Here is a 143,622-nt window from a genome sequence, read left to right on the forward strand (position 1 = left end):
CCAAAGCAGAGATAAAAGCTTCCCAAAAACTGGAACCAAGATTTAGTACTGGGAAGAACACAAGTATCGGAGAAATGCTATTCCCCCCCCCCCTTAATACTCCATTTGTCCTCTTCCATCCTCATTTTCTCTATTTTTACTGTAAATCACTAAAGATTGACTCAGTCTTTCCTCAGGGAGCATTTATCATCATAACTACTACTGTTATGGGAAGGGCACTTTTCCTTACTTACATTTACCCTGCTACTTTCCATCTCCTTTTGCCAGAGTTCATCTGTGTCACTCCTCATAGCAGCAGAATCTCAGCTGAAACACATAGGTATAAAAATATCAGGCTTTATGCGTTATTTGAGCTTCAGGAACTGAAGGATTATCAGGACTGGCACTTGGGTACCTTCCAGCCACTTGAGCTTCATCACAAATAGGATCTGTGTATTTAAGGAAATTTCATGGATGTTGGACCATAAACCTACTCTTGGCTCATCTTTGCATCCAACAGCATTTGATGCAGTTTAGCAGCACACAGTGGTTAATAAACATCAGCCATTCCACCTCAATGTGCAGTTTTATATCTCCGCTTGTTGTCTGTACTTTTCAAAGCAGGGAAGTGTTTTAAACATGTTTAAATGAATTCCAGCATTGTGCAGCAGTGTGGAGTAGTACCCTGGTGCTTTTCATAAATGCTGTTCTTTAGCCTGCAGCAACACAATTACACAGGACTCTGCAAGCATCGTCTCACTCTGGCTGCTACATCAAATGCTTCTGCAGCACTTCCAGCCTTCGACAGAAAAGAGCATTGCTTCATGTAATGATTCTGCAGAAGGATTTTATAAATATTGGTATTTTTCCTCCATTTACAGTTAAGCAAACAATGAGAGGCAAAGCAGCTGCTGGAGTACAAGTGCTAAACCTTACACAAAAATGTGAACTGCGTTTGTGCAGGGCAGGGAGACTGAGGAAAGGGATGGAGAACATGCAAAAGTGCATTCGTGTTTGATGTCAATTGTCTGCTTAAATTCAGTTTAATTCTTCATTCTTCTGCAATAAAACATCTGAGGGTAAGACAAGAAATAGCTTTATGGAAAAGTAAGCACATTTGTGAAGAATACTAACGCTCTGTACGTACTTATTAAGCAGATACAAGATTTGCTTAAAAGCCACAACAATATAGCAGATTAAAACAAGATTTCTGAATCTACCAGCTTTTGGAGCTGATCCTGAAAGACATGGGCCTGTGATACAATTGTCCAGACATTCTGGACATTCCCGTCTTCTCCACCCTCTAGGAGTTTAGGATCCGATAAAAAATAATTCTCTTCAAGTACCAATCAGTGAAACACACTATGCCATATTTCCATTTTAAATTTACTGAAGAAAATACAATATTTATAACACCACAGCGGGACTGATCTATGGATGCAAGGAAAGCAATGTCTGTAGGCAGATATTACATCTTTTATTAGACCTACTGATGTCATGGAAGCTTAGGAATTCAGTGCCATTGTTTAATGTGGGTTTCTCAAGTTCTGCTGCACATTTTCCATTTCAGGTTGCAAATCCTGGTAGCTATTGTGCTGTAATGATAGTGTTGCTATAGAGCTACAATAATCAGGCAATGTAAGACAAAAGTTTGTAGGTAGAGGATTATCTAAAAAAAGATGTTAACTCTGCCTACAACTTCTACTGTAGACTGTGAAAAGCAGTTCCAAAGGCACTGTGCAACTAAAAGCCGAGTTACAGACCTCTGCAAGATGCAATAAATTGCCCTAACAGAGCATAGGAGGAATCTTCCTTTTATTATTAAGGTCTCTGAATTTTCAAGAAGTGCCAAAGCTCTGTGGAAGCTTACACAATTAACATTTAAGGTTATCTTAAAATGCAGTTCACAAATAGCACCTTCACTGCTTGGTTTCAACACCATAGGTTTAACACCGAGGCAGCCTGTACAGAATTTTTGTCTTTCATCTTTTAAGTCAGCTCTAAGGAAAAAAAAAAAAATTTAAAAAAGAAATTTTTACTTTGCAATGAAATAGTGACTATGAAAGTTTCATTTTCAGTTAAAATAAAAAATGGGGGATATATAATAATAAATGGGAAACCAAGCGGCTCCCTGGAAAGTGCGTAATTTTTATGTCATATATTTCTAAGATAATACCAAGCAGGACATACTCAAAACCACAAACCTCCAAGATATCATGAAGCAAAAAAAAGGGTGTTTAAAAAAAAAAGAGTAAGTCCCATCCTCCCCACACATGCTCCTCTGAATTCCTCGCAGGCCACCTTTGACAGTCGCTGGGGTTGATACCTCTTCCACTCGCACACTAGGAAGAAGGGCAAGTGAGACAAACTAATCTGCATTTCTAAGTGCAAATAAAAATAAATCCTTTAAACTACTGCCTATAAAGTGAAGTGCCAAATATCATATTAAAACAAAATAAAATTATCTTTCAGTTGAGCTGGTTAACATAGATACAAAGTTGTTCATCAAACTGCTAAGCGTGTAAAGAACTTTGTCACAGTTTTACGAGTAAGATTCAAGTTGCATATTTATGAACAAAGGGGGTTTTCTGCAGAAAGAGGCATTTTTTAAAAAAACTGTTTCCATATACACAGTCTCTGAAGATGCTAAAGAACGCAATTTAACACTGAACAGAGAAAAAAAATTGTGCATTTTCTCCTCTGAAGATATTAGCTTGAGCATTTTAAAGAAAAAAAAAATTTAGTGATTTTTAATGCTAAATTGTAATACTTAAGACCACTCTTGTGAAACCTGCTATGACAGATTAACACAGACAAGATACTGTATTAGAGATACTATAAGATCTGTAATTGGGTAAAGCACAAAAAGTTGATAGATTTTAGCATCCATCACATCTTACAGGATGAGTTACTTTGGAAGCTGTTCTGTAAAATACACAACAGCTAATGAAGAACCTGAGCTATGACTTAATTTCTACATCTAAAATCAAGGTCAAAACTCAGCTGTTCAGCCAGATGCTTCACCACCCAATGCAAGAGGGATATAAGCCCAGACACTTTGTTCAAGCTTAGAAGTCAAATGCGGACGCAACAGATTTCTGGTTCTATTTATGCCTGAAAAAGCCCACCTCCTGCAAACACATCCAGGATGGAGATGCTTCTCTGCCTTTAATTGTTGGTGATTAAATGGTAAGATCATGCATTTCAAGTACACAGTTTAGATCCCTATATCATAAACAGGAAAAAAAGAAGTCTTAAACCCTAACAGAACTCTGTCGCGGATGAAAGTATTGACACAGTAATGATTTAGTAAGAAATCTAGGTTTATTAATAACTAACAGCAATTTATTATTATAAAATAATTCAGAAATACTGAAAGAAAAGGGACTTATTCACAGATTCTAAAATGACAAGACTCACACTAACTTACTTAACAGTACCTTAATTTATATATATATATATGCGCATACACAAAATGGACAAACACACGGAAAAAGGTATTTGGATTCAGTAGAATAAACACAAAACAGACAAACACACACAGAAACAAGTATACGTACCCCCCCCCAATAAACAGAGAAAGGACGGGTGAAAGAGAAGCTAGCTCCAAGAAAATTTCCCTCTTGAGTTTAGAGCAAATACTCACAATGCCTTGGCATTCCTCAACCGGCGATAATTGAGACTCGAGCGGGTGGACTTCGCCCTGGCCTTCCGTCTGGAGCAGACGACACCTTACGGGTTTGGTACCTGAGAGGCGTCCCAGCTCAGGGGAGGTTCTGGTCACAGGCCCGCTGCGATCCAGGAGAGCTCCGAGGGTCTCCCTGATGGTCGCAGTTTATAGGGTCCAAGGTAATTGACTTTTGTCAGATACCATCTGGTGCCTTCCAGCAGTTGCACAAGAACTTCATGAATGTGCAACTCTGTTATTGTTCCCATCTGACCCCATCCCAGGCACAGGTGTGCCAGGCCCTTAGGAGATGATGGGCCGTTATAGCCGTTTCCGAGCAATCGGCAGGGGGCAGGAGCCAGGCTCGTTAACGTTATCAGTCCTTATCTCCGCAGACTGGTGTATAGCTCGGGGGATGTGGGTGGAATCGCATGTAGCGCCAAGCAGCCCAACAAAGAGAGGCGGGGGGTGGGGGGTGTGGGGTGGGGGTGGGTGGGTGGGTGTGTGTGTGGGGGGGGGGGGGGGGGGGGGGGGGGTGTGGGGGGGTGTGGGTGGGTGTCTGTGGGTGTGTGTGTCTGTGTGTGTGTGTGTCTGTGTTAAGAATTGCACCACCACAAACTCTTCTCAAGAAAATGCAAGATATGATAAAATCCCCTTTTTCTGAAAGGGGCTCCAATCCCCACCTCCCTCTTCCCAGGAAAACACCGTTAATCTATAGGCAATTTCAGACACCTTTGTTTAAACTGCTTATGCATCATGAAGTGAGGATGCATGCTGAGCAGTTAAGGTATCAAGTATATATAGATTATACAAGCTATTAATTTCTTTTATAGAGTATCCTAACATAAACAATTGCTCAGACTGAGCCGAGAGCAGTTGGCCACCAAACTGAACAGAAACAAGAAGTGTGCGTGGGGGGAGGTTAAGCATTTAAGATATGCAACCATCTGCAGCATTTGCCTAGGACTGCCGATACATACTTTTAATAACAAGCCAGATTGCAAGAGGAAATCTCTTTTAAAAATATAGATAACACAGATATCGAAGTAGAGATCTATTAAAACACTGCATCTGCAGCAGGGTATGAGGTAAGTGCCCTTGCCCTCCGTGTCAGAAATCTGCGAGAATGCGGGGGAGGAGTTGAAGAAACAAAGAAAGAAATCATGCAGAAGTAAGCGCAGCAGATGAGAGTGTTGCTCTAAACTCCAAATCCCCAGCTCTGGCAGCCGAGATGACGTCTTAGAAGTTCCAGCTGAAAGAGGTCCTTGGGTCAAGCAAGCTAGAATTGCATTTCATAGTTTACTTGAAGCTTTCTGTATCTGCGCAGCTGACTGAAGCCTCACTACTTACTTTTGGAACGAAAGACAGAACCTACAGGGGTGCTTTTTCTCCAGAGGGCACAATGAATGCAAGGCTGGCAAACCACGCTGGAGAGGGCCCTGCATTCTCAGACATGCTCAGGGAACACAGGCCGAGGGAGGTATTTCTCAGGTTGCTGTGGTCTATCACACCGCTATCTTCTAGAAGAAGTTATAACATTAGAACAACACTCCTGTGGGACCTGGATATTTAAAGGTCAGACAACCACCCCACGCAAAGCCCAGCATTTTGCAGTATTTGTTTTAGAGTTTAAACACACAGAGGCCTAATATAAATGTTTTATTTAAAGTAAAAAGTGTGCACAAATAAAGGGAATGATTACACAACAACATTCAAGACCATATTCCGTATGAAACAGGAAAATAGTAGTGACAATATTAACTAGCAGAGCACCCATAAGAATCCAACTCGCATACAAAAAGGAGGTTGCTCCACATAAATACATCATGCTTCTGATGCAGACACTTTCTCCAAAAGACAAAGCCTACTGCACTGGACTGTTTACACCCAATGTCCCTTCTGAATATTTATGACAGTTGCTATATGCTTAACAATGAAAAAAATAACTGTTAATATCATGGCACTTTGAAGAAAAGGTTTAAAAATGGATTTACAGTTATTTAAGACGTTTGTCACTTAGAGACATTCTTAATGGTTAGATATGTAAATAGAAAAAGTTACCTTTTCTGTGACATTATCTATAAAAAAAATAACTTTTGCTTTAAGCAAAGACAGTGTTTTATTCCATTACTCTTCTGTGATGAACAGCAGAAATGCCCTTCCTTACCTAAAGCCATTTTATTTAACACCTCATATGAAGTTAAGCCACTGCAGAGACAAGGCTTTTCTTGTTTGCTTTAGATAATTTCCAAGTCTAATATCAGTTAAGTCCTGATGTCTAAACTAGTCATGCAGGTGTAGAAGTTAGAGGCTAAGCAATTAATCACAATTTTAAAACTGCATGCAAGCAGTTCACTTGACATGAACTAAACATGCTGAAGTTACTAGCTGCACTTTAAAAGTAGGTCTACTCTGATATTTTAACATTTGAAAATATATAACTTGAGTTTAAGGGAACCTGTTTTTTAACAGTGCGGAGGTTCAATGCTTCCCTGAAATTGAGGCCTCTTCAATCACTTCCCAGTTCTGAAAACTCAGCCCAATACCTCAAGAGTTTCCCATTCACGTTGCAAAGAAAAACATGAACTAAAATACCACACCACGACCCTGCTGTGTATTTGTGCAATCTCTCTCCTTGAAGCTAACATGTAAGTGAAAAAAACATACACCAGAAGATTTGTGCTATGAATTTACAGTGTCGCCATACAAGGATTTTCAAGGAGAGACACTGACCAAGCAGAAGTCTTATTAAAAGCTTCAGATAAGGTTTGCTAACTTGTGCTTACAGATACTTAGATCTGCTTTCAGTAACGCTTAGCTTGCCTTATAGCTCATACTTACATAACATAGATTCTTTTCTTCAATGTCTCTTAATCCCTTTTCCCCAGAATAATAATAAAAAAAAAAAGTGGTACATTTGGCATTTCTTCAGCCTTAGACATTCAAAACTGTTTCTTAAACATTAAAAATAAGAATTATCTGTGCTGTATATTACACTGTTTACTAACATGAAATGTAAGAATCACACCTCCCAAAAGTCCTAGTTTGAACCATTCTTTCAATTCATTCCAACCACTTTACTATTAACTTTGAGTCTACTACCAACATGTAGGGTTCGATTGTGATTGCAAATCACCATCTACAGGTGAGGAAGTTAAGGGAGTCATTGTGGACAGCACCTATTTCTTCCTAGATGTGCTTTTTCCACTGGCAAAGTCAAATGCATTTCCAACAGTATGGCAATAAGATTAAAAAAAAGGAAACAAATGCCCTCATCTAGGCCATAGCTGTAACACATGCAGTTCTGATACAGTTAAGACAGCAAGTGTAAAAGCAATAAATAATAGAATGATGTTCTACATCCGTCAGTATTAGCTGCCCGTTACTGCTAAATTACACTCTGCAGATTTTAACTTTTCAAAGTATTAACTGAATTCCATTTATTTAAACTGACACTTTATACCATGTGCAACCCTCACGGAAAGGGACAGGCTCAGAAAGGCACTCTCCATGTATCAGTGTACAATTCCTAGTGTCTAATTTCAGAGCATTATTGAGATATCATTATCTCCGTTTGAATAGATCAATATAGCCTATGAAAGCAGCCATTCTTGGCCTCTTCAGTTTAAAAATCTGCTCTCCTTCCTGTCATTTCAATCTGAAGAGAATAACATAGCTCTAAGTCTAAGGAGAATAGGGAAATTGGATGTTTAGAAAGAAAAGATTTCGAGCTACAGAAGTCATAAGGTCTTACTTGTCTCGCTGGAAAAATGGAAGTCCTTCAATGGTATTTTATTATATCCCTTAATGCAATTTGTATTCTTAAAGCAGTAAGAAAACTTTGTTTTATCAGAATGCTGTATTGGCAGATTATACAGCCAGACCCCATTGTTCAGTCAGGAGCCCCAGAGACCAACTTCTATATTAAAATTCAAGTTTGGCAAGACTGTTGGAAAGTTTAACATTTTAAATCTGGCAGCCGAAGGTTCAAGCATAACAACTGTCCTGGACGACAATTAACAAAAAAGAAAATTCGTGAGGAATTCACACTAGGTGGCAAAGGGTAAGATGTTCAGTTACTCATTTTATGCAAGTGCATCCAAATGAAGAGATGTTTATCCATGCAGAAACAAACAGAGTAACAATTGGCACAGTCCAGAAATGGAGAATTCAGACACATTCCTCAGCTGACATCAAGAGAGGATTTATATATTCAAAGCCTTCAAATTCAGATTGATCAATCTTCTTCACAATATCACTATTAAGATTAAAAAACAGCCATTAGTTCAGCAAAATTAAAAAGGTAACAATATTAACTTATAGTTTGTCTTAAAATTTAGACCTGTACAATGGATTGCAATTGAGAACATTTCCCTTCTCTCTTTTGTCCCATTCCATCCTTACAGTTACTGCTGGGTTTTTTTTTTAGCCCCTATAACAGTAACAAAAAATAAAACCACTCAGGAGCAGTGACTGAGCTGCTCTCACGCACATATTCTCCCCACAAAGCAATCTGCAAGGTTTGCAGTTTTAAAACTTGCCCAAAACAGTCAATTTTGTAAAAAACTGAAAATATTAGGATGTGATAAATACTGCAACCTGCATGAGCAACTTTTCTAAACTTTATTTGTACATTATGCACATACAAAGGGATGAAGGACATTGGATCTCAGACCTAATTAAGGTGCATAGGTAACAGTTATCATTCACTGTTTGTGCTTACCTATACATGAACAATATACAAAACCCTAGAAAAATTCTTGAAATGCGAATAGCAGTAGCTCAGTCAAACTGGAAAGGCCCTTCCCTCCTCATTTCAAATCAGTGCCCCTCAGGAGTAAGGAACCACAAATCCACTACGAAACCCAAATGCATTACCATGGATATTAGCAAGGCTTTTCATCCAGGATAATCTCATTTGACTACTACAATTTAAAATACCCAAACAAGCCAAACAAAGCATCTTCTCTTGCTCAGAACACCCAAGATAAATTCAATTTAAACCTAACATTCTAGAAATCTCATGGCTTAAAGCTAAAATAAACCACTTGACAAAACAGGTCTTTTCCTTCACACGTTCATTTCTTGCAGATGATACCACTAAAACTTGTAAAATAGCACTTATTCATCTTTCCCTGAACTAAGATTCTTTATAGCAACTTTCCCACTGTTAGTTGATTTTAACAGCATGCCAGAAGACAATACTTAATCCAGCCATATGAAGTCTACTATGAGGACACATAACGATTTTCACCAAACTACCACAAGAAAATGTTATTTACTGCTTTACGTATCTTCTATGGACTACAACTACAGCTATTAGATGAAGTTTTATAACTCCACTGACTTATGAGAACTTCTTAAATTCTACATTACTTACTCATCATCTGGAGTGAGCTGCACAGGTTCATTGGTGAATTGGGAATCAAAGTTATCCAGACCAAATTCTCCAGATATATTTGGTTTAAATGGAGGCACCACTTGCTTTTGCTCCATCTAAGAATAAGTGCACTTAGTGAAACCAAGAACGAGTTACAAGCTATTGAATTATTTTTAAACAAGGCTGGAAGTTACTATTAAGTTTCATTTGTATACTTTCTACAAGTATTTCATTAATCTACCGTACTCATTGTGTGTAAAAAGGGTAAAAGTTTTTGAAGTTTTTACATCATCTCTCATGCTAAAAAAAAAGTTGTCAAGCCAGCATTGTATACAAAGAAAATAAGCCAAAATATAATGTATACAAAGAAAATAAGTGGGCATTCACATACCAGATCCCAATCAACATTGCGAAAGAATGGATGTCCCTGGATATCTGCAAATCCTGTTTGAGGATGGCAGCCTAAACGTTCCTTTGGATCCTGTACAAGGAAGAAAATATTTCTAAATGGGTGCCATGGCCTACACATGAATAAAATACAAGTGTTACAAATTCCATGAGAAATGAAACACCACAGTTACAAGGGATACTGAAGAACTAAGCATTTTTTATTTTGGCAACTGTTCCAATTTACTGTCTGAAATAGGCATGAATATATGGAAGCCTTTAATGGAATTTTATATAAACAACCATGCCAGCTTTCTTCACTTTTATTCAAAACCTGTTTAAACATATCATATGTTTCAGAGCAAACTTGGTTAGATGAATTTGATTCATCTTGGTTAGTGAATTTGATTCTTCTCCCTGTCCGCCCCTCCCTGAGCAGACTGACTATGCCAGGCAATCACACTGGGATAGTAACTGCGGGTTACCGATATATACAGTGGAAAGAACGTTATTTTAACAATACAATTCCATCTCCATGTACGTGTATGCACACATGCACACACAACCAAGAAGCAGTGCTCTTGAACAGTATTACTTTCTTAGAACAATTTAATCAAATCTGTTTTCTCCTGTACCTCTTCCTCTCCACTCATCTAACACTCACTAAGTAAAGGCCAGCATGTGCTCGGACTAGTCCACTACCACACACACACATTTGACTCTCTGGCTGGTTAGCTACCAGCAGTGAGCACATACTGCCTCTGCATTTCCCTCGATGAAATCATCAGCAGTTGTCAGAGTGATTTGCTAAGCTGCTTCTCTTCAAGAACCAAAATAAATCTGGTAAGTTTGTCCAATTCCCCAGGTTAAAGAAATCGCTCTGAGCATTTCTAAGCCTTTGAATTTGAAATTTATTCATGATCCCAGTCTCAGAATCTGAAGCCTTGGGTTTTAAGATAAGTATCTAGAATAGGTCCCCCAGCCCCACTGGAATTCTGCTTTAGCCTCACACTTTTTGTACCCTGTTTATGGCAGATAAAGTATGTCTATTACACATCAACTAGTCAACATGCTTTTAAAAAAACAGCTGCTCTTAAGAAGTCTTAAATAGTCCCTTTTAGCTCTTACCTTATTAAGGAAACTCTTTAGAACACCTGCTGCTTTAACAGAAAGGGATCGAGGAATTCGGATCTGTTTTTCCAAAATTACTGCAAAAAAACAAGGTTCATATCAGCCTTTGCATCTTTAAAGTTAGATTAAAAGTACGTAGAAACAAAGCACTGAAGTGTAGGAACACTCATGGTACTTACCTTGGAAAAGATAATCTTCTGTGTTCTGATCAGGATTGTCAGAACTCCCAACGATATCAAAGGGCGACCGGCCCGCCATCATTTCAAACATAAGCACACCAAGTGCCCACCAATCTACGCTGAAGCCTAGAATTCAGAGGAGAAAACACTACTGCAGATATTTTGGAGCAAAAATACCAACACTTTTGGGGCTACAGACAGGCATGTTTTGAGAAGAAAGAATTAATTCAAAGATACAAGTACTGCCAAGTCTTTCTGATTATCTGAACAAAGGAGAGGTAACAGTTGTACTAGACATTACTTGGCTCGTTATGTGCACAATGGAAGGAAATGCTGTACAAAGAAAAGGAAATACAAAAAGCTTAAAGGTTGGTGTCAAGACCTTAACAAAGATTTAGATAATATTTAAGCCTAGTCATTACTAACTAACATGGGATTGGTTATTCAGAGCAGGGAATAAGGACAAGGAGGAAGTATGTGATTCTTAATAGTAGCACGACAGTCATTTATGGAGCTAAGCATATCTGTGGTACTATTTGCTGCTAAAGAAAAAAATTCTAACAGCTAGGCTGGGGCTGATAAAGTCTGGTTGGCTTAGAAGGTTTGTGGTAAGGAAGGAAGAGGTGAAGCCAGTCTGAAAGAGACATTCAATTGAAATAAGATAGTACATTTAAAAGTTACACGTACTTTTTTTAAAAAATTGGAACTAATTGTAGAACTTGTTAAAATCTTAATGGAAGAAAACCGATCAAAGATCTGCTTGGCACAGTATTGGAAGCTTAGGGGGAAAAAGTAATAGGAAACACACACAGCAAGCCCTCTATACTCTCTCACATCTCTTGCTTCAGGAATCTTGTGGACTTCCTGAACAAGCAGTTGCACAGACAATTTTATTTTTAACACTGAGATTTGTGAAAGAGAGATCTACTATCTAGGCCCTTTGCAGTATCTAATACTATCACTACTGCCAAATACAAGCTCCAGACCTGAACACAATTCAAGACAGCAAGTATATCATCAGTAGTATTTAAAATAGTTATTAACAATAATAAATTTGGAAGACTCAAGCTATTCTTCAAGACTGATAAAAAAATTTAAAATGTGGAAGGCATGGTATCTTATTTGCTTGGTGTGATGTTTTCTGTCCTTCCTTTGAAGGGTTTATTTACTTTTTCAGACAGGATGCTGAATTAAGAGTGACTTCATGTCTAATGGAGATTTATCCTTTCTACTGCTAAACAACTCAAGTAAGGAGTAAGAGACAAGGTGAAAGTTATATGGCAGCAGTGAGAAATCCCATTTACCATAATCCTCTCCCCGGAGAATTTCAGGCGCAATATAGTTTGGAGTCCCACAGAATGTGCTGGTTGTGTCACCAGGCCTCAGACCCTCCTTTAAGAAAAGATGGGAAGAAAATACTTCAGTTAGCCAAAGATCCCACACTCCCCCTCTGCTAAGAACTTAGTTTTGAATTAAGCATCCTGAATAAACCGCTTTCGTTTTAGTAAAACTATACTTAAATCTGTATGTAAATGAACACAAATCACCACTTGTTTCAGAAGAAACCAAGTAGGTTGCATCTAGAGTCTCAAGAGGATGGCACGTACCTGTTGATGACAACATCTGTTGAGGTTTTAGTCAGTAAGTTCCACCACATCTCCAGCGAGAGGCAAGTGGGAATAAGCAAGGCATGGTGGAACAGCTTACATGACTGGGGTGTTGCAATGGACAGACAACAAGCTTTTCAGAGAAGAGCATGGGATGCAGAATGGTGGGGTTGGGGGGGTGTAACCCAAAGAAGTTGTGCAGTCTTCATCCTTGGAAGTTTTCAAGATCAAATTGAATAAAGCCCTTAGCAACCTGGCCTGCACCCTCTGAGCAGGAGGATGGATTAGACTTCCTGCGGCCCTTTCCAACCTGTATTAGATTATGCTTTTCAGTTGCTTAGCCAAAATTACAGCATTTAAAATACTTCTAATAGATCAGCATAATGGCAATTCGATGGCAAAGTCAAACTGTACTCCAGTGTCTTTGTAGTGACAGCGTTTTTCTACAGAAAATGGGAAGTGTCATAGAATCCAAATGGGAGCAAGCGTGACTGATATATTTCAACCTCTTGCTCTTTTTGGAATCAAGTTATCTTGACTATTTCAGCCTACCCCTCTCATCAGGTTGATACAGCAGCTTTATAAAAACATAATCATTATATATATGTAGTCTGTGCACTTCAGCATTTTTTTCTCTATTTACAGAAATGAAATGAGTACACAGCCTGTCCGCACTGTGTATAAATGAATACCTTGACATTTCACATTTTTAAGCCTCTGCATCTTTTAATTCATTACAATTTCTTAATTGTTGATTTTACTGATTAACAAGGAACTAGATCTTACCTTGCACATGCCATAATCTGTGAGTTTAATATGCCCTTCAGAATCTAGTAGCACATTATCCAGCTTTAAATCTCTGTAGATTATCCCTCGTTCATGTAAATAGTTCAACGCTAGACTGATTTCAGCAGAATAAAACCTAGTGTAGAAAGAGATATTGATTACTCAGGTAATCAAAACCCAAACCACAACAACAGTCTTGGCAATATGACACATCTAAATATAAACCTATATATGCTCATATTTTTCATCAGAGAAATGGGTAAGTTATTTATAATCATACAAATGTTTCTATCCACAGTCATTTCAAAAATTATTTTTAATTAATATTAATGTCTACTGAAATCATCCCTTTCATCTCACCATCTGAGATGAAGCATATGCACCAAGAACTCAGCATTTGCCTGGACAGCTGGTAGTGGTTGTTGTAAGAGAAACACATTGATATCATTAGACCTTTAAAAAACAAAAACAAAAAACCCAACACACAAAAGTGTTTTTCTAGAAAAAAAAATATCAGACTGAAGTCATCTAGGGTAATGCTAATGCAAACACCACCTAAGTGCTTCCTATTACAGTTCCTCCTTGAAATAAAAATATGGTAGCTTGCAGCATTAAAATGAGTATGCAGTTTTACATTTCTTAAATCCTTAACATCTGGACAGGATTTTCTAGCTCATCATCATTATCTCTGCACTACTGCACAGTATCAGAAAACCAACTGTTTTGATGCAAGAAATCTTGAATTAGACATACCTGGCATGCTCCTCTGGCAGCTTTCTCTGCCTCTGCATATGAAACATTAGATCTCCTCCATTTACATACTCTATAACAAAGAATAACCTGAAACACACAGGAGTTTGTTACAAATGATTGTATACAAGGCTGAAAGAGGTCTGAGATGTTACAGGTCTGTTATCAAACAATGTCAATTCAACTCCTCCCATCTCTCTGGTAATATCGCCGGTTTCGCTAATTTTCCTTCACTTTGAATAAATTCCCAAAGTTAAAAATCAAGTATACAAAGTTTCTCTACATAGTTCCTTTATTGCTAAAAGAAATAAACCATTACAGCTACTGCTTGTCATTACTATGTATGTGACTATATAAATAGATTCACATCAGATTCTATGACAAACGAGGGGAAAAAAAGTATTTTCTTTTTTCTTCTCATTTTCCTTCCTGATCCCTTTAATCTCCTTTGTTTCTGGTTAATGCTATTAGCATATTATGAATACTCTTTCTTCTGACTTCCCTCCACTAGTTTGTCACCTATTCAAACAGCAAGGATGTTGTTTAAATATACAATAATTATAATTTATGTATACTGAAAAATTTATATATACTGAAAATTATTACTGTATAGAATAGTAATTTATTAGTCTACTACAATCTCTTCTATAACAGAGGAAAATAATAATTTTCTTCTCTATTACTGTTTTCCTTTTTAAAATTCAGATTCTATTTTCCAAGTCTTCCTCAGAGACTCATCTTCAGAGAGTCCATGAAAGTGTCAGATAAGTTTCCTCATTTTTTGTACTTCTAATTTCTCTCTCCCTAAACCTTTTTTTCCTCCCATTCTAGGTTCTGTCTCCTACCTCATATCATTAAGCCTTTTTTCCTACCAGCTGCACCTCTCCTCATGTCCAGAATCCTTCCCATCGTACCTACCAGTACTTTACATTCTTCTCCATCTCACCAATATGAAAAGCTTAGATGACGAACATGGCCTTTTGCTCATAAAATGCTACAATGATTTACAGTACATTGACTTTTGCTGCCTACCTAACACTTAACGTATTAAATGGGCCTTTGTGGTGCCTAGCAGTATGAAATATTTTTTGAATCAGACTATCTTCTTATTATCTTATGACCTTTACCTGCTTTCTGTCTGGAAGCAAGAGTGTAGTCCAACAAGAAAGGGATGATTTGAAGCCTGCTCAAAGACGTGTTTCTCTGTCTGAACCCAATCAATATCCTATTCATTTAAGAAAAATGACATTCAGAAAAGGATTGTTGCACTTCTTAGGTCAAGTATTAACGACAATTAGCAGAAAGATATTCAAGTGTTTTACCATCCTTGTTTTAACTGTAAGAAGTTAAATATTATATAGTTCTGCAATGTGAAGTAATACCATTTAGCATACTATTTTTTTTTCCTGTCTTGAGTGTCCTGTACTTTTAGCTTTGTTGTGTAACTACTTAGGACTGAAAAAACACTCATCTATAAAAGATAAACTGATGCACACAAATGTAAAGTAGCATCAGGAAATGCAGAAGAAATAAATGGTAGATGGAGAAATAAAGGCAAAAGCTCTTGGATAGCAAACCACAGTCACTCGAGTCTTTTCAGAGTAGCCCAAAGAAACACAAGGGAAATCTTCAGCAAAAAGAGGTGTTTAGCAGTTTTAATAGTGCAATTCTGTTAGTTTCTACTAATCACTGTATGACCTACAAACAAATTGTTAAGATGGACGTCCGATTTAAAGAGCAATTAAAATAACATTGTGAGTTCTCCTTTGTGACAAAAAACCAAACCTGAACATATGAACATCAGACTCCACCCCTTTCTTTTTCAGCCCAGCAAGCCAACATAATAGGAGAGATAGGGAATACTGCTCCAAAATAATGAAGCAAGCCAGGCTTATTAACTTGAATTCTGCAGGAGCACTGTTGCAGATGGTCCTAATCACAAAAGGAGACGCTGACAATAGAGGCAATGAGGCTCATGACAGAAATCACTGGCACAGGAGGGCAGCTGTGAGCTATCAGTCTGTCAATAACGACCTCAAAATTGGTTATCTCTATTGTGAACCTTCTATAGTATAGTGTGTATAAGAAACGCACATATAATTTTCAATTAGTGTTGCAGACCCAGAAGCCTGGCTCCCATTTTGTGGTAGATACTGAAGCTCTTTTGAAGAGCTGCCCGATTTACTGATAAAAAGCTTGCCTACCTCATCGTCATTGACGAGCTCTTTCTTCACCACTTTCATCGCATAAATGCGTTCAGTTTTCTTCAATCGAACAAGCAGTACTTTAGCATAACTGCCTCTTCCTATAACTCGGAGCAAATCAAAATCCTGAAGACCCAGGCTGGAGGAAGCTTTGCCACTTTCTCTAATGCTCATTGCCTATTGATGAAGATAATTTGAAATTAGTAGCAGGCTTGCCAATTTTAACAACTGCAAAATCTAGCATTTCAAACCAAACAGCAAAATTAATATAAACAACTGATTCAATTAACACTTGTTTTTCTTAAAACTGGACTGTCCTGGAAAGGAACATGAGGGGAAAGAAAGGAGGCAGAGGAGACTTGACAGATAAGAAACAAATTAAACTGGAGGAGTTTGGAATACCTTCTAAGTCAAAGCACTTCTATACTTTCAAAATCAAAGCACATCTCAAGTCAAGGCTCAAAATAAAACAGCTTGCAAGCCATACGTGCATACACCTGAGTGAGCAATCCAAATGTGCTTTATGTACTAGTGTTCAGTTTGTGACAAGTTAAATTACTAACATCTTGAAACTGAGAGACAAAGGCTTTAATCTCTGAATACAGCTACCATGGTTACGATACTTTACCTCTTTTTCTTCACCAACGTGGTCCAAGCTCTCGTGACTTGAGGGATTGTACGGAATCACTAGAGGTGCAAGAAAAACGATTAGACTGAAGCGATACAGCAGTGTTTTCTTTTGTCTTAAAATTTCCACACACAAGAGCTCAGAGAGATACACAATTTAAATGCATCTAAGTATTCAAAACTGTTTGATTCGGTGCTGTTTCTTTTTTAAACCACCAGAATAATTTTTTTTGCAATACTGCATTAATAAGCAGATGTGGCTAATATAAAACCCTGTAATTATGTTTGGAGTTCTCTTCAGATTAAACTTGACTCCATGCACAGACAATCTTGTGCAGAACAGTGGTTTGTTTGGTGTTTAACCTGTTCATCATCTATATCCAAATTCAAGTGTGAGGACCATCACTCTGCTGCAAGAATTAACTTCTTTGGCTACGATTCAGTAGAAAGCCCCCTGTTAAGGGTTTTTTTTGTTTGTTTGATCAGGACATTTAAAGTACACAGCTTACTGATGGAAAAGCATAACTGACAGCCTAAATTCTTCCTTTTTAGCCAAGTTTCTTAAACTGATAAATATGGAAAACTAAGGAATTTTTGTATTTATATCCCACTTCACATTAAGAAGTCGTCCTATTTTTGTTGTCCTATGAAAAAAAGTAATGAAGGGGTTTTAAAGTAATTTTACTTAAAGTTATTTCGCTTCATTTTTAAAACCCAAATTCATGTTTAAGCAACTTAAAGAGTAATTTAAAGAAAAAAATTATTCATCTTACCCGATTCTACATTATCTGGATGCACTGATGATGGATCCATAGGCATTATTGGTTCCTGCAAATATGCACAGGGTTTTTGTAATAGACTGTCCAAGTGCGAGACACATTATTTTAGACAGAATAAATGAAATAAATGATCCCTGAGGAATATAACCTAGCTACTTTTTAACTTGATTAATCATAGTTACTACTCTAATCCCTACACAATAAAAGAAACCACTGCAGTCCTTATTTTACCTATTTTCTGGAAGTTATGACATTTCCAGAAGCTGTTGAAGTGATAATGTAGTACAACAGAATAAAGAACTATAGCAGATGACAAATGAGACAGAAAAGCTCAAGTACTTCAGCAGTACATATATCAGTCCCATGAATTCACAAAATGTAGACTTGTAGCTGTCTGCTTTTAATGTTAAACCAGGAGCAGTAATCATCTGAATTTTTCTGGGGACTTGAATTTTTTGGAAGAAAAGTCAAAACTTCTGCACTTCATCTTCCTTTTCTGTAAAATGGGAAATAGTCTAATAATCTAACAGATATTTAGAGAATTTGGTTTACCTGTGCTTCACTTTGAAGATGTCAAATAACACGTGTGCGTATGTATATATACGCGTGCTATGTAACAACATCATGAAGGATGAGATAAATATCAGTTATATGTTCATATTTGACACAGGAAAAAATATCAGATGTGAAAATTAGACTTCTGACTTGCCACTAAATTGCCATTCTGCTAAATGAATCCCAAACTTTCTTGCAAAGTGTCACAGTAAACATAAAGAAAGATGTTTCATCTACTGTGATCATTTGCAGACCATAGTTTGAAAGCCATTAGTATAAAACAGGGGTTTTTGACTGATTGGTTGGTGGTTGTTTTTTCAAGACAACTAATCAGATGAGTTTTACTTACTGGTTGTAGTGTATGACGGCCACATTCAGTATTGACAAGTTTGTGACACTTCTTGTGAACGAGGAGTTTGCAGTTGATGCATTTATATCCCTGGCGACCCAGGCCCCATATTCGGTCAGTGCAGATGGCACAATGAGCTCTCTAGAACAACAAATCAACAAAACCGATTAAAGACCAAAATGAAAAACTATTCAGCTACATTTTCATTAACAAAAAAACATAGGATAGGAGATCAGAGAGATCCCTACTGAACTTGCCACTATACCAAGAGTCTCTATGTGAAAAGTTTAAGAACGAACAGGCAGATACAATACAGAGGAGCTCCCAAATTACAACTGAACAATACGCAGCAACTGCTGTACAGAAATTGTGCATCTACATGGAAAGGTGCAGGCAGAGGCAGCCTCTTCTGCTGCACACAGACCCAGAGAGGCATGAGCCAACTCCAGGCCAAAGCATTGCAGCTGAACCTGCTGTGATCAAGCTAATTTGCTCTGTATCTTGTCATCTCTCTGTGTAGATGAGTCCTACATTTGTACAGAGGAAGGCAGTAGAGCAAAAGCTTCAAAACATTAAACCACCAGATAACAGGAATTGGAAAGATCACCACTCACTGAAGGACAGTCACAAAACAACTCAAACGAACCATGAAAACATGGTGCCTATGAAAGCAAAAGTGGAAAGTTAAACTATGGTGCCTTGACAGCCTTTGACCAGGAAGGTCAAAAAAAAAAAAAGCAGAAGTTAGGTATGAAGGATGCTCAAGATGAAGTTTAGTGGAGACAATCTCAAGCATTAAGCACACAATACACTAAGCTTAGAAAAGAAGGAGAGATTATTGAAGCTGTCAAGGAACCTGGCTTATTCAAATATCTTGGGTTTGGTTTTTGCTGTTGCTTTTTCTAAATACAGCAGATAGCCTTCTTGGTCCTTAGCTAATTATATTTGACATTGCTTCTTGAAAATATTACAAATAGCTTGTTATTTTCAGTTGATTACATGCCATAATAAGCAGGCCGTTTGGAGAAACATCTCCGTTTTCTCATTTAAAAGTCATGAAAGCAAAGTCCATGCAGCGTAAGCAAGTTCAGACCTTTTTACTCCCAGAAGTTAAAGAACTGAAAATGTACTTTCAGTTCACAGTCACGTAATGCCAGTGTTCAAGTTTGCCCTCTGGGAAGATTTTAAGGGAACTTTTATATGATTGATATAATGGTTTCAGAGTATATGTAAAGTGAATTGCAACCATTTTTTTTTCCCTAAGTTCCTCATAATTTAATAACAGGTTTCCCAAAAACTACATGGTTACCAAAAGTCTAAATGCTATAGACAAACAACAAAAATGAGAATGAAACTACCTTATGATTTTTCAAGGCAGTGACATTGTAATTACGAAAGTAAGACATCCCTGTACGGTGGTTTTAAGTACCCAACAAGAGTCTCACCCTGTTAAATCGTTTGGCTTGGAAAGTGTGACCATTTGCACAATAGAGCTTTCGCCACCGGCGGGCGCCTCGGCGATAAATGGATTCTAAGAGGAAAAACATATGATTATATCCATAAAAATATAAACACAGAACTATAACATCTTGTCATGGACGTTTCTGTGTAGAATGATTTGCAGAGCAGTTTCACTCTTGCAGCTTCCAGAAACACAGAGTAATGTTCCAAGTATCTTTTTTTCTTAAGTTTTGAAGAAAATTTTAAGCAGAATATCCTGATCAACTCAAAGTTAATTCTGCTTTTCCAAAGTTAAAAGGAATAGTGAGTCAAGAGAAGGAAAACTGCCCTAACAATACAAACACTTGTGAGCAAAGTATGCAGTACCTTACCTAAACTTGGGGAGGAGCTGTGGGGAAGGGGAAGGAGGAAAGAAGGTGAATTTCAGGAGCATGCCCTGGTTTATAAGATTGTTTGCGCAAATCCTGCAGTGTTTTATATCCACAGCTGACACTGTTTGGATTTTTTAATTTTTATTTTTTATTACTAGAGACATGTCAGGAACCAAAACTGAAAACAATACACGAAACTACACTGCGTCGCAAATCTATTTCTGATTCAGCTTGCAGCCTCATTTTTTCAGAAAAGCAGCATTATCCATACCATCAAAGTTAACTTTTAAACACGCACATTTTCATTTGTCAGAGACTTGGATATCAAGCTGACAGATGTGTGTGTGTGCATAACATACACATGATCTCTTACAAAACTTTAAGACAGAGAGAAAAATTACCTCTTTAATGTCTAGTACATTAGCTACCATAACTTAGGTACTATCAGGAGTATTCTCCAAAACCTCTAAACATCAATTTAAAATGAATTAACCACAGGTCTCTAAATGGTGATAGAAGTCATTACCATTGGTTACAAGCCTTTGTTCACATTAGTCAGCCAGCAATCTGGCAACTACCAAAAAGACAGGAATAGGATAAAAAACTGTCACAATAGAAGAGGCAAAAGCAAGGAAAGCAGAGTGACATGGATAGTTAACAGGAGTGTGAAATGTTTATTAACAATGATTCAGAAGTGACAAACAACATTTAAGTTTAGCAAGACTTTCTATTCCTTTTAAATATTTAATTTGCAGAGATTTGCATTATTAATATTCATAAGTGTAGGATGCCAAACCATATAACATCAAGATCTAAAACAGGAAATCTGAATTCCTGATTTTCTGTACGTCTTAACTGAAATGCCTACTTACTGTCTTCTCCTGGACAAGGCATGCCAGGCCGTTCTGGTACGCAGGGAAATACTGCAAGAAGGACATTGACTTCTGATTAATTTTTATTTCAGAGAAAATACAGATTTTACACAATACTTTTGAAAGGCACTCAACCATTTAGGAAGACAGCACAGACTGCGTTTTAACAAAACCTTGTGCAAGAGCAGGTGAGCTGAAAAGCTGCCACAAAACCCTTTACTGGATGTAACAGCAATATACATGAGAAATACAAGCAAAAAGCAGAATAAACCAAGTTATTTCCTAAAGAAAGTAACTAGAAAAAAGTAATGATTCTGGTTTCTCATGTGACCAATCACAGTCAAAATTTGGAAATCTTTAATATAAATGTACGGTATTATGGTGTCCTAACAGCTACATATGATCTTGTCTACAGTAGCCATTTTTTCCAGTTTATTTAGCTTCAGTAACTGTCAACGAGAAGAAGTATAAGTGGGGAGAGAGCCCTGGCACTGGTTTAATCAGAATTTTATCAAACACAAAACTAAATGGAGAAAGGGTAGATCAAACAGCATACTGAAACATATATACAGAAACAGATATATATACATATTATATATGGAAACAGATCACATGCTTACACTTTTTAACTGAAAAGCTGTCTCTTCCTTCCCAATGAGCTGATGGTGAATTAGATTTTTTGCATCCTTTTACAGAAGGACCATATAACACACCCAGTAACATTCGTTACAGAGATCCCCTGCTTTTCTGCTAGAATCTCTGTTAAACTGAAATCTATCTTCTACTTGTAAAAAGTTACAAACAGTAAGAAAAATATACTGCAGAGGCTACCAAAATGGGCATATAACCCTGAAAAATAAAAATTGAACAATTACATATCAAACAAGGGCACGATATTATTAGGCTCAAAACCGGTCTAAAGTACTTAATTTCAGAAAAGTCACACTTTTGACTAATCTGGCATCACAAATGGAGCTCATCAGCTTTTATTCCCCCAATATAGATGCTGCTCTAAAGCACTTATCAAAGTGTAAGACACTGTACTATGTATCTTCTATCACTCATTGCCAGCAAGCACAGGAAGACACTTGGGATGAATGAATGAAAGAGACAGGGGCTGTCTTTCATCAATAAACTAACAGCAAAGTATTTTTTCCTCCCTTAATTTAATAAAGAACACTGACAAAGTGCTGACAGCTAAAAAGCACGGTGCATGGTCTTCAGCATCCTCTTGACAGAATGCTACAACAGGCTTTAACTGAGGAGGCTGGAACAGTGCAGAAGAGACAGATAACACAAGGTAAAAATTCCACTTCACAGGTACAAATGTGAGAATACAGTAAATTTCACCGTACCATGAATTAGAAGCTCTGAATCCTTGTTTAGTTCGTACAACCGAAAGGCCTCTTCTAACTCCAGCTGAGAAGAAACTGTACATGGATCTCCTGTAGAAAGAAAAGAGAACAATCCAAAACACAATCCAATTAGTTCTGTGCCATTCAACAGTTCCCTCACAGTCGGTTCTAAGATAATTACTGTAGCAAACCAGAACAATAGTGTCGTGTGGTAGTATTTATTTTTAACACTGTTCAGAGAGTACATCTGAAAATATAGTCATATTGAATGCTTTCAGGGAAAATAAAAATATGAGCTATTCCCAAGAGGCAAGCAGATCATAATCACAAAACATCATTGGTCTGGTCTGCTACAAGCATGGTTACACATCATTTCAGTACAGGAGGTGCAGGTTATCTTCCTGCACCTAAAATCCTTCTAAGATTCCATTTTGTTTCATGGATTTTTAATTAGAACTGAGTCAATTCTATATTCACAGCTGCTTCAACACTGCCAAAACTTTAACCAGGTTAGACCTCTAGTCTTTCCTCAAACCTCAATCAAGACATTGGACAAATCATGTAACCTAAGTGAAAACACCCCGTTTTTCTGATTTTTAACTACTAGTTTCACACTCTCAGGACTATTTGAAGCAAAATCCCTTAAAGAAAGGGCACCAAGGCAGGAAAAAAAAAAAGTGTGGGTTGTTTGGTGGGTTTTTTTTATTTTTCATAAAACAGTTGCAACTTTTGTTGACTATCTGAGATGGAACAGATTAAAATACATGCCAAATGCTTGTATGATAAAAGTTTCTCTGACAAGACTGCATTGGATTGCTTTAACATATCTGTGTTTCAGAAGTAACAGTTTAGGACTGACTAAGGTCTCTTTGTAGATATCTACTTCATGTTTCTAAAGAACTAACCTGTATCCACAAAGGTATTTCAGAATCATTAAACAACACTTAAATATATCAGGGCAATTTTGGCACATAGGTAGGTTTAAAACCTAGGGACAGTGGGATGTGAGGGGGAACAAAGGAGATCAAGCTAAAGATCTGCTGTATTCAGGATCAGGAGCGAGAAGGACCTTAAATTCTAGACTTGGTTCATACTCTGTCAGACACACAGCCTGAACTTTACCTGTTTCTCAAAATTCATCTGAAGACTTCATGATATTTTAACTGATCTCCTGTGTCTGTTAGTGTTTCGAAACTGCTATAAGGACTGAAAAGAACAGCCATGTAACAAAACATTTTCTTCGGTGTCCAATGCAGATTAGTAACATTATAAAAAAATTATCTCCCCAAAAGACAAAACCTTGTTCAAAATAATACTACAACTGAAACATTTTCAAAGCAATGCTGAATCTGAATCATCACCACCCCAAAGAAAGAAAATATGTCTGGTTATTAGTTCAACTTACTTTTTTTCCCCCTCCACCTATATAAGATGTCCTGTGCAAGAACACAGGATTTATCTCTGCCTGCTCGCACTCCAGCACGTGAGCAGAACAAGCTTCTTTCTAGTCAAAACCCCATGCAGCAAGTCTACTGTCATATACCATTTCCAATTTTTAACAGAAATACAACTTCCCACACCCTTAAGTGGTCAACTGGTTGTGGGTAACTGAATTGAAGAAGGCAGAACAATTTCCGTCTCAGCTGAACTGGATCAAATCTGAAGTTTTACTGCTTTGAGTCTTCAGTCAATACTATGGTTTGAAAGTGAACTAGCAACAGTCTATTAACTATTTGCTTTTTGTTTTGTACTACAAGATATCGAAATTAATACAGGTGTTGCTTTTCATTAGAACCACACACCTAGCAGGCAGGGGGATATTTAAAACTCACCCTGCAAAAGTTTTCCCAGTTAATTTGTTTTGTTTCTAATGTATCCATTATTTTCTATTGCTAAAATATTAGTAATAAATGTAAACTGTCCATTTGCAACATTCTGTCTTTATTCTTTTCTGCATGTCATAATCCTCAAAACTACTATTTGAAGCCAGCTGTAGTTATTTTTCACCGTATCACCTATCTGGACATCACACTGCCAACTCACTGCACAAGCTCACACAGTACAGAGCATGGCAGGAGAAGAAGGAACAACTACATTTATTCAGACTCACTATGACAATCAACAAACCAGTTTTTCTTCATTTGTTTCTGACACCTGTGCAAACAGTTTTGTGTTTCTCTTTGGCAGAAGAAAAGGAGGCTCAAGAACATACACCATTCGTCAAAGTAGGATCAGATGGTTTATAGACATCAGTAGGAAGCTGCAGAATTAAATCTGACTTGCACATTAGTTTGTTACTGGTGATCACAATTTAGCTGACAATGGCAATAGCACAGAACTGATCCTTTCCAACACTGCCCTCAGATTCACAATTTCATTTCAAAATCTAAAGGGGATAGCAGAAGTCTTAATCCATTAAGGGTTTTCAGTGGTGACTAGGTATATAAAACAGATGAGCTCTTTCCACAAGATCAGACTAGTAAGAATTTTGCAGCCATCTAAAGAAAGCTGAGATAGTGTCAAGGAAATGCTTTTGAATTACATAGCAAGAAACAGACTGAACACAAACACATTTCATCCCATAGTAAGTACATTTCACAAGACAGAGGTAAGAGGAACTGACCACATACAGATAAAATAGAAAATTGTCTAAAATCATGTTAATTCTATTTTCCAGTGGAATCAACCATTTTTTTAAAGTGATTCCACTCAACTAAATTAGGTCTGCCTTTGTGTGCCACTACTCTGTGAAACGGAAGTGATTATACAAGACACTTCACATCTTGCAAAGGCTAAAAAGACATTTAGTAAATGACAAATAAAAATTTCAGTGAGTAAATAAATCCAGTTTAGTGACACATCTGATCAAGCAATTCAGTAAGTAGTGAAAGGCTGGCCTAGATACCATATCCTGTCTTTTACTACAAGAAGCATGGATAGTAATATAACAAAAATCAGTCCACTGTACACACATTTTCTCACGCTACTATTAAAGAGTGACCTATGGTTTTAGTGAAAAGTATGTGATACAGGAATTCTCAAAGAAAACAAATTATGATTGTTCTGAAAAGAATACCAACTGAAAACACGAAAAATTGGTGGAGAGAGGAAAAGAGGAGTCTGGGGTCTTGGCAAGAAGCCACACATTGTAGATGCAAGATTTACTCAGAGACAGGGGGGTTTTTTATTAAACACACTCCTTATCACCAGATTAACTTTTTCACTACTTATATGAAACTGGAAGTCAATGATTAAAGCAAACAGATTGCTTGGGAAAATTGAATCCTATGTGAATACATGAAAAGAAAATTAAGTCAAACTGCATCATTCTTTTTAAAAACTTGTCTCTAAAGAGCAGAAATTGAGACAGAACTGTTCCTTCAAGTAAACCACTGAACCTGCACAAAAATTTCTACAAATATTTCATTAAAAAGATATGCACTTCTTACTATGACTGACTCTCCCTCTTCAGTGAGAAGACTATTATGCTCCTCAAAATAAAACAAAACAGCAAGCTTACTATGAAGTAAACGTGCAACTCTGCACAGAAGTCTGGTCATAAACATTGTTCGTTTTACTCTACTGAGTCTGTCTGGTGCAAATAACTTGTGAATGGTGAGAGGAAGAAAAAAAAAAGAACAAAAACCTGCTCAGATTCCCAAAACCACAGCCCTAAACACACCTGTCCCATACAGCACTCCCAAAAATCAGCTTTGGTCCATGTTTAGCTTTAAACTGTGAATAAACTGGCACTTGCCCAATTTTGAATGGGAAAGCTGTGAGAAGGGGAGGAAACACTTCTATAAGCATCATTTATGCTAATCACTGCATACAAATACTAATCACTGCCGACAAATCACTGCACATTATGGCCTTTTATGTACTGCATCAAGTACTTAGCATGCTAAAATAACTCAGCAGATATTTCATAATTCAGACTTATCTTTGGTGTAGCTCAAAACCTATGTGTAGAATACACCAATTCCACAAAGAAAACAGAAACTACAAATAACCTTTTCCAAAAAACTACTAATGTATACATACAGCTCAACTGGACTACATCTGTTAAGGAAAAGGGAGAACAGACTGAACTTTTTTCATCCAAGGAAAACTTTAACATGGATAACATAAGTGCTAGAGATGAGCCAAGGTTGTTACTACTACACTTTGATCAAAAGCTACTTGGACAAGCAATTTCTCTTTTAATAGAAGAAGTTTTACTAATAGTTATGTGTTAACAGAATTCAGATTGCTAAAGTAACAGCTGATACAAACATTCAAAATATAATGGTTTTGGTTACACATACAATTCAACTATAAACTTATATCGATATGGTAGATAAGTACTGTAATATGTATCATTTAATGTTACTTTAACTCTCAAAGATTTAAGACTTAAGGGAACCATGAGATTCTTCAGCAGTATAAGGGAATACTTTCCATTCCCTTCCTAATAAATGCAACATTGAATTCATATTTTGATAATGAATCAGTTTTTATTTATTTGGTAAAAAAAGAGCTCTCCACACTAAGTTATTTGAAACAGCAACTTTTCCATTAAGATATACCTACAAAGGCACTGGATAACCATTTTTTTTAGTCATATTTACTATTTCTAAAAACATACCTATGAAGTATGTTTGATAAGCTTATCTTATGAAGGCAGAGGGAAAGGAAAAGATGAAAGGGAAAGGAGAGCTAGACAGTTAAAGAACATATTGATCAAATATTTATTATGAGACCAAGAACCAAGCATCGATTTACCTTCTTCATCAATCCATTTCATGGTGAAAAGCTGTTCATTGTCAAAGGAGCACATATCTCGAACTTCACTGCACAGTCCCTCGAATGAGATGGAAGGTTCAAAATATGTTATCATGATGTCCCTGAGCAAGAGAAAAATAAGTTTGAGAAATTATACTGTAATATGTAGCTTTTGATCATCACCTCTAATGCCTTCCATATACCACTAACATAAAACTCATCCCTGCTGCAGCCCCCTAAGAAATATTAAAGTAATAGTAGTAAACCATTAGCACATAAGTTCCCTTCCTACAGCAAAGTCAGGCTCCAAGTGATTTTTATTACCAACTACTTGACATTTAATCCTCCAGATACTTGCTTAAGAAAAATAAAAGATTTAAATGCCCAAAATAACTATGAAGTGAGTTGCAACAGAATACTAAGCACATATAGAAATAAGATATATACCAGTGGAAACCAAAGAATGAAATGTTGCAAAGATTTTGAAGGACACTAACATATTGCTGGTTTTGCTTGCTCATTAGTAGTTATTAGTAGTGAATTTTAATTCTAAGTATATGCCTCTCTGTCCTCCTTCCCTGTCACTGAAGAGAAGCATCACAGATCTCTTTTTAAAGGAACTTTCAATATCTGGAATATCTCCCCTAATCTGCTAGGAAAACTGTGTAATATTTTTCATTAATGTATCATAACATCTACACAATCAAAATTTAGTTGGAGAAGATGCATATGTTCTTACAATATTTTGATTGTGGAGAATTAAAATTTACTGCTTTACTGTTATGCAGAATGGGGATTCCTGTTTTAATTAAGGTTAAGATTTAGTTAACCTAGTGTTTTAAATATGTTAACATAAAATGCCAACCCATTGTCTTGGTATTTGCTGGGCTGTAAAAGGGAACAGGTTGCAGTCCTTTAAACAAAGGATTTCAGAGATACAGTTCAGAGAAATATGGAGAGGGGAAAAAAAAAAAAATTTAAAAAGAGCTATTTACAACACTACTCTTCAAACATCTCATATAAGCCCAATGTTTGAGCTATGAAACTAATGTTCCCATAAAAACTTCAGCCAGTTGGGATTTGTTTCAGTTGGTGCCAGTTGCCAGCACTATTTGGTGGAGGGAAAGAAAAGTTGAAGCAACAGACAAAATTTGTATCTGGTCAAAATTAACATCAACATACCTACCAGACTGAAGTGTACATATGCAGCAAGTTAAACGTCTTTAAATCACCTTGTGCCAGGGCAGAGTGGTATCAAGAAGGTGACTTAACATAGCATAATGTGATCACTGAACCTGAACCACTTTCAGGAGTGGCAGAGAACACACATGATAAACATGCTTGCCTGAGGCGCCTTTAAATTCAGCATCATGAATAAAATAAAGCAGCAATTTCTAAGCACTCTAGAACAGCAGCTTGCCTACTTATGGATTTATGAGCATGATCGGCATTAGTTAGGGGAAAGACTCCAGTAAATGGTTACAATAGTGAAATGACGCCCCTTCAGTAATCTGAATAAAGCAGTCAAAAAGCTGCCACATTATGTGGTTGAGGAATTGGCTCCTCTTCTTTCCACACGAGACAAAACACAAGACAAAACAATATTTGGACCCTGGTATTTAGACACAGTACAGTACTCTGGGGCAAATGGGGCTTTGTTTGAAACACCGGATCGTGCCCATCCCACAAAGCAAACTGTGTTCTCTCCGATACAAAAGTCTCCCTTTGCATCCTCTCTCTAAACGCACAAACTGTGAACCTAATGCCAGTGTTTGTCTCTACAAACTGAAGCAGATTTAACAGTGCATTGCTGTTACAGACAGAAGGCATCAACCAAAGAGAAACCCACGAGGCTGTATTAGGAGGCAAAGCCTTAACCTGTATTTCCTGTTTTTCAGGGAAGGAAATAAGGCACTGCTTACTTAGCAGCTTCACCGATTTTGTGCTGAAGTTTACCATCCCTTTATTTATTCACATTTTAGTGCAGATGTATTCACTTTGGAATATTTTCTTAGACAAAAAGTTCAGCTCTGAAGGGCAGTGAGAAGTCAGAGTTAAGTATTTTGACTACTGCTGTTTATTTTGTGATTGAACTAGTCAGTTACAGTAGAGGGTATGTTAAAAGAAGTGGTGACTAAATGGCTATTACTGTCAGACAAGTAAAAAGAGTTAGGTGACAGACCATAATATCTCATGAGACTATAATCACTGATGCTCTAACAAAAACTGAATATTTTAAAAAAAATAGTTAGCAAAATCTGTCCAGCAAGTTTTCAAATTTGGTATTTCGAGTCCACTTAAAATAGATTTATCTGCACTACAGCGAACGGAAAAAGTCACAGCGTTAAGATGTACTGAACAGTCAGGGAATCCCTCTGTATCTATAAATTAAAGCTGGTACCAATTGAAAAAAACCTCTTCCTACTTGTTACTACCTTTAAGTAGCAAAGTAGTTGCCCTTCAAATAAAAGGAAAGTTTAATTATTTTAGAATTTAAGCAAGTTCTCTAAATTACTACTCTAATACCTCCAACAGGACATGTATCTGTTATTAAATACATTTGGAATATCTGACCGTCTCTGTTATAACAAACACTGATCAGTCTTTCAGAGAACCCTAGTTAATAGCAATATTTTAAAAAGCATGTAAGTATGAACAAGGTTCCACAAGCAACATCCAGCAGGGTTTTCCTAGAGATGTGAAGCCAGCTTCATGTAACACAAACCGAAACATTACAGGTCTTCTGACAAGCTTTATTTTCCCATTTTAACTACACTGATGACACTGACATTTTCTACTGAGACAGGTCTCACTTCCAGAGCGGTTCTGTTATCATACCTTTGCATTCTATGGTGTTTTCCACACTTCCTGCACCCAACACCGCATTGATGATGTCTTCATTAGGAAAAAGCTGTATTCACTCAAGCTAAGACATAAAGTTAAACTCTACTGAGAAAACATTTGGCATTTGAAAGAAAAATTTGTAGGCCAAGTTAAAGAACAAAGAAAAGTTAACGTGGACCATAGACTGCCGCCTTGCATGAAAAAATACAAAATACTTTCTTTCACTAAGATGTGGGAAAAAAATTCTTGACAATAGCCCTTTCCTCCTGATGAAGATAAGCTTATGCACTGCTTTTAATAAGCATGTTTGTTATAAAGCTATTCTAAGGCATAATATCCTTATTTGTCTCCTTATGTCACACACAGGGAATTGGAAGAAAATCTGATTCACACACACCCTTTGCACCACCACATTTGGATTGTCAATTAACTCTTACTATGGAAGCACCAGGGTTTTTAGAATTTGTTTTAGTACTACTATAATAGGTCTTAATCAGGGACCTGTGAGTAGGAAACATGCAAATAAACAAGACAGTACTTGTCCTGAATTATTCAGTTAAAATGTTGTCATTTATATATTCCATAAATATTAATAAAAGGCCTGCCTGAATCAATACCATGCAAATGTAGGAATTGGTAAAAGATAAACCATAGGAAACCTGAGAAAATGCAAATGACAAATCTAAACAAAACCACTAAAGAACAGATTTTAAATATCTCTAGAAGACCATGAATCTTATCACTATCTTCCCCACCTTTCCTGAGATCAAACAGCTTCTCATGTCTCTTCTTTTACAGATCATCCAACAGTCATAGCATCCTTTAACAAAAAAAAAAAATCCAAAACACCCACAACCAACCAACACAAAAAAACACCCCCAATGCCAACAGTTAAATGCAATTCAATATCCGTATCTCATTTTTCACTTCTGAGCTTAAACTTCTGTGAGAAAACAATCCACTGTAAGAACAAAGACTACTGCTTTAGATTTTTCCACCTGCAGCCTATTATAGCTATCATATATTACATACGTGGATACAGATACATAAGCACACATTTATCATACACCTGGGTCAGTCATTAAGGCTTTGGATAAAGCTCAATTATAGCTCACTGAAATTAGTCCACACAAGACTCCTGGAGAATTCTGCTGTTTCAGTACCATGAGGTGCAGGCACTGCCGTTCAGAACAATTTAAAGCACCTGTTTCCCCAGTGGAAGTCTGAGGTCTCAATTGCTCTCACAATCTGTTTTTCTGAAAAATATGTATCACCAGAAAATTAAATCAATGTTGAAACAGCAAGAAGGGGTGAAAATGTGTTCATAGGCCTAGATCAAAGCTTTCTTAAACTGAACACTCTCCTATGCAGAAGTTGATCCTCAACAAACAATGAAAGACACTGAGCTGTGAATTCTTCAGGAAGTGCTCAAGACAAAGAATACAAAGAAAGGATTCAAGGACTCAAAAATTCTTAAGAAAATAATTTCCAGGAAATATTTATGGAGATACATTTTGATCGTACAACTAAAATTGGACTACTTTTTTTTTCCCCACTTTTCCCACTCATGTAAGCATATTAAAATTAAGAAAAGAAGCAAAAATGTATCATGATAGGACTGTGAGGAATATTCTTCATTTGAACCAAATCAAACTGAAGGTGGGCAAAGCACTGGTAACCTACGCCATTAAGTATATTAAAAGTCTAACCTACATGACAGCCTATGCAGTTAAAACCACGCAAAATCTGTCAGGCACTGAAAGAACACAAGCTAGCAGTTCTAATCATGACAGAAAAATGGTTCTTCAAGTTTGTTGTTTGGTTGGTTTTGGCTGTTTTTTTTTTAAAAACAACATTAATTCTACAGGATTCCTAGAACGCAAGCAGTGCTACCTGCTCTCTACTGCTACAACGCAATCCTCCCTGTACATATTAATGATATAACAGCTTCTTGTACTGAACTGACATAAAGCACCTACAACAAATGAGATAAGACAAAAGGTAAACTTTGAATTCAGAAAGCTGAAATGGCTGTAATTACAGATGCTCTTCAGTGACACACATTTGAAGCTGCTACACTTTGTTACTGTATCAACAAAAAAAGTATGTGAACATTTGGTGCAATAGAGTGAATTCCTAAAATCTCACTCAGGAACCTCATTAAATACACTGCACAGATTACAGTAACTCCTTAAAATAGATAAGACTATTCTCATCATTTTGAACAACCAGCCCTATAAGAAAGATAAGTGTGGCTTAGATGAGAGAAGGAAATAACCTGGATAAACTCAACCTAATGCACAATTCCCAAGTCTCCAGGAATTCCCATCCCATTATTCTCATGATCTCTGTTCATTTTAGGAAAATTTTCCTTCCTGGTTTTACATATTTCATGAATTTAGGATAAAGAATTACCACTGCACGGCTGAGTGAAACAAAGACTCTTCAAAGAGTTCTTCATGAAAGTCTTTGTCTTGGCTGAGAAAAGCAATTAGGCTCTGGGCCAGACTAAGCGATGTTTTGGGGATTCAGGTTCGGCTCGGCAAGTGCAGCATCTCGAGCCCCAGGTGAGTATCCTGACTATTGGATTCTCAACCCTTTCAAGAACAAATTTGTGCTTTGGAGTTGCTGGTTTTTGGTTTTTTTTCTTTAACCAGAAACTCCTTCTGGAAGTTGAAAAGACCTTCCTAGCAAGACTTTAACAATAACTTCTACAACCCACTTAAATGCTTCCATTAAAAAAAAAAAATAATCAAGAGATTAACATTTCCTGATTAACACTATTTCCCACTAAATCCTCTATCCAGCTCTGATCTTGAGACAGTTTACTGGACAAAGGGGAAAATGCTGCCTTTGATATCAGCATTTAGATCCTCAGTCTCCAAGTCATTTCAGTGTAGATGAAGGTAAAGTTTTTTGCTTTGATACCCACTTTTTGACAGTGCTCGTCTGAGGAGGAGACCTTCTGTTGTAAGAAAGTTGAGAGAATAATTTGTTTAGATCTCAAAACAAATAATGACTAAGGCATTCAGCTTGTTTGTTGGTATTCACAATGGTTAACCAACACCCTATATGACTCAGTGTCATTATTAAAAGTAAACCAATAAATGCATTAACAGATAAAAAGTCAATACATGAGACTCAAAAGAAACATTCCAGTGTCTGTGAAATTATTACCTAATATTTCAAGTGTCATGAGCCAGCATTCCTGTCCAATGTAGCTGTTTTCTTCCTTACTCCCACAACCCTGAGCTGCTTTCTCTCTGTTCTTGCACCACAGCCTCCCTGTGCTAAAGCAAGAATTCATGTGATTGCATGTGGAAATGATCAAGATTAAAACTGACCCAGCAGAAGAAAAAGAAATGGTTTTAACCCAGAACAGTTCTCACTTTAATTCACTGCCTGACCAAACTAACACTTCTGCCAGCTGATAGCCAGGGGCATCTCCATATCCTTAAGAAATGGTGGATTAAAGGGGCTGTAAAACAAAGAGTTTAGAATTTCACATACTATTATTTTGACAGTGTTTCACACATCCTTTAAAGCCACAGATTGTGTCAGTCTCTATAGTACTCCTGTAGACTTTTGTCAAGAAAAGCTCTAAAGCACAGTCCAGCAATCAAACACGGTAGCAAATACCAAATGCTCAGCATGGTTTCTATACCTCTCCTTAAAATTACAGAGATACCAGATAGTAAATACTGTAAATGTAATAAATATTTTCTTGTACTTAACACAGATAACTGGAAGGAAGCTGTCGAAAGCATCATGTGTTCAACTCTTAATCCAAAAACACAACCTACATTTTTTTCTGCTTAGATCACCTCCTATCAAACTTAATGGCCCAATGAACCATTGTCAACCCTTGCACTCAAACTTTTAAAGTCAGGTCCTGTTACTATTTAATAGGGAGTTGTGAACCCAAAGCAGAACACTACTTCTGTCTTTCATGTTATTGTTGGAGAGCCATTGAATTAGACCAGCAAAACGCAGATTTTCATTGTGCAGACCTCTAGCATATCTTTTTTTTTTTTTTTACAGCAGAAGTGTAACTGACAGTAGATGCATCTTAGTTACCATTCACAGACTCCCTCGGAAGTCACTCAGTCCCTGGGAAACAGCCTGAAAACTGATGAAACGGGTTTTCATCCAAACATCCTCTTCCTTTAGACCTGAATATCACTTAACACGCAGAGATCAGGACCGAAGCTGGACCCTGAACAATATCTTCTTTTTAAGTATGCATTTTGACATGTGTCCCCCAAGAAAGACATATATCAAATGGCCAAGATATTTTTAAAGGAATAAACAGGAAGGATGCTTCTTAACTAGAGGGAGGCGAAGGGGGGTGGTTAACTAAAGGTATTTTATGAAGGAATATGCACTTACTACTGAGAGCGGGCAAACAACCAGAGCCTCGGGGAGCGTGGGGCGCAGGGTGAGCAGGGCAGGGGACGCCCCTCAGGTTCATCGCTGTTTACCAGTAATGCCCCGCTCCCCGTCCCGGCCACCGGCTGCTCACTGAACCCCACACCCGGGAGAGGCTCCCCTCAACACTTCTCCCCAGTTCAGAGCAGCACTCGAAAGACATTTTAACGCGGTTGTTCAGTCGTGGAGATGTTGTGGGGTTTTTTTCCCCCCTCTTTTTCTTCTCCCCTACAATCAGGACTTGAACGTTAACGACGCAGCGAATGCACCGAAAATCTGGTATTTACGACCCCGCGCTGTAAGAACCACCACTGACAGAAACCTGCGGGCAGAAGCCCTGACGAGCCAGCCAGCCGTACTCGCCCTCCGCCGCCGGCGGGAGCCGGGGCTGTCCTCCCGGCACTAGAGGGGGGCCGATCCGAGCGCCCCACACACCCCAGCCCCGCCGCTCCGCCCAGCCTCCGGAGCAGCCTCCCTCAGACCCGCGCCCGGTCACCCGCCGCTTCCGAGGTACCGGGCAGGGCCGGGAAGCGTCGGCCCCACCACCCCCCTCCACCGGGCCGGGCCCGGCCGCGCCGCTCCGCTCCGCTCCTCCCCGGGCGCTGGCCAAAGCTTCCCCGCCTGCCTGGGCCCCACCTCCCGTCCCCGCCGCCCCCCGGGGCTCCGCGCCCTCACTCACCCCTTGTAGTAGGCTTTCACCCGGACCTGGTGGGCGCTGTCCCCGCCGAGGCCGCCCCCTCCGCCGCCCGGAGCCGACATGGTGCTGTTGCCGCTGCTGTCCCGCTGCGTCGGCATCCCCCCGCCTCCTCCTCTCTGCGGGGCGAGGGGAGGGCTGGGGGAGCGGGAGGAGGCGGCAGCTGCGCGACCTCCGCCACTCCCCGCCGCCTCTGGCGCGCGGCGCCGCCGTCCCTCGAGCGCGCGGCGGCTCCGCCCCCTCCTCACGGCGCCAGCCCGGGGCGGGTGGGACCACGGGGGCGTGAGGGGGGGAAGCACGGGGAAGGGGGAACAGGAGAGCGCGGAGCCGTGCGGGACGGCAGCACGGGCCGTGCCCCAGCAGGAAGGAGGAGCCGCCGCGGGAGCCGCGGGGAAGGCGGCCGCCACGCCTCGTGTGTTGTGTGTGTGTGTGTGTGTGTGTGTCCCTCTTCGCACGCTACGTGGGCTCTTCCCCGCGGGACTCCAGCGCACACCTGTGGAGCGGAGTGCCCCACGCCGAGGCGGAAGGGGGGAGGCAGAGGCGGCCGGGATCCCTCGCGGCGGGGTCGCTCCCGCTCAGGCGGGCCAGAAGCCCCCGAGGACCCCTCCGCTCCTTTCCCCGCGCCCGGAGCGGGCGAGCGCCCCGCCTCCCCCCCGCCACTTGGTACGGCCCGCCGCGAGGCATGCTGGGACTGCTGGGCGGCAGCGCGGCCCTGGCGCCGGCCCGGCGGGGGAGCGGGAGCCGCAGCCCGGCGCCGGGGGGGTGGTCGGGGGTAGCTCGGTGGGGCCGCGCGTACCGGGGGGCGGCGGGGGACGGGCCGGGCCCTCCGAAACGCCTCCTTTGAGTTCCAGGCGCCTGGTCTCTTTGCGCAGCGGCACGCTCTGCAGGGGCTTCACCACAGCCGGAGCCGCGCTAAGGAAAGGGCCCGAAGGGGGAAAACTCGTCATTTTATTTAGGTACAAATAGGCTTGTCCTTCTTCGGAGGGTTAAAGAGCCGGAAACGCCCGCAGAGGGGCTCTGCGGAGAGCAGCAGCCTGTGGACCAGGCTCCAGCGGGGCTGTTCCGCAGAACCAAGCCCAGCGCCACTAGAAAAGAGCCTTGGACACATCCAGCTGTGCTCCTGCGCAACCTGTTTCACGCTCCTCCGCTAGTTTTGTCACTTCCAACCTAGCCTGAGAGCTGCCGAAGAAAAATGAGGATTTTAACACAAAAACATTGCAAAGCAGCACGCTGCCCTTCAGCAGCCAGCGCGGAGCCGACGGCCAACCGGAGCTGTTCGGAAGCAGTGGCGATGCATTTCTGGCAACGACTGTTGACTTAAAATATTTTCTGTCAGAATTCTAAAGAATCTATGCAGTGTGCACTGCCTGCAAGACAGTGTGTTCAGTTCAGATGAAGCTTTGCCATCTATCAAATGGCCAAGATATTTTTTAAGAAAGAAACAGGAAGGATTCTTTTTAACTAAAGGAAGGTGAAGAGAGATGGTTAACTAAAGGCATTTTATTAAAACTGGTAATCATAAGCCACCTTATCACTGCAAGTAGTTTTTCTTTCCAGCTTTGCCTATTTAAAAAATAGATTAAGAACTCCCCGATAACACATTTATATTGCCCAATGCTTCCTGAATAGATGTTTCCGGCAATCCTAAGAAACAGGGAACCTTTGGGGTTTTTTTTATAGCAAAAAATTCCTTTTTCCCACTGCCCCTCTCTACGCTCCACTCAGCATCACACCTGGATGTTTGTATTAGAGCAGCGTGGAGTTCAGATTTTTCTGTTCAGTTACAGGCTGCTACAGGAGATTGGTACTTTCCAATCAATACACCTTGCTCTTTCTCATATTGGTGATAAGGCTTTATTTGCTGTTTACTTTAGGTGTGGTTAAAAAGCACAGATTTTTTTTCATGCTACCTGACCTTCCTGCAGTGGTTGTTTTCTTTTTCCTCAGAAGAAAGTTATTTGTTCCACCCAGCTTTCTGTACATCTGGAAGTACCTTGCTGTATCTTAACTCACCTGTATGTTGCACCAGGACTTCCGGCATGTTTTCTATTTCCTACTGGATCTCCAAGCATGAGTCTTCATTCTCCCTACACCTCCTTCTTTTTTAACCTATGAAAATTCCTATTTTCTCGCACTGAATCGTGTCATATTTTATAGAAACCAGGCATCCTCACTAGACCTGGTAAATTGTCACTACTTGTCACAGGCAGTCCACCCGTGGTCAGTGTGACTGTTTCACCCTTCAAGTTTATCTATAACACCTTGGAAGGTATTTGTTTTGCAAGGCACTTGTCAAGATTCTTTTCTTTGCAAAGTACTTGCCTATCCCAACTAGCTGCTAGACATCTGGCAATTTTTTTTTTCCCCTTCATGTCCCAATTATCAGTTGGTCAAACTGTGTTATGCAAGGAAACAGCAACCTAATTGCAGAAAGAAGTACTGCTGAGCTACATTTTACTATTTGTTCCTGTTGCTCTTTTATAAAAATTTTAACCAACTACATTTTCATTCACACAACTGGTTCTCTATCAGATATTTAAAGTGTCATGAACCAGCACTCCTGTCCAACATAGTTTTCTTTGTAACTCACTGCACTGAGCTGCTTTCTTTCTGTATCATTGCAAATACAAGCAAGATTGGAAAATACTAGTACACCTGGAGGCTTTGTAATAATGTTACATAATTCTAAGATAGAGAAAATATTTCTTCATCACAAGAAGTAATTTCATAGAGAGGGCAAGGTGTTGAGTTTATCAAGATGTTCCACCTAAGATCTGAATTAGGTCTATGTGGTATAATGGTTACCTGACTTTATGGAGGTTATGCTTGGCTCATTTATTCCAGGTAATACACAGCAGCTGCTAATTTCAAACAGGAACTATTGACATAATTAAACTCTGATCAATTATAGTTTATTTAGAAGGAGAGGTGGGCTTCCCCATAGCAGGGAAAGGCTCAGAGCCAAAATTTTGTAGGAAGGAACTGAGAGCTAAGTTAACATGGCTAAAAGACTCTTCTGCTTCATATTCCTCAGAGAAGCTAAAAGTGTCCTGGTCAGAGCTGCTGAAGTCCCTGAGCAGCCAATGTGCAAAAGCACTACAAGCAGGTAATTCCTTGACCTTAACCTGCCAACAGCATTCTCAAAACACCACATATCACATCCTTCATTTTTCTACTGTAGCTAAAACATGAAAGAAGTACAGCTTTGCCACAGGCCCTATCAACATACAGCTGACCTCTGCCACTCCCACAGGAAGTTAAAGTAGCTGTGCCTGCTGCCGGGCACCACTGCGGGCCCTGAGGGAGACGAGGCCCCTCATCCCAGCCAGGCTGCTGCTCCCCAGCTCGACTCTCCCTGTGTTAAGGTGAAGCTACTCACAACCTGACCGGAATCCCACCGCCGCTGGGGAGGCTCCGCGGGGTCACCCTGACCGGCTACCGACAGCCCGGACCCCACCGCGGCACCTCACAGACGACGCCGCGCTCCGGCGGCAACATGGCGGCGCGGGTCATCACGTGCCCGGCGCCGGCCGCGCCCAGCGCGCCTGCGCGGCACCTCCCCCTGAGGGAGGCGAGAAGATGGCGGAAGCGGAGTGAGCGGCTTGTCCGAGGCGAGTCTCCCGGCGGGACGCGCGGAGGAGGGGGAGCAGTAGCGGCAGGCCCCGGCCAGGCCGCGGCGGGGCGGGGCGCGGAGGCGGGGACCCGCGCCCTGACAGCGCCCCGGCGGCGGGCCGGCCCCGGGCGGGGAGCGGGTGCCTCCCCTCCCGCCCACCTTTCCGCCCTCCCCGGCGGCGGCTGCCGCCTGCGGGGCTGCTGGGGGGGGCGGCGGCGGGGCTGGGCCGGAGCGGGGCTGCCGGTTATGGCGGTGGCGGGGCTGGGCGAGGCCGCGGCCCGGTGCGGGGGGCTGAGGGGGCGGGCCGGCCCGGCCTGCGGCGGGGAGCGGCCCCGAGGGGCCCTGCCGCTGCCTGTGGAGCTGCCCCGGGGCTCCCTCAGCGCGTCGGCGGCCCCGGCTGCCGGGCCCGGGCATCCCCTGGGCCGGGTTGCTCCGTGCCGGTTCGCGGGCAAGTTGCACCGCATGGCCTGTTTCCACGCAGCATAGTTTTAAATTTTTTTTCCCCTTTTTTAACAAAAACACAACCCTAAGGTTTGGGCAAGGTTGGTTTGTACTGTAGCTGGAGTGAAGGGAAAACGAGAGGATTTATTTCCGAGCCTTCAATCACATACAAAAATGCCCCTAGGAGTTAGACTTGGAGGAAATTTTCGTTTATTTTTCTTTGGTTTGAGCCCATGGAGTTGTAAGGAGAGGTCACGAATGGAAATAATAAGAATAAACTGTGTATGTTAAAAACTCACTTATTATTAAATACCAGTTATGGTTGCAGCTTGTCAGCAGTGTTCGTTATTACCATGGTGTTTACCAGAAGTCAAACTTTCTAAAACATAAGTAGTGAAATTCATATCCACTGTGAAGTTAGTTTAATGTTACTGGTATAGAATAACAGGTATTTTTTTCACTTTAGGTATTTGCTTTGACCAAAAAATATAAAGAGAACAAAACTTCCGAGTGTTTACATTATGCATGGTGTAACGTGAAATTATGTAGTGTCTCCTACAGTTGCTGTATTGAAATAAATACTTATTTTCAATACAGTGTTCTATTGTGCTTAGTATTTTAGGCTTGCTTAAATATGTAGTGGTTGTTTAAAGTCAGAGTTTAGTGCATTTTCTAAAACTTACTTTGCATTACAAAGGTTTGAGTTGCTCACAGACAGCGTTGTAAGGTCTTTGTCATATGTTTAACAAAATTAATTTTATTATAAGTTAGGAGTTTTGCCTTTTTGGTATCACTGAGTACTCAATGAATGACTTCAGAAGATTATTTTCAATTGTATCTGAGATCTTTTTATAACTAGTAGTGGTCTCTGCATATACAGCATTATAAAGTAAGGCGACACTGTAAAGGCAGTCTAATTTTAAGCCTGTAATGTTTTTTACGCTGTCATAAAATATCCATCTGCTAAATTGCGATGGATTCTTGGTTTCCTTGCTAAAAGCAACCACTTTTTATGTATTTCCTCTTCTCCCGTAAACATCCCTCTTCTCACTTAGAGAGGAGAGGTTCCTAAGAAGTGTCATCTTTGAAGCACTTTACTAGTCCTTCAGCCGAAAGAGGGCAAGCTATTTCTGCATGTTAGTCCTGTGCTGCTTGGTGTTTGTGTTGCAGTAGGGCTGTGGGGTGGTAAGTAAGCCTCTTGTATCTGCTCTAAGGTGTTAGAGGAGGACTGGAGATGCCCCTCGGTGCCAGGCCACTCTGAACAAGAGTTCAGGAGCTCTTCCCTGGTTTTGTTGTACATCTGTTATGGCATAAACTTAGGCAATGGCAAAATTATCTTTGAAAATGAGGCACTTTCAGCTCAAGGATTAACAACTCTCATGGGCTGAACTTCTGATGGAATAGCTAGTAGAGTGGGATACATTGCACATCTCGCTAATATGTCTAAAGCGTGGCTGAGAAAGAAGGAAATTAAACATCCAATATTGTTTTCTTAGGCTAATTTAACTGGTTGCATAACTTTCTGCTAAAACTAGCTAGACAAGTTGTAGGTGTAAATATTTTGATGTGCTTTTAATGTCTTCTGGAGGAGACAGGACTTTTTTTCAAGGTACTTTTCATTAGCATTATGTGAAATTAATGTAAAGTGGTTTTACAAGTGATGCCATTTTTATTGCAATTGAAGTGGTTAACCATGTATGTTAGCTTGTGCTCTAATGTAGGTAGATAAATGGCATCAATAATGCACAACAGATCTGAATTTTTAACAACAAAGCCATATTTTTTTCTTCAGTTCTAATAGTAGGGATCTGTGCTTTTAAAGCCTGCTTTATTGCCGTGAATTTTCTTTGATGGCAAAACATATGCAATATACACTAGAATGATAAGCGTGAGGTCCTTGGGTAACCGTGTATCTGTTAAAAGTTTAGCTATTCCAAGTAATTAGGAGCTATGACATCGCGTGCAGTTCTCTACTTGCAGAGTAGTTGTGTTTTGAGAGGTGATGGCAGCAGCCTGGCAGCGTTGCATTCTGCTTTCAGCTGTGTGCGTTGAAACTCCTAATTACGTTCCTGTTTGCAGCATCCGATGGGCGGTTTGTTAAGCACTTGGCAGTGCTGCTTTTTTTCTAGTACACTGCATTTCTCTCAACGATTATTTTTCTGAGCCCTTCTTTATTTTAAGAAAGAAGCACGTCTTCTCCCCACCTGTTTTTTTTTAACATCCTTTTAAAAGCAATAAACAGCAACTATGCCACTTCCTGTTAATCGTAATACTGAAAAAGAAACTAAGGTAAACACCCCTCATATATTGAGATATTGACATTTTGGGAGAGAGATTGTACTCTGCAAGAGAGGGGGATCTTGTAAGGCTGGGAAGGAATCATCAGCCATACTTAACATAGGTAGTTTCTTCCTTGACTGTTGCTGGTTTTGGGATGTATCACTGTAAAAAGTAAAAGCATTTTTCTCTACGTCTTTTCCATCTCTTTCCAAGAGCATGGCATCAGTGATTTTTGCCAAGAACGTTTTGCTGAATGTGTGGAATGGTCAGCCAGCAGTTTCTTGTGCTATGCTGTGGGGAAGAGGGATGTGACAGTACTCCTGTATAGCTTGCTAGAAATCTTGCATGTATTCCTAAATTGGTCACCTATTGCTACTCTTGATGTGTCTCGGAAGATTATAACCACATCTCTCAGCAAATTCCATCAAGTGATAGCAAACCCTACAAACTTATCCATTTGAAAATTGTCCATTATTTTATCTCAGTGAAGTTGAGATTTTTTTTTTTTTTTGCCTTTAAAATCAGCGTGTACTGGCCTTCTGTTTGTGAACCACTTTTATTTCAATTCTGCCAGGCTGGACGAACACTGCACAGCTATGGAGAATGAACCAAACACAACAACATGTTCTGCATCTACAACTACTATCACTACCACCTCCACTTCCCGGACACAGCTACCACAGATTTCTGTCTACAGCGGCTCTGACAGGCATGCCGTCCAGGTACTGGGCTGTAAGATATTCTTTCCTGTACCGTACAGTGCTCTCAAACACAGGCGTTGCACCATACTTTACATAAGATTATCTTTCCATTCTTAATTGCTGTCTGCTTTCTCAATATCTGTCTTACTGGTTTTCAGTTTTGCTTGAAGGGTATCAGACCACTTAACAATAGTTCAGGGTACACGCCTGCCTCCCAAATAGGGGAGGGGGAAATGCTATGCTAGAAAGTTTGGGGGTTTTGCCATTCTGTAAGGGTATGGATTATTAACGTAAGACTTTACAAAATAACAGAAAATAAAGCTGTTTGTTTGACCAACATTGACTACAGGGATCCAGAGGTATCTCTGTGTGTGTAACTGCTGCTCTGGATCCAGCCCTCTCTTGCTGTTCTTTAAATTAGGTCTCTTCAAACTCCGTACGGACCATTCTGTTGGTTTGATAATTGAGTTTGTCACATGCTGTCCTGATCTTTCAAAAAGCAGAACGTTATGTAGGACTTGTTGACAAGAACCCAAGAGGCTTGGGTGTTGTGTTATGAATGATGCTGTATTGTCAGCTGATTGTCAGGCTTTCCTTGAAAGCGTGAATATATTTGTTGACTATATTCTGTGACTTGGTTGAGAACAGTGATGGAGGAAGTTCAGTATGACATAATTGGTGTGAAAAGAACTTATTTGGTTTTATTTCCTTGTAAAGGTAAACTTCAGCATCATGTCAGCATGGTGTGTACTTTGTAATTGTAATTAATTACCTACTGATTCATCACAGGTTATTCAGCAGGCCTTGCATCGTCCTCCTAGCTCAGCTGCTCAGTACCTCCAGCAGATGTATGCAGCCCAACAGCAGCATCTAATGCTGCAGACTGCTGCTTTGCAGCAGCAGCACTTAAGCAGTACCCAATTTCAGAGTCTGGCAACTGTACCACAGGTGAGAGTGAAGATTGCTGAAAAAGAATGGTGTGCTACTTTCTAGAGTAGGACTACAATTCTAGAGCATTGTCAAACATAATAACAGCTTAAGTGCCTGAGCTTAATGCCTCACAATAATTCACTGTTATATTTTGATGACTTTGTTATTTTAAACTGTATCTTCCTCCAAACTATTTGGAGGATTTTGTCCAGTGTTACAGATGCTCCAGTAGGCGACCATTCCATGCTTTATTGCATACATTAAAATGCATCATGTAAATCATCAAGCAGTAATAAAATATTAAAAGTAGACTACTTCAATCTTCATCCCATGATTTTCTCTAGAAGTTGATGGGGAAAGCAGTGAATAGCAATGTATCTTAGTGAAATCAAGTAACAATAATGAACATCTGGTATCTTAGTGTGGTTTGCCACACATCTGGCTGCATTATAAATAATGGCAAAATTCAATTTTAACTCTGAGTGTGGAAATGTAGGAAGTAAATAACATTTCATTTCTGAAGCACAGCTTTTAACATTAGTGAACACTGGAGGAGACCCATTTTGAAAACTCAAGCAGTGGAAAGATTTCCTTTGACCTCAGTTGACCTTGGATTGAGAGTACTGTCTTGCAGAGATAGGTGGTGGTTAATGATTTTACACATGGAAATGCTAAAATGGAATTAAAGACTTCAGGGATATAGCTGTTTGTTGTCAGAACTGAGACTGACTCTTCTGTGCTCCTGGCTTTTTCTTCTATACCTTTTCCATTAGATCATGGTAATATATTGATTTGTCATTTTTTTGTGATGGATTTGTGTGTGCATATACAGTTACTGAGACAGAGCAAAGAAAATCAGATTGGGGAGGGCTAAGAAGTTTTGGTATGCAGTCTGTTAATACAGAAATCTAAATTACTGTCCCCGTATTCATCTGAAAGGCTGGAATAGCGTACTGTTACAGACACTAGATGTGCATACATAAATTATCATTATAGAATATGAGGGTGTTCTTTACAGCATTTATAAAATTTGTTTTATTTTTTGAGGATTCTAATCATAATAAAAGTTTTAATGTGAGTTTTAATAATGACAGTTTTTAATGATGTCACATTTTAAGTTCTGAGCACCATAGGTAATGAGCTGATCAGTTAGCTCCATCATTAACAGTTTGATAGACTTCTGATAGTTTTTTTCAACTTTTGATCTGCAAGAATATGAGTGCCTGAAATTGGGTAGGAATTCAAGGCATTTAGCACCTTGCAGATAGCATTTCACAGCACAGAGTGCACTTTACTCAGTGGAATTAGTTTTCAGCAAAGCATTTTTACTGTTAACTCAGAGAAAAGGTAATGGTAGAGAGGGATGTTTCTGGTGGTTTATGCAATAATATGAACATCACTTAAACACTTTTTGATTTCAATATTTGACACATATTCTTGCTATTTAGGCAAGCCTGTCAGGTGGGAGGCAATGTACTTCCCCCACTGGGAGTGTCACTCAGCAGTCAAGCATGTCGCAGACCTCGGTACGTAACTGAACAAAGCCCTCCATCCATTCACAACCCCTCTTGGTTAGTATATAACTACTTGGAAAAATAGAAAAGATTTTAGTATTTAAATTTCTGTGGTTAAAATTAGTATTACAGAAACAGTAAATAGAAGTATGACGACTCTGTAGTAAGTGTTGGCTGCGCTTCCAGCATCCGCCAGTCATCCTGCTGCGTGCTGCCAGCCGCTGTCATTGCTGGCCAGCATTGGAGGCTTCCCTGGTCCCAGCCTGCTCGTGGTGCTCTGAGGGGCAGCTGCTCACTCCACAAGCACTAGTGACTGTTCAGACCATGGCAAGAGTCACTCCCTGAGCTTCTATCTCTTAGATAATTTCTTACTGGATTTTTCACATTAGTTTCTTTATTCAAGGCAATATTGTAGGTTAAAATCATAACTGTGTATCAGTGATTAAAGAGCACCAAATCTAAAGAATCCGAGTCAATGCTGACATTGTATATATGAAACTGATTAAATGTTTACAGCACTCATTTCTTTATTGATTATCATCTTTTATCATGCATCTTTTATACACTTTCAATTATTTTATCCATATTCTAGGCATGTGCTCGGGTTTCAGTTATTAGCAGCTCTGTGTTCAGTTCATGCTGTATTTCTTTAAGCAGCATCTTCAGACATGTAATTTGCACAGTCTCTTATGTACAGTTCTACAGTTGTTTTGAGTAGGACTTTTAGTCCTACAGACATCCTGCTTATTAATCATGCCCTCAAGCTGTTCATGACTTCAGTGCATAGCTTCAGTGATTTAACTGTATATTTTTTTAAGCTCTCATAGCATTGCTTTGGCTTACAGTTGTTAGAAGTAAAATCATTCATTCATTAAATTTAGGAGGGAAAGTCTTTAAAGATGTCTGATGTTAAACTAACAGTATAATTGGGCTGGGATTTTTCAAGGAAATCTTTTGAGTAAGTGATGAAAAAGAGCTGGGCACTTAACTCTGTTAGACTGGTTAGGAAAAAAAAAGAAAAGAAAAAAAACCAAAACCACAACAGCTTTTGTTTGAGAAGATGCTAAAGAGCAATTGTTGAGAAGTATTTCATGTGAAATTGTAGAAATTTTTAGTCTCCAGTCATTTTTAAATGTGCATATGTAAAATAAGGAATCAAAAGTCCATATATGGCAGCACAAAGGAGTGTCCTGATCAGGTTGCATAACAAATGTAACAGAAGATGTCAGTCCAGTCAGGTAATATAAACACTTAAAGGTGCTTAAATATTAAAATTCAGGTATTTTTCTTAAAATATTGCAAGCTCATGCTACATATTCTGTAATTGTGTATTTCTGTGAGGTATGTTTTTCAGACTTCATAATAACATTGTTTATACTCTCAACTGCTTATTATTATTTACTGCAAAATGGTTGATTGCAGTTTAAGAATGAAAATGTACAATCTTGCCAGAATTCAGTTTGGTGATGATTGGCTCAATATATTTTTGATATCTTTACAGTTCAGAGATTTCAACTGCCCCTGCCATTTTTGTCAAAGGCTTTCTGGCTTTAGACCCTAGAATGAATGAATTTCCATGACAGAAGCAATATTTTTGTTTCCTTAGATTAACCTCTCCACCTCTCCTACACCTGCACAGATAATAAGCCGTTCACAGACCTCCAACACCACCAGCAGCAGTATTACCCAACAGACTATGTTGCTGGGGAGCACCTCTCCAACCCTGAGTGCAAGCCAGGCTCAAATGTATCTACGAGCTCAAATGGTAAGTTTTGATTATGATTCTTAAACTTGGTTTTGGTCCGCCCCTGTTGTCTCCACGCTATTCCCCTCCCTACCCCCTCCAAAAACCCCCACACCTTAACTGTGTCAATTTTTATTTTGTTTCTGTAAATTATAAATATTTTTCTTTAGTTTCAGATTGCATTGAGTATTTAGTAACTAGTTTGTGAATACATATCTTCTGGAACACTGTAGACATCAGAAGTAAAAGGATTGCTGTAGCTTAGGTCTTTGAAGTTTGCTCAGCTGTTTTTAGCCTGGTTGCACTGCAGTTATTAAATTGGTCAAACATGGGAAAAATAAAAAAAGAGCACCTGTCTTTTCTGGCTATGTAGAAGGGCATACTAGAGTCTGTATTCAAGGTAGATTGTTTTCCAGTGCACGGGTAACATGCAGAGTTCCAAATCTTGATTAAAATTTTCTTATATTTAACTAAGATTGTTCTTTGCATTATTGTCTCTAGAATTCAAGTTAGATACATAGCTATCATTCTCTTTGGATTCATGTGAAACTCATTAGATTCTTGCAATTTTCTGTCAATATGGCATTTCCAGTTCCCAATGGGCAACTTTGAAAAATCTGTTCAGTGATTTATTTTTTTTTTAATTTTTTTTTAATACTTTCTCTAGTGAGTGTCATATGAATTGAACCTTATAATCTATTTGGGATTTCACAGAAATTACTGAAGTTGTACATGAATGCTCAGGTACCAGTCAGTACTTGTTAAAGGCCAAAGAATTCTATGAGTGTTTTTAGTGTCTTTCTAGTGTTATGTTCAACTGCGTGAAATAGAATCACTGTTACGCTACACTGAGGTTCAGAGCCAGAGGTCAGTGACTGCAGTGGTATATAAAATTAGATGCAAGTGTGAGTGCTTGCAGGAATTGCACCTATGAAGTATGTTTGGAAAAGAGATCCTCTGTTCTTTTTCTGATATTTTTCTTATTTTTCTTAGGCATGTGCAGCAATGCTGTTATGCTAGGTTGCATTTTTTATTTTGGCTATTGTTTTCCTATATGTTTATTGAAAAAAGTAGTATAACTTGAAGATAAATGAAACATGATAGGTGTGTATATATGTGAAAGTTTTCTCAATATGTAGAACAAATATTTTACATTATTATATTTAAATTACATTATTATCTTTTCGTATTATTTACTTAAACTACCATGATAAATTGTTCTTTGAGTAAGTTCATCTAAAAGTAAAAAAGTAAATCTTAGAAGCTGAACATTACTACATGTAAGTTATGTATCTCTCTTTAAAATACTGCATTTCTTACACATATTTTGAAAGTTTCAGTCTGTTACCAGATTTTTTTTTTCTTGCTTAACAGCTTATTTTTACTCCTGCAACCACTGTGGCTGCTGTCCAGTCTGACATTCCTGTTGTCTCATCATCTTCCTCATCTTCTTGTCAGTCTGCAGCTACTCAGGTGAGCTTGTGTAAATTTATTAAAAATATGTCCAGTAGAGTGGGTCAAACCCAAAAAGTAAGGAAACACTGTGCTTAAGTTTACTTGAGTATAAAAACTACTAATGGGTGCTGGTTACGTACAACTTCAGTGCCTTCTGTTTGCCATCACCACACATTTAGAGGTGATCACGTTATATGTAAAATTTGGGTCCTGGATATGACAATTTAGGTTCTTGTAATTGGCTCTCATCTTTACTTTGAATAACTTGATGTTATCAGCTGAACTTATATCACCTTTTCACTGAACAACGTATTTGTTTGTCATCTGGAAAAAATACGTCATTGTACAGATCATTACAGAACATATTAGTCTTCTGCTGTGAAAAATGAACATTTATCTAACGTTTATGCTTTCATGAGAGATCTTCCCTTCTATCTTAGCAGTTTCTTTAAAAGCCTTTGATAAACAGACCTTGTTTAGAAACCTTTTAGAAATCCAATAACAGTTGAATGTTCTCTGACCTTATGTTTGTTGACCCCTTCAGAAGATTCTAGTAGATGTGAAGACCTTAAAGATGCATCACTGTTCTGAGACAATGGTAAATCATTGAAGCTTGCCTTCACTTTGCTTTTCCAGTAGGTATGTGAGGTGGGCAGAGCTTGCTGGAATCCAGCTGTGTGTTTATACAGGATGCTGTTGAGCAAGCTCACAACGTTAAGTTCGTCAGTTGAGCCTTCATTGAAAAGATGGACTGTGCCTTCAGTCTTGGAGTTATTATGCCTCGTTAGCCTTTATAGCAGCTGCCCTCTCTTTCCTCCATATTCTGCAGATCAAGTCTGAAAGTGCAGAGAGGTTACTGGCTAGTCTAGCAGCTCTTTTTGCATTTTGTATCTTTCCCTTTTGCGTTCAAGGTAGAGATGTCAATAAAGCGTGTCACTTCACAGTTGTGGTCCTTCTGTACTGCAGGGTTTTAGAGGTCCACTTAGCACAAGTCTACCTGGTGGTGCAACTTCCTGAGACGTTGTTACAGAGGGACAGAAGAATCTCACCCCAAATTATAGAGCTTTACTCAGTCAGATGAGCTGCTGTGGTGACCCTGCCAAACTCAAGCTCTTCCTCTCCCCTCTCAATGTTCAATACTGCCTTATTGCCAGATGTTGCTAACCTTGGTTGTCTGGTAGCTTCTATAGCAGCAGTGACATGGCAAAGATACAGTTTCATCTGTAGTCAGTGATACAGTGAAAAAGCTTTAACACTGATACACTTTATTTTTCTTACCTTGTGATAAATACATCCTTGGAGTTTCAGTCAGCTGGGTTAGAGAAATGTCCTTGTTTACCATATAAGCAAACCTGAGCAAGTGGGCAATGCTAGTTAATAAAAAAAGTATTTAGTTATATACATACGTGTGTATATTACACTTAGCAAGATGTTTGTGAAGGTACAGTGTAGTGATCTCACAGTATCATCTTCCATGTAGAAATACCAGAGAAGCTCAGAAGTTCATCAATGATTAGCAGTGTCTCAGTGTCACACCTAACGTGGCCTGTTAGGTGAACTGACACTTCTTTCCTACTTACTCTTCTTCCCTTCTGCTTTCATACTTTTTTTTGTACCATGTGTGTCCCCCTCATGTATGACCTGGACATCTCAAGATTAGTTACCTTATCTGCTAAGGTGTGCTGAAGGTTGATTTGTACTCACAGAGATAGGATTGCAGTAAATGCCTCATGCATGCCAATAAGGAAACAAATACTGTTGTCTTCAGAACAGGATTTGAACGTATCCTGTGGTAACACACTGAACAGCGAGAAGTAAAATGTAAACTAGCTGTTTGTTACACAAGTACAAACTGTTGCATGAGGAAGGGATTACGTAATCAAAATAGTGGATGGTGATAATAATTATTCCTCTTTTTCATGTAAAGTATGATGTAAATTAGTGCTACAAGGGTAGTCTTTATCCTTGAAAATAAAAGTCTATCTCAGCATGAAAGATTGGAAAGCTGGGATCATTATGTACAGAATCTGGCTGTGATATAACAGGCATTAGTGAAAATAATCATTGACTGATTTACATTTCAGAAGGCAAACCTTTTGTTTCATGTGACATTGGAGGTGTCATGATGAAAAGGTACATTGATATCGCTGTAGAAATAAAGGGCTCAGGTTTGTTAAGACATGGATAACATACAGCAGATTCTGGTCCCACTGACTACCCAAGGCTCTGGTTTATGTTAGTCTCTGGAAGCATGCTTACAAACCACCGCACTTATGCAGCGTCTGTATAAAAATATAATTGCATTTGCTTAAGGTGCTTTGTGTCGTTCATTTTGAAGGCACAATAAAAGAGAAAAAATGCAAACTTTAATTCAAATTAATGTAATGAACAACTCCCATTTTTAAAAGTTCAATAACAAAAAAAGACTTTCCCGCATTTTCTTAATCACTGAAGTAATTCAAGATCCCTTTTCTTCTCTCAGTTTTGTGACTTAAAGGATACTTCGATATGCAGGTTTTTAACGTCTCACGTACTTTGATCACGTAGGATGAGAAGCATGACATAACGTTATTTTTTTGCTCTTTTTGCCTGAATGTTTGTCACAGATGTTTATATGGTTTGGATTTTTTACATTTTGCTCATTTCCCAGGTTCAGAACTTGACACTGCGCAGTCAGAAGTTGGGTGTATTGTCAAGTTCACAGAATGGCCCACCAAAGAGCAGCAGTCAAACTCAGTCACTGTCTCTGTGCCCTAATAAACCTGTAACCAGTTCCAAGGGCAGCCAACCAGATTCCTCAGAAAGCAATAGAAAAGGTGAGAGCCCAACTCCAGAGTGTCGGAGTACACCAGTCACACGGACATCAAGCATACATCACTTAATAACACCAGGTAGGATGAAAATGGAGCTATAAGAAAGTTATTTTAATTCAAGTTAATTTGTATGTTATGGTTCTGTCAGAGCCCAATACTCTCTGACCGGGTTCTTTTGGATGTTCCACATGAATAGAGTTTAGTGTTTAATAGTAAATTTACTTATTTGTTGCTATTGGGTGTTACACAGGATTTTGATTTAGCAGGGTGATACAGCAGTGTTTTTAAATCACAGTAGAAGCACAATATAGCAATTGCAATACACAGCTGAATCACAATACAGACATGATTCTCATTACTGGTCTCTCTGTGTGCTCCTTGTCAGGACACGTCATCCCTAATCTCTGGGAAAAAATATGTGGGCTGAAACCACCTCAAGCCACTTGCTCTCATCAAAGTCTATTTTGTTCGTGTTATTTTTTTTGCTGTCTTATCTGTGTCATCAGAATGTTCTTATATCAAGTAGTTTTATAAATCTGTAGGTAGTAGTGCCCCAAAATCTTAGTATTTTGTATTGAGAGAAACCCAAATAAGCATGCAGTTGGTTAGATAAGCATTTACATTGCATGCAATGTATTTGCATTATCTTCCTTATTTTGAAAGAGTAAGGGTAGTCTAGACAATTGGTCTGAATTGTGTGGAATTTAGCTTGGCTTAATGGCAGCTTTTAGAGAAGGAGTAAGACTGAGGCAAACATTCTTGAGGTATTGAGCACTAATGCTCTTAGAACTCGCTTCTGTAAGGAAAAAAAAGAAATCTATCTTCACTAGCAGAATAATAAAAAAGACTATGAGTTTTTTGTCAAGTGGAAAAGACAAAGCAAGAGGAGGTTTGCATGTGGAGGAAAATGTGTGCACATGCTGTAAGGAGTAACTAGTGAGTCACTGGTTCACTTAAAGGTGATGTGATATCTCTGGAAGCCGTACTGTTTTCAGATTTATACCTTTCAGTTGTGTGTTCAAATTCAGGAAAATACTTTGCAAGGTTTCAATTCATACTGAACTCTTGTAATTTTGTGTAATGTTTTAAAATCGTATTATCTAAAGTTTAACTTAGCAGTTACCAACAAATCCTGTTGATTGTGACATGCTTATCTCTTCATTCCAGTCTGTTTCAAAGCAAAGGTTAAATCCATTTAAAGTTGCGTGAAATTCTTAAATAAGCGAAGGCTGGGTCAGCAATAATCTTAGAACTAACACCATAAAGATGAGCTTAGATACTTTTATATAGAAAGTACTTACATGTGTATATCTATCTAAAAAGCATGGCTGTGTTCCTTTATTCATTGCTGCATTTTGCTTTGGAAATTGATATATTCCCCTAATAAATTGTTCTTGTGTACCTTATGCTGTCAAAGAAGATATTTCTAAACATAGATCTGCAGGGTTGAAAAAGTTTTGCTGATCTTACTATAAAAGGAAAAACTTTCTTTCTTTTAATGTTTTTATAATGTTCTCTGAACTTAAATGAATACTAATTGTCACTTTCTTTCCCCCCTCATAGCTTCATATTCTCCATTGCAACCTCATTCTCTAGTAAAACATCAGCAGATCCCACTTCATTCACCACCTCCAAAGATTTCCCATCATCAGCTGATACTGCAGCAGCAGCAGCAAGTCCAGCCAATTGCACTTCAGACGCCGCCGGGCCAGGAGCCCCCTCCGTCACAGCACTGCCTGCCACTCCCAAGCCATGGTCTTCCCCCGGGTCCCAGCAGTGTCCAGTCTCACTGCTCACCTATTCACCTTCATCCTCCACCTCTAACCCTATCTCCTACTCCATCCCAGTCAGCTCAGCAGTCAGTGGTGGTATCCCCTCCACCTTCACACTCCCCTAGTCAATCACCCACAATAATTATTCACCCTCAGGCACTTATTCAGTCACAGGCGAACTCCCTCGTGCCAACAGCTCTTCAACCAGAGCAGGCTGCTCCTCAGCAAGCTGCTACCAATCCAGTCCGACCAATTGCACAGCCACTTAATCTTCCGTCGCATCTGCCGCTTCCCTCTTCCCCCGCTGTACATATAGGGTCAGTAGATCAGCCCAGCTTAGTTTCCCCAGGCCAACAGATTGTGTCCTCGACACCCCACCAGCAATATTCAGCCTTGCAGTCCACACCTATCCCTCTTGCAGCTCCTCCTCAGCTGTCAACATCTTCAACCCAGATTCAACAACTGCCATTGCAGTCTGTGCAGTCTTTACAAGTGCAGCCTGAAATTCTGTCCCAGGGCCAGGTTTTGGTTCAAAACACTTTGGTGTCTGAGGAAGAACTTCCTGCTGCAGAGGCTTTGGTTCAGCTGCCATTTCAAACTCTTCCACCACCACAGACTGTTGCAGTAAATCTTCAGGTGCAGCCATCGGTACCAATTGAAACTCCAGTGGTAAGTGGTAATACTGCAGTCCTTTATTCTTTATCCTTGGCTTCTCTAAAGAACTGTAAATCTTACCCATTGACTTCAGGGGGAGCTAAACCAGGTGCTAGACAGAGGACCAGAAGAAACTAATTGATTACAGAAATGAGGTTTAAGAAAACAGTAGACATTTTCCTCTGATTTTTTTTTTTTATTTTGTAATGGATCATCAGTCAAGAATATCAACCAAGAATCATGAAAGTGCAACTTTTGGACCTAAAATATTACCTCTTAATGAAATTGCAGCATATCTAAACTTAAAAAAGCAACTAAATATATGTCAACACTTACATCAATGAGTTTTGATAAATTATACCATATGAACTGTTAGCTTCTACCACTTTATATTAATCCAGACATAATATAGGCAATTGAAATTTTGAGTAGGAGAATCATCTCTATACTAGGTGTGAAGGTGTATAGCAGATTATTAATAGTTCTGGATAATTAATTTTGTACTGACATTGGAAAGATCCTCTTCATAAAAGAATAGGGGAGTTTTTGATGCTGGCTTGGTGTTCCCCATCACTGCCATTTAATTTAGCTCAGTGTTAGTCTCAGACATCTGCAGTTTGTAACTGAAGGTTTCAGCTTCATTCACACTGAACTAAAATCACATACAGTGAAATAAAATGATACGCGAATAATGCTGGCGTTTAAGATGGCATTGTTAGGCTTTGGTGGTAACATGCTAATGAGATTAACGTGAGCAAAAGAGTCAACGGCTCTTGTAGGCTTTTTTCGGTTTATCAGTGGGTTAAGGAAGAAGGTGTGCTGTTTATATTAAGAGGGTAATGATAATCTCAGTCTCTGATATTTCATGTAGAAATTGGGCTAAGGAGTAGCAGTCAGGTTTGCTTTTGACACGGTGGTTTACGTCCTAATCTGCTAAACTGGTTGTCAGTAATTCACATAAATTTACTTCAGTAGTTTTGAGGAAAATACCTTATCTCTTATAACCCCTAGTACTTGGTAGTCTTGGTGTACTCTTCTGAAATACTCAGTTTAATTACACTGTTGTTTAAGATAAAGAACAATGTACAGACTTGTCTTTATGTTATAAAGCTTGCATTTTGCCGAAGTGTTTAAATAAGTAAAAATGTGTGGGTAAATAAAAATACTATAAAGATGAGACATTGAAAAAGTTAGGTTCTCTGGTCTGTTTGATAGAAGAATTGTGCCTCTATATTTTGCTATTTGTAACAAAATACTTTCTTTTTGCTCTACTGTCCCCAGAGTTCATTTTTTTTGTATGTAGTTTTGTATGCAGTTTGGAAGCTAGTGTTTTGTCAGGAGATGACCATATTTTAACTGGTAATTTATTTTACAAACTGTATTTATGCAACTCTTTTAAGGTATTAAGATAGAATGGAAATCTCTCTAAAGCAATAGTTTGTTGGATGCAGATTTACCAAGTGGAGAATGTATGTGAAGAAGAGATGCCCGAGGAATCAGATTGTGTCCATATGGCTAGAACACCTACACCACCCACTTTGTCTCCACCAGCCATAACCTTGGGGAATGGAGAGGCACTTAATTCAGAAGATCCTTTGTCAGGTGAGAACAAATGTCAAACTAAGGTAGCTGTTCTGCTTAGAAACTTCTGCTAGTTAATAAACATTTATGATTTTGATCTTTTTTTTTATAATTTAGTGGTATTGTTTTTTAAGTAAAAGAAACTATACGAAGTATATTAGAAATCCGTGTGATAAAATGAATGACTCAGTCCCAAAGATTTAGCTTATATATGTATTTAGATAGCATGTAGCATGGAAAACCAATGAAAATTTTTCTGCAGTGAATTACAAGATACACATGCCTGTATCAATTGTCCTGCAAACTAATGTAACTTCTCCAATGTACTAAATACACAAATATATACTCTATGTATAGTATGTGTATATATAGTGCTATACATAAAACTGGGTGCTTAGTGGCTTGATGTTGTATATATTTGTGACCATGCAGGTTACTGAGGCTCAAAGCATCCCTGAAAATAATTTTTCTCTTTAGAAATACCTCAGGTGTTCAGTCCTGAGAATCTAATGTTTGAAAATACTGGTTTATGCTTTGACATTGATTTATGATTTGTTTAGGTAATTAATGGCCAACTGTGCTTCTAGTTAGTAGGTACTGAGTAAAGGAAAATATTTACGTGAGAACTGTTTGTTTGTTGAATAGTATGTCAGGGAAAACAATCTTGTTTCAAAGGTAAAATCTATAAACCATAGGGAAGAGCCTGTGTTATGGGATGATGGGTGCAGAGATGGGTGTGTTTATCACCTCTTTATTTCTAGAATTCTGAGCCAACGGTTGGACATAAGTGATAAAAACATGACATACTTCGTTATTTTTTTCAGAACATGGGGGAATACCTTCAGTGACATCATCAGTCAGTGCCTCAGTAATTAAATCTCCATCTGATCCCTCACATGCTTCTATTCCACCACCACCTCTTTTGCTTCCAGCAGCAACCACAAGGAGCAACAGCACATCAATGCCCAATAGCATTCCTAGCCTAGAAAATAAACCTCCACAGGCTATTGTTAAACCACAGATCCTGACCCATGTTATTGAAGGCTTTGTGATTCAGGAGGGGTTAGAGCCGTTCCCTGTAAGTGTAAAGGTTGCTATGAATTTTTTACTCCTAATTTTTGAAACAAACTATTTTTAACGATGATGTTATTTGTGGCTATTAGCTATTTAGATCTTGAATCATTTTTCAAATGTTGGGTTTGACCTTTTTTTCAGTGATTGGTAACTTGTTTCTTAAGAGAATTCAGTATTCTTTTATACTGTTTGTGTGTTTTGCATATATAATCGGAATTCATGCTACTGTTTGGCTTCCCAGTATCACTGGATGACAAGGACTAAATGCAGAGACACAGCTGAGTAGATAGGCTATATCTGGGGGTAACTACAGAGAGTGATTTTAGGCTGCCTTTTTCAGTAACTTTGTTTTGTGTGTGTTTGTCTTCTAGATAGCTCAATTTAAGTGATACCTTAATTTAAACATCTGAGATGAGTCTGTGTTAAAATTCTAAAATGTTAAAATTTTTGTTGTTTGAAGCACTTACTGAGCTTGTTGTGGTTAGTACTGTATCTGGTAAGAATTACTGTTGAACATTTTAAATGCACAAACGGACAGTTTAAAACCTATGAGCCTGCCTTATTAACTTTAATATGTCTCTCATTTTCCCATTCCTTCATCTCTCTAGATATGTGTTTGTTCCTTTGTTAAATGTAGTTGCAAACTCTGCAGAGCAGGAGTGAGCCTTTGTATTTCTTTGAGAAATGGTGTTTAGAGCTTTGGTACTATATAATAATGATTAATTGGTATGGAATAGAAACTGTGATTCTAGTCGCAGTTACAACTGTTAAGTTACAAATACTATTTTCCATTATTTGTTGTTCAATTAATCACTGTTGCTTTGCTTTTATTGCAATAGGTAAGTCGTTCATCTTTGCTGGTAGAACAGCCTGCAGAAAAAAGATTGCTAGTGGAGGGTCAAATCATGAGTGTTGTGTGTGTTGAATCAGACTTACAGAATACAAAACATGCGGACAACTCATCGGACACAGAGATAGAGGATATGATTGCAGAAGGTTTGTAGTTTTTGTTTGAATATCCTTTTTTTCTTCAGTTCTGTATGTATTGCAGAATCCGAACCCGTCTGTACTTCTAGCATCTTTATCCACTCTTTATACTATCTCTAATAGAAACTATTTTCAAATGTTTTTTACTAGCTACACTTCATAACAGCAGTTGCTGTAGCTGCACATAAATATGAAGAAGCTGTGCACTTGTTCTGCTTAGAATAGAGTGGTCTCTGGCACAATCACAAGCTAAATTGAGTTCCCCATGCTGTAGCTGACATAATCATCATCGTGGATTTTTTCAGAACTTGCCAATCAACTATTTTGGATGTGTTAACACCACTATTACTGTTCAAGCCCAAACGTAGGTAGACTCATGAGTGTTATGAAATGGAAATTAAACATAGCATGGCCCAGAAAAGCCAAGTTATTCTTTAACTCTCATTTTTCTATAGATTCACCCAGGATTTGAAAGTCCAGAATTTTTCAGCCACCGCTTGATTTTCTATTCCACAGCTTGAGCAATTGCACAGAAGCTGCTTTTGGTGACCTGTTTAAATTTGTCTTAATGCAAGTCTTGGTTTCATTCTCTTAAAATAGTTCTTTTCCCTCTTTCATATCAAAACTGTAGTGAGTGGGGTAAGAAGGGGCAAATACAGTGACTGTTACTGCCACAGGTCTGCATCGGGGGAGTGGCTGGAAAAAGTCAGGATGGCGTGTCCTGAGCAGTAGCAAGTGTTGCCATAGCTGTGCTTGAACTCCTTCCCACTCCAGGCATTGTAAATTGTCACTTAATTAAAACAGTCCATCCTCTGAGCTTTTCTCACAGGAACTTTAAAGACAGCAACACTGATGGCAGTTTGTTAGCTACTGTGGTTTCTGCCTTGGTGAATGGTACTGAAGTGCAGTAAGGAAGTTGGCTCCATCCGTTGTGTATCTCAGCAAACAAATTAGACTATTAGATTCTGATAAATCATTGCAGTAAAAAAAATACTGTATATCCATTACTGCTTGTAAGTGTATTGGGTCGGACCCAAGTCAAGGATTGCAAGCTAAAAAGCTTGCTCTAGAAAGCATTCTGAATTCAAGAAGAGTATTTGTTGGTAGTGAAGTCAAGTAAATCTGGTTGGAATTTTTGCTTAAGGCTGATTTGATTTACTGCTCAGGCAATATGTATCTCTGCTTAAAATTAAGAGTATATTTTTACTTGCAGCATTGATTTGTAGTAGGAGCTGGTTTAGCTTGGAAGCACATCACTGGAAGGAAATATTGATGGGTTGCTGTCCTCCTCCATGTTGATGTAACATCTGTGCAAAGAAGGCAGAAACTGTAGAAAAGTGCCTGAAAATGAAACATAATATTTCCTAAATTATGGCTGATTACATGATTGCATTTACTAGTATATCTCACTATAGTCCAGAGCCCTTCTTCATTTTGCAGTAACAGCCCAGTTTAGTGGCAGATATTTGAAGTGCTTTGCTTTGTAACTGTAACTTTCTTTTGGTTATGTTGTAATTAACTTGTCTACATAGAAATATGAAGGAATAATCTTTACAAAGTCCATTTTTTAAATATGTTACACAATAGTCTACTGTAAAATAATTTCAGGCCCATACCTTATTCTTCACAAACCTTCACATAGGCATGTCACTAAATTTTAGAAGGCAAGCATCTGACATATTAATAGTGAAAGGTTGCAGTGTGACTGGAAGTTTTCTAAACCTTTGTTTAATTTAAACTTGCTGCTATTTTTTTGGTATTGTCTCCCAGTGAATGCTTCCATTTAACCAGTTCTTTGAGAGGAAGTCCAGTGACATGAAAGCATCGAGCACAAGAGGCTTTAAAACCAAAAAAAGTCATCTGGTAAATGGCGTTGACATTTTTTGGTTATTTTACAACTCAGTGGAGTTATACTACCTTTCTACATACAAAATGAGACTTGTAAATCTCTTAGCTCATGACTGTGCTTAGTAAATTGCTTCATAAATTGCTATTAAATGAACTTGCTTTCTTGATCAAGAGTACAGCTCTTTTTTAATAACTTGTTTCACCCAGTATATTTAAAAAAAAAAATTTTTTTGCTGTATGGTCTATCTTCTGGAATGTTTGAAGCTCTGTTTGCAATCGTTATTTTGCCCTTAGTTTATTACACTAGATCTTAATTCAGTTTTCAGTAGTATTCCCTAAGAACTTTTCAGTATTAACACTGTGTTGTTTCTCAGATTTCAAACAGCTTGTCTGTTGTTTTATGAAATTATTCAAACACTCATGTTTTTGTTTTTAGTTATTGTTCCTGACAGCGGTGTTAGGTTTATGTACACAATTTGCAACTACTCATTAAATGAGCTAGTAGGAAACATCCAGCATTGAGAGAGAGCCCCATATACAGAAGTTGAGCAAAGGTGATTTTCTGATACTAAGCCAGGGTATGATTGCACGTATGGTAGAAACACCTCATATGCAAAAGAAGAGGCTCTTAGCATCAATTTTCACTTCACTCTTGTCACTTTTTTCCACATAGCATGACCTGGACTGAGAGTGAGGGTTTTTGTTGGTTTTGTTTAGAGTGATTGATTTATTTGAAGGATGTGTCTCTGACATTTAACCTCAGTTACAAGGTTGGTCAGATTTGGTATGTTTCCAATTTCCAGTTTTTACTTCCTGTGTGATACAAACTTACTAAATTGGAGACTTGCAACATAGTAATTTTCAGTCTGACCTTGCAAGGATTTGTTGGTTCATTTATGTCATTGAGTCCTGATACATCAGATATGTTATTCAAATACCCTTTTCAGTATTTTCAGCTCTTTGCTGTGCTAGTGCTTCTTTGTTACCTTGTCAGTACAATAGTTAGTGTTTTACAAATCCATAGTTAAAATCTTTCAATTAGCCTTTGATACCTGCATTTGCGTTAGCTGGTATCAGAGCTTACAAAGTTTAGAACAAAAAGCTAGTTTGCAATTTTTGCAACTAATTACGTAAATGTAAAAGTATGAAAGCAGAAGGTGAATAGCAAGAGGCAAAGTGTGTGAAACAGTGACTCGGGTAAATTAGAAACAAGGGAGGAATGTATGTTTAGTCTTCTGAATTTTTCAGCAATGTATTTTGTGTGTGATTGCAGCCATGTGGCATGTGGTTCTTTTACTTAACCTGAATGACCACAAAATGTTACATTTCAGTTTGTGCCAGTTTCACTCCTTCGCTCCTTATGATGTATTTCACAGATGGTGCATGGGGATCAGGGCTTTTTCTTTTCCATGCCAGAAGTCAGGTTGGTTTGTGGATATGGTGGCATTATTCTAAACTATGTACAAACCATGCTCTACTCACAAAATACACTTCCAGCAGAAGAGAGAATAGACATTCACCCTGTGACGTGTATGCTGCCTTTTGGGCTTTTCTACTTTTTCTTTCACTGATACTTCTCTCAGCTGGCATTTGAGTTCTTCACAAGAAGCAGGAAAAGTGCTTCCTCATCTCATCAATAATAGGAAAATATTCTGTAAAAGTAGACTGTAAATTGGTAGATGCTATAATCCTTTTCTTTCTTATATGCAGCTTATCTTTTTCATAGATAAGATTCAGTGTTTTACTTTCACAAGTTACTTTGGTTGTAGCAGTTGGTTATTCAAAGAAAGTATTTTAAAAGGTTTTGTGTCATTTATGTATTCCAAAAGGTATTATGTCATTACAGGAAAGCTGGAATTTAGACTGTGGAACGCCTGGTTCTCTTAATGAACTGTTTATAAGAAATTCATGAGGACTGTAACACTTCTTTTTAATTGTTCACTATGTTTGAGGGCATACTTGCTCATGGACGACAGCTTGAAATTTGACAAAAAAGCCGATTAAGGCCATTGAGTAACTTAATTGAAGGTTCACTAAGGTTCAGTTCGCTCAAGATCTTTTCTGTAGAGAGTGAAATCTATGACTTGCTTAGCTTTGCATAATTTTCTGTTAATTAGAGTATTAATTAAATGTGGTAGATATTCAAAAATCTTCTACTTGCCTGCTTGAAATGAGTTTTGAACATAACTTTGTGTCATTGAAACTGACTTCCTTATTCCTCACTCTTTTCTTTAGAGGGACTGGATGAAATTGAAAATGATCTTCTGAAGTGTGAATTCTGTGGGAAAATGGGATATTCTAATAAGTTTCTGCGGTCAAAAAGATTCTGCTCCACATCCTGTGCCAAAAGGTACTCTGTCTAGTTATTGCTTATTATTGTGTGGTTAATGGAATAGCACCCAAATAGTATCTGATTTTGAAGAATAAACAGTAAAACATGACTGCCTTCTCCTGAATTATAGTATATGGGTATGGAGGACTATGGTAGATTATAATATATTTCAAGAAGATAGACAAAGGGGATTACAGTAAAATTGTGGACCTCTTTCCAGAGGGTGCTGTGAATACTGTTGGGCTTATGGGAAGGTGATGGGTATCATGGAAGAGAAATCCAGGAAGGGTTACGGAGTGTTTGGAAATCGGTGCAGAGGTTCATGGGCCACAAATCGTTATATATTTTTCCTATTCCTGTTGTCTTTGGGCAATGTCAGAGAAAGAATGCTGGGCTAGGTGGGCTTTCTTACAGTTTTATGTGATGCTAGGGGAAAAAAAATGACTGAATTTATTTTGGCATAATTGAAATGCTGCACAGACAAAACATTCTTTTACGAGAAACATTGGTTTTAGTAACAGTATAAAAATTCTTTATTTGCATAGAGTAAAATGGAAATATTCATAAACATAAATAATTTAGTGTTTTCTAAAGCTTCTCCTTTCTTGAAAATAGTAAGTGATGCTGTTTGCTTGTACATCGTTGGCACAGGAAAACGGCTGGTGTCTGTTTCTCTTTGGGTTTAGTATGCTGCTTTTATTTTGGTTAAGAGAGGAAGAATTCATAATCAACATCTGAATGTAAAATCTTCCATCATTACAGCTGGAAAATTGATATTTAATTCCAGATGTTTTAGAAATGGGGAATTGTTTCCCATTTCTAATCACCACTTAGTTCTTTTTTTGCACCAGTGCTTAGAGATCACCTTTCTTTTATGTCTGCTACTTTTTTTAATCCCCCATGTGAGACATTCCCATTTTAAGTAGTGTATTTTTGATTTGATACTTGTTGGGATACTACCAGCAAAATAATCTTAAAATGGGATTTGGCCCCTTAATCTTAAAATGTTTTCGTTTTTTTTTTTTTTACCACCATCCTCCTTTGACTGGGTATCAGCTAAGTAGGAAAAATGACAGCAAAAGATAATGTGACTTCAGGCTTTTAGTGGATGTTTTAGAGAAGCAGGATTGGACTATGTGATAAAATGCAAAGGGATTTCTGTCATGGGAAATTTTTAAGCGTGGGAAAGGTGGAACATCTTTCAGGGATGATCTACATGTGCTTGATCTTGCATCAAGGCAAGGGCTTGGAGTAAATGGCCATTGAGATACCTTTCTCTTGTGTTTCTGTGACAGCTGTTTTTAATTAGGCAGAATTTCTACAACACTGTAATTTTATGGTTACTTGATTGAATTCAGTCCAAAAAGCTATTAGTGCATTATTGAATATATCTTACTTCTTTAGGCACAGCCTTAGTTGCACTAAGAAATTTGGGCTGTTTACATCAGACAAGAGCAGTCGTTGGAATCGGAAATCAGATAGCCAAAGTCTTGGGCGACGCGGGCGTCAACCGAGTGGCCCTGATGGGGCGCCACGAGATCATTTTCTTAGACAGGTCTGTGGAATATTTGCTTAAAACTATGGCATTGTTTTGGGAATTACAAATAAAATATAATACTGTAGTATATTTGTACTACATTTTCCAGCTTCCAATTACTTATCCATCTGCAGAAGAAGATATGGCTTCTCATGAAGATGCTGTTCCAACTGCCATGACCACGCGTCTGCGAAGACAGAGTGAGAGAGAGAGAGAACGTGAACTTAGGGAACTAAGAATGAGGAAAATGCCAGAGAGCATTGACTTGTTACCGGTGGTGCAAGCTGACCCATCAGTATGGACTGTTGATGAAGTTTGGGCCTTCATACATTCTTTGCCTGGTATGTGCAATAACTTGTTCCATTTTTTTTTTTAACAGTAAACAGTAAAACTCCCTGCTTTTTAGCATTAGTGTGATGAGGAGGTGGTGTGGTTAACAGCACTAGTGTACTTGTTAGTTGGTAATAGAAACTGGAATGTGATTTGTTTCCTCTTGCTTGTTCCTTCAGCACAAATCACATGTTGATAGAACTAGTCCCACTTCTGCTGTTGCACCCCAGTTGATGGAGATCAGAGCTGTTCCTCCCTTCAGTCTGACTTCTCTCAAGAGGTCAGTAGAGAGATCAGACACACTTCTTCTCTTTTACATTTCTTTCTTCTCTTCCATCCTTACTTGCTGCTTATTCAGTAGAAGAAGCAAGAAGGGAGTTATTTTCCTTTATACAACTGAAAAATTTGGAAGACCTGCCATGATACATCATTAAAAAAGAATAAGCAAGTTTCTTCTATAAAGCTAAATTTTGTTTTGCGTAGCTTTACTCAGTAACTGATATGCAGAGGACTTCTGCATACAGACTCAGGTAGAGACAGTCTGTTTTCAGAAAAAAAAAAATCTTCTCTTTATTTACAAACCTTTTCTTTAGCTCAATATTCTGTTCCCTTTATATCATCTTCAGGTTATTTGACATTTGTTTATCATTTCTTAACTATCATAAGCTTTAAAGTTTCACGCCCCTCTCTTTCCTGAGGATGCCATTCTATCTGATCAGATACTGTAATCCTTCCAGGTAACAAGGTAGGTCTCCATAATATCAGCCACTAGTGCATCACAGCACCAGAAATATTAAATGTTACAGAATACGTGCAAGCACTAAAACATTTTAATGGCTTCAGTGGCTATATAAATGCTGTTTGTGACAAACTAATTTGTGGTTTTTTCTCCAAAAGATACCACTCTAATTTCTTGTTACAATAAATAATGCCCAAGGACTGGGCGTTTATCACGTATTAAAGCTGTGTTGTCTTAAATGTTATGGAAAGTGTAGTTCTTAGTTCTGATTAAAAGTTAGCCAACTGCTACACAGTAACTGTTTTACTTTGGGGATTGTAGTTTATACGTTGTAACCTAAAATACAGAGATTTAGAGGTGTAGCCAGAGGCTACAATAAAATTCCATAAGACCTTTCTCTTTCAAATTATCTTTTAATTTTTCCCTTTCCTTAATGAAGTGGCAGCTAATTATTGTATGAGGTCTGTTTAACAAATGATTAAGAAAAAAAAATATGCTTTATTCTTTGTGAAAAGCTACCCTTTTCCAACCTTGAATGTTACAACTACTACACAGTAATAATGCAAATTAATTAAGGCTTGGATGGTGATACTTCCTTTCACGTTTCCTTTCTGTTTGTCTCTTAGACATTTGTAAATCCATCAGAAAAGGAGACTCTCTATTCTTTATAGGATTTAAATCTGAGCACACAAGAGGACATGAAATTAGTCAGTTGCTCTTATCTGGGGTGGAAAAGGAGTTCTTGACAGTGTTTTCATATCTCTGTAATAGTATACTTTTAGAACAGGGGAAGATATAAAAATGCCCAAAAGTAGACTTAACTGCAGAATAATTGAAAGCAGGAATAGAAGGTAGAACACAAATTAAAATCTGTCTGAAAGGCTCCGAGGCAGATGGAGAGATCACTGAGTTGAGAACATAAATATATAAAAAACACAAAAATCGTGGCTATGGGGAAAGAAGCTTCAAATAAACAACTGACAATGAGTGCTGTTATTCACACTGTTAGAAGACATTTGTGCTGCCATACAGCCAGGCATAACTGACTGTTTCTGCTTAACAGATGTCCAGAAAATCTTTCGAGGAACCTTTTGCTTCCACAGTGTTCTTCACTGGAAAGGGGCCCTCAGTTACTTGGGACAGTCCAACCGCTGAAGAGTCCTTTTTCTTATGTTGTAGGCCTCAATAACCTGAGACCATCTTATTTCGTGTTCAGAAAAAATAGTTTATCATTAAAAAAAACCAACCCAGCAATTAGTTTAAAGTTGTTCTTGTGAAGTGAGTTACTGCTGTGTATAGAATATTCGCTCAGATAACAGATGATAAATGTGTTTGAGACAGTTACACTAAAGCTCATAAATCAAAATTCTGTTTACTTAACCCAGTGGTGGCATCATACAGATAGAATTAACACCTTTTGGAAACTGTAGCTATGTGAATTTTCTCATCGAGTTGTATGTAGCAGTAGAATACATGTATCTTTTTCTTGCTGGAAAGAACCCACTTGAATTATGCTGGATTGCTATTTCAGTGGTATTTTGCCTGTCTCTTCCAATTGTGAGATCATGTCAATTGTTCCTCTTAATGAAATGAAAAAGCTGTCTTTGATAGGACTTGAAATTTCCAGTGAGTATTTCTCCAATAATTACAGTGTAATTAAAGGCTGTAATGAAAATTACTTTCAGATTACCTCGGAATTCCCCGTCGTAATATTGAACGCCTGCATATACCTTAGATTCTACACGCTAAAGGGATGAGCACTGGAAACTGCGTAGCTGAAAAGCTCTAGTGTGGGTAGAGTCATTGCATCTAAGAATGCACATTTCTAACCCAGTAATTCTTTTTTCTGTTGCCTTGTAGGTTGTCAAGATATTGCAGATGAATTTAGAGCACAAGAAATTGATGGACAAGCTCTCCTCTTGTTGAAGGAGGATCACCTTATGAGTGCAATGAATATTAAGCTTGGACCTGCATTGAAAATCTGTGCACGCATCAATTCATTGAAAGAATCCTAGGGGGTGAACATGAAGGTTTAAACAACAGTTTCTCAGTGACAGAACCGACAGTAATATGCCGACATCTTCACTGTGGCATGAGTGTTACTGTGATGTTTTGTTAAATATATGGGGTTTTCCCCACATAAAGACTCCAAAATGTTCCTTTGATTATACCAGGTAGTCCTCTGTAGTTTCCAACAATTAATAGGTTCATGGTAAAGCCTGAGTAATACTTTGAGTTGAAGTGGGAGTTCATGGAAAAACATGAAGTAAAATATGCTGTGATACGTTAAATATTCCCCAACGTGTACTTTATCTTATGTTTGATTAACACTCCCAGCACCCACCCCAATCTAAACACCGTTTAAATTGTGTTGCTGTATTCTGCAAGATTTTTCCCACATACAGCAGTTTTTGGACTGAAATAACACAAGTGTCCACAGACCCTGTGGAAGCACTAATGACAGTAAAATGCTATGCATTTAGTTGTGCTCTCTGAGTTTCTTTTAGTCTTGAGCAAATTGTTTGTAAGAGGTAGGTTGGCAGCCAGTTTTCCTCGTGTAGCTTACCCTCATCTCTGCCGCTGTAGTATTTTCTTGAAGTCTGGAAATACTATAAACCATGTAGATGTTTCATCAAAATCCTCATCGTCAGGCTACTGAAATGCAATGGCGTGACACTCTTGCCAGAGGTAACTGAAGCACATGTTACTTTACTCTTTGTATGCTGCTATGCACTAAGAGGGCATTAAGATATTAGGTTTGTAGTTTCGCATGCTGCTAGTTAAACTAGACCAGCAGTTCTCAAATGGGGGTTCAGAAGGCGTGAGAATACTTGAGGTTCAGGTTCCCAAATGCCTGGGCGTGAGGGGCTGAAAACTGCAGCCAGAACTAGCTCATGTTGAGACAAGTGTACTTTAAAGACTGGAGGTAGAGAAGGGATAGCATAGCTCAGATGATCTTTTCTTGATACCTCTTCTACCTTGTCTTTCCCTGTAGTGCATTCCCATTGCCTCACTGGAAACTTCCAAGCACCTTTTATTTGTCCACTGGCTAGTGTGAGCTGGGCTTGCAGTAGTCTGAGGAAGGAGCACGGTGAGTTGCTCTATGTGGTCCCTTCAGAACTTGGTGTAGGAGCAGCTGCTGCTGCAGGGAGGGAGCCTGGAGCTGCAGGTTGGCAGGAGCAGTGCCACTGGTGGGCAGCTCCAGGAGAAATCTCTAGGGTCCCTGCTTTGACCCTCTACGGGGAGATTTTGACTTGGATGCTGCAGACCCAGGTGGTGGGATTTCAGTGTCTCCCTCCATCTTCCCCCTCTTGCACTGTATGTGGAACAAATACGTGTTTCCCGAGTTACTGACGCGCTCGGAAGCTGCTTGGGCTCAGAAGCAGCCGCACCTTCTTGGCCTTTGCTTCCCCATCACCTGCGTGATCCATGCTCGTGGATGTATTTTGTACCTCTGTTCCCTCCCCTTTGCAGCTCCACTCCCCTTATGTACAGACCTAGATCCTAAGCTCTTGTATAGGGAAAGAAGGGCATGTGTGCCAATGGAGTCATTGTATATTTGAATTAAATATGTGTATGTGTCTGCAAATAATGTATTTTGTATTTTATGCAAATTAATGCATAATATGTAATTGTGTAGGGAGATGGTCAGGGGGACTGTAAAGTATTCCTGAAAAGAAGAGGAACTGATCTGAAGTTTGAGAACTGCTGACCTAGATCAAAAGGAGTCAATGCACGTACACTGGCTGAAAGGAAGGTTTATGACAGGTAGATTAATATGTATATTATTTAACTGATGACCTTAAAGAGTAAATTGGGATTACAGAAAAATCTGTGCTTCATTTTCCTTTAATTAAACTATTGCTTTGTTTCTACTAACAGACTTTCTACCATGATCCTCCAGAGATCAACATTAGAATCATTGTTTTTAATTACAACTGTTTGAGCTTACTAATAGCAGATGTTATTAATATTTTTATTAACCACTGAAGCTCCAAGTTAGGACAACCCATTGCTGTTACGTGCTAGTATGTGGTGAGAGCCCTTATCGAAATGGCACCAAAGGCTGTAGAGAATTAATTGATGTCTGGGTTTATTTTGGAGGGAAGTTGCTAAGCACTTTCTAATTTGTTTTTTCTGTCTTCAGTTACTGTTGTAAAATAAACTTCTTAGTTGAAGGTTCAATGTTTGGCAATGTTCATTTGAAAGAGATTCAAATGATGGAGACAGTAGGTTCCCATTTGTAGCATTTCTGTAAGATACACAGTGTAGCATATCTGTAACATATGTTCTAAAGTATACCTTCTGTTTTGATGAGCTAATTGAAGACTAAAGATATCTTAGATATTTATCCTTTGGCTTTTGTCTTAAAGTTTTATTATTTTTATACGAAAATTTCACTGGCTAATTTTTAATCTGTCTTCTGATTGTATTGTTCTTTGGCAATGTAAAAAGTAGGTATACGTAAATGTGATTTGATAATGGCTTAAGGCATATTTGAAAATGTGGACTTATGAGTCTTATTTAGACCTGCAGCTAATCACAGTGTTGTTACATGCATGAAAATTTCATAGCTGTTTTAATTTTGCTTTATTAGACAGCTTTCAGGAGACCTTCTACAGCTAGTGTTTATATACGACTCTCGGACATAATCACTGACAGATGCCAGGAGCTCAGAGTAGACCTGATTAATGCACGTCTGTTCTGGTTCTTCTGGTACGCTACATTTTCTGTGGTTTTGGGAGAGCCACAGATAGTGAGTTATGCTTTAAATATTCATGAACGCAGCAACTAAGAATGTGGGCCTTATGCATATTGAAAGTTTTTTCTCCTTCACTGATTTTGGCATTAAGCAAGAACTTAAAAGCAGACACAGCTATACTAACCTCTGCTGATAGAAATGCACGTGTACTGGAGTGTTTGCCAGTATAGCTGTGTCAATAAAGTCAGTTTAAAAAAAAAAAAAAAAATCACACCTGTACGTGAAAGTAGGCTGGACAACTTCCAAGTGCAACTGAAGTCTACTTTGGCAGCTTTTGAATTTATTCAAAAAAGCAATATAATACTTAGAGTAATATTCCTCCAGAACCATTTTGCATACCAATCACTTGTTTCTCTGTAGGGTTTATACTACTATTTCCCATGGCTTTCCCCACAAATTAAGCTAGACCATCTTGCAAAAGAGGAAGTATTGCAGATTTTAATTGACTGGTTTTTAACACTTGCTCCCACTGGATGTGTCTACACGAAACCCTTTTCGTTAGCTTTATTTCCTGGGGTTTTGTTTTCTGCATTCAGACTGCTGCTGTTGTGGGCTACACCTCACGGTAATCCCTGCAATATTTAAATTCCTGTAGAAAGGAATACAGGATGCCATAGGATCTTGGCTCAAAAGGGAGATATGTTGGATGGTTTTTTCCCTTCCTTTTTTCTCCACTAGTCTCTGTCTTACCCTGCTCCATAATACCAACTGCAGCAGTAGCTCAGGGCAAAAGCCTTTTGCAGAGCACTGGGCTGAATGTGCCTGTCAAAATTTCTTCCAATAGAATTATAACTATTACACTTGTCATAGCTTCAGAGTTTATATTTGGGGTTTTAAAGAAATGCACCTAAATGGGCATGCAGACTCACTCCCCTGCTTAATCTGGATCATATCACTCAGCAACCCTGCTTTGCAGCAGAATCAGAGAATTCCAGCAAGGAAGCTCGGTCACTTCCACTGACTGAAGTACTCAGGGAGCTGTAGGCTGCTCCTTGTTCAAAAACAAGCATTGCCAATGAATTGCTGACTTCTCCCAGCCAACCCATATTGCCTCACATTTGGCACACTTGTGACTTTATCACCTTGCTTACATAGAGAATAAAAAAATAACCATCTTGTCAGGTTAAACTGCCAGTTGTCTTGGATCACCAGAGAATGTTTGAAGGGTTTTTAAACAGACTGCATCATAAATCCATTCTTTACCCATTAATCCATCATATTTTTTTCCAGAAATTAAGTTCTTGATGGAGGGTAAAACTTTTGCTAGATTTGTGTCAATGAGATCTCTGAAATAGAAGGTTTATGTCCTGCATCTGCTTACTCATTTCCTTCCTGTGAAAGCAGTTTTTTTTTTTTTCTCCTAACTTCTTTTTGGACAAATCACAAGTGGGAATCCAGCCTTTTGGATAGAACAGAGTCCATCATAACTGTAGATGTGGCACCAAGAGGAAAGGAATGGGATAAAAACAAGTATTTGAGCAGGCTTACAATAACTTTTGCATCACTTCTTAAGATTAACTGTAAGGAAATGTTCAGGTATAAAACCATTCAACTGTAGTTTGAATGAAAGTTTATATAGTGAGACTTTGCTGGGGGTAGTGTGTCACTGCCTGGCATTCCAGTTAGAAGTATTGCCTATTCCAGATGGTTGTTCTCATTTTAATATCACAATATCAGTGCAGAAACTTACAGCCCAATAGCTTAAGAAATTTCTTACACATTGACAAATCATAGCTCTAAGTGATCAAAGAATTCAGTGACAGTCCCGGTTTTGCAAATAAATGGACACCCACATAGTTTATGAGTAGTTTTTCTGATTGTATCGGGACTGTTAATATTAAGCATGTGTATAAAAGCTTGCAGGGTTATTTTCTTACCAGTATTGTGTAGAGATGTCCCATTAGCACATATATAGATATATAGTTGTCACTCATTAGCCAGACTTACTCATCAGTTATTCTAGGCTGCAGATAATGACCCTGCAAAAGAGTCAGTCTCAGATCCTTTTTTTTTAACATTCACCCAAGTGAGTTTATTAGAGGTGGAGAGAAACTAACATTTTTAAAGTATTTTGTTTTAAACATATGGTTTCTGTTGAATGCTGAGTGGAACAGGTATGAACAGAGCTATAAATGTGTAATTTCAATATAAGGTGTTAATAATTGCTCATAATGAATTAATTTTTAATTCTTGCACAGTGAGCTGCAGTTTCAGACAGGAAATATTGTGAGGAAAAAGAAATGTAACTCATTTAATGCTTAGTTCATTTAAGCTAAGCCTAAATTAAGTTTATTTTAAAGGAATTTGCCTTTAGGCATGAGAATTCTTTAAACCCTATCAGTTCTATTTCGTTGCATCCAGTGGATGGCTTTGCAAATAGCAACATTTAAAAAAGAGATGGTAATTGTGGTACAGATAAGTGCCTGCAGTGTAGATGCTGTGTCGACTGTTTGAGGAAGCTGTCCCTAATGTAGTCTGAGCTGAGGGACAGCTTGTGCCCTGCAGTCAGAGCCTGGGACATAGGCTGTGCACAGAAGCAGGTAGCACACATTACCCTAATCCGTATCAATCAGACTGATTTGTTTTTACCCTCTTCATAACTTGGAGGAGCTCTATCACATGCCATTTCCTTCTCCATATAGATTTCTCAGTGTGCTTTTTGCCCTGTTGGGTGTCAGCTGTGTTTGGCTGGAACATGTTGTGTCCTACTTGTCCCCTGGGTCTCATGGCCAGCACTTCCATGTGTATTCAAGGCCCCCATCCTAAGCTGCTGTGTGGGTTTGTGTAACCTCTACATTAAAACTTACACACACCTGCTCATACATTTGAAGGTTGTGCACATTATTTACCGATCTCTTACAGTGAAGTGGAAGGAAAAAACAAAATTCAAAGATGTGAATATGCTTGTAATTGAAGGTACGTAGTGAGCGTATAGTCTAGGTTTTGTAACCATTGATCTAACTTTTCCGAAGCACAGTTCTGGGAGTCAGTGTTATGAACAGATTTCACATTAAAAAATTTTAAACTTCCAGCATGTATTAGTTTCCTGCTGGATTATCCAAAATGACTGTGTATAGTAAGGAACTAGAAAAAGGAGATCTAAAGAGATTTTTTCCAACTAGAAAGAATTACAATTTGAGCACAATTGTACATTCATGGAAGAGTGATCATAAATATCATTTAAGTGCAATACATAACACTTAAGGAGCATTTTAATTGTGCATAAAAAGCACTGTATGGTTACGTAGGGTTGTTGAAAGGCTTATAGTATTGTTCATAGGTACTAAATCAGGGTATCCTTGCTGATTATGGGATTAGGCTAGAAGCACAAATATAACCGATTCATGAGGCATATCTGCTTTGCGGGTGAAGTCAGGTCAACCTGTGGGAAGACTCGCGTTGTCCTCTGCTACCTGGCCAGTGTATTGGCAGCCAGGATGTTGCCGACCTCTGGCAGCTTTTTGCAAAGTCATTGTTTGAAAGAACAGTGAGATATTCTGCATACCCAACTTCCTTTTTAAGTAGCCTTTGTGTTACAGTGTTAGCAAACCCGTACTGGTCAGGAAAGAAGTGTGTGAAGAATGAAGGGTTTTATTAATGAGTTCCAAAGCTTCTATTTGGAGTTGAAAACCCAGAATATCTCATTAAAATCAATGTTGATTTTTAAGGGATTCTTTATAGGAGGAAAGTACAGAAGTTTCTCATAAAGGGTTAACACTTTAGCTGCTGTTACCATTAATATCAAATAATCCTGTAAGAATTAAAGACTGTAAAGTATTTGAATGGTATAAGGCCATTAGTTGCTGGCACAGCACAAGAAGTAATGTGCAGAGGAGATAGATACAGCAGTGGTTGTCTGTAGTTTTTATTATTTCAGAGATTCCCACCTTCCCAGCATAGCTTCTCTCCTCTTTCTGTCTGGCAGTGGAACTGTAATCCTGTTCCACAGAGCAATGGTTTATGTGTATGGCTGGGTTCAAGGTTCAGCGTTAGGACTTCCCAGAAGCACCAGATAAAAGAAAACGCACAGAGGAAAAGACGTAGTCGTTAGGAGGATAATAGGATAAAGATCACTTCGCAACTGGTATCTCCCTCCATAAAAAGGATAAAAGTGGGCTTACAGAGAGCTACTATTAATGTATTTTAAACTAGTTGCTTAGGAGGCTCAGACGCCACAGTTGGATGGTGAAGGCCTGTTGTGCTGCTATTAACTACTCGGTGGTGTAGCAACAGCCTAAAGGTTGATGCTCTTTGGCACTTTTTCCCCAAAGTGTATGGAAGAACAAATTTGATAGCAATACAGTGATGTAGCATCAGTACCTTAATACTGGCTTTGGCTGCGTGTTGTGGTTTCCCTGTAAAAAATAAAATTTTGAAAACTGAAAATGGCTTTAGAGGCACTGCAGCAACTATGGGAATTCTGCCACATCAGGATAGATGGGGTTGTGTAAACTTTAATTATGGGTTGAGAAGCTGAACCACACCAATAAATAAAACACGTCAGCAGCCTTACCCAACTTCTTGCAGTTCCAGTTCTGTATACATTAATGAATTAGAAGGGTGAGACTAACCACACAAACCAGAAGCAGCTGAAGTGTATGTTCTTGAAAATTAACTTTGCCTTCATCTGGTGTTAAATGAATTTTAAATTAGGAATTTTCCCTTGCCTGCCGAGTCTGTAGGGATTAGTTATTTCATGATCTTCTGAAATGCCTGGTGCATTACTATATTTAAGATATTTGCTGGTTTTTAAAGGGAATTAAGTTTTGTAAATATTTTGTCACCCCCATTTCAGTGGGTGTCCGGTTTATATAAAACCTGAAGAAATGCTGTTGTCAAAAAAATGTATTTGGACATGGTTTATCCTCCAGCATCTCAAGCGCTAAATAACAGCAATTACAATTTGAGAGCAGGGAGTGATTGCTTAAGGTTGTTTTTCAAGTTAACATTGTACGTGCTTTCCTACCTTTAACGTGGAAATAGAATTTCCTCCAAATACACTTTCCAGCATAAAGGATGAAATAATTTGTGGTGCCAAACACTTCAAACTATGTTGCTAAGCATTGCTTCCTCTTATTGCACTAGTTTTTAAAATTCAGTTTTTGATCATTTACTGTCCTTTTGATGGCCTTTTTAACAGATTTTCCCTAAACCATTTTCTACTGCTTAAAAATGCTCATGTCCTTTTGAGTACATCACTGAAGCCTCGAAGAAATTTACCACAGACTGTGGGTGAAAGAAGCGCTATGTGGGGTGAAGTAATAAATCAGACTGATAATTGGACTGATATATTGCAGAAATGTAAGATTAATATATGATTGAGATGGGATTGTGTATTCTTATGGAGTGTTATACTGGAATATTCTTTTATAAGAAATTTTAGCCCACATAGCATTAAATTCTGCAATTAAATCTATGTCTATAATTGATATATAATAATGTAAATGATAACCCAAAAATTAAATTTTACAGTTGAAGAGCACAGTGAACTATGTAAAAATATGATCTTCACTTTGTGAATCATTTTTTTAAAAAGCACTTTCCTATTACCAAGTAGCATGTGAATGAATTTTAGATTCTCTCATTTGTTATGATCTGTAGAAGTGAAATTTCTTTTAATCTGTCTGTTAATGGGTAAATTCATCATACAAATGCTGAAACAAAGCACCTTATACTATGCTGCTTAAACTTGCTTGTAATTGCACCTTTTGTTATCCTGCAGATTTTTCTTAATGAGTATTCTTGTGTGATATCATTGTTCCCTGTGGGTCTGGGTGAATGATTAACCAACCTACAGCATCATTTACTTATATAGTTTCTATTTCAATACAACATTGTATTGTGAGTTCAGTGCTTCAGAAATAAATGCTACTTCCATTTGTCTGCTTTGGTTGTGTATCATTTATTTCTCTTCTACAAAATTAAATTAAGACCTTCATAAAACTGTAAGAATTTGAAAATTAAGAGAGTTATTTTTGCTAGAAGCCTGACTCATTCTTCCCCTACTGCAGTAGTCCCACTTCAAATTTAATTATTTTAATTTCAAAGTAATTTTGGCTTCAAAACAAAATTTATGTTAATTTAAGCCCTTCTTTAACCTCAGGCATGTATTTATGTGTAGCAACTAACCGTGTAAGAGCATATACATCTGCTGAGTATAGAGAGGAGAGTTGAACTGTTCGTGTGTTAAGCACATCCCTATTTGTTCCCCGGTTAGTGTAATTGCCACTGCATTCAAGCTTATTGCTCTGATTGTAATTATTTAGTTTTAATATGCGTATCTGTACATTAGAGGAGCAGTAGCAAAGAAATAATGAAATATCACCACCTCTCCGGTAGTTGTGAAAGTTGCATGTGTTGCACTATTTTTGTACTACATAAACAAAGTTTATATTACTAAGAGTTGTAGCTTTACATTAATTAAAACAATTTATTTCTTATTAAACAGACAACCCTTAATCTTAACAAGAAAAGATCACAGAAGTTTTAACACCTGACAGTAGATTAACGTGTACATGACTGATAAAAGGCCTCAGCTTTGAAGAAGACTTTATTGCATTTTATACTATAAAACCTGAGATCGTTCCATTTAAAGCACATGTAAAACGCTAGTCATAAACGTAAGGTTTAACCAAAAACTTGTTTTATATAAGCAGTGGTCTTTTAAACCCGTACTTTCAAGTTAAATTCTCTGAGCTGGCAGGTGCTTGCTGCCCACTGGAACCCTGCAGCATCCCACGCTCTGGTGCAAGAGCTGGACTGTAGCTCTGGAGAGGTTTCCTTGTATTATCTGTACGGACACAGTCACAGAACGTCGGAGTACACGCTTCTGTCCCACAGCACTTATTTGCAGTCTTTTCAGTCAGCAGCTCATTAACAGATTACAATTACTGTGCTGGGCTTATCAGCTGGCTCTGTGTTTTCATTGTTAAACGGCATAAAGCAGAATTTCCAGCTGACAAATGGATCTGTAGACCACATCTCCTCTGTCAGTTCAACATCGTGACATCGACACCAGTATGCTACTGCGATGAGAAAGCTGTTGATGAAGTACAGCCAGGGGACATTCATCTCCATGTAGGCTGGAATGCGAGCACCGAGAAACAAAATGATAATTTGAAGAAGAACAAAAGGTGCCCAAGTGCCAAGAAAACAGATGAGGAGTCTGGTCAGGAGCTGCCACTTAAAGCAAGCGCTGCTGTTGTTGGACACGTAGGAGAACATCAAAACAGGCTGACTGGCAAAGGAAACTACCCTGACAGACAGCAGCATGGTGATAACCTCCTTCCGACAAGCCAGGAGAGCCGTGCCCAAGAGCAGCACCATGGCACAGGAGACTGAGTAGCTCTGCACGCTGGCATAGAGAGGACACTGATAAGGAGAAAAACGGTTCTGAATTTCTAGTTCTTCATAGATAGTGGGAACTTTCAGAATACAAAAAAACCCTGACATCCATATAACAACCACAGCAAATACATAGAGTAATCTTGGACCTCTTTTAGGAAATTGAGAAGTTTGGGCTATAGTCATGTAATAATCCAGACCAGCCACAAGATATACCGGGTAATGCAAAATACCGTAGGTGAGAGAAATTATCTGAGTGAACAGGCAAATGTGGTACTTCGTAAATCGCACACCCCAGAGTGCAAAGTCCTCAAAATAGAAAATGAAAGATATACTCAGCAGCAGCGTGAAGTCAAGAAGCGCCAGTGAAACACAAAAGTATCCCATAAAACTAACTTTCACCTTCTTTTGCTTAACTTGCAACATGAAGAAATCAAGGAACACTTTGCCGAGCATAATCAGGAGCAACATGCAGCTGATTTCAAGAGGTTGGTTGACCTGGGTGTAGTGGTACTGACCAGAAGAATTTTCACAGAGTACGGCAGCCATCCTCTGACAGTGAGAACAGCAAAGTAAATATCACAGGCCACAGTGCTTCATATCTGAAAAGAAAAAAAAAAAAAAAGTTTGTAAAAATTTATTTCCGGATACCTCTACCAATTAGTTAATTCTCCATCATAGCAACTACCAAATTTACATCTGAATTTTCCTGGCACCTTAATTAAGAGCAAATATCTTCACTAACAACATCATTAAATTGTCAAGAAGTGCCTAAATTTTATATTCTTCGATTTATGTTCTTGAGAGTTAAAAGGTCAACATAGAGCTAAGTTTCTTTTCTAGCTACTGCCCTAAAGAAAGCTTTAGGAACTAAGGTTGACTATGTTCCTTTGCTTTAGAAAGTATGCGAGTCTGTCCAAGTGGGCAGAGGGATGGATGTTTCAGAGCTCCTACATATTTTGAAGAAATTAGACAACCACATAGGACAGAAATCATACAGGGCACAGGAGATGTTACAGTATGGCCTCACAGTTCATTACGCTCATAGAATCTATATGGAATTGTGACTGCAGAAATGTCCTGAAAGCAGAAAAAGCATCGACCCAACATCCTTTTTCGGTGCTAAAATTCTGGGACTCCGAGGCAATCCAAAGCACACACTTCATTAGTTGATTGAACTTTTTTGTTCATCCTTTAGCAATGCAAGTACTACAATGACAGACACCTCAGAACAGCTGTTTTTGCCCTTGGACAAGTTTCCTTATGATAACTCTTTTCTGTGTGTTAATTCCTAAGGAAGATGAACACAGGATGGTTTTGTGTATGTCAGCAAGACATGTCAGACAAAGCTGTGCGTGCTTTCTTCTCTCTTTTCTAAGAAGCTGGACAGTGTCAGCATTCTCAGCAACAGCAGAGAAAAGCTGAGAAGCCACGGCGGCCGTAAGAAGGAATTGCCTCGTAAGAGTTGAGTGATTCGCTTGTATTTAAATAGACACATTTTATTACCAGGTTGCCAGAGTTAGTGAACATTTGAGTTAGTGTCTCCTGAAAGGCAGAGTAAGAAAAGTAGAAGTACTTGGCAGTACAACTTGAGATGTATTGGCTGAACTCGGTTATAAGCCTACCTGGGCTTGCCGCTTCACTCTTCCTCTGCACAAGCACATTTCATCCTCTAAAACCTAATACATTTTACACTACAACTTAAAACAGCCTTCTGTCTGTATTTTGTCTTCGTATAGTGGGTGTTGCACTTGCGTATGCAGAAAAGCAGAAACCTGCACGCAAAACCGCACTGTGTAAGCGATGGCTCACAGCGCAAAATCACCTGCACACAGGTGGGGCCTTTCCTCTGCGGTGCAGACACCCGGGCAGGGCAGCAGAGGCGTTGGTCCTGGAACCGCGCTCAGCCTGCGGGCAGCCGGAGGGCTTGTGCCTGCTGCCCCGGCCACCCTCCAGACAGAGCCGCGGGCTGCCGGCGCCTCCCGGCCCTCCTCCCCGAGGGGTGCCCCGCTGGGCCCCACGGGCCGCCCTCGGCCCTCCCCACCTCCTCCGCAGGGCCCCGCCGGGCTGAGGGAGGCGGGGGGGTCTCTCCGAGGGGACGCCCGGGCTGGGAGCGGCTCCCCGCGGTGGGTTCCCGGCCCCTGCTCGCCCAGGAACCCACCTGCTGCGGCCGCCGCCCCTCCGCGCTCTTCCTCGGCGTGTGCTGCGGGGACCTTCCCCGGCCTCCCGCGCCGCCGCGGCCACCTCAGGCGGCAGCCATCTCCGCCCCTCCCCATCGCACGGCGACCCGGGCGGGGTGGGGAGGGGAAGGGAAGGGCTCGGCTCGCCGGGTGGGGCCGGGCTTACCCTGCCCTGCCCTGCCCTGCCCTGCCCGCCCCGAGCCCAGCCCAGCCGGTCCGGCCGCTCGCCGCCCGCTGAGGAGACGCCGCGGCGCCCGCCAGTTTCCCGCCCACCCTGGGGCGCCTCAGTGCCGGCCGGGCCGGGCCCTTCCTCACGGCAGGCGGGCGGGTGGGGAACGGCCACAGAGGGGCTAGTGTTGAGGGAAAAATAACCGCTTTGAGGAAAAGGGTTAAATATGTTGTGTTTAATCCCTCCCTCCGCACACGCCCGCTGTGACTGAGGGAAGCGAAACGAGGTGAACGCCTGGCGTTACCTGAGCGTTACCTGAGCAGCGAGGGCAGAGCAGAACGGCCCTCGTGGGACTGCTGAAATCACCATATACGTGGCAAGTAAACATTTTCTGTTCTAAATGTGTGACGTGTGTGGGAAAAAAAGGCAGCAGGGGGATGGTGGGGTGCTTCAGCCGGTGCTGGAGAGAGCCCGGGCCCTCAGGGCCAGGGGGCCGTCGCCCTCAGTCTTTGATTGCAGTGGCATGGCGTGTGGCAGCCACCACACAGTATTTAATTTACGAAGCCTTGTGTCCCCATGCTGTGTGCTTACCCACCCGCGCTGGCTTTGGGACTCAGCCCCGTTGGTAAATTGTCACCAGTTTCACCCACGCAGAGTTAGTCACGATGAGCGGGGCTGCTGATCCCCTCCCAGAGGTGCCCCTGAACGTACCCAGCAGACTTTGGAAGAACTAATTTCTGCTTCCTTCCTGCTCTTGCAGCTGGAAGGACTCTCCGTGAGGGTGTTTGCTGTCCCTGCAGGCTGGCAGAGGTTCTCCTGTCCCCATCCACCGAGCCCTCCATGGGGAAGAGCGTGGGTTATCTTGGAGCATGGTCGCACGGGAAATGCGCTGGGTTTGTGGGCTTCCACATACACATTACTCTTCCTGCACTGAACACGGTATGCCTCTAAAACTGTGACAAATCACCTTTTTGCAGCATATCTCCACTTCTATCATGAAGCCATCAAATGAATCCGAATATTGCAGAAATCAGCCAATGGTGTATTTGCAACACAGTTCAAATTTTTAACATCATGTAATGCTTTTCTAGAACACTTCTGGTTTTGAAATACAACACAAAATTGTACAAACCCCTCAATACTGTATATTGTCTTCCATAGGGGAACTTAATATTTAACTGGCAACTACATTCTGGTAATGATATAGTTAAATATCTATAAAACACTAAATATTAAGGAATATTTTACTGTGAATGTTGTCTTGGCAAAAAGATTTTTTACAAATGGCTCTCTCAGTTCTGTCTTCCTCTGAGATTCTTAAGAAGAAAAGTGTAGGAGAAAGGTTAGGGAATACCCATTTTTGTTTTAAGATCATGAAGAATGAAAGTAGATAATCCTGAAAGTATATATAAAACCTTATAAATGGGTTGGCTTTTTAGCTTGGCCATCCTGTAGCAATCCACTTAATAGAATTTAAAAATTCACAGTAACAGCTTTTCACTTCTTCCAGATTAAAGTACTAACATAGTTCTCCATTTGTTGTTTTAATTCCCATCTACAAACACACATAGGATAGGAGCACATCGCACCGCAGGAATGTCTTGCTGATGGACCTGAGCTGTGCTTCTCAAGTTAGTTGGCGGTGGTGTCCTGATTGCTGCATGTAGGCAATACAGCTGTAACACTACAACATCTTTTGTTTTTTCCCTTTATCTTTCTGGTAATTCAGGGCTAAATCTAAGGAGAGGCTTGGAAATCACTTTGATGCTGCAGCACCTGCCCTGCTGCTGTGCCTCTGCCTCCAAGGGATGCTCATCCAAACTAGTTTACTGAGCAGCAGTTGCTAGTGTGAGTGTCTAGATGATCTGGGAAAAGATAGTGTCTAATGTCCTGCCTTTCTCAAAAATTACGTTCTGGCGGGAATAAATGACATCTTTTAGATGCTTCCTGCAGATTGGACCACCTGAGAAATTTAGGCAGAACACCTGATGTCTGGGGCCTAATGAGGAGAGCTAAACCTTTGGGAGCTTTTGGGATTTGTTTTGTATTACTCAATTTAACGTGTCTGTTGTTGGGTCTAAACTTCCATCGTTGATCATAGAGCAGCTACATTTTTAGCATGCCTAGTGTCTGTTGGGAGAGAAACATTTTTTACTGTTTTTCTTGCAGGGTAGATTGCAAATCCATGTTTGATCTATCTGTCTGTGATCTGTGTGTACAATAGTATCAAGTGGCTGGTACCTCTTCTGAAAGCAACTAATTCTCTAGAATTAAATTCAGATGCAAGTAGAGGGTTTTTTTCTTTTTTTTTTTTTTCTTTTTTCTTCTTTCCTGGTTTATCTCAAGTTTTAAATAACTTCAGGGGAAAAAAAAAGGTGGGGTTTTTTTTGAAAAACAAGATGATTGGTATTATAGTCTGAAAAAATGTGAGAATTTAAAGTAATCTCAAGCAGCATTCACATTGGCCATATTTGCTTATCCAAGCAGTACTTCCCAGGACTGCTGCACAAATTGCAATATGATAAGAAAATGTTTACACCTGGGATGGGTATTTTACCTTCTGAGCACCCAGTCCACAGCGTGGTCCCACGCACAAGTATCTCAATGGTAATGCCCTCAGTAGTAGCTAGTTTTCTTCTTCATGTGGTTTTCCCAGTGGTAGCTAGTGAATTGTTTGGATGGTGTCTTTCTGCTCATTTTCTTTGTTTCTGATCATGGCTTTCTTTATGACTGCAGAAACTACTGCACTGGCCTATGTCGGGAGATACCTGGATGATGGAAATGAGCAACCAGGAGGGGAAGGGCATGATTTAAAGATTTTTTTTTTTTTCTGCTGATAAAAATCCCAATGAGCGTGTGACCTCCAGAGCATGCAGCGCAGTATGTCAGCTCCATGAGCCTTCTGAGCAGGCTCCTCGGTGTGGCCCACAGGAGCACTGTGCTGCCTGAGTTACAGCCTGGGTTAATGCTGGAACTACTTCTTGGCTTCCCTTTCCCTCCACCGAGGCCCTCTCTGGTGCTTGTTTGAAAGTTCACTTATTACTCACTGATTACTCTCAAGTGGTTGTTTTCTGCTCCTGAATACTACATCTCATCTTCCTGTTTTTCAGAGAAATGATAATGCAAGATGGGATGCCCTGGAAATCAAATGCATTGCTTAGCGTTGGCAGCTCCTTCTCACTGTGTTAGGAGCTGCTTACACTCAGTATTGAATAGGGACAGACTCTTCTTTAGCATCAGTTTGCAATTTTGCAGGAAAACTTGTAGGTACTTGACAAATACCATACTCTGTAAATAATCGCTTGAGCCCATCCTGCTTGCTTAAAGAGCCTGCACTTATATTCATGTGCAGCAACAGAAAAGTTTAAGAAATTAATTTATACTTGCATGCAGGCAGCTGTGTGTGAAAATAAGACAGGAGACTGCCTCCTCCAGGAGGAAAGTACAGGAAATGGTACAGTAAACCTCTTGCAAAAGCTGTTTGTGCATTCTTCAGATGATCCTGTTGTCGTTCTCTATCCCCTGTAGTCACAAGAGATTTGCATAGATGCTTCCTTCCTTCTTCAAGACTGTTTCCTGCTGCTGGTTGCTCATATTTTGGGTTCTGTTGTTGAACTTAACTGTAAGAGTTGGATTTTAGGACAAAGGGGAAAGGAACAAGGAAAAAAAACCACCTCTAATTTCACTGCGGCTTCTGAAGTCACTCAGAAAGACCAGTGGGGAATAGCAGAGTTTCTGCATGTTGGTTCTGCTTCACCTTCAGTGCTGCCTGATTTAGGACCAGGAAGTTTCCTTCAGACAGGGGTAGGTGTAGATAATGAATACAACTTCTTTACCATTACACGAAGGAGTATAGGGTGTGCTTTCTATGTAGTTAGAACTGAATCTTTACTTTTCCCCAGTTCTTCCTGTTTGTGACATGTTGTGCTTCAGAAGCTAGTTGCCATCTGCCCCTGTATTCAGTTGAGCAGAAGGAATAAATTTAAACCTCACCTTTTTGTGTTTAAAGAAATCTTACATTGACATCTTGGACACCTCAAGCCATGTGGGAGCAAGACCGGGAGATCAAATGCATATTTATGGAAAAATTATTATGAAAAAACAGTATCCTGAGCAGCAAGGAGTTGAGCATGACTCAGTTTGGAGGTGAACGGGCATAGCAGCCGTGAGCAGAGCTGGCAGCAGACTGTGGTGAGAGCAGAGTGTTTTCTCTGGAACGTATTTGTATGTGGAGATGAGTGCCAACCTGTTCAGCCCTTCCTGTATCCTTTTCTTTTTCCTCGATGTGCCTTTAACTGGGTGTTGCCTAGCTGAACATGTTTAATGCGCTATTAGATTTTATGCCTTGTCAGCTGAGGATTAGCACCCGGAGTTTTGCAATGGCTGATGAGCAAGCGGTTGTGGAGTTGCTGTTCCTGAAAGGCTACATGTCTCAGAAAGACAGTGTGGTGTTTATGAAGATTTTAATTTTTTAATAAAATATTTAAGTAATAAAATATTTGACAAGTAAAATATTTAACTAACTTTATTTTTTAAAGAAGAAAATACTTGACTAGTGTCCCATTTATGAGATGTTTTCATTTACTTTTCAGGAATCTTTTAAATTTTGAATCATCCAAGGTGCTCATCTTGAAAGTAACACGTTTGTTCATCGGAAGTTCTTGTTGAGAAGAAACTGTAAATATTTCCCTAGTAATTTTAATTTGAAGACATCTTGTTATAGAATTTTACCTCTGCTTATTTGGTGAAAATCTAGTAAATGCAGCACACAGTTGATGCCAGCCTTGATGCATTTTTCAGAAGTAGTGTTTCCTTGATGTGTGTGACCACAACATGTTTTCCCTGTACAAGGTGTAACCTTGCCTGGTGCTCATGGTGACACTGCAGTCTTTTTTTTTTTTTTTTTGGCTTGTCTTTGACACAAAGAATTTTTCAGGGAACTAGAACAAAGAGAGGAAGAGCAAGCTCTGAAAACTACATTACATAAACCAGTAATTTGTAAAACCCAATTCATGGCTTGCTGGTCACTGTGGCAAGAAACTAAAAATGTTAAGACTGAAGCTGACATGAAGTGCAAGGTGTGATCCTACTCTTGTTATGTTGCCCACAAACAACAAAACAGAGCTCGTAATCTTCTGTAACCTTTTAGTGTATTAGTACCTCCTGGTAAACTTCGATTTTAAACAAATTCTATGGTGGCACTTTCATTTAAAAGGAAGCTAAAAAGGGGGGAAATGTAATTTTATCCCATCCTCAATCTGAAAATTCAAAACTACATCTTCTGATTCTCAGCAAACAGCCTTTCTTAACTATTGGTTGAAGACTCATGTGCCAGAGAGAGAAAATAAGGATTTACTGGCAAGGCTAATGAGAGTCACTCAGGACTCTTCTCTGTGTTTCGTTTATTGACTAGCAAAGGTAAACTGCAGGAGTGTCTCCTAAGCACCTACATCCTTTACTGCATCCAGGCTGCAGGGTACTTGGGGGATCATAAGTTTAACCTTTTCTGTGTTTGGTTTCTGTTGTACATGATGAGGATTAATGGTGGTTACCACCTGCAGAGGGTACTTTGATCTCTATCTAAAGTATGATCAGTGTTTACCCAGTACTGTTAGCTCTCTCTTTACTTAACTTGCACTGAAACCGTTTGCATAGTGCTAGTACTAACTCTAAACTAATCCTCTCTGAAAAGTCTTTTATCATAAACCAATTATTTTTCTGAGTGATCATTATTTTCACATTAAAAAAAAATACGCATGGCAAAACGATGCCTACTGTGTCAGCCAGTAAGTAATGGACCCTTTGTGGACACAATCAGGAAATGTGCCTTTTGTTTTCCTGCACCTGTTGCTGTATTACAAATAAAATCACCCAATGTTTTATTAAATAAAATGAGAAGCCCTAATGAAATTGTACCAGCCATTACCAGGAAGTCTATTGAAAACATTCAGCAGCTGCTGAGTCTCAGTTCATTTACACTGATAGGATTGTTTTGTCCTTCTTATGCTCTAAGGGGGAAAGCTGCAGTGCCGTGTTGGTGTACAGCAGAGCCGTGGACCATTTCATACCAGTCTCCTCTAATTCCCTTTGGAGTATTTGATCCGAATCAGTAATAAATCATGCTCAACAGGTAAGTACCTATGACTTGTAAAAGTTCATCAGAAGTCAGTGTCCAGGTCTTACAGCTAAGTGTTCTGCAAACACCAGCTGTTTACCAGCACAGTGGTAAAGCAGGTAAAGATCTACTGTATTATTCTGATTTTATAGAGAGGGATTGATCAGAGTGGTTAAGAATCAAGTCAGTCAACCCTTCTTGTTAGACAAAATACCTCGGTAGGCTGAGGAATCCTCTGGAGTGAGCTGGGGGTCAACCTTGTTCAATATAGCTAAATATCACCACTCTTTAGAGAAAGATCCCTGACAGAACTGATCTCTCTGTCTCTCCTGTATTTAAAAATCCAGACATCTATCACATAGCTGTGCTGGCAAGTAGGTGGAGACTCCTTCACCGAACAGACTGTAGTTCCTAACAAGAGTTGCTTAATTTAAAAGAAAAGGTAACACTAGCAATAATCTCCATGCTAAATGCTGAACAGTAGATCTTACACTAACACTGCTAAGTTGCATCATAACCACTTTGGATATTGGAAAATGTTTGATAAAGACTTTCTGGTAAAAATAGCATAAGGAAGAATTTTGTTCAAACTTGCCCGATTCCAGCATTTCTAGGTTTGGTTTTTAAAATGTATGAGAAGTAGTTGGAGGAAACTGTCAGCCAAGCGGTAAGTGATACAGCCCTCCCCTCCCACAGCCCCTGGGAAATGAACAGCTATGCCTGAGGGCAGGCGGTGCGGGATGAGGACATGAGGACGTGCAGTCCCTGAGCATCTCCTGCAGGACTCTTCCTTTCTGACCACTGCGCGTGAGCAGAGAAATTACCACTACAGTCTGTCTCCTGTCCCTCTCTCTGTGATGTTACAAATTTGTGGATTTACTCTGAATTTATCCCAGTGCAACTTCATGAAGAGCTTAGATATAAGGAAGTGAGGCAAATACAAGCTTTCTGGAACTCAGAGAAACCTTCCTCTCTGAAAAGTTGATCTGAAATTTTATGTTTTTGGTGAATGGCTTTGGCATCCCTGGGTCTGGCCCGCTGTGAATAAAGTCAAGCCAGGGGTTCCCCTAGCCCTTAGGATCCTGTATCTGCTCCCCTTTGCTTTATTTCCCAACCAGTCTTTCTGAGCCTGTCCTACTGGTGTTTTCAGCCACCTTGAGATGGCCCTTCTCCTCTCTTCAAGTGCTAACCTGAGGAGGAGGAGTGAAAGAGGGAAGTGAATTTGGATATTAAAAGGACTCAGCTCTCCCCTAGTAAGTAAGTTAAGGCCAGAGCATCTTTCATGGGGTACTTAAGGCCCAGCCCTGTTTTGAAATCACCAAGTGTTGCCATCGGAGCCATGTGTTAGGATTCGGCACCTCTCTGGCTCACAGACTCAACACCTCCCTGGTGCTGGTATCAAACATTTCCCAGTGCCCAGAGCCAAAGCCATGAGCTCTGTCAGCCTGGCTGGCCCAGAAAGGGCCACGGGATGGGTGAGCCCCAAGTATCCTTCAGAGTGGAGGCCCGGCCTGTCTTCTGAAAGGCAGGACGTAGCATTGCTTGACAATCCTGTCTTTTACTCCAAGCTGATGGCAACACAGGGCACCTAGCTCAGAATAAGGCAAATTTGGGGGATGGGGAAAAGGGAAAATGACACCTTCCTGTTAGGAACAGCTGGGTTGTGTTGTCTGCAGTCAGGTCCACAGGTCCAAGAGCTTGTTTAGGCTCTGGAACACCCAGTGATGGGGAAACTGGTTGTCTCTCCTCACCATGGCGTCGGTACTGATCCTTCCCTCTTCCACAGTGGTCTTTTCCCCAGGTGGTATTTAGGTGTATTTTATTTTGTGAATTGCTTGGGTTTGTGGCTGGAGTATGCAAGGGGTGAGCAGCTCAGCAACTGCCCGAGGGAGGAAAAGGGCAGGGCAAGGGCAGGGTGCAACAGCAAGGCAGGTGAAAAGGGTTTATTTACTCTGTAAACTGAGCTCGCTTGAACCCAGTCTGGCAACAGATCCAAGAGGGGTTCTGACAGGGACTTCCAACTGCTGCCAGTAAAATAACTGCAGCTGGAAGAGGATGTGTCTCTGTTGCCCAGTGCTTTTGATGCCAACTGTAAGGTTTGAATAATCCTTTGCTGTCATTGTGACCCTATTAGAAAAGAATTCTATCCTCAGAGGAGCTGGGGAGCAACCCCACGAGGCTCTTACAGCTTAGTGCCGTGGAGGGAAATGCAGGTGGCTGCAGGAAGGAAAGTAAGGGGCTAAGCCAGTCAGGTGTATTTTCCACATGTCTACATTTACTGTTTACATCGTCCACACATAACGTTTCAGTAGGGCAGGTGGTTCTGCCAGCCTCCCTCCTGCTCTGAGTAAAGGCAGGTGAGTCCTGGGTGCAGAGTCATGTAAGAGGTGTCTGAGGAACTGAGACATTCTCCATCTTTATCTGCCCTTCTTCATGCTTTGTGATGCTTGGTGAACTCTACCTGGTATTGATTTCAAACTGAAACAGGCCTAAACAAGCAATTTATATATATATCCCATAAAATATATGTATTAAAAAAGGTCAGAAGAATCTGCTGTATGATATATAGCAGGTGAAAGTAAATGCTCCCCCTGAGCAGCTCCTACAAAGGTACTTTGCTATTAGAAGGTTGCTTATCATCACAGGTACAAGCATCACGAGTGCTGTTAACATTTCTACAGATAAAGAAATATGCGAGTTTGTCAAAGAATAATCTTTAATTATTTTTTAATAGCTAGAGAAAGATCTGCCTTTGGTTAAGAACACCAGAACACAAGTGACCTGAGCTTGTATCCATTCCAGAGTGTACTCATACTTGGGTGTAACATCACTAAATACTGATCTGCATTAAATATTCATTTGTGTTTTACCAGTAATTATTTAATTCCAAAAAAAAGGAATAATTGTATTTTCTTGCAAAGAAAAACAATCAGAAAATTTTATTGTGTATGTAAAACACGGGGAGGAGTATCAGTAAGACCACTATAAAATTTTATTGCAGGAAGGACATTTTAATAGACTAGTTATTTAAATAATTTTCCACTAAATATATGTATGTATATACTTGTTCCTATAAGGTCACCCTAGACTCTGGAAGTTAAAAGTCAAAATCAGTAAGAACAACTTTGAAATACCTGATATCAAAGGGGCCTGATGACTAACTCAACATGGCCAAGTACCTTTGTGATTTTCTCTTGGGCTGCAAGTGTTTGTCAGGATAAAAAGCTGCAGTCCTTGCTCTTCAGGGCAGCTGTCCCATGAATTCCAGCACCAACAAGCCCAAGATTCAAGCACAGAAAGGCAGGCAGCAACCTTCTCAGCACTAGGCGTGGAGATGGGAAATGCTCAAAGGAAACCGGCCTCTGCCAGAGCAAAGTGCAGCATCTTAAACCCACTGCTGAGCACGCGAGAAGGCAGCTGCTGGCCAAGTCATCACAAAGAGCAGACTCGAGGAAGCTCCTGAAGGCAGCAACAGGTCTGTGTTAGCTATTTTAATCAGTGATAGCACGCAAATGTCCAGCAGTCAGGCTGTTCAGGTAATGGGTCCTTTAATTTTTTACTGTATTAATAAAAAAGTGATCCAATTTATCTGTTTCCTTTAGACTAAGAGATTCAAGATTAAGGAGATTTAAGAAGCAAACCACACCATATCCATGAATTATCAGTGCACCCATTATGAGGTATGTATTTGCACAATCTGAAAAATTAGGATCTTCACCCAAAATGCTGATGCTCCCCCTTGCTTCCAGCAATTTAGAACAGGAAAAAAAGTTATTAAAACACCAAGCTTACCCTTATCTCCTCTGAGTGGGTTCAGGAGACAATCAAATCTGTAGTTACTGTTGAAGTCATCTAGAGGAACGATGCCAAGCCTTAGTTCTTCAGTGCTTAGTTAACCCAAACATCCAGTCCATCCTCCAACCACCCAGCAGAAAGGGATGCGCAAGAGAAACTGCACAAACTACTCCAAGGTATTTATAAACAAATTATTAATGGTCACTTCATATTAGCTTTGAGTTCCCTACATTTCCGAACAGATGAACACTCTCCTGCATCTTCAGTTTAAAAAGTATTCCAGTTCCAGAATATAGAAAGTTTTAACATTAAGGCATACATACAGCTATGTTGTTTGCTTTCATTTAATAAAGATCAATTTACTCATACTCAAATACATGGAATGTTGGCACAAAACTAAAGCTCTTGTGGAACAGCTACCAATCATACACAAATATTCTGTGAGGTCCTCTTGACTTGCATTTCTCCGATAGATACACCACAAAATGGCTTTAATAATACAAACTGAATGCTGGATCAAATCTCTAAATAATAAGTAGCAGTTAAAGTAAATGGTTTGCTTTATTTGTAAATTATGTACAGAATACATTTTTTTTTTTTAATTATGATGGAGCAGGAGAAAGAAAACAGCCATCATTTCCAAACCGTGCTGCCTCCTTCACCTGCTGGAGATGACATCTTTCTCTGAACCAGATGTACAAAACCAGTTTGGATTTCCTCAGTTGCTGGCACGCAGTCTGGAGAAAGAGAGAACACTGCAGCCAAATTCAGCACTACCAGCTTTTATATTTTCAGCAAAATACTTCTGCTAAAACTAGTTTTCTTAGGAAAGTTTTCACAATCTTTTGAAAACAAAGTCAAGAAAAATATCAAGAAAGCTGTGGGCTAAGAAGGGCTTTACCTAACTAGCTATCAAATGAGTATAACTAGGAATAATCTGAGATTTGGTCATTCAACTTTTACCTGTTTTACAAAAGCAAGTTTGAGAAGCTAAACTAATTGACCAGTTATGCAAGTACCAGAAAACTATGGTTTTCAGTATGTTTGAGGACGATCTGGGCAATCTATCAATCAATAGAAAACTTGTCATATTGATAAAACTTCTGTCAATGGCTATTAATGATTAACATAGTACCAAGTAATCAAGTTAATGGTTAAAAAAATGAAGGAACTAGATATAAAACCGTTTGGTAACATGTATATTTCAGCAAACAAAGATGCTACTGTATGGTCTATGTTTTGGTGATCAGCCAACAAAGAAAATCCAACCATTTGCACATACTTAGTCCCAAAACCACAGTGAGTTATGATTTTTCATGTGAAGGCCTGCTTTCGGTATCTTCCTCCTCTTCCTCTTCACAATCCCCTTCGTCCGTTTGCTGTTCCAGTTCCTCTTTTGTGATCATTTCAAAGTCGTTTCCATTTCCACTACTGTGCTGGGACCGGTCGTCTTCACGCCTGTCACTGTCAGTGTCTGAATGCCGCTCTCCTCCCGAGCCGTCTGTTCCCGAGTTCCTCGTTGCTTCTGTTTTCCCATCGTCTTCTTCCTTCTTCTCACTATCTGATTTCTCCTCGCTGTCGTATTTTTGCTGCTTTTTGGATTCTGATTTTTCCTCTTTCTTTAAGTCTGCTTTTGGTCCTTTGTATTCGTGTGTGTACAGGGGCCTGAAGGAGTCAATGAATCCCACGTCCGCTGTAAGGTTTGGCAGGAACCAGAAGTGATGCCTTCCTCCGGTGATGAGCCAGATGATAAGGAAAAGGATGCAGCGAGCTGTATTAAAAAAAAAGGGACATTTGGGTTTTTATTATAAACATCCGCACTGCACAACTACAGTGTAAGAGATATCCCCTACTAAGCCCCACCCCAAGGCAGGGACAGGGGCGACCCTGGGGCAGAAGCCCCCATTCCACAACAGCACTGAGGAATGGTTTATTCTTACCACATCTCCCCACCCCACTAACCACGGACCTTATCCGTGATTTAGCCCTGAATCCCCTCTGCTACAGAAATACAAGTGAAAAAAAGCGCTAAAATCCTGGTTACGCCATTCTCACCACTGAATCTGTTCTATGTACAGTTCTTGGGTTTGTTTTGCCCCTTTTTTTTTTTTAAACAGAGGCAGTGACACGATCTCCACTCTACAGGGGACACAAAGAGGTGACAGAAGCGTGAGCTCTCTCTCTTTCTGTGGCACAACTGTGACACCCAGTGGGCAGGAGGGAAATACATCCACGGAGCCAGCCTGGCTGCTGCCGACAGCAACGAGCCACCCTTTCGCCTCCCAGTACATCTCAGACCACGTTTAAGGAGCTGGTTGGTCTCTGCCTTTCTAGACCCCGCCTGCTGAGACGGTGAAACCAACACTTACCAACGGCAAGAAGAAGAATACTGGCGACAAAACAGCCTGCGCCTACGCTGAGGTAATAGACACCGACACGCATTTCTGCTGGCCATAGCGGGAACAGAGTTGCAGCTATAACAGCAATCACTAAACAGAAAGGTAGGAGAAAAGTGTGAAAACTGTGATTAGTTTTTCCTGGTATGTGAATAAAATTCTAGGCTTACTAGTTATTCAAGGCTTAGTGTAGTACGAATTACTGGTAGTATTTTAGGCCTTGACTGAAACCTTGTCTAGTCCCATGGCTCTGGGTAGAGACACACCATTTAGCAACTGTGTGTTTGGTCAACAGAGCAAAGAGAGTTCCTCTGAGGAGAGGGCACGAGCAAACGGGCGAGCAGGGAGCTGCCTAAAACCCACACAGCAGGAAACGGGCGCAGGGAGCTGGGTGGAGATGGTGATGGCCCCAGGGACCAGTCAGAGGCCTGAATATGGTGCCAAGGGATGACACGGATTCTCGGGAAGGGTGGTTCTCCCAGGGCGAGGAAGCTGGAAGGTACAGGTCAAGGGTGTTAGGCCAGCAGTGCAGTGATCTGTTAGCTCACCGATGTCGGTTAGCATCAATGCTAGTTTAGATTAAAAAAATAAAAGCTGATTGGGCTTATCCTACACAAATACAAGTTCTAGGGTCAGAAAGGTATCGTTCAAAGTTTAAAATCCCTTTAACATCTTTCACATTTTTATATAACCCACATTTGCCTATTGGACAACTTCCTCATTAGCTTAAAGCAACGGAAATAAACAGCGTGCAAACCTGTGCCAGTTCAGACATTTGCTAAAGCACGTTTTGGCTTTTTCTTTTTACCAGGTGTAGCCCCTCCACCCCAAGATCAAAATCCTTATGACTGGTATCAAATCATGCTGACACTGAAGAGCAAAAGCTTTGTCCAGAAGAAAGGCAAACTTCCCCAAGGACAGACAGGCCTGTTGATACTGTGCTTACATTTATGACGTGCTCACCAATATCTACTCTTACTTACCAAGGACAAGTCCCATGGCAAAAGTTTTAAAGTGAACGGGGTCATAGATCCACACATAGACCTAGAACAGAAATGATCTGGTTTACACTTGGAAAACAAGCTCTCTGATAAAGGATTTCATTTATTCCCTCACCCAAGCGCTCACCGCCGTGTTGTAACACTGGGTGCTGACCAACGGGCGCTGTGGTCAGCACCGTGTCGCGGCAGAGGCCGAGGGGCTGCACGCCTGCGGCCCCACACCGACTGCCTCAGCCAGGAGGGGAAGAAGGAAGGGGTTTCCATGCTGTGTAAGAAAACCAGCACAAATCTCAGACTGGATCTGTCAAAGAACTACTTCATGAAAGAAGCTGTACCCAGAGTAACTTACAGGTGACGTAAAATCCCAGGGAAAACAATCAGACAGTAAAACCAATGGGGAAATGAAAGATTCAGAAGTATCACCGAATCAAGGTTTGGTTTTATCTTTCTTTATTCATTAGTGTTGCTCAGCATGAAGCCAAAAAACTTGTAAAAAAGTAAAAAGTTTCTCAGGTCCACCAAGTGGAAACAAGAAATACTTCTAGCTTTGAAGAGATTCCCTTAGGAGAAAAAAAACAGACTGAACATACGGAACAAAGCAACCAGCTGAAATGCTCAATTCAGCTTAAGTTTGATGGCCTTGGGCAAGTGTAACCACACCCTCTGTTCCACAGCACACCCTTATCTAAATGTCTACAGGTGCAACACTGGGTACCAAATGTTGGTGCGAGAACTGTGGATCCATTCGAATAAGATTTGCTTAGTCTTATTGAAAAAAACTTCTGGGTAAAGTGCAGGATTTTCTGAACTAGAAAAATAGGAGTTTTTTTTTCTTGCCAAACTAAACAGTTTGAACCTTAGCTATTAACTGTGAAAAGCAGCTGCTGATCACTAGAAACCAGCAACCTCCTAGCAGATGTGTTAACAGGAACTACCAGGAGGACACCTTAGAGGCTGTAATACAGTTTTGCAGTGTGACGCAACAAGATTTAATATTCTGCTTCTCACAGGGTATGAAAGTTGACTATACACAGGTGCAGCTCTGCCGTCAGTCAACTGTTCTGTGAGCCCAAACAAACTGAAGAGCACCACTGGTGACTGGGCAATAAGACAGTGTGTAATATTCAGTGTTTGTAAGTGCAAAATAATGAAGAAAAGGGAAAAACCACCTCTGATGTAAATACACAAGGATTGGCTCTAAATTAGCTACTAAAAAAAAAGCTCTTGGGAGTGGCAGTTCTTAAAAAAATGTCAGCTCATTAATAAACAAGAATGTAAATTATGTCAAGACAAGAAGTAAATACTGTTTTACTGCAAATACAGTCCTGCACCCTCATTCTGAATGCCGCATGCCATCCTGGTTACTCCGTGTAAAGACAACAGGGAGGATCAGAGGTGGGTGTGATTCTATACGAGGTGGGATGAAACAGAGAAAGGCAGGTGTAAAAGAACTGACCGAGAAGAGTAAAATAAAGGAAATACATTTTCTGCACAAGTGATTTATTTACAGCATGTGCTGCCACATCTGTTTGATAACCAAAGGTATACAAGAATCTTAGGGGAGATTCCAGTACAGCAACACACAGCAGAGCACTGTATAATTTTGCTGGAGTAAAGACTTACCACTTAAATCTTAAAAGCACAAATATGACTGTACGTTACAGAGCTGTTAAAGAATTAAATTCTTTATCTTCCACGAAAGCAAAGAGAAGTATTTAAGACCACAATTTCAGTGGTAAAGCCAGGATGAGAATCCAGGAAGGCCCCAGTGTCCCCTCTCTGCTCAGATCACAGTCAGGCAGCCTCTGGCTGGCAGGTATGTTTGATTTCCCCTCCTGCGATCGAACATCATCTCCTAAAAGGCTTGTGTCTTGTTTAGAAATATTTCAGCATGCCACAGGATAATTGGAGCTGGAAGGGACCTCAGGAGGTCTCTAGTCTACCCTCCTGTTCGAAGCAGGGTCAGCTGTGAGGCCAGCCCTGGTTAGGCCGGGCTTTACTTAGTCCTTCTTGAAAGCCTCTGGGCATGGCAGCTGCAGAACCCCTGTGGGCAGCCTCGAACACCCATTACACCCCGAGGACAAACATTTCACCTCACAGCCACTAACACCTAAATGAGTGGCAATTAAGTTTTCTTTTAGATTTTTTTTAAGTTACTGTCCTACATTTATCTCCCTCTAACCTCCTTGCAAATATCTAAAAATCTGATGTTTCAAGATCAGTCATCCAATTGCCATTAATTTTTCTTTCAAAATGTCGAGAAAGTTTTCAGAAATCCAGTAAATTAACCTATTATCTGACAATAATACATTGACACAAAAAGTTAGAAAGTACCCATAAATCTTACCTCATTTCCATCCAAGAAAACTTGGTCTTCATGTGGCTCAAGTTTAAATTTCCTCTTAGTTTCCTTTTTCTTGGGTGTTCCTGGGGTCTCATCCTGAGGACAAACACAAGTTATATATCTATTAAAAAAAAATACAAAAAAATTAAGAGGGTTTTAATTTCTAGTATTTTAATATATTGAGTCTGGTAACTTCCCCAATCTTGAGATCACTTTCACACTTTTTAAAGTAAAGATGCTTTATTTCCTCCTGTTCACATTTATCACCAACTGGGTACCTCAAAAATAAAATTGTAAGGAAAGAGAAATTTTAGTTAGTGTCTAAAGACTAGACTGACTTCAGGATTATGTTATGTCTTCAAATGCACAGCAAAGCTCTGCTGATAACAAAGTCTGCACTAAGATCAAGAACAGGGTACAACGCTTCATAAGCACTAACCTGATTAGAATTATTTGGTACCTTGGTGCCGTATTCACCACACGGGCAACCTTTCAGAATCAGGTTCTGCCTGTTTATTCTGTATCCTCCTCAATCTCTTTTTGGATCTTGTGCTTCCTTTTCCCTGTCTCCTGTTTCCTTCCCTTTCCTTATTTCTTTGCTTGAAATTAATGATCTCATTTTTGTCCTGTGTTGTTCTTCAAGTTACTACCCACAGGCTTATATAATCCACTAAAATATAAGTTCAATAATTAACGATTAGTTTAAAAATTAACATTATATTTAATAATGTAACTCTCCAGATGACAGGGAATTGGAGGAGTTCACAACTTTCATAATCAGCATTTTAAAGTACCTCAAAGAGCTGGGTAATCATATACTGGCTTCTATGTTTAGACTGCCAGCAAGATTATTTATAATTCTTTTATTAGCCATGTAGCTTTCTTCTGAGATCTAGACCTTCATACAACAGGCAGACTGCACCTCTCACCAAGTGCCATTGTTTCACTTGGGAGTGTCTGAACGGGAATGACTTTTGAGCACTATCCCACTAACTCTCCCTGGATTCATACCACTCCTTGTAGAAGAAAAACCACATCCCCTCATCAAGTTTCTCCTGCAGGTTCTTAACATTTTAATTTAGGAATTCTGTTCTGCTAATAAATAAATCAGGAATGAAAACATGAAAAAACACATGAAAACTTGTACAGTAATAATAAACTATCTGTGTCTCGATGCTAACATACACTTGTACAAAGCACTGCTGCCTGCTGCAGCTGAAGACAAAAAAAAGAGTTTTTGATTAACTCAGTCCACATTAGGAGATGACGAGGTACACAAAGGCCCAACTGAAGCCTCTTTTTTGCTCTAGATCAAAACTCCAGTTTAAAAAAAACTGGATATTTTAGAGATTAAAACAGGCAAGAAAAAGGTATGTTATATTTTATAACCATCAACCATATTTTCAAACCAACGTAATCTTAATCCGTTAATGTATTCTCTGTTACAGGTTTGTCTCTTCTCTTACTGATAGCACTTACCTTCTTACACTCCTCTTTTTCACCATCCTTTTTCTTTTCCTTTTCTTTCTCCTTCTTAGTTTTTTCATCTTTGCCACTTTCCTTCTTGCCCTTTTTCTCCTCTTCTTTCCCACTTTCAGCCTTTCCTTTTTCCTTTTCTTTCTTCGTATCCTTGTCAGGTTTCATTTTCATCACTTTTAATGCTCGATGAAAGAACTGCTTTTTCAGGAGTCTTAAAGCAAAAGAAGTTAAATGATACATTTAAGTCTGGTTGTGATAATAATGTTTACACTCATGCTATTAAATAACACTCTAGATTATTTAATATAATCATGAATAGCAGGATTGAAAGACAGAGGTCATCATCATCTGCTCTATTTGCAAATAAATACACCAGACCTAGTTATTCTGTCTCACCTCTTGCTTTTCTTTTTTTTGTTCACCTGCTCAAAACTGGGTAAAACACATACTTTTCTGTGGCAGCATTTTGCCTAGATATAAATGAATACTCGAGATATAGGATGGAGAAACCCACCAGGTCAATTTAATTATCTTTCCTGTCAACGCAACTGCATCCAATATTTATTTTCAAGTTCCTGTCAGTGTATTTCATAGCAAAAGTAAGGAAGTGGGCATATGGCTTATCAAATTCCTCAGCGAGAGGTGCAGGATGAGTAACAGCACCCTGTTGAAACTGCGGTGCATGTGCATGCATCCCAGTCACAGCGGCTACAAACGTACCTTAGAGCGAGCGTATCTACGGCCCGCGGGGCACCAGGAAACAGTGTTTATAGTCTTAAGGTTGTCACCAACCAGTAACGCCCTCAAAAGGATCACAGCCGAATTCTGAGTAGGAAGAGCAGCACAGAATGCCACTTGTCAGACTGCGAGAACGCAGCGGGCTGGGAAATCCAAGCACTTTCACATCAAAAATCCTGGTCCTATGGCTCCAAATTGATGCGATTTGGTTTCTCACACCTCTTGCTGCAGACCAGATCCTTATGCTGGACTGCTCCTTGCATTAGGAAAACTCGCTGAAGGGAGAGGAGTCATTCCACCAATTAAATTTACATGCATGCTGACTACCAAGCAAAGTTGTTTCAGACATATAAAAAAACCCTTCCCTCAGACAACTGTTGATGTGACTTCTCTTTCCAACAGCAGAAAATCACTTGTTTGGGAGAAACTACTTTTCTTCACAGCTGGAAGTTTAGGGGGCTCGGTTACAGGAGAGGTCCGGCCTGCAGGCCAACTCTTTCACTTGCAGGAGCTACCTCTGGCTCTGATGGAATATCAAACGATGGGGCTGGGCGAGACCTACGGCTCGGAGCAGGCAGTCGCGGCGCCAGCGCGGCCAACAGCCAGGTCCTGATGCGGGACAGACCTTGACACGGTTACTGAAGTCCAGGCTGCTTGCTGATCCCAACTTGTCAAACCTCTATAGATCCGCTGAACAAAGCATTACTGATGTAGCTTATTTGTGAACAAAACCCCTCAAAAGAAAATTTACTGAACCAAAATCAATATATAAGTGTACTGGGAGACCTTATGTACTGGGAACAGTGTTATGAATTCAGTTAGTAACTTGTTTTAAATACACAACTGGTTGATGCAGTTGACATAGGATGAAGGAGCAGGATCTGATGTTTGGTTTTTGTTTGACAGGGCAGGTAAAACAAGCAATAGCCACAGCAACAGAGTTAAGGTACTTGTTTTTAATATGAGTACAAGACTAAGCAGCGTCTTATACTGAAGAGATTGTTTTTGTATTAAGATATTCCTCCATCCCTTCCAAAAGGCAAAGGAAGTGGACAGCACTAACATTTAAAACTCTAAAACCAGCTTCACTACCCAAGATGGCCTTAGCATTATTAGCAATACAGAGGCGAGCATGAGAAACCCAACTGCAGACACAGTACAGTGCCAAACGGATCATCTGGTGATAATGATACTGGTGATAAACATCAGTGCTGGGAACAGAGGGTGGAACTGATTTTCTCCATGCACTACAGGCATTCTTTACACTACTGGAGCTGAAGGACTTAACCAACTGTCGCCTCATCCGGTGCTTTAGTAACTGAAGACAAACACACAGACTCCTACCTCAGTCCAAAGACTCTGGGAGGCAAAACTACTTTTTTTTTTTTTTTTACTTGTATTAAAATAATGCTTTTTTTCTAAACTTTCTTGAAGAAAGTAAGAGGATTGAAGCTCAAATACAGAATCAGCCCTGCCTCAGGCCTGGAACTGGGGGGGAAGAATCTCACCTTGCTGGATGGCCATCTAAGAGAGGCCAGAAAAAAAGACTAAATATTAGCCATATTCTTCATTTCTAAGTAGCTTTCACAGAGCTCTCCAAGTGTATGCAGTCCTCTTAACCCTCATGTCTGCCCCAAACCAGGCACAGTCAGAATAAGCCATTCACCTAAACAAAGCACTTGGCGTACACTAAGCAGCAGGGACACACCACCTGAGAGGCATAAATCAAACCTCAAAGTCCAGCTTCCGCCACGAGGGTGGACTGGGTCCGCAGGAAGGAGTGAGTGGAGAGCTCTGACCCTACTAACTTCAAATAACTATGAAATTTAGAAAAATAGTTTTGTTCATCTTGCTGCCCTAAGCAGCATAATGAAAACATGAGAGAGTTTTGAGAACAAAGATGATGAAACTACATTATTTCCACCCTCAAACACAGTAATAAAAATACAATCATTTCCACATACAACCACAGATGTTTTAGAATGCACGAAGCCTAAGTGAAATTGCTTCCTAAATAACAAAGACATCTTGACAACTATAGTCATTAATAAAATTAATGTATTAGGCTAGGTCATACCTGTTGCAGTAATCAACTACAGACTCTCGGGTTGTAAATAAAGCCTCTTCTCCTTTCTTTGCCTTTGCCCATTTAGAATCCAGGAGGCAATCCACAGCTTTGGAGGCTAGAGGGAAAAATGGAGTTAGAAATATTTATTTTAACATTTAAACTACGTTCCTTGAACCAAATCAAGCAGTCACTTCTGGTGATGTTCCACATCCTCTTAATCTTTAAAGATTTAGCTACTATTTAAAGACTAGCTACTATTCTGAAATACAGCACTCCTGACAGCCACACACCTTTCAATCACAGGGCAAAAAGTTTATTGTGTTTACTTCAGGCTGATAAGATTAATTTTATGGTAATCTAATGCCAAGATAAGTTTTCAAAACCAAACTGTAAGATCAGTCCTTACTAGATAAAGCACTAATAATAAAAACAACACAGCCCCTCCCACACACCCCAAGTACAATGTTAGAAGAAGAAAGTTTCATTCCCTGGTTAAAAGTCACCCTACCAATAAAATAATCCACTCGGTGGCCCATCATGTTGGTGGATTTTGTTGGACAGTTGAAACGTAAGTATTTAGCAACAGCCTTCTCCTCTTTGAATGGCTCACCGACCTCCTGCAACAGTAAAAGTGCAAAATTAATACAGTTTTAAACACATGGGAGACACACACATTTGGGCTTAAAAATCAGGTATTGCAAAGTCTTCGTTATGTTATGTCAACATATAAATAACAAACAGAATGTAGAAGATGGGAGAATAGTCATTTTTCCCAAGAATTTTCTGTCTATATAAAGCAAAAAAGCATTCCTTTGCGAACTCCTTGAGCAGCTTTAAAAAGAGCAAACTAAAGGAGGAACTAAGAGGAAAGCAGGGAGCACATGGGAAGCTGCTTAAGGCACACAAGCTTGGATGAAAACAGTTGTGAAGCTGAGAGCAAAGAAAAACAACAGAGCGAGGAATGAGCACGTATGAAATGGCAGCAGTGCAGGCATACTGACAGAATACAAAGCAGCTTGAATTTCACATGAAAGAGGAGAAAACCACGTTGCAAAGAAGTTGAAGGATTTGGCTTGAAAATTTCAGTACCACTGCGTGACTACAAAATGACTTGAACATCAGAGTACACCAGAGGAGATTCTTCCAACCTAGAGACTAGAAGCATCGGGATGAAGCACAGCGGGATGAAGCAAAGCAGGATGAAGTACACGAATGCCAAAAGAGCCGTTTTAGGAAAAGGGAGGCCCAGGCGTGCATGCATCCATAAATCCTGTGCATTTACCAACTTGCAGAGAGGTATTAGAATTCAAAGATTTGTAAGACAGAAGGATGGAGATGCGCATTTCCAATTATGTCAAATTAAGACCCAATATTTGTAAGCAGGAAAGGAAGACCTTTCTGATGTTCCTGCTTCATAAAATCGCATCTGAAACAAACATTTGGCATATTACACTGACTCATGCAAACTTCCTCAAAAATTCCTTTCTGGAAGTGTGCTTTTAATCAGTAAGGCTTAATTCTCCAAATCCCCCTGCTACTCACAGACCAATAACAGAGAAACACTAGGACATCTTTTCAGACTGCCAGTTACCTTTTCTGTACCCATTCTTCTCATGCTGGCCAAAGAAATACATTACAGAAGCCACAAAACAGATTGAATTCTATATATTCCTGTAAATCACCAGAGACTATTTAAAGACATAATGTTTTTAAAGGTCAATAAACATATACACCCTCCATTACTGCTTTTAAGATGTAAAACCATATAGCAGGAAGCACGTTAAGGGGAAATGCAAGGTCAAATAGATGTTGTTGCACCAGAATAAAAACTTCAGATGGTGAGAGTTGTTAATTTTCAACAGTCTGCACAGCTAACTTGCAAAATCAACTGGTTAATGAATTATCCTTCTAGATGGGACTGTTGCTTTTCCCATCTGAGGACAATTTTAAAGAGAATAATATAGACATAAGATATCCAAATGACCAAAAGACTCCATAGTTTGTTAGTCCTGAGATTATTGAGATTTTTTTCAAGTCTAAATTCTTCATACACGTATAGAAATATGCTCTCACACTCACCAGTTAGTTTCAAAAACATGTGCTCAAATTAAGCCAGACGATCCCAACAGTCCTCATACAGATTACATTAACTTCTCCACGTTCAATCCTTTTTTTCCTTCTTTTTAAATTTTAAAAATCCATATAAAACATCAGATAACACACAGAAAACTATTCACTAACTGACAGTGCATGTATATGCATAATTTATGTACTGTGGTTTGATGTCTCCTTATATGGTACAGTTGTACCAGTAATTGTAAATCACTGATTTACAAACTACCAAGTTTGGTACCAAAACAGATTTGGTTTAATAGCAACAAAATGAGTTACAATGAATTTAAAGAAAATGAGCGAGCGCGTACCATTGTTGTTACCATGTGGCACACATGCTAAGGTACCACGGAGACTGATGACTGATGCAGCCAACTGTTTCAAAATAATGCTTTTCTAGTATTTCCTACCAGCAAATTAAACTTGGAACAACAACTCACAGGACAAATATTGTTCTTCACAGCACAGACAGTAAAACAGTCAAGAGAAACTACAGATATTCACATCAATATTACTTCCTCTGCTAATTTTTTTTCTTCCTAAAATATTTATGATCCTGCTAGGTCATGTGATGTGCTGTGCAGGCAGTGGCTGGCACCAAGAGATTTTTTTTTTTGATTGCTCCTTACTATCCATTGCTTTGTTCTTTTCCGTGGGATAGTTTCACACCATCCCAAACAAAAAAATCTTCCCTGTGAGAGAGATTGACACAGCTTAACTGAGCTTATTCTGAGAAAGTTTCCTCTGCAATTTAATCTTCATTTTTCATCTTATTTTCATCCCTTTATTTGCAGAGCCAGGCTTCTGTTAAAATATTAGAACAGACGACTGACAGAAAATAACATTACGTTTCATCATAAAATCAACAAAAGCACTGAAAATTTCAGTATCCCAAGCGCAACTTTTTAAAGATGCAGTTCAACTGATCTTTATGTTCAAGTTGTAAAAACAGCCAAAACCCAGGCACTGTAAGTCTCCTTATACATTTGGAAAAAGATTATATAAGTGAATCAAGGGGTATTTCTCAATAAATTATAAAGGTTTAAAACAGATGACACAGCCTTAAAAAGCATATGAAAACTTGAGGATATTTAAAGTTTGCTTTTACAGGAAAGACAGAAAGATTCAAGAAACATCTCAGGCAATATGTTTCTGGAATGTTGTAAAATGTCTTCTCAATTAAAATTCTACAATTAAACTGTTCTCAAGGAATTAAAAAAATAGGATAGTGTCAAGCTTCCAAATACTTCTGCTCTAGATTTTGGTTTAGACCCTTGCACCTACTTTAATTTTACATACCAAAAAATGCATGTTGTCACTAGACAGCATGTAAAATGTTGAGATTTATGATCCCTGATAATGTACAGACTCTGGAAGAATGCCATTAAAAATAAAACAAAACCCAATTTCTTATTTATCTAGACAGAAGAACCCCATCTACAGGAAGACAGGAAAAGCAGTGTTCAGTCTACCTACTTACTAGAAATGCACTGACATTTTAAAATTTTTAAGAATAACTCTCAAGCATTCCTATCAAAATTCTGCCCTATATGAATTCATAAAACGACACTGAGATTTTCAAACCCAGGGACCTTCCACACCCACTGAAGTGAAAGGAAAACACTAATCAAATTATTTTTTTACCATTATCTCCCAAATATAAGTATAGGAGAGTGCATTCTGAACGTCCTTCCATACACTCAAGTTAATTCAACCTCCAAGTGGGACCGCAGCAGCAGCGAGGCCCGTACACATTAAAAATTAAAGCATCTGAACTGAGCTATTAAAACCAGCATGCCCATGAGCTTCCTTCTCCCTCTCATCTCTACCCAAGTAGGACTTATTCAGGTCTCTTACTCCTGGAACCACTCAGTGGATGTCAAAAGGCCAAAGCGTATCTGCGGTTTGAAATTTCACTCATTTTTTTTTTCCCCTTTGCATCACAGCTGTGAGAAGACAGGCACGACCCAAGACAGGATGATTTCCTTCCACAACACTGTAATATAAACAAGGTTTCTGGAAAATCAGAACAGAGAACAGAGTAAATGACAACCATCACTAACAAGACAAGTTATACCACGTGCAGACAAACACATTACAGGGATTTATGTTCCTCTGTTTTAAAGCGACCATCAAAATTCTTTGATTTCAATAAAACATCTAGTTTATTTCTTTGCTCTTACATCTGAGAACTTTGACTTTCAGAACACCATCCCTCACAAAAGACTTCTGAAGCCTGATAGTTTATACAGTTTTCAGATAAGGAAAAGAAGAAATTTAAGCACATTTGTCACGCGCAGCCTGTTTAAGCTGAGGTTATGTCAAAAATGACACTGTCAACCCTTGTTTCATCCCTCACATCTCTCCTCATATTGTAAGGACATTACAACCACATTAGCGTTATCTTCTCTGAAGATGGTCTGAGCACATCAAAGCTTGAGCTAAATCACAAGATTATCTTTTTCCTTTCCCTGTTGACTCTCAGGAACTTAGCCTAGAAGATGTTCTGTGCCAGGAGAGCAGGTACTCCTCATCCATCCTGCTGAAACATTTATATTTTGCCCAAAATAAATCAAGGTGCAGTAGGACAGAGAAAAAGCACACAAATTAACATGATTCGATAGATCACTGGGTGGGAGTGAGTAGGGGGTAAACAAACACGTTAGGGTCTTAGGACTTGCTCTTAGGACTCCATCTGTATTTTCTTCAGTGACTAATAAACATGAAATTGTCCGACTCTTGCACTGATGACCAGTACATGGATTGCCCCAGGTCTTTGAAAAGAAACTGTGGCAGAGCCATGCAGAGAAACCAGTTCTTCTGGATTACTGTGGCTGTGTGCTAGCCACAAGATATTAACTTTTCTTCACAGAAAAAGATTAACAGATTTTTTTTGTCCTATACATATCCTACAAAGTATTTGTCATCTTCTTTCTTTCTTTTCAGCCATCACTAATTTTTTTGAGCACAAGCTGTAAACTTACAGGTTCTAAAACACATGCCAAAGGAGCAATGTACAATACTTTGAAGCCAAAACATGCCAGCTTCAGTCCTCTTCTAACCCTAGGCCAGTTGTTTCGATGTTTTCCCTTCCCACATCCAAAAACTTAACTCAGATTTTCAAAAGACAGTGACTTTTCTTTTACTGCCAAGTGGGGCTGCTACTTTTAATTCCTATTTTTCACCCCTCACTTTGTTTCTTCCTCCTCTATCACCTGATACCATTCATTTTCGAAGGAGTTATTTAGCCATTCTCCTTTGCTATCATCCCACTCAGCTTTACTAGAATTTAGGAGAAAATAAAGACAAACGGGCAAGCTGGATTAAAATCCGCATTACTGGAAAACCATTGCACTGTAATTTCTGAAGATCCTTTCCACCCTCATTCACAAAAAACTCTAAGCACAGGGAGCAGCAATGCAGCTCTTGCATTTTCCTATCAGCAGAGCCCAAATCACAATGTGACAGAACCGTAGGCTACAACAGTTAGTATCGATTAGTAGATGTCCTTCATCAGGAGAATCTCAAAGCCTGAATTCAGAGATTCAAGAGAAAAAAATAAGTCAAGAAGTATGTGTCATTAATGGCACGCACACGGCACTGATGCCACCTCAGCCATCAATCTGCAGTGAGACATCTGCCTAAGAACTGTTTTCTCTATTAGTAAGAGCAGTATTTATATGCATTAACATTTCTAAAGTAGAGGATGCAGCACTAAGGTGCTGTACAAGTGCTATTAATCTCAACGCAAAGCTAAACAAAACTTCACATGGGCAGAATAAAACTGTGCACAATGGAATCTGGCCAATGTAATTAAAACTTAATGCCTACTTAACAGTCAAATTGCAGACCTGCCAACAAAGTGCCACGTGTTACCCAGCTGAATGCTTGTCAAAGTAACCAACTCTGAAGATTTTGTGCTTAAGTGAGTATTTCAGGATACATATGGAACCGTATTTTTTTCCAAGAAATGGAAAAAGCTTTGATCAGGTTGTTGGAATAACAGGCATTCAAAGACTTCTCCCATGTTTTGAGATGTATCTGTCTAAAGAAAAATATTAAACTAGCCATTAGACAACATATGTTGGTTTTCTTTTAATGTCCTTTATATACAGCAGGCATTCTTGATTTCAGAAATTTGAATCATGTTGGAGCCCACTGGCTCAAGCAATCTCCATCCTACAGAGCAGCCTCTTTTCACTACTCCATGTCTGAAGTAATCTCCATGTTAATTGCAGTTAAATTACTGTTAGGAATGACACTTTGAGAACTTTAAAATGTCTTTGTTCAAACTTTTGAAGGTAAGATTTCAACAACTTCCATTACTTTCAGCTTGTTGCCAGAGGAAGAGTCTAAGCTATGCAATACAGATTGGGCAATGTGTCTTTCTGGAAATGCATTCTCTAAAAGACATTTTCCCTGTTACCACTTCTGATGGAAAACACAGAAAGTAGGCTTGACAGAACGTTGATCTACCTTATCGAGACCTTCTTCATGTCTCATCTCAGGTGTAGCTAGCTGACCTAACTCCCATGAGTCCAATCTTGATGGCAGACATCAAATCCTATAAAAATTATTCAGAATCCAGGTTCCGTACACACAGCACTTGTAATTGAACTGTATTAAATCAGTCTCTTCCACAGCTAAATACACCGCCTCCTCCTAAGAATCTTACTCTTGTCAAGAAATACAGCTCTCCTTAATGACAGTGGGGTATTCAAATGTCAGACTTGCATACAGTATGATAAATAGTCTCTTTATTAACAGGTACACATCACCCTATAATAAGTACCCGCTTCTAAAGCACCTGAAACACCTACAAATAAAAATCCCACACTTCATTTTAGAAGAAGAAACTTGCAGCATAACCCTGAAACATGATAATCATACTGTAACTATGCCAGTAAAGTTCAAAAAGCTTTAAAAAAAAAAACCCAAAACCAACCACCAAGAAAAATACAAGTTGTTTTATTCACTGACCAACTAAGCACACCCTTTGGGCACTCAACAGTATTCTTTGTTCCCATTATTGTTGACATACACTGGGAAACAATGAACATGCAAACCACATTTATCTACAACATTATATCACAAATTTAGGCCACAATCTTAAACCGTAAGTGTCTGCACCCAGACATCGATTTAATTACTAACAATCGATGGGGGAAATACTTTTACTGCTAACAGTCTGGAAATTAAGCATGTGCTTAAGTGCCTGCAAGACCACAGCCTTGGGTATTATACAAAACATTAGATTACATTTAATTTGTTTTTGATGGATGCTTTATTGAGCTGTTGTCATCCTTGGTAAGGGACAGTCTGTAACGATTATGAAAAGAGAATAATTCTGTAGTGTTTTACAATAATTCATTGAATGTGAGTGATTGATAAGGCTTGCTTAACAAGATTTTGATTAACTACTCTCCACATTTCTCCCCCCCTCTCCGCCCCAGTAATTTGAATTAAAGGGAAAAAAAGGAACCATTAAAAAGAGGAACCATTACAAGCACAGGCACATCTCCATCTTCTTGGGGGAAGGGAAAGTGGGCTGGGAAGGGAAAGGATGAGAAAGGAGAGGGCAGCCAAGCAGAAGGATGACATATGAAGTGTATGTACACTGTTGAACGGCTCTATGATTTCTCTCATGAATATTATCTCCACTTACAGCAGAGCAATAAATCCCAAACAAACACTGTTTAGGCTAGTGTTAATAATACATGATAGTAACAGGCATTATAGTAACTGAGGCTGTAACTATGCCCAAAACATGGATCAAAAAACCTCTGTGAAACTCGTTAAAAGTGACATATTGAGAAGTTCAGACTTCCAGGTAAGCGAAAATACCTAAGCAGTCTTCACTTTGCCTTTAGTGACACCACATCACTATCACTACATTTTAACATGATCTCAAAGCTGATTAGGTCTATTTTTAGACGCGGTTGTTTGTTTACGTTTTCCAACCCCAAATTTCCTTTCCTTACCGCATCATTTCCTAGCTGGAGCACGTTTGTTTTTAAGATGCTTCTACCATCTGTCCCACGTCTTTTGCTTACGAATCACTGGAACAGACACGCTGGGTGCCAGCTCTCGGCTAAGGTGGCCGCTCGCCTGGGGATCCTGTGTTGTTATACCACACTAAGCTATTGTTCGACGTTGGTAACGGGTGAAACCCTAAGTATAACACGGCGGTTACAAACAGTAACAGTTCCAAATCTCACCCTCTGCTCATCAAGACGATGCAGTTCTGAGGGCGCAGACCCGCCGGGCCCTCGGATAAAGGCGAGGTCCGGGCTAACGGGTGGGCCGGGTGCCCCGCCGCCGGCCGCCCCTCAGTCCCCCGCCGCGGCAGCCGGTGCTGGGGGGGCCCGGGGCGGCGGCACCCCCGAAACGCTCCTACCTGTACTTCGCCGCCGCGCAGCGGGCTCCAGCGTTACTCGGTATTTACCAGGATTTACGAATTTGCTAGAAAATTCTCAGGAAAACCTGTCGCCTGGTGCCAGCCCGGGCTTTTACCGAGCTCCGGTGAGGCGCTTCTCCCGCGCTCCCCACCCCCCACCGCCTGCGGGGCTCCCGCTGCCCCGGCGGCGACCGAGACGACGGCGCTTCCCTCACCGCCGGCTCCCGCGGGCCGCCCGGCACCGCCCGCCGCCACCTCGCAACGGCACGGCGTCGGGGCGGGGAGGCCGCAGAACCGGGAAGAGGGGGAAGCTCCTCTGAGGGGCGGCCGGGCCGCCCGACGCAGCCCACCCGGCGGGGCCGGGCCACCCTGAGGCCGGGGAGGGCGTACGAGCCGGGCAGGGAGGGAGAAGCTCGGCTACCTGGATCCGCTTCCTGTGCCTCCGCCGCTCCGCCATGTTGTCCCCGTCTGCTCCGCCGGTGACGTGAGCCGGGAGGCGGAGGGGGGGGGAAGGGGGGGGATGGCGGCGGCGGCCTCGCGAGAGGCGGCGGGAGCCGGGGGAAGGGCGGGAAGGCCGCGCCCCCTCAGCCGCCTCAGCCCGCCTCGCCTCCGGCTCCTCGCCGAGTGGTGTCGGGCTCTGAGGGGAAAACCGGCTCGCAGCGTCCCCGCGGTGGATCTGGGTCAACCCCAGTTCAGAGGCGTCGCTGCCCGGCCGAAAGGGCTGGGCTGGGCCCCGTATCAGCCCTCTCCCCGCCCCCGGTAGCAGTCTGGTTAATGAGAAACTCCCCGCGGGGGAGATGTGGCCTCTCAGGCTCCAGGGCCCGGGCCTCGCCCCGCGGTGCTCAGGCCTCATCGTCTAAAGTCCAACTTCCAGATGGACATGGAGGCCTCTCGCCGCCCGGTTCCCCCGCAGGCAGCCGGGGCTGCGCGTCAGGGTTTACCCAGGGCAGGAGGCAGCGATGCAGCCACGTCCTGGCCATGTCTGCAGGCTGGACGAAGCTGGGGTGCCTGTCAGGGCTCAGAAGTCTCACTTGGTATGTGAAGAGCTAGCCCATCCTGCTGGAATAAAGGTGCTCCAGCTCTTCGTCAGTAAAAATGTATAGTTTTGATACTCCTAAATAGGATATTAGGCCTTAAAAGATGCTTGATGTAGCAGGCCTTTGTTAGTTGTTACTTATTTAAACAGCCTCTGATTACTCAGACCTTTTCATGTACTTCAGAATTAGATTCAGAAAGCAACCTATATAAAGTAAAATGGCCTTCTGTCAGAGGTCGTCCCGCATGCTTTCACTATGAGGTCACCCAAGTTAGCAAAGCCTATAATGGTTTATCCTGGCTCCATGTTTCCAAACCACACCCTGGCACTTTGGGATGGAAAAGTATGTGCAGTCCTGTATGGTCTTGTCCAGTCCTTTCAAATCTTGTTGCCCCTTCCCGTTCTTACGATTTTTGGAACCTCTCAGAGTGAAAACTAGGTAACTAAAAGCCTAAAATTGTTTCCAGCAGTGTATTTGCCCCTGAGTCACCGTGCCAGTTTTTGTGCTTTTTCTGGTACGACATCCTTTGAATGTTTTCCTTTTGCTGTTGCTGGGCAGAAAATCTATACAAGTTACAAATTAAGCTGACTGACTGCAGAGTGAATGAACTATAAAAGTGTAATTCAAAAGATAAAATTGTAGGCATAGGGAATCAGAGTTTTTATGTTACAATAAAACAATGCCTTGTAAAAAGTAGGCAAACTGCATTTATTTTAAAAATACGTTTTTAAGTTTAACAGTTATTTCATGTGCTTAACTTACAGTAACATAAAAGCACATCTGAAATGGGGGCTTTCTTGTGGAAGAAGTTTTAGCCATCTGTAACTTCGGGCTTGCTAATAATACACAATGCCTGCAGTAAGGGTTCGAGCACAGTGTAGCTCAGAGCTCCTCTGCTATCCCTGCACAGGCACAAGCTGAACTTCAGCTGTGAAACTCCTCCCTGCTCTATGGGAGAGGCTGTTTGGAACCACGTGCCTGTCCGCTCGCTGCCCTCCTCGTGAAGAGTGCAATCGCCTCTTGATGGGTCTCATTCCAGATCATCATCCCTCATACCTCTACTTTCAGGCTCTTTTAAGGTCTTACGTCCCATATGCCTTCCGTGTCTTGGAATCTAGTGCTGATTCATAAACCCACCTTTAATGCTTAGATCTTATTTTTGCCTTTTTTTGGGGGGAGGGGGGGATGGTATATTATCTGCAGTACATCAAGCTGTTTGCTGCCAGAAAAACACCTTGGATTTCTGGTTAATCTGTATTTTCTATTTTTTTCCCACAGAACTTTAAATTCATCTTAAGTTTGAGAAACTCCAACTTGCAGGAGCTTTTCCCAGGACTGCTGGGCATGCAGCAGCAGATTTGGTGTGCAGCACAGGGAGCAAACTGACCACTTCAAGCAGAACTGTAAGAAAGGACCGAGGGATGGAAAGTGGGCTGGGGAATGTGTCCTCAGAGTGAGGCACTGGATGGTGAGCTTCCTACCACTATGGAGCACAGAGCCTATCAAGACTGAATCTTACATGGAACAAGTTTATTTGCAGTTGTCAGTACGGCAGGAGAACAGAAGAGAAGCAAGTGGCTGAATCTCAAGAAAGCCAGGGAGTGGAAGTGAAGGTTCAAACAGCTTATGTTTAAGGTTAGTGTCTATGTCAGCTGTAGGGCAAGCTGCAAAAAGAAGCATTTCAGAACCATGCAGTAAAATCTTAAGTTCCTAAGTGCCAACTGCCATTTTGATTAGAGCAGGGTTTCAGAATCATGACCACTTAAATTACCGTTTGAAGGATATTGCATGCAAGTGGAGTGGTTTCCTTTTTCAACCGAAGCCAAACCGACAGCGTTTCATTAGCTTCTTTTCCCTCCTTCTCGCCTCTTTGCTCCAGCTGTGTGATCTAATATGGCAGTATGGATGCTGGAGACTGTTCAAAAAACAGCTGGATACAGTCATGAAGCAAAAGTGTATCAGGAGCTATTAAATATAAAAATCACCTCTGGTTGTCTGCGAGATAGGACCCTGGAGATAAAGGAAGTATTCTGAAATGTTTGCTTTGTTCTTACACTTTGCTTTAGGTATCCTCTCTTGGCCTCGGGTTAGGTGGTGTCCTACTCTTTCTGGTACGTATTTCCTTATACCCTTATATGCACTTATTCTTGGCAATTTATTGGCATTTGTGCTATTGGTAATCTCATTGTTTTGGGCTCATTGTTAGTCATCTGGGTCCCTAAGATGATGTGGTCTTACCACTATGGCATGGTTAATACATGCCAGAAGTGCAAGGCTACATGTTGGCAACTGAATTACTGGCAAGCACGTCATGAATTATCTCTAGAGTCACACTGCCTTCTACAATACAGAAACTGAAGTGACACTAGAAGTCTGAGCAAGTGTCCTTTCTGCAGAACAAAGCTTTCACTTGCAAGAAGCTTACCCACTGGACCCATGGTTAATCTTTCTGTCTCTGGGGGAAGAGAGAGGAGAACACAAATCACAATTACCTCAACTATTACGTTGATGGCCAAGAAGGCAGGCAGGAGGGAAGACAGGAAGGCAGGAAGGAAAGAGCTTCCACAGAGGAATCTAAATTCCCCAGGAATATGTTAGGAGCCATTTCCTAGCTCATCTACAGATGGTAGCATGCTGCAGACTCTGGAGTGACCCCCCTTTTCATCCAGTCAGCTTCAGCACTGAGTATGGGTTTAAAATATAAGGAATATGGGCCTTGTACTTCACAGCATCACATAATTTCAAGGCAGGTTCAGCTAAAATCCACCCACAAATACATGAGTCATAACTCAGAAGCACACTCCACTGTAGACATATCCTGAGTCACTTCCATCTCAGAAGCTTATAAATATTTAGTTAGCCACTTAGCTTTTAATTTAGCAGAACAACAAGGATTCATTAGACAAATCTCCAGAATTATCTTTCACTAAGAAGCTTCTTAAACACTTCCAGTCTTGCAAGTTCCTTTTCATTTCTATACAACTCAGAATTACTTGATACATATAACTTACAAAAAACATAGTTGAACTAAGAATTAATTTCTCCTGATTCTGGTCCTTCTGTAATTAATTGCATCTGTTTCAAATACCAGCTTTGTTCATTGCAAGAATCTATTTTCAATTTCGCAACAACTGATGAACCCTGATAAGGACATGTCTCTCCCAACGTGGAGTGGCATATAGCTCTTCCTAAAGACCACCATCAATCTGCTGGTCCAGCAGACTGTGCTGGAGTCAGTGGGGATGTACCTGGACACATAACTATGTTAAATAGAAAATACATCAATACATTTTTTGGAAGAATCAGCTGAGGTTTTGGAAAAAAAAATAATTAATAAAAGGCTTGCTTGTATCTCTGTATTTTTTGGCAGTGGCAGGAGTGGAGGAGACGAATGGTAATATTTAAGGACATAGAATTAGGAAAAACTAATTGTTGTTGTTAAAATCATAATTTTGTCGTTATGACTACAAGTGTTTGAGTTAAAAATATATAAAAATATGATTCTTGAGTTCACGTCTCTCCAATTAACAGATTCAACCAGAAGCCAGTGATTGCTTTCCAGACCATCTTTCAATGCAAACTGTTTACAGACTGCTGGAGTCCTGTGAGTCACAGACTGAGCAGCACTCCTCTCTAGCAGAGCTGTTTGAACCCTGTGGCTGAAAGGTAATCAGCAAAGATGAAAATCAGGTTGGCTTGATGCTTTCTTTTTTCCCCTTGGTCAGCAGTGCTTTTTCTGTTTGCTATTTTGGTTGACTGGTTTTTATTTCAGTAATTCACACACGCAGATGCCACATACACGTGTTTTTAAATTTTGATAAGACAAAACATCTATTCAAGTCTTTGCTGTACTATCAGAAAAAAATACTGTATCATTCTCTATACAACATGGACAATAGGTTCCTCTTTTCTACAGTCTAGGTGAAAGACTGCATCCTCACCAACAGGGAAATTGTTGGTTCAAGAAGAACATGTGCATAGTAGCAGAACTAATGTCTGTCTGGAAGGATACAGACTTAGGTAAACTTGGCAATGGGACAAAGGAAAGGACTGCGTAAAGGCCAAGTCAACAGAATTCTTGTGGCCTCAATATAGGTGACAGTAGAGGCAAAGCCTTCCCAAAGAAAGAAAAGAGCTTTGCAACTGCAAAGACAGAAAGCAAACCCCACCTGAAAACCCCACAAACCCTAAACAAACACGTTTTTCTCTTACCTTAACATTTATTCTTCTTATGCTGAAATTGCCATAGCGCTATAGCTATTTATTAGAGGTGCAGGGCTGAATCAACACCAAGCATCACAGGTAGCAGAACCCTGATGAACACCCAGCCACACAGAGCTGGCTTGTTATTTTCCAGTGAATAATAAAGGGCTTAGATAGATTATTTATTATGGCATTAACCCAAGAGCTGTATCTAGTTTTGGGTGCTTTTCTGTAAAATTTCTGCTGTTGAAGGCGACACAAAACACTACACAACCAATCAACATTGTATTAGGGTATTTGGAAAGTCTAAATGTGAGAAGTTTCTACTTAGTTTAAAAAATAGAGGTGATTTTAAAAACTGGAGGTGATTTTTTTTCTGTTTCACACTCAAAGGATAAATTAACATTCTGAAAACTATTTTGTGGAGGATTCACAATTGTATAAGGTCTCAGAATACTAAGTTTTATAAAATAGCTGGTGGCATGGATATGAGTCAGTTTGAAATACCATCACCTTGTGGACTTAGCTGCCTGTTCTTGTTTTCATGTGCTTGATTACAATGACTGCCTAACTTGCACCAGATGGGAATTCTGCCTAACTGCTGTGTATTCATAGTGTTTTTTAGAGATTTTTCACCTGGGGAATTGGGCAGAAAATTATCTATTTAAGTCTGCATGAATATGCATGCCACATCATTGTCATATGCAGCAATCATGAGGTCAGAAACACAGGTTATAGTAGGAAGCCATTGCTTCCTTTTCAGGACTTTCCTAAAACTGTTATTTATAGTACAGAACCATTTTGTTATGTGTTTGCTATACCTTTTTATTTATCTTGTCTTTAACCTTTTCCCTATAAAAAAAAAGAAATGGAAGTCCCTGTCCCTAGGAGCCTACACGTTTCGAGTAGATACAGACAAAATCAGATACTTCTACAACATCTCATAAAAAACATTATCTTCTTCATTAACTGCATCTCTATTACAGATTAATACAGCAATAGAAGTTAAGTGAAACATTTCTAATGATGCCACACGTATTAAAATACATCATCTCTATCCCATTGTGATTTTAGTGGCATAGCAGAAAAAAATGAATACAGTGGTGGCATAGGCACCAGAAAGTCATTAAGTAGCAGAGTTCTGCCAGCTTTCTTACGTACTGGTGATTGCTAGCTACACCCCTTTGCAGCTGGAATAAGCATTAAAAGTCAAAAAAGAACATGTAGCTGCTGAGAATCAGTAAGGCCCCAATGTTTACATATAAACATAATTCCTGAAACACATCAAAGTCTGAAAATATGGGTCTGTCTACTTATTCTATGTATTTTTTTAATTTTTACCTGTTTTTTTTTTTTTTCATTCTCTCTGAAGTGCTTGTAGGAGAGGAAACATTCATTAGCAGTGGTATTTCCTTCATTAGAAGTAGAATTGATAATGTCCATTTAGGTAAACCCCTTTCCTTCCCATTTCACTCTATGGCTGTATGCAGTCCAGGCCTTACTGCATTTTGGCTGCTCTGGCACATCTCCACCCCAGTACAGGAAGCCATGAAGTCATTCTTTTTGTCATTTTGGGAAGAAGAGCCCTGTATGTGCAAAGGATTATACGGTTTTTTTAATTGCAGAGGTAGCACCAGACTGCAAAGTTTGCATCCCAGCTTTCTCCGCTTTTGGCATTGTCCATGTCCATTTACAAAAATAGTCACACTCTTCGGAACCAGATTTCAATCTTTCTTCCCTGGCGTATGGGATTTCAAGTCAAGCTCCTCTGCTGTTGCTTTATAAAACCAAAGTTTCTTCATGTCCTTGCTCTTACCAGGCCACCTGTACTCCAAGTGTGCTGCATCTCCCTTTGAGGGGTAGTAGATAACCTCTCGTAGCTTTGCAGCGACATCTCGTGGCCTCATTGACCTGGAAACGTATGAGAGATTCTTCTAGGGTGGAGAAGGTCTCACGTGGATTAAGTCAAATATTTCTTACAATGAGGAGGTAGGATGCCATTTGAAAACCAATTCATTCACTGTGTTTAGGAAGTGACATTGTCAACACGATCGTCCATCGTACAAAAGAAAAGTTAGAAATTGTTTTAGGTGCTAAACAGAATTGGTGTCCCTGTTGGTTTTTTTGATTTTAACAAGCACTTTTACTATATAAACCTATTGTCTTTTTCCCTCGCGGTATATGAACAGACTACATTAAAAAAAAGAAGTCACAATAGTTAAATCTACTGTAAAAGTAAAACATTTTTTCTGGTGTACCTAATCCAAGATGTGTTAAAATAACAGGTAAAAGCATTTCAAACAGAATATGATTTTGTACATTAATTGTGTTTCATCCAGAATCTGAAAAAGTAAACATTTACATTACCCAATTCAACACAAAACTCTCCAGGCTGCCTTACTAAATTTTAAAGCCATGAAAAAATGTACAAAAGTTGATGAAGAGAACAGTGGTCAACACTTTTTGAGATCAATTGAGATTAAGAGCTAACTAATTGCTGTTTCAAGATTAATACTGCTGTTGTACTTCTTTTAGGCAGTCTTACGGAGTTATAGTTAAACTTTCCAGCTTCAGGTTATAATTTTGCTTTTTTTGAACACTATTGAGTATTCAGTAAATAGTTTCTTATATGAAAAATACCCAAAGATGATGCATAAGACATAATACAGACTCTTGGGAAAGACTCCCATTATTTCACCAGATCACAGATGAAAAGGTCAACATTTCACTTAGGAGGGGATTACTTTAGGGTCTGTCTGCAACTTCGGAGTATTTTGCTGCATAGCAAACCATGCTTTTGCACTGGGCCTTACTGGATTTTATTGGTTAACCCTTAAATCGTACACTCCAGTTACAGTATTTGGAGATATACGCACAGAGCCCAAACCTGCCATAACTGGTGTCAGTGGCAGTTCTCAGTGAAAGCAGAATCAGGCTCAACTCCTTTCACAGAAAGACTTTGCTAGTTCAGAAAAGAAGTACTATAGCTATTTGCCCTTCTGAAGGCTGCAAAGCTTGAACAGTATAGTAAGATGAACATCTTAAATTGCTCTTGCAAACATCTAATCACGTATTATCTAGTGCACAAATATATAAAATAATTTATCTCAGGCTAAAGTAAAAGTCTAAAATATGGAAATATTCCCCCTCCTCATGTGTTTAGACGCTCACCATCTAAACAGCAGCATACCTCTTGGTTCTGAAGTACTTGAGGCCACACAAACTAAACAAAGGGGAGAGAATCTAAAGCAGCTGTATACAGCAGATCCACAATCTATCAACTCTCAATTTACAGAAATTAATTTTATCAAAAATATTTGTGTGTCCTTCGGAATAAAGAAGTATTCTTGCAAGGAGAGTGGAAGTATAATGACTTCCAAAGCCTACGTGGAAGACCAGTGTATGACCAAACCTCTAAAGAGGGAAGCAAGGTAATTCACACAGGAATCACAATAAAGTGCTGAGGATTTATCCCTAGCTAAAAACTCTATTGTTTGCTGTGAGGTAATGAAGCATCAGTAGCAGAAGTGAGGGGAAACCATATTTTTGCAGCAAAAAGGGAGCTTTCAGGCTAAAATTGATGGCCTCTTCCAAAATGAAGAGCACTGAGCGTGCTGCTGAGTGAAGGGCTTTCTTGGCTTGCCCAGGTGAGCTGAGGGGACAGGTCTGTGGCAGAGCTTGGCAGGAACCGGGTGGCTTTGAGCCTGCTCCCTGCAGGAACCTTCCTGTCCCAGTGACTGGTCTTCATGGCAAAGTCTGCTGATGCTTCCTCCTAAACTCATCTCAGCTGTGCAATCATACAAAACAAATTCAAACCCCAGTGATAAGAATGCCTCGGAATAATTAAAATTGCTGTTACACACGATATTTTCATGTCTAGGGTTTAATCTGTGTATCTTGTCTATACCCTGCATACCCTTCCCAGGCACTTAGAAAGGCTTATTTCTAGAATAGCAATGGAATTAACTCAAATTGCTGAGTCTAGGTAATTCTGCAGGTAATTTTGTACTCTCCCAATGAATTCCATATAAATTTTCTGTATACATTTTTTTCCACAGAAGCAGAAGTCAGCTATGTGTGGAAGCTGTAACTTTTCCTTGTAGTTTCTCAGCTGCCTGCAGGAACACACTGTAAGACAGTGCACTCCGAGTCTCTTGACAGATTTCAGTGATGACACTGGGCTTTAATGAAAAATTAGATGTACCTGTTAACTGTACTGGTATTCTTTTCAATGAATTGCACTTGAAAATAATTGCACTAACATGTAGTTGCATTTTTTAAATGCCTTTCAGATACCACACTTCCTCATGCTGCATTTGTGGCTTATTTCATTCAGCCCCAGTCACACAGCGGTTTCAGGCTGTAGCTACTTCTCAGACACTTTGTAACTAGAGGTTCCTGTGTTATTAAGATCATGTTATATCCTGAACTTAGCTCAACTTTTTTGGAAAGTCATCATCTGGAAGTCAGCCTGAGATCCAGCTGTGTCACATGGATTTTCCCTGCTTTCTGAAATGATCTGTTCCACTGCTTTTGAAGCTTCTGGGTCCTGAGAGCAGGGACTGTCCAGCATATCGCCACTGCTGTTGCCGCGAAGAGGGGAGGTTATGTCAGAGGGCTGATCTGGGGGTTTGCCTGGAGCAGGTGGCAGGGGCACGGCCAGAGGAGGATTCATCATGTAGAACACATTGCCCAGACGTCGAGACACCTTTAAAGACAAAAGCACAATTGCAGCAGTTGCTTCTTGAGATAGTGTTAAAGCCATTAGACATCAAGGCTGACTGTCATGTAACAATGCCAGGGACATCCAGGAGATCCCAACCATCTCAAAGGGTTATCAGTGGTTAGCAAAAGTGAAAAAAATCTCTTCAATTTCCCTCTCTCATATTTTTCTAGGCCCAGGCTCTTGTGGAAGGAGCTTGGCAATACTCAGCTTGGGAAACGGCCCAGAGTGCTGGGCCTGACAGCAGGCTCTTTTTGCTCTCTAGGTGCTGTAGCACCCATGGGTGCAACCATGGGAGGTAAACTGCCACGCAGGAGTGGGGAAGGTGGTTTTAATGAGAGAAGAGTGAGAGAGTGAGGGGTTAAAGAAAAGGGAAAGAACCAGGCAACAACAGAAACACACAGAGTTGATATTAAGGGATGAAATTAAGAGCAGAAAACTTTAACCATGGAGGGACAGCCTGTCCCTGAAACACGTATGATGATTTTCCCAGAAAGGCTGTAGAAACCTCTACTTAGTATGGTTCAAAAGCCAGCTTGGAGCAAAAGCAAGCGTGTGCCAGAGCAGTTCTTACTGTCTGGGAAGGGAAAAGAGGAGTGAAGCTGAGTTAATTAGTCAAACACGTCTTTTCCATTTCCAGCCTCAGCCTGGTCCCCAGTGCTGTTGTATCCTGACTCCACTTTAAGTGTCTCTCAGTCAGTCTTAACCTCCCCTTAGTGTCTCTCTGTGTGTTGTTGTAACACGCAGAGAAGCAAAAGCAAACTATGCTGGAGTCATTTCTTTCCTCCTAATATGGTAGTTATCAGTGAGAAAAAAATTTAATTTGGAGAAATTTCATCCTGTTAGCTTCTGACTCTTTCATGTCTCTGTGACTTGCCATCTTGGCATACATTTAATGATCGTACCTGAGAGCGGATTTTTAATGCTGGTCCGAGTTTTAATCCCATGGTATCCAAGAGATGTTCCTCTGTCAGCAGTGGGAGGGTTTCTCCATCAATAACGTGATCTTTAAATATCTTATGAAATGATAAAACACATTGTGGTGTGCTAAAACAGACTTCATTGGTTATTTTTTATGCTTAATCCTGAGACATAAACAACAAAAGGAGGAAATAATAATTTTACTGTTTTATCTTTGTATTTATCTCCTAACTGCAGCATGAGGTCTCTTGTTCAGGTGTGTGGATATCAGCACATTTGCCTGTAGCTTATCTACTTGTTCTTGGCAAGTGGGAACTTCGTAGTGTTTCAATGTTACTTAGTTATTTAGGGTTTTTTAGGAAGTGAGCAGCCTGCTACCAGTGAGAGAATAGTGTTGATCTTATTAAGGCTTTACCAGGAAGATATAAGATTTCAACCTCTTTTCTTGCATTTCTAATGATATTTAATTTTTCAAATGGAATGATGCCTGTAAGAGCTCAGGGGTGGTAGGTGGGTTATATCAATATCCAGGAATGCAGAATTGCTTTAATCTGCATAAAAACTGTGCAGGGCATGTGGAGTGAAAAAATTAAGATACTTTTCTTATACTATTGTATTGCTGCTGGGCTTTCCCCTTAAGAAGTAAGTGGCTTCATATGTTGAAGCACAATGAAAACTATTACTACCTTTGTAACTTTGTGACAACCAATTGACCTCTAGCATTTACATTTGTTTGATGACCTTTAAATCTAGATGGTCCTAAAGATCTGAAAATGTGATGAATGTTTATAATCACCTCAGCATAAGCCGAACAGCCTGGGAGGCTAACGATGAAGTTGTATACGTCATCAACAGTCCACTTACGAATGTCTTCAATGGAAGAAATGTCTTCTCCATTCAGGATCAGGCCATGAGCTCCTTTGAGGAGGAAACACGAATGTTATATTTGTAGAACGTTGCTGGCAAATCAATAGAAAATGATTGTTAACATGAGAATTTTTATACTTCTCCAGAACCTAATACATTAACAGCAGTGTGTAGTCACAGGCAGACATGGGAGTCCTAGACACTAAAATCACCAGATAGTCAGTAGTAGCTGATTCTGGAGGGTTTTCTTTTGGTAGCTTCTTTTGTTTACTGCTGGCACCTTACGTACCACTACACATACAAATCATACTGCAGTATTTTTTCTACTGAATACATTATCCAATGCTTTTGATTCTTTAGACTTTACTGTTATTTCAACTTGACTAATATTTCAGTAGAACAGAACCAAGCCTTTGCTAGCCCATAGTGCCTACTGTGAGTTACAAGGACATATGGAAAAGTTATGGGCAGAAGAGAGAGGCTAGCTCACAATTGCATCCTGCATTTTTGTTTATTTTAATTGAAATTCCTTTTGCAGACAGGAACTGAATACTTACTGTGCATTTTAGAGACATGGTTTACTGGTGGATTTGGCAGTGTTAGGTTTACGGTTGGACTCGATGATCTTAAAGGTCTTTTCCAACCTAAATGATTCTGTGATTCTACGATTATATATTTTTCAGTGATACAGTATGTCTTTGGTAGATGATCCTGGACAAACACCCCAGCCTCTTCTCATTTCAGGTAATGGGAAGTTTTTCCAGGGCTCATCCACTGGCACTGGTGCATTTAACAAGAGCTGCAAAGCTTTGGAAATGACGATTCTTGTACAGAGGCTCAAGAGGCCTGTGTCGTACGCTCTGTTCTTGGGGAGACCAAGTCTCAGGGATAAGTTTGTTCCTAAATGAGTGCAGCTTCTAAGCAGACTCCTTGTCCTGTTTGACATACACAGGGTTTATGATCAGTATGCTGCGTGCTGCGTGCGTTTCGCCCACACCACCAGGAGAGGAGAGAATGTAACACGTTGAACAGAGTTGCAGAGAATCTCAGAGTGCTGCTAACTTGACAACTTAGGGGTGACAAGTGTGTTGTCCCCAGGGAATGATACAAACACGGGATGACACCCTGCAGCAGTATAGTGCATGGCACAGAGCACTGAAACAGTTAGGAGGCTGCTTTGTGACTTTTTGCTGTGCATTTGCATTGTCCTGCAAAGTAAAGCACTGCTGCCTACGATGCTGAAACCTCCATTATGTCAGCAAGCTGCACAGTTTGCAGGTGGGGAAAACCATTCTTTACCTTTGCTGACTTGAATTTACCAAGTTACTGCTATTTGCAGCATATGAATTCTACATTTAGTTGCCGTGACTGTATCATACCAAAATTTTGCTTAAAACAGAGAGAAGAAATAAGAGAGCAAATCAATAAAAATAAATAATATCAACATGCCCCTCTAACTGTAATCTGGAGACTTGACAAACCTGAAGGTAGCAGTGGGTTGCTGGGAACTGGAAATCCACATGGTAACGCTGAGAATGGGATTGCAGAAGGGTACATGTACTTGTCATCAAAAGCAGCACAGGAGCTATTAGATTCCTTCTCATTTGTGTTGCTGCAGCTGTTGGTTTCAGTAGAAATTTCATGAGTAGCACAGTTTTTTCTCAAGCCTTGTTCAAACTCTTTACAGTTTTTGGCAACTGCAGGTGGCTCAGTCTGGTTTTTGCTTTGTTCATGTTTGTTTGGTGTCTCCACCTCTGCTTCTTTCTTGTCTTCTTTCTCATCATCTCCTGCAGCTGAAGCAGAGTCCGTAGTTTTGTCATCAGCTTGGTTCTTTGTGCCATTGGCACTACAGTCTGCAGTTTTGTGATTTCCAGCTCTTCTCCCTGGGCGACGTCCCCTCTCCCTTTGCAAAGTGCTGACTGGCGGGTACGGGCTGGTTGCCATGAGCATAGTGTTGCCATGAATTTCATCGAGGGTGGTACGATGAACATATAAATCCCCAGGAAGATGGCCTTCAGGCAGTCTATGCCTGCCACGGAAAGCAATGGGACTAGCTGCCATCCCATGGTAAAGGAAAGGTGCTTCCAGTCCCAGTAGCCCTTTCCGATGAGCCTTCTCCATTTCTTTTTGCTGAAAAATAGCACTCATCTCCATTTCCATTCTGAGACACACAGAGCACAAGCAGTTAGGGTCACTCAGTTCCTTCATCACCTCTTTTTTTTCAGTAGCAGATTAAAACTCTGACAATTGGATAGGCAAGAGTACAGCTTTTCTTCTCTCCTCCCTATATTGTTACCTGTGAGAGGTCACTGACTGCAGATGGAATGGCAATCCTGGCTGTATTTAATGTGCTGCCAGATACATATAGTAAACTAAAAGGAAGAGAAAATGTATCTTCCATGTGATGCCTCTGGGTAGTATTTCAGACAAAAAAGTGTTATTTGTATATTGGCAAACCAGGCATTGTTACAGTGATTGTGCTCACATGGGATTTGGAAAATTTTCTCCAGGGTCACAAGGGTCAAAGAAAATAAGTGATTTACATTACCAGTCAGAAAATTATACTGAAAACTGGAAAATGTCAGTGATATTGTAAGTGATAAAGAACTAGAATTATGTTATCTCCAGAACCTGTGCATCCATTCAGAGTAAGCTAATGTGAGCAAGTCTCTTGAGTAACTCTCCGTAGTGGCACCTGAGCATGGCTCTGAGGGTGTGAAAGGGTGAGATCCTGGTGGTAAGTGTTCAACTGATCTCCCTCCTGGTGGATAAAGCCAGTGCTCCAGGGTCTGTGCCAGCTTCCTGCCCCTGGCATAGTGGGTAGGAGGGCTTACCAGTGAGATGTGGAGAGTATAAGGAGTAGTATGTGTCTCCATTGTACCAACCTTTGCTGGCATCAGCTTTCTCTGGAGGAAAGCTAGTGATCAGACAAAAAGGTATCTATTTGGGTGTTTGTTATATGGAGGAATTAGCTGATCACTCCATAATATTCAGGGCTTTTTGTCTGCCTTCTTTTCATCTTTGCAACAACCTCCAAGTTATTATCTGCTTTCAGAGATCCAGTGGAAGTGTTTTGTCTGTGTACCATGTCCTTGTACGTCTTGCCCAATTGTGACTGCTCACACACAGCTCTTGAAGTGGAGAAAAACAGCAACAAGCATTACATTCCTGACTACTCCTGCTGATAAGAGTTTGCTCCCATAAGAATCAGCAGACAGGAGATGACTGAGCTTTGGTATGAGGCAGAAACCCTTGGAGAACAAGGATTTAGGCCCAGGAGCTCAGCAGCACAGCTGCAGTAAGTGCAGGAGATTGTTTGCCAACACCTGATTTCTATAAAGAATGAAAGGAGGAAATGCAAGGTTTAAAGGTGATGTGTGCTGCAGAAGGCAGTATGAAGCTAGCTGAAGTTGCCAGGATGGTAAAAGACTGGAGTAAAAGGTTATCTCATATCTTTTATGTTGGGGTTTTTCTGGGTTTGGTGGGCTGAGGGAAGAGCCTGAACAGGCAGGCCTGGCTCTGCTGAGGATGTATGTGATGGCCATGTTTCCTGGAAGCTATTTTGCTTGTTTTTCTCAGACTTTTTGCCATGTGGCAGTGTTGCTGTAAATTTGGTCTCAAAAGAACTCTCTAAGACTTAGTTTGAAGCTTTTAGAAGGCAGGCATCCTTTATTGCAGTGCTGGATGCACGGGGGATTGTTCCACCTAATGCGCATGCCGAAAGACAAAAGCACATTTATTATATACAATAAAAGAAATATTCATGTAATTTCTGAGAAGTAAACACCTATATTCATGCATATGTTAATACATTGTGCAAGCTACTAAAATTTGGGGGTCTCTGAGGAGCTTCCGTGGGGGTTTTTGGTGGTCTGTGGTGGTCCCTAGTGGTTGTTAAATAGGTGTCTCTTAGTGTCCTTTCCATGAACTCTGAGGTTTTTTCATATAAGGCCCTGTCTTGACTCATTGCTCTGTCTGTAAAGTTTCTCAGCTTCCTTATCTTTGATTACCACAGGTGTCTGTTGGTTTCTCTGCCCTCTCTGGGATGTACCCATCACAGTTGCAAAAATTATGTCCTTGGGCGCATTCTTGTCTGAAGGCCCCTTACAGCAATTAGCACCAACTGCTTGCAGACATCAGCTATATGAAATGCATTGTTAATGCAAATCTTGTGCTTGGAGGAGTTCAGTAATCAAGCTTTGCTGACTGAAGAGCTCAAAACACTTCTGTCATAATTCTCTTGAGATGCCTAACTGGAATTTATGTGTTCTTTGCTCTTAGTCTTTTTGTGTGAGGGGCACTGCTGCTCTGTACTGTGCCAGAGCCCAGTGCAGGAGTGGTTGAGGTTAGAGTTCCTGTATGGAAATGATGTGTCTGTGAGAGAGGGCACTGGTGGCTACCTGACCAGCTACTGATGACACTGAAACTGGTACAAATAACTGGACTCTCTATAGTCACCCTGACATTCAGGGTATTTGGTTAAACTAGGAAAGCTGTCCACCTTGGTTGGGTAGAGACACAGCTAATTACCCCAAGGGCCCAGCTGTAGAGGCTTAAAATGTTGTGTGTGATAGCACGCAGCTGTAAAGTTTGCACTTGTTTCTGACTTTTTGTAACTTCAGGGTGTTTGGATCCAGAGTTCAAGGGCTTGGACTGAAGTCTGCTGCTTGTTTCTTTAACCAAGCTGAGAGGTTTGTTTCTTTTTCTTGTATTATTTTAAGGCTAAAAGGAGAATAGGGACAACCAGAAAGTTCAGTAGCTTTAGACCTTAGGGGCCCTCTGCTTCTCTGGGTGACTTGAAAAAGTATCTCAATTGCTGTAAATAAAAACCCATAAAAAAGTCTGTGACTTAATGATTTCTAACTGCTTTTGCTGCCCTAATCGTGGCACACACCTCAGAGCAAAGCTTGCTATTGATTACCTGGCAATATTTTGCTTTTGAACCAGTTCCTGTCTTCTGGCCACAGCTTCCATGGATTCTGGTTGCAGAAAACTATATCCTTAAAGGGAAGAGGAAAGAAAAATCTGTAAAATTCACTTATTTCCTCAAGCAATAGCAAATGCACAAACTCCAAAGCAATGCAGAGACACTTTAAAAAGCTTTTTAAGATTTGAACTATGTGCTTTGCCAGAAAGCAAACTTCAAGTTAAATCCTATTTGTATTGATTGCTTTGGTGGGAATATGTAGTAGAAGCATGAAGTCCTGCATCAGGTGTTTGCAGGATCAGATCTGTAGTTAGGTATACCTGCCATTATCCATAAAGGAAAGAGTCAGCAGGGTGGTTTTATCTGGTGACTTATGTCTTTGAAGTATATATAGCTGCTTAGAAAATAATAACCAACAGTTAAGCAAAGCAAACCTGCTCCTTCAAGACTGTTTCCAGCCTAGATGCCATGTAATTTTAAATGACATTTCCTCTTGAGGCAATCTTTTATTTGAGATTGACATGGGGGGGGGGGGGGGGGGAGCTGAAGCCAGAAATTCCTGTTCATAGATCTATGTGGCATTGAGAACTCACTTATCTCAAAGAAGGAACCTTAAGATATGACCTCTTTGTATAAAGTGATGTATAAATTTATGTGCAGCATGACATGTGTGCCACGGTTGTGTTGCCATGCTGTGGTATCCAGCCTTCCCCTTAGAGCTGTGCCCTGTAATTTTGAGCCTTTATTAAAAGGACCTGTAGTTGCCCTACATGACTAAGATGGCATGTGATATTATGATTAAAGAATATGGTCAGTGAAGTAGTCTTTAAAGCAGCCTATGCTCATATATGAGCAAGAGTTAAATGTACCAAAAAGTGTTGTTGATTGGACTAATATGTTTAGCTACAACCTTCTGTTTAGTTATAAAATGCAAAAGGAGAAGGAGAGAACACAAACATGCAAATGATTTTGAAAACAGTGTATTTAACAAAAACTAAAATGGAGGTGTTTAGACTTAAACTGGCACAGTTTAGAATCTCTGGTAGGCAGACTGCCTCCTTTTAGTGAGATTTTTTTTTTCCAAATAAACTGTTTATTGGCACCACTGATAGATCTATGAAAAACTATTAGGTGCAGTTTGCTTTCTCATTTCCATGGTGTCACTTGTCAGGATGCAGACAATGCTTCATTACCTGGGCCTGGGTAAACACGGTTGGACAAAATGTTTGGCATGTTTGTGTGCTGTGGGACTGTGGGTCCGAGGTGGGATGCCATATGAATTTGTCTTGGGTCAGCTGATGCCATCATTTCAGTTGAAGGTAACAGATCTCTGGGAGGACAAAAGTACATTCAGACATGCAAAGGACATTGTTGAGTCAAGAATAAGATCTTTATATACTCAGGTACAGCACATGCACAGTTATTCTTTAATGGCAGTGTTGTAATAGTGAAGTGGTGCAAAATACCTGTCTACCAGTCGAGGCTCAAACTGGGAGGGAATCGCCTGCATTCTCTGCTGGCCTGTGCCCATTAGCTGGGGGTTCACTGCCATCAACTGATTTCTCATTAGCATCTCTTGCCGCTGCCGCAGTTCTGACACAAAACATATACAGTTCTGTTGTCAATGTAGTAAATTAGAAAGTTATTCTGTCTGCAGTATAACTTTACCAGAAAATTTTTTTTGTCAACTGACGGCATTTTAGTACGAGTTAGCAAATCACACTTTTAATTTTTAATAGCAACTAAAAAAGAATACATTTCCACTGCCACCTTAACCACACTGTTTAAATAATGTAGTTTTATACAATCAAACTGCAGTAAAAATAAACAGGATGTGCAGTCAAGGGTACAAAAGGACAATTTACAATCAACAATAATTCATATATCACTATTAAACAGATGAGAATAGCCATGAATGTTAGGTTCTCTGCTTGAGAGAGTTTTCATTTCTAATACAGTTTTATTTTTAGAAAAATTTTATTAGCTGGAACCTGCCTTGTCATGAGACAGCAGCTCTAGAAAGAAGAGCCTGCAGTGGTGAGCCAGACATCATAATGTCCAGCTATGGCTTTTGTTGCTGAGTTCCTGCATGACCTTGCCTCTTCAGATGCTTAGCATCTCTTGATCAAGTTCTGAATGCCAAGAATCCCCCATGTTAACTTTTAATAAATGTTTCTCCAGTTACTCCTAAGATGAATTTGAGATACCTTTTAAAGACATTAAGCCTGTTGCTGGCTGTTTGTATGTTGTACAGATATTAGCGATCCTACAAACAAACATGCAGTTGGGTTTCTTCCTGCTTACCTCCTGCTGCCATGCCACTCGCTAGTCGGTATAAGTGCTTTTCCTCTAGTGTTCCTTGTTCCCCCAAGATAGAGATTTTTCTTATGTGATCTCGTGGAGTCATGCTGCAAGGAGACAGCAACAACTTTTCTGTTGTAAAGATCTGAATCAGCAGGCCCAAAGAAAAGAATAAAACATTCAACAATGTAAGAAACAGAGCAGGTTATGCAAGTTATTTCTCAGATAAGCAGGTAGTCCTTCTGCTGGTCACAGCTGTACCCTTCAGTGCTTGTGGATTTCAGTTTTCAGGACAATGCAAATGTTGCCCTTGTTTATACTGAGTTGTTCAGTGTCCTTGGGCCTTACCATGCAAGGAAACTCATGATGCTGAGAAATATTAGCTGCTCAGAAGGACATAATTAAACCAAAGTCTTTTGCCTGCAGCCCCTGGTATATCACAGCAGCCCTGAGAATATGTGCTCATGCTCAGGAAGGCAGGTATCTTTGGTTTAATTTGGGAATTGTAATAGTTTGGAGCCCTGTCTACTGTAAACTAAATGAAACAGATGGAAAGAAATGGTAGAAATATGTTCCAAATGAAATCAGCCCCTTAAGACTGCCAGATGAAGTAAAAAAGGTAAAAGAACATGCTTTGTAGTGATCAAAACAGAGATAAAACCAGTAAGGCTCAGACTAATTACCCATATATGTACAGGTAAATAAAGCTGGATGAAGAGTAGAAATCTAGACTACACACTAAAATGCTACAGATCCATATCTGAATAGCTGTACTGGCATTGAGGTGGATTGTGTGAGCATTTCTAAATGAATTTAGAAACTTCCTAAAAAGAGGAAGGTGACTAGATTACAAATGATCCTGATACCAGAGGAATGAATAACCCCAGTATGCCCTGCTCAGGATTTTGGGGGAATGATCTACAGCAGGATTATTTGTGCAGGTAGGTCACAAAGGAAACAAGTCCCATAACACACAGCTTGGATGTTAAAAAGCTATCCTGTGTGGGAGAGGGAGCAGGCTAGCTCTAAAGGCAGCAGGGACATCTGTACATTTGTTTCAAACTAGATTTGCACCTCAAATTTTTTTTTTAAAGTAAATTGAAATTAAGGACATGAATTTTCTTCCACATGAGCTGTGATGAGATAGATTCTTTCTCTCTTCGGAAAGATGGAGGATGTAATGCTTAAGTGTTCTCATCTTGTAGATGGAGAGTTACAGCTCCATGAGTCCAGCTGGCATTTGGTATAGATAACAGTGAGGGACACCTTAGAAATGCAGAGAGAGCAGCACAGGGAATCTACCAAAGTCAAAGAGAGCTCAGGTGAATCATGCATTTCTGAACTTCTCCATGAAAGCCAGCAAAAGGAATCACTGAGAAACAAGGTGTAAGAAACAGAGGACTGACTGTCCCACTAAAAGCAGCAGACTCCTCTCTGCTGGGTCTAGTTTGGGACGTGAATCCTGTGGCAGGGAAGCCATCACTGACAAATTCCCCGACAGCAGCTACCTCCCATTTCAGCTGAGTGCTGGCAACTGCTGAATACGTGTTAATAATCACTCCACAAAGATGCGATCTCTGAAGCACAAATGGCCAAAACCATCCAGAGCTTTGGATGCTTTGACTTTTTATGGCTTACTTGCCAATTTGCCTTTAGCATGTTGTGGTGATGCTATTACATTAAAATGCCAGCCTTCTCTGAGAAGTCTACCTACCTTTTGCTCAGGTCTTTCTTGTGTATTTTCACATTTATGCCAAACTTGCTTACTTTGCAGGCTGAGACATATTTTCATTTTTAGACTGTGTTGCCCCTGCTTCTAGTCATACAAAATCAATGCCCGTGATTAATGGCATTGGCATCATAAAATCCAGCTGTGGGACCAGTTGTGCATATGGTACCACTCCAAAGGCAGTGGTGTTGTACAAGTACCAGCGAGATCAAACAGAGTTTGAGATGTTAACATTATTATGAGTACAAGATGGATCCAATTGCTAAGTGGTTTGTTTACCTTTAAACCAGCCAACTAGGATACAGAAATTCTTTAGAAATAGTAAGCAGGAACAGCAAAAATTCCCTCTTTCGCTTCCAGCCCTTTTCAAAAGAGAACCAAACTTTAAAAACTGTTCATTATCCAAACCAAATCCTGTATTGTGTTACCCAAACCAATTATAAATTAATCATTATAACTGCTTTTATTGCCTTTGACCTATTGGTGAGTTACAAAAAATTTTAAGGGAGAGCTATCAATCTAATTCATGTGCTTCAGGAATTTACCATTTTCTTGGTATGGTGAAGATACTTGTTCTCAGCCTCAAAAGGAGTTTTAAAAAGTAGGCAAGTTAGTTGTTTCAGCCATTCAGACTGAGAGTAGAGGCTGTATTTGGACCACACTACTGGTGTTCCCTCAGAATAAAAAGTTCTTTACATTTATAAATATTGTTAGTGCTAGATTTCATGTTGGCCAAGATTCAGGTCTTCCTGGAAGCAGACAACTCTCTCAAATCCAAGAACAACACCATGTCCTTTGTTCTTGACATATGTATCTGAACATGTGCTGCTGGACATGTTTCCGTTTGCCTTTTTTTTTTTTTTAGGATACTTTAGACTTAAAGCGGTTTAGGATGCTGGGTGCTTCATGAAGAGCATTTGAGCTGCCAAAGTGCTTCTGAGCCGCTAAAGCATTTTAAAGCTCAGTACTAAAGCGATTTAATGCTGAACTAAACTTTACAGCAGCTCAAAACATAGATGGCAACTGGGATGATGGTATTTGCCCTACCGTATTGGTCCAGGGAGACATTTAGGTGGTTTCCTTTTGCAGATGAGTGACCCTGTATTAAATACTCTGGAAAACAAAGCCGCAATTTTAAATTTCATGCTAACCTCCTTACAGCCTGGTCTTTGGCCTTTGCCTGGTGCACCTGACTAGAGACTATGAAGGTGCAAAGCAATCAGCAGAGGTTCAGATAGACATAATGGAAAAAACAGGAGGTTTTGACCTTTTTATTCTAGTAAATCAGGAAAAAAAAAAATCTAAAAGCTAGTATTAACACTGACAAAGTTTTGTCTGTCAGATGTCTGACAAGCTGTACCATTTTGGCTTTTCAAGAACGGCTAGAATGCTGCAATCCCCTGTTTTAATCACAGCTGTGAATGCATTTTATTCTGGGGAAGCTGTCCCTGTGTGGGGAAAAAGACGTACAAGTAAATGACACTTTTCTTTATCAGGTCTACCTAGTACTTCTACACTCTTACTGTTGTAGTAACACCCCTCACTCCACTCCTCTCTAAAATCACACCTGTGACTAAAATTAATTGATACAACTTTGAAGTGTAGAATTATGGAAAACCTAGTGGGAAAAGACTCATCTATTCTGACCCAAATCCACCATCTCCACATGGGATCCCATATACCCTGCCTGTTCTGACAGCCATCTACCAACAACCAAACGGTAGTAACTGTGATTAGAAACCAGTATCCCTGTGGTGTTCTCTGTGTAGCCTGTACAGTTTCCAAAGCAAGTCTGGATTTTGTGTTGGATGTGAAGTATTAACATACTGTCTGTTGACAGGTAGTCTCTCACACAGCCTCCTTTCAGACTGAAGCAGAAATTATTTAAGACTATTCTTAAAATCTTTCTTTCTAAAAGTGTGATTTTTCTTTTAAATGATGGAGTTTTCACTGAATATAGGGTACCCTATACAGCAGCGTCCATAGTGGAGTTGATCCATATTTATTGATAATTATCTGTTAGATAATAACCAAGATTCACAGAGCAACATTCAGGTAATGTGCATTACATAAGCAACTTATCCTTGCAAAGGTTGACTAGGCGGTCTGTTGGTTTGACATGGAAAAGAGATAGTATTGAAAAAAGTAATGGAATAATATGGCTTGAAAGTTCATTGGTATCTTCTTCAACTAAAGCTTTAGCTTACTGCTCTCACTGACTGTTTTTGAATCGTCATGAGCCAAAAGGTCTGTTTGATTTCTTATTGAGGTTTTCACTGGAGTTGCTCCATGAAGTCATTCTGGTTTTTTCATTTTTAGTCAGTCCTGCTAATTTAGCTTGGGTTTATTCTCAGATATATAAAAATAACTCTGGTATTTGTAGTAAAAGTTTTCAGATATTATTTCAACAGAAATGCTAATCTATTTTTCCTAGCTTAATGTTAGAATATCAAGGTTGTGTAAACTTTGCTTAAAGGACATATTTCATATGTATATGTCATCTGCATTAAATTACTTGTTTATTTCCCTGAATTTCCTGTTCAGGGAAGTATTGAATAGATCAGACAGGATAAATAGCTTAATAACCTAATGTAAAGACTTGTATGTAACCCTGTGTCAAGAGTAGATACTGGACTTGACTAATCTATGTTATTCCATTTGGAAAAACACCTTTTTTGGTTACTTAGCTGGGGTTCTGACTTGCAGGTCAAATTTAGGGTACTTAAAGTTCATACTATTTCCACAAAAACTAGCATGTTAGCAACCAGCATCAGCAAAAAAAGATCTCTGAGTGAACAGAGAAAGTATACTTCTGATACATATATTAGCTGGGATTTAAGAGTAGCTCAGAATCTTACATCAGGGTTCATGTAAATTCATACACACCAGCTGTCCAGTGTTACATTCATATATGTCTTTGCTGTGATCCTATTGCACAAATCCTGGCTGTCCAGCACATTACAGGGATGAAGACAAGTTAATCTCTACCTTTAGAGTCTTAGCCTTAGCAAACCCTTCTTGGCAGCAGGCAGAACCACTCACCCAGTACTAATTCTGTCTCAATTTATTAGATGAGAAGTGGCAAGACACGAACTTCATGAACCAGAAGCAGTTGCAAATCTAATCATGCCTTACGCGGTTTCAAAATGTCTATAGCAGTCTGTTTCATTGCATTGGCAAAATACAGTATAGTCTTATGTATAATAGAGACTTGTTGGAAGACCAATTTTTTTTTTAGCTAAATGCATTAAGATTTCATTAACTAATTTGGCTTTTATTGACAATACATGGAATTTTTTTAGCATTTTTTTAAACCCAATGTTTAGTGTACCTTTGCAGTGGCTCCACAGACTGTTTGGAAGAAGCTGGGTACTGTTTAAAATGGTCAAGTAAATCTGTGTCAGAAATCAGTTAAACATAGAATATAAACAGGTATATGTGCTTGTGAGTGAAATACATGAATAAATTCCATACGTAGTCTCATCTTCATTTCTGTTGCCTCCCTTTTTAGAAAAAGCTCTCCTGATTACTTGATAAATCAGATGTTCTTTTAAAAAATAGATAAATTTTCCAATATTATTAATACTCTAATGTTATTAACTGTAGTATCAAGGGTTCTTGCCCTAAACCTATGCTAAGAATCATAAAGCTAGAGCTTGTACTGATTCAAGAACCCACAGTCAGCAAAATAAATTACTTTAGGAAAGCAATTATACCAACATTATGTCATATAGGAGCATGGAAAGTGTCTTCTTAATTGGGGTAAGGTACCACTGGAGAGGCTGTAGGGATAAATTCTAATCCTAGATACGTGGGCACAGACTGCTCAGAGACTGTGATTAGAGTGTAATCCTAAAACTGGATTGAGAACGATACATTCCCTACAGAAAGGAAAATATATTTCTACTGTGTGTATCAGCCAGTAGAGTTTGTATTGCATGCCTTACACTGAAATGAAGACATGGATATTTCACCATTTTTGAACTAGCTAAGATTGCAAGCAGCAAGCCACTCGTATTTTTTTTTTTTAAACACATTGGTCTCAGGAAGAAATCAAGGCTTAGTACTGGCAAACTCAATCCTTCAGGAACTAGTTAGGTTCATAATAGGAGTTCATCTTGTTCGTGCTGGAATGGCTGGGGCAAGGGGAAACTGTTATTCCTGTGTGCCACTAAGGCAACAGTCAGTTTAATGCATTGACTAAAACCGAAGGAGAAGATGCATCGTGCTGAGCACAAACACACAGCAAGAGCCCTCAAAGCCTACTGGGTGAGACAGACAGATGGGGAGGGGCAAAGAAGCAGCTCTGCCACTTGCTATGGCCCTGGAGGTGTACAGGTACAGGACAGGAAGCGGCTGAGGTGGGAATTGTGCTCAGCACTTCTCCCTCAGCTCCGTGCTGTAACCACAGGACCAGTTTCTGCAGATCCATAGTACTAATTATTCCTTTGTATTTGTGGCAGCACCCAAAGGCTCCAGTTGGGATCACACTGAGTGCTTTAATTATGCCTTTTAAAAACTAAGTAAAATAACTAAGCAAGAACTAATGAAGATAGCGGTTGTAGCAGAGAAGGTGTGTGCACACACGCGTAAACATGCGTAACATTGTACACCCATCCTGTATCTTGACAAAGTGGTACATGGAGAAGCTGTTCACAAGGGATGGGTCTCTGTTATATCAGTTATAGACACAGAGATAAAAGCATGATGTAATTTGTTTTCCTTGTGGGTTTATTTCATAATTAGGGATGACATTTAAAACATTATCCTCTTGCCTCTGATTATTTTAGAAGCCTAAAGATCGCCAAATGTGGGATCAGTTAATGGGAAACCAAACTCTGTATTTTTAATATTTTTAATCATTTTTAAAGTATAAAAGTTTGGGGTGGTTTTATTATTATTTTTATTTTTGAATACTGGGAATGGAAGTCTTGGGATGGAAAGCTTTCTGATGATTGGAGAGCAAGGCTGGTACTTCCAAATGAAATGCAGTTGCATTTTAGTGGGATTTGTGTCTCACTTTAACATGAAATATTAGTGCTAATGACAACACTCCCAGTGCCAAAAGAAACTGGGTAGTGGAAAGAGGAACAGGTTTTAGGAAGACTATTTAAAACTATTTTTATTTAACAACTCTTTAACTTCACTTGTTAAGAGTTTGAATCTAGAAAACTTGTACTGAATCCTCAGTACTGTTCCTCTTCAGTTAGGATATTAAATATTGCAGCAGTATCCCTTGGACTTCCCCAAATCTACATTTAAGGTAAAACAAGATGGTGCAGGGTTTTATCATTAATCGTTTCAGGTTAGCTTTCTTTATTACAAAGCAAAAGACAGCATCCAGTTATCTTAAAAAATATTTGCAGGTATGTTAAAATATATGTAAGTCACAGATGTCAGATACTAAAACCACTGTTGCTTTCCAACTCATATATGAAGTCACAAGTTTTAATACAAAGTTTTTCCCCTTGTGAGATTAACATGTGAAATTGCACCCCTGATCCTGTAAACAGATTCAGAAATCAGCATCTTGAACACACTGAACATTTTCAGCTCCAGTGTGCAGGATCAGACCATGATAAAATTACTTGAGTTAGGATTGCCCCTCTCTCTCGCTCTTTCCGTATCTCTGGGGCACCGGGAGATACAGAAATTCACATATTCTGTAATTGAGGAACAAGAAATTTTAGCTCCAAAGGCAATATAATAGTGCCCAAGCCTTTCTCAGTCTACAGTTAATTCTGCCCACATATTCAGATAATAACAAGATGTAAGGAACCCTCATCACTTTATGATATTATTTTTACAAAATATATCACACTGCATTTGATGGTGTTCCACAAAGCTGCTAGCACTGGGGTTTGTTACAATGGCTATACACACGAGCAAAATTTTAATGAGATAAATCTAATGTAGACACATCAGACTAAAACATCCAAATATATCTGTGTGATGATAGCCTTGATTAATTCTGATTGCACACTGACTTAGAAAATCCACTGCTCCAGGAAGTATCTGCAAAATATTGAGGTTTTTCTATCATACTTTAAAAAGATAAATTAGCACAAAGATTAAAATATATGTATTAACAACCAGTTAGCTTTTAAGAATATTTTGTTTCGGTTAGACAAGACAGTGAAACATTTGTGCGTATACATTAAACAACTCAATCTGTATCCAGAGCTTTCTAGAAAAATACTGAATATACAATGACAAGCCTGCCCGAAGTAAAATTCTCCATTTGTGAAATAGATCTTTAAATATTTCTAAAATTATCAAGTTTGTCTTAAAAAATACAACATTTGCACCTGAATGTGCAGGATTATATACCCATAAGAATAGATACAGCAGATTGCTGAGAAATCAGAACATAGTTAATCACATACTTTACTTTTTTTGTATCACCCCTGCCAATTCCTGACTTTACTCTCTGAAGTCCAGTGCTGCTCTTAAAGAAAAACACCATGAAGAAGTCTGCTTTGATCTGTGCTGTTTCTATTGTGAGATAAGTCTTTCCTGTCAAAATCTGAAAAGTCATATGCCTCTTGGTATTGCTTAGCAGATGTTGCATTTCCATTTACATTAAAAAGTAGCACTTTTTATTTTTATTTCATGTATACTTACATCTATTGTGAAGACCTTAGTTTTGGGTAAAATGAAGACACCATGAGCATCCAAGAGTATGTGCCTTCACTATAAGTCTTCCTCACAAGCTGCCTCAGTAATGTGATTGGCAGCTTTTAAAACACATCAAGATTGACATGTCAAAAACTGCCTTAACTAACGCTGACTTTACTTTAAATACAGATTGAATTTATCTTGGCTAGCCCTCATCCCTGCTTCTAAGCCCTACCCACTCTGACATCACAAGCCCTTCTCCAATACCATCCACTAACCAGGCTGTAAAAACATAATTACAAGAAGAGCACTGCGCTGATCTGATAAACCTATTTCACATTTAACCTGCTAAGCTCTTGTTAGCTTTTAAGATGCTTGATGCATTCACTTAAAATCTTCCTGTTCCAACAAGAAATATGAGAGAAGATTAACAATTGCTTAGCTCTCACTCACTGCGTTACCTATTTATACTCATTATCAGAAAGGGCGTACTTCTGACTGTTGGCAAGCGGTTACCCCAGAACTGTGTTATCCCAGAACTGTGTATCCGATTGGATTGGGGGGAACTCGAAGATGGAAATCCTGTTAAGCATATTGTGAGGCTAACACAGGGATCAGATGGTTATACTGCTCAAGCCAGCAATTTACCCTTTAATTCTCACTGTCAGTGAGTTAGCTCTCAGAACGGATGGCCAGTAAATGGCAGATTTTAAAATGTCAGGGAGTGGTAGTTTCTTCTAATATCCATGTCAGCTGATGGGATGTCAGGGTTGATGTTTGTTAATCCCTTATTCACCTGCCTAAGGTTCATCAGGTGCTCGCTACAACAAAAAATTGCCCCTCATCCTTTCTCAAATGCTAACATAGTGCCTAAACCTGGAGAAAATGGACTCATTCCTATTGAAAATTACTCTCATGGAAGTGTTATCATTAACAAAGGGATGTAATTCTACTGTAGTTCAGCATGTCCTTACAGAAAACAAACTATTTTTTATAACATAGCACGGAATACATATATGGTATCTAATGTGGGATTATTTAAACATTTTTTTTAAAGCGACTGTGATTCTCTAAATATTTTTGTTGTAAATACTATCACGGGTATTTTATTGCTGTCTGGACCTTCTTTATAAAGAAGAAAATCACACCCAGAATCATTGTTTGAAAAAAATTTCCAATAATAGGTTTTAAAAATAATTTTAGGAATTCCTTTGAAAAAACTAGAGACCAGCTAAAAGAACCTGAGAATAATTTTCATGTGGTTGTCCAGATCTTTGCACATGCAGGCAGACAAGGAATCGAAGAAGCATTCTAGGCTTAAAGATAATTTTCAATTTCTGTTCAGTCCACTCAGTCTGTAACTGCCTATAGAAGCCTGTGACTTGAAATGTAATGAGTAGATACAGTCTTGAAAAAAGTTGTTCTTCTGGGATTTTTCAAGATTGTCTGGGCGAGGCTGAAGCAAATGCTTTGTAAGATACGGCATTGCCTGAATAAATTAAAAGCAAAGTCTTGTATCAGCATCCATTTTTCATCAGATGTTTAGTCCATGTGAATCATGTTTCAGGAAAACCACAAAAACTCTAATACCAGAAAAACTACTTCCTGAAGTAGAAACAAAACCAGCAATATAATAAGGATATATGTTTATTTTTTCCTGTTTTACCAAATGAGGGAAGTTTGGAGAGAGAGCATGCTACTTTGCAAGACCTGTGGCATCTAACCTTTGGTTTCTGGCACAGAAGCAGGATTGCTGGTGTGCTGTAGTGAAGTGTGACAACCACAATTCATAAAGATGCTTTAATGGTCCCTCTCCAGAGAAAATCTAGTTGCTCTTGACTGGATTTCACAGGCATCAGGCAGGGGTCTATTTCTGAATCATGCAGTGGTCTGCATGTCTCTTGCAGTCTTGTTTCTGCTGGTCATCTTCACCTACAGGAAAAATGGCAAAGGAGGGAGAGGGAGGGACATGGGAGATGAGTTATGATAGAACAAAGTAATGTAGGGTATATCAAATTGCTCTGGGCCTTGGCCTGTCAATTAGTATCGCTATTAGCTAAAATGGTTTAGGACAGTGTAGTCCCACGTTATCCCCTTTGCACAGAGCAATCTCAGAGCGGGGAAACCCTGACACTCCGATTCCTCTGTACAAAGGGGATACTGCAGCCTGACAGCTCCCACCCAGTGTCTGGTGTTTGTAGCCTGAGGTATTGACACCAGATATCTACTAATGCGAAAGATGAATTTGGAGTCACGCCACCTTCTGTACACTCTTACCCAGCTTATTGCCCGGGGTTACCTCTAAGGCAAGCAGCGCAGAAACCTCAAAACTGGAATTTACCCATCTGGTACAGGAGGCCCCAAGAGACCATCACTTCGTCATAGACCACAAGGAGCTGGAAGAATGCTACCAAAAACCCAACAGTTTTTGGCAGTTTATGTGCTATTCTAAAGCAGAATTATGAATGAGGAGGTTCTCTTTTTCAATTCATTTCGAAAGAAATGGATACTACTGTCACATCTTTCACAGTTTTGGAAGTCTCAGAAAGGGTTAGCAGCGTGGAATCAGCTCTGTGCACTAAGGTAGATCTAGTCTTACTGTTGTCACCAGACATTTTGTCAGCACTGATTTGGGTCAGAACTTTCTTTGCTCCCTTTTTACAAAATCAATAACAGACATGGCTCAGCTGATGGGATTTGTGGTCTTCAGAAATGCAAGGCAAAAAATTGTATTAGATAATTCTTGAACTGTAATAAAGTTATGTTCTTTACCAAAATGCAATGCTGAAATGGATTTGTATAAGTAGAGAACCTGCTAAACTAGAGTCTAAACAGGTTTTAATCCACTGTTTCTAAACACTGTCTGCCATAAGTGAGGAATCTGGAAAGAGTGATAATCCTTATTTCTTATGAACTGCACTGAAGCAAGATACACTTCAGTGGAGACTTATTTCTGTGTAATGAAATGAGCTGGACTGATCCAGAACTTTATCACAGATCACTCTCTCTTTTTCCAAAATGAAATCTGTGTTCATACATATTAAATTCTTTAGCTAAGCCTCACTACAATGTTTTCCCCAAAAGGTTTAAACTAGAAGAGTAGCGTGTCCACAACTGGCAGCAGAGGTGAGAAATAGGGTGGTCTGGATGGGTTGGGAAGTCTGGGGCTGGCAGGCTATGAATCCCAAGAATGATCTTCAACAAGAAGCGGTGTCCCAGAATCCTGGGATTAGAAACAATAACTGAACTCTGTGGTGGCACAGCTGGCTTAGAAAGACACAGGATCTTGTTTCTGGGTCTGCTCACAAGAAATTGAAAAATAACTAGAGAAGGGAATGGGCAAAGCTGTGTGTCAGTGTCACTGTAATCATCTGACATCCAAGGAATGCAGAATGTCCTTTAAGCTGTAGCACTCCTTGGGAGTTCAGATTTTTTCCCAATTCTCAGCCCTTTGCTGTAGGGTGGGTGCTCTAGTTCCTTCCTGAGTTGCAGGACACTGATGAGGGAAGTGTCCAACTTTGGTGTTCACGTGTACTAAATACATACTGACCAGATCAGCAAATACTCCCTGGAAAGGTAACAGCTTGTAACACAATTGGCTGTTCAATGGAAAAGCATTACATTTACCACAGCTCTTGAGAGAATTTTGGAGAGACTAGGTGAATTACACAGCTCTGTCATTCCCAGTGGAAATCTGGGAATTAATCAGAGAGAACTGGGCCCAAACAGGGACAAAACTGAAGCTACTGAATTTTACTTAGAGTGGCTGATCTCAATTCCAAAAGCCAGTGGGTGAATCTAAGTGATGAAATATGGCTAACCATTAAGTTCCTTTGAAAATTAAATTGACTAGACATTGTATGTTGAAAGAAGACTGGATTTTGTGTCCCTGAGTCAAAATATTTGGCAAGGTTTGGATTTAAAACCATACAAGTTGAGTTTTCAAACACCTGATTTCTTGTTTGGCTAACAGGACTGAAATGTTTTAGTCAAAATTTTCAAATTGACTGCATGCTGAGAGAGCAAATCACTTGGTAATATTAATTACCACTTCCACGCATGCCTGCCAGAGGTAATGGAAGCCACACTCTACCCTGTTTGTGTCATCTGTAGAATTTCACTCTTCACTCTGGACGTGCCTTTTTACGTTTGAGTAATAATTAACAAAGCAAATGATGATACGCACACCTACCATCTTTAATTAAACCATTTTATGGCATATGTTCGTATTTGCTTGTTTGGGGATTTTTTTCACGTATATGGATTTGGGGTACTTTTGAATGTGGAAAGGCAAATTACAACTGATCGGTATTGCATTCAAAAAGAAAACTGAGTAAATACTCTTTTTGGAAGTAACTTTTGAAATAACAACCTGAAATACAAGAACTCAGATACTGTCATTTAGGACGACCCTAAAAATACTTTACAACCAGCTCATATATCAGCATAAACTTGCTCTCTCTGGCAACACATCTTCAGGATGAAGTTCCACAAAATGCAATGGGGGGTTTTGCTGAACTATCCAGACCCGTTGTACCAGATGGTACCGTATGGAAGTAACACTGATCCTTTGACTCTGTTGATTTCTAATTAGGATTCTAGTAATTAATATAGTTTGTAGGCCTTGCATGAACTCTGCAGATTACTCATTCATGTAAATGATTAACTGAAAGGGGATTAATCCTGGCATAAGTTCAACCAAAAAGAATTTTCCAGCCTGAAAATCTTCTCCCTCAGACTAGTATATTGTAATAGAGAATGAAACATTTATGTTTGAATTTGTGTAGTTCCATTTAAAAAAGAGTAACTCAATAATATCAGACTGTTAAAAATATCTGCATTGTGGATATAAATATACATTTGCTGTGATAGATCTCTTAGTCATGCTCTTTATGGAAATCAAAATGCATATTCAATATGAGAGATTAGTTGGAAACATCTACCTCTCATTGCTATTATTTTACAGTAGATAAGGCAAATTCTGTCTTTGAAAAAAAGAATATGTTTTAGAACTCTACAGTTCATGTTTAGCTGGTATATGCCAGGTTGAAATTCTTACAGCTGCAATAAATCAGTGGCAATGGAGGCCATTGGACACCTCTGGTCATGACCAGTTCATCCAGCACGTGCACTTGCAAGATTGTCCTGCCAAGTGTGCAGCCCCTTCAGGTCAGGCAGAGCCCATCTTTGTATGCTAGCACCAGAGTTTCATAGCTTGACTTTTTCTTATGTTTTAAAGTGTAAAAGTGCAGTGAAATTTCAAAATTTTCCTCAGCCTTTCCACCCATGAAAGGTCTCGCTGAGTTTAGGGGACTGTTTAAGGTTACTCAGAGGTGTATGCATTTCTGAACCCAAGGTTTTAGCTGGTTTTGTATGTTCTCAGTGCCTCTTCTAACCCCTCCTGTGATCAGTCTGTGGTTGTACATAAATAAAGAACAAAGGGGTTGCATTTAGTTTTCATAACCCAGTGAAATGTATTTTAAACAGCTGCCTCAGGGACTACTGTAGGTCAATGGGCCATTAAAATTAGAAGGTCAAGTATTTATTTTGTAGCCAATTATGAGAATACTCAAATACTTTGGCCCAAGTTGAATCCTCAGGCATGCACACTGATCTAAGTGCAGGGAAGTCTGAAATTAGTTTGCTCCAGGGAAGTGTCAGTGTTGCACAATATTTCTGAGAGCATAAGAATATATGGAAAAAGTGTTTATTCAGACAGCAGCACGCTGCTGAGCTCTATCTGGAAGCCCAAGCTACGTTTCCTAACCTGGGTTCTGCAGAGCGCTGCTTGCTAGTGAGTGCAGCTGCATCTATTCATTCGTGCTTGAGGAATGGTCCCTCCAGCCCATCCTGTGTGCAGTCTCTTCTGAAGGTTTTTGTCAGGCCCTAATGCCAATCTCTGCTGCTCTGTGAATTGCCTGGGTGTAAAGAGAGTCAACATCAAATCAGTGGATGACACAGATCCTGTGGCGCTAGCAACATAGCATCAGTGCCAGCTGAAGGCTTCTCAGCTGTGTAGGCAAGGGTGAATTTTGCTGCCTCAGTTATAAGTGGTCAAAACTGGGTCAAAGTTGGAGGATGAAGGGAAGGGACATGGCAGGAGAGAGAGGATGGAGAGAGCTGTGGAGGACATGGTTTGATGTACATGACTGGGAAAGATGAGGGCAGTGAACCTGGTACTGGAGCAGGCCAGTCTTCCCCTGCCCTCATTTGGCAGCAGCTCCTGGCATGTGTATTCTGAGTCAGCACAGCCCGAGAGCAAGTCACCTGGCACTGGCAAAGCCAGCAAGTCAGCATTTTTCCATCCCCAGCAATTTCTTGGCCCATGTAACTGCCCACTTCACCTAGGCAGCCTGCAACAAATCGAGATGAGCAAGAGAAGCCCATGGAGGCTGCTGCAGGCAGTGACAGTCATGCAGAAAGGGGAAACAGAGCAGCAGAGATGCCTGCTAAGGAAAGGGAGGAAGGATAACAAGGCAGTGATTCAGTGTCCTCCTCCCACAGAGAGGGGAACAGTGGCTTCACTGGGTGTGAGCAAAGGTGGGGAGGGGGAGCTGCCTTAGAAGCAAACAAGGGTCACTGTGGTGCTACATGATGCAGGACTCAGAATATTAAAAATCCCTAGCAGATAAATATCCCAAATAATTAAATTCTGCATATTGGGCCAAGTGCCTCCCTGGTTTAACTGCAAGGATTGTACAACAGCAAGAATGGGTTTAGTCCAGTGTGTTTAGAGTCTGTATTATTTTAGCCAGATGCTTGGAGTTTTGTTTTTCTTTAATGGATAAAAAGGGCCATCCAAAACAGAGTTGCTACTTTGCTTGGGTTTCATTGAAAGAGGTGCTACTAAAGGGAGAGGAAATCCCCAAAATGATACTCAGTGATTAAGTACATAGAATATAGGATTTCAGTGTTTGCAAATCCTTTTTTTCAAATGAACTTGCGGCACTAATCTTCTAATGGCATTATTTCTTTGGAATATATGCCGGATTAAGGAGTCACAATGAGGCAAAGTACAAAAATCCACATTAATCTCTCACCAGTGGATGCCGTGTGGGATGCAACTTTAACTGTTTTGTTCCAAAATTGGTTCTGTTCCTAACCTTGCCCCAGGTCTACACAGAGGGAAGAGTAGATATAAACAAGTGTGACACTGAGCACTCGGCAGATGGTCACAAACCATTTAACTGGATAGAAAGGGGAAGGCGTTTATTATTCTTAAACTCCAAAAGCTAAGCCTGCCTGGTGCTGTCCCTGACATACTGCAAGAAGCAGTTGCACAGGTCCATGAGGCAGGAGCAGGACACATGTTCAGAAGTATGCCGTGGAGGAGACAGCACCCAACTCAGCAAGGCCTGGTCTAGCAGCTAACGGGGGCACGGCTGGGCCTGGCCCTCATGATACATTGCATGTTCACAGCACGGCCTGGGCCTATTGCAAAGCAATGCTCATGTCTTCAGCCTAGTGCAGCCACCTTGCTCTGGTTGTCCTACTTTGTTTTGGGATAACCCTGCTGTCCCCTCTTCCCTCATAGCTGTAAAAAAAGTGAAGTTTTGCTTTCTAGGAAGAGGAAACTGGGTCACTGCGAAACTACATTTCCCTTCTCAACGGATTACAGCAATGATGTCATGGTGCCATGAGGTGTTTTCACTATCCTAAAGTGGTGAAAGAATTTCTGAATGGGCAACACATCACCTAACATACTGATGTCAGAGCAGTCAAGTTAGCCCAGCCTAACCACTGTAACTGGTGCTTAAAATGCTTAAGGATTTCCCCATTTCCAGGGAGTGGAGATTATCAGATATTCCCATTCCCTGTTCTCATTGAACTGCAGCGGGCATAGAGTGTCTTGGGCCAGCAGAGTCTAGCACACGTTCACAAACATGGGTTGCTTTGTCTCTGTTTCATCCCTGGCCACTCTGTTGTTAAGCACAGTGAGTAAAGTGGAAAAGAGCTGTCAAATTCATTGAGTTCCTTACCAACAGAAACACTTGGGATTTTCAATAGTCTGCATAGCTGAGACGCCTGAACACCGTGAAGTGAGTTAGCACACAGGGAGCTGATCTTTCCCAGTGGATACAGGTCTGTAGTGAGCTGGTAGTTTCAGAAATTAGGATAGGACAGCTGCTTCTGGTGTCAGAAAACCCTAAAACCAACCTGGAGATCCTTTCCGTTTGGGAACAGAAACGTGCCCTCCATTCCTGCAGGGAAAGACGCTTCATCATAGTGTTTTGTGCATTTTTTTCCTACTGTAAATGTTTTCTAATGTGGTACTTCTCATGGGCAGAAGGATTTTCCTGATGTTCACTTTAAGGTTTTCTTCTCCTAATCTTATCCTCTTGGCTCCTAGCAGCACTCCGTGCCTCATTCCGCCCTGTCTGAATCATTTGTATGTTGACACACTGAGTCAAGCTTGTTCTCGCAGCCGGTGGCTGCTCAGCTTCTTTCGAATGAATCGTTAGTTTTGTTGACCAGCTTTATCATTCCCCACCAAAAGCACTCCAGTTTGCATATGTCTTTAGTGTATACATATCGGTGGATGGTCCCTTATATTTGAGGAAGTATAAATTATATTGCAACAGGTGCAAGCAAAGGTGATCAGGAAATGATAAGGCAAATGGAGAGTTTGCCTCATGAGGCAAGACAAGAAGAGTTTGGTTGGTCTAGCCTACAGAGGTGGCGACCTCATATATTAAAAAGAATCATCAAAACTAAAGAAATTCAGCATAAATGCCATGAGTATGTTTAAGCTAGAAACTAATATTTGCCAACGAGGAAATTAGCTTCTAGGGCAGACAAAAAAAGATATAGTGAAGTTTGATGTATGTATCAAATGATTGCATCATAATGTTGTATCACGCTGTTGCCTACAAGTAAATTGTGCTGGATGATGCAGTACGACCTCTCCTCTCGTGTCTCCTGTTGCCCTAAAATGAACAGGAGCACGCTAGTCCTCTGTGTTCCTTTTTGTTACTGAACTATGCAACATCCTGCTGACAGCACGGCTTTGCTCAGCCTCCAGCAGTATTTCTGACCAGTATGGACAAAAGGGGTGGGAAAACAAAGAGCTTTTCTTCAGGTAACCTGATCTAGAAGGTGACTCAGCCTCTTCTAACAACAGCTGTGTCAGGGCCATGCAGTGGTTAGCGTGCAGTATCGACGGCTGTGCTGCCACTTCCTGATCTCTGCCTTGTGCATGATCTAAGCTGGGACATGATCAGAGCATTTAAATGGACTTCTCAAACCCTCCCACAAAAGAGAGGCCAGGGACAGCAGGCTGACATTGGGAGACAGTGCAGAGGCATCAGGAAAGAGCCCCCACACCACTTGCACAGAGCTGCCACTGTCAAACTGATGAAGACAGAAACTGTTGAAAGAAAACTGCATGGAAAGTCCTATTAGGGAAAGAAGTGAGGTTTTGTTTGTGTGTCATGGCTCACTTCTCCTGCAAGCCCTGAAACTACTGTAAAACGTGAAAGAGATTCTCAAGCGTACCAATGGAAAAGACAGGTATGTTTCTTTGTTTAAAAAAATGCCACTCTACAGCTTGAAACAGAGCTGGGGTAACCAGCATTGCTTTACAGCTCAGTAAATGTGCATGTACATCTATGTCCATTGATTTGTATAATTTTTGTATTTATAAGAAATACAGCTGTTTAAGGCTATTAAGAGTAAGACTTTAAACAATGCATCAGCTTTTTGCAATTGTAAGTGCTCTGCCCTTGAACACTTGTTCATGGTGGATAACTTCCAACACAATAAGAAAATTTACATACCTATATATACATCAGTACCTATACACACACAAAGAAAAGTATGTGTATGTAAAAACTACATTTGCCTTATTTTGACATTTTCCCCCTGACCTGACTCTTGCTATAA

The 143,622-nt window shown here is 40.0% G+C and overlaps 5 protein-coding genes and 1 long non-coding RNA gene across 22 annotated transcripts; 2 read left to right on the forward strand and 4 right to left on the reverse strand.

The window, feature by feature from the left end:
• Nucleotides 1-5,290: 5,290 nt before the first annotated feature.
• PRKCI (protein kinase C iota) lies at nt 5,291-35,812 on the reverse strand. Of its 3 annotated transcripts, none has more exons than XM_074834283.1 (18): nt 35,155-35,812; nt 27,204-27,325; nt 22,440-22,529; nt 21,085-21,135; nt 19,826-19,911; nt 18,381-18,521; nt 17,471-17,525; nt 16,699-16,757; nt 16,071-16,247; nt 14,994-15,091; nt 13,870-13,956; nt 13,117-13,252; nt 12,028-12,115; nt 10,724-10,849; nt 10,542-10,621; nt 9,418-9,507; nt 9,027-9,142; nt 5,291-7,904 (listed from the first exon to the last, which is right to left on the reverse strand). In XM_074834283.1, exons 1-18 carry the CDS (start codon nt 35,268-35,270, stop codon nt 7,817-7,819), a joined length of 1,806 nt encoding a protein of 601 aa, XP_074690384.1. In that variant the 5' UTR covers nt 35,271-35,812; the 3' UTR covers nt 5,291-7,816. The 3 variants fall into 3 exon arrangements, with proteins under 3 accessions (XP_074690384.1, XP_074690385.1, XP_074690386.1); XM_074834284.1 differs by lacking the exon at nt 35,155-35,812 and adding an exon at nt 30,042-30,115; XM_074834285.1 differs by lacking the exons at nt 19,826-19,911; nt 35,155-35,812 and having other exon boundaries at nt 27,204-27,253.
• Nucleotides 35,813-38,700: 2,888 nt separating this feature from the next.
• Nucleotides 38,701-74,162, forward strand: PHC3 (polyhomeotic homolog 3). Of its 12 annotated transcripts, none has more exons than XR_012624332.1 (16): nt 38,701-38,780; nt 42,078-42,225; nt 42,994-43,152; nt 44,583-44,660; nt 46,255-46,413; nt 47,767-47,865; nt 50,498-50,738; nt 52,224-53,101; nt 54,538-54,688; nt 55,492-55,745; nt 56,581-56,737; nt 60,812-60,926; nt 62,313-62,463; nt 62,555-62,786; nt 65,375-66,605; nt 67,155-74,162. XR_012624332.1 is itself a non-coding variant. In XM_074834286.1 (15 exons), exons 2-15 carry the CDS (start codon nt 42,100-42,102, stop codon nt 65,527-65,529), a joined length of 2,955 nt encoding a protein of 984 aa, XP_074690387.1. In that variant the 5' UTR covers nt 38,701-38,780; nt 42,078-42,099; the 3' UTR covers nt 65,530-74,162. The 12 variants fall into 12 exon arrangements, 9 of the variants coding, with proteins under 9 accessions (XP_074690387.1, XP_074690390.1, XP_074690389.1 ...); XR_012624333.1 differs by having other exon boundaries at nt 65,375-66,202; nt 66,510-74,162; XR_012624334.1 differs by lacking the exon at nt 67,155-74,162 and adding an exon at nt 62,955-63,055 and having other exon boundaries at nt 65,375-65,423.
• A 646-nt stretch (nt 74,163-74,808) lies between these two features.
• GPR160 (G protein-coupled receptor 160) lies at nt 74,809-77,898 on the reverse strand. Its single transcript, XM_074834296.1, has 2 exons — nt 77,782-77,898; nt 74,809-76,222 (listed from the first exon to the last, which is right to left on the reverse strand). The coding sequence occupies exon 2, from the start codon at nt 76,167-76,169 to the stop codon at nt 75,150-75,152; it is 1,020 nt and encodes a 339-aa protein (XP_074690397.1). The 5' UTR covers nt 76,170-76,222; nt 77,782-77,898; the 3' UTR covers nt 74,809-75,149.
• A 4,685-nt stretch (nt 77,899-82,583) lies between these two features.
• On the forward strand, nt 82,584-87,957 carry LOC141927234 (uncharacterized). The gene is made up of 3 exons (XR_012624335.1): nt 82,584-82,646; nt 83,983-84,099; nt 87,687-87,957. It is a non-coding gene; the product is annotated as an uncharacterized LOC141927234 (long non-coding RNA).
• A 250-nt stretch (nt 87,958-88,207) lies between these two features.
• SEC62 (SEC62 homolog, preprotein translocation factor) lies at nt 88,208-106,986 on the reverse strand. 4 transcript variants are annotated; one of them, XM_074834299.1, is made up of 9 exons: nt 106,836-106,986; nt 98,414-98,522; nt 97,915-98,020; nt 95,100-95,310; nt 93,624-93,716; nt 91,259-91,319; nt 90,249-90,368; nt 89,162-89,650; nt 88,208-88,616 (listed from the first exon to the last, which is right to left on the reverse strand). In XM_074834299.1, exons 1-8 carry the CDS (start codon nt 106,869-106,871, stop codon nt 89,184-89,186), a joined length of 1,203 nt encoding a protein of 400 aa, XP_074690400.1. In that variant the 5' UTR covers nt 106,872-106,986; the 3' UTR covers nt 88,208-88,616; nt 89,162-89,183. The 4 variants fall into 4 exon arrangements, with proteins under 4 accessions (XP_074690400.1, XP_074690402.1, XP_074690399.1 ...); XM_074834301.1 differs by adding an exon at nt 105,999-106,134 and having other exon boundaries at nt 88,208-89,650; nt 106,836-106,891; XM_074834298.1 differs by having other exon boundaries at nt 88,208-89,650.
• Nucleotides 106,987-116,089: 9,103 nt separating this feature from the next.
• SAMD7 (sterile alpha motif domain containing 7) lies at nt 116,090-124,659 on the reverse strand. The gene is made up of 7 exons (XM_074834601.1): nt 124,559-124,659; nt 124,286-124,422; nt 123,087-123,165; nt 119,647-120,326; nt 118,095-118,216; nt 117,283-117,393; nt 116,090-116,362 (listed from the first exon to the last, which is right to left on the reverse strand). The coding sequence occupies exons 1-7, from the start codon at nt 124,657-124,659 to the stop codon at nt 116,090-116,092; spliced, it is 1,503 nt and encodes a 500-aa protein (XP_074690702.1).
• Between the last annotated feature and the right edge of the window lie 18,963 nt (nt 124,660-143,622).

Source organism: Strix aluco, chromosome 9, assembly GCF_031877795.1.
Source record: "Strix aluco isolate bStrAlu1 chromosome 9, bStrAlu1.hap1, whole genome shotgun sequence".
Lineage (NCBI taxonomy): Eukaryota > Metazoa > Chordata > Aves > Strigiformes > Strigidae > Strix > Strix aluco.

Coding starts and splice junctions, on each gene's coding strand:
- PRKCI (XM_074834283.1), bottom strand. CDS start 35,270: ATGCCGACGCAGCGGGACAGCAGCGGCAACAGCACCATGTCGGCTCCG. Junction 17,526..18,380: donor GCCGTCATACACTACAACCA/GTAAGTAAAACT, acceptor GCATATTTGCAG/GAACCAATAATGCCTATGGA. Junction 10,850..12,027: donor TCTCCGGGGAGAGGATTATG/GTAAATGGGATT, acceptor TCTGAATTCTAG/GCTTCAGCGTAGATTGGTGG.
- PHC3 (XM_074834286.1), top strand. CDS start 42,100: ATGGAGAATGAACCAAACACAACAACATGTTCTGCATCTACAACTACT. Junction 53,102..54,537: donor TACCAATTGAAACTCCAGTG/GTAAGTGGTAAT, acceptor TGTTGGATGCAG/ATTTACCAAGTGGAGAATGT. Junction 62,464..62,554: donor GAGATCATTTTCTTAGACAG/GTCTGTGGAATA, acceptor TACATTTTCCAG/CTTCCAATTACTTATCCATC.
- GPR160 (XM_074834296.1), bottom strand. CDS start 76,169: ATGGCTGCCGTACTCTGTGAAAATTCTTCTGGTCAGTACCACTACACC.
- SEC62 (XM_074834299.1), bottom strand. CDS start 106,871: ATGGCGGAGCGGCGGAGGCACAGGAAGCGGATCCAG. Junction 95,311..97,914: donor GTAGTTGATTACTGCAACAG/GTATGACCTAGC, acceptor TTTTGCTTTAAG/ACTCCTGAAAAAGCAGTTCT. Junction 93,717..95,099: donor AAAAAGAGGAGTGTAAGAAG/GTAAGTGCTATC, acceptor GTTTGTCCTCAG/GATGAGACCCCAGGAACACC.
- SAMD7 (XM_074834601.1), bottom strand. CDS start 124,659: ATGAGAAATCAGTTGATGGCAGTGAACCCCCAGCTAATGGGCACAGGC. Junction 117,394..118,094: donor GCTGTTCGGCTTATGCTGAG/GTGATTATAAAC, acceptor TCATTTCATAAG/ATATTTAAAGATCACGTTAT. Junction 116,363..117,282: donor CATTAAAAATCCGCTCTCAG/GTACGATCATTA, acceptor TTGTCTTTAAAG/GTGTCTCGACGTCTGGGCAA.